This window comes from Diadema antillarum, unplaced genomic scaffold, assembly GCF_040938485.1.
Source record: "Diadema antillarum isolate AM-2024a unplaced genomic scaffold, OU_Dant_1.0 scf00000017, whole genome shotgun sequence".
Taxonomy (NCBI): Eukaryota; Metazoa; Echinodermata; class Echinoidea; order Diadematoida; family Diadematidae; genus Diadema; species Diadema antillarum.
The window spans coordinates 2,603,250-2,747,428 of record NW_027270906.1 but is presented as its reverse complement, the minus strand read 5'-3'; the positions used below and the strand labels follow the sequence as shown (position 1 = coordinate 2,747,428).

Below are 144,179 nucleotides of genomic sequence, written 5' to 3'. Positions count from 1 at the left end.
TATTTTTTATTTTTTTTCAATGATTCTACTACAATTCCTCCTCCCCCTCCCCATAAAAAAAAACAAAAACAGACATAGTGAGGTTGACAAAACACAACAATTATTTGATACTACGGAAGCATTTTCCCACATTGATTTCATGGTGAAAAAGGGAATTTAGTGAAGATTTGTGCGCAAACAAATGAGGCACATATGACATGACGGCATCATGTAAACTATTTGCTCATATGACTCCAACCACTATCACTGCTTTCGTGACACAGAAAATGTTCTAATCCCACAACTTTGTAATATTACATCTGAGTTTGACGATGTTAAAGCCATTCTATTTGATTTCATTCTATCTTTCAATTAAAGTAGCTCTGAATATGGAGTTGAGTTGAACCTCTAAGTTCATTTCAGGAGGCACTCAGGAAACATACATGTACCTGTAAAATTTCCACTGTGTTGTCATGGAAACTGTCTGGTGTCTTCTCCAAGATGGTTGGTAGGGCACTCTGGATGACAGTGCAGGGACCCAGGATTTTTGTCGACAGTCGGAAGAGACCAAGCCGAACCTACGTACCAGCATAACAACAAGCAGAAGAGTATTCAGCAATCAGACAACTTAAATGTATGGAGAGATACTGATCATAAACATTTTTTGCTACCTTCACAACATACCAGATTGATATGCCACTATAATCAGAGATAGAAAGATAGGCAAAGGGGGGCCTTGTGGCATAGTGGATAAGACTCCTAGTTTTCTTTTGCAGGACTTGAATTTGGAGATTGTTCAGTGCTTTTGTCCTTGGACAAGATGATTTTACCCATTGGTCCCTCTTGATCCAGGTGTATAAATAGGTAAGTCATTCCCTGGCAATGCTAGGGTAATGATAGTAGTAGGGCCCTCTGGTAGAACAGTGTCAACACTGAAGATGCTACCTTGGATAAAGAGGATCATCATACTATTATCATTATTATTATCATTATTATTATCATTATTATCATTATTTCATTTCATTTCATTTTATTGTTTCTGTATGGTACAATATAATCAACTATGAAATCAACTTTCAAAATATATACATTGCTATTATTATTATTATTATCATTATTATTATTATTATCAAATGATTAGTATTATAATTATTACTATTATTATAATTACCATTTTCATTATTAATGTTGTTGCTGCTGTTGTTTACATACTTTGTGAGAAAATAACATGGCAATAAATAATTTCCCAGATGCATACATTAAATACCATACAGACATTTTGTCAAGGCTTAAGAAAGGAAACCTGCCTGCTGTTAGATCCAATTAGCTTCCAAAAATAAAGAAGGAAAGAAAAAACCCATACATGACATCGAGCAAGGCACAGCTTGAAAACAGAAGAAATATTCTAAGTGAAGCACTATCAGAATGAAGTGTTGCACGTACTCACCTCCTCATCGAAAGCCCCAATGGGATCATGGATGAGTACCCAGCCTAGACGCCAGCCAGGGCACAGAAATCTAATGGAAACAAAGTAACAATGATACGTATATTAACATTAACAATAGCATAATAAAAGAATTCAAATAAAGACAAGATAAAACACTACAACACTAGGAGATAATCTGTCCTGAATGTGATAAAAAATCTACAAAATAAGACATGAATTTATGACTTTGTAGACAGTCAAAATTGATAAAGGAGAACTAACAGTCACTTGTAATAATGTGGCTAAAGCAGAACTTCCAATATTCTCACATACAACTCAGGGACATCCAAAGTGTAATATCAAAAGAGACATATTGGCATATTATATGAATTTCAATGGGCAAAAATATCGCATATTAGTATCCTCTTATCTAGACATAGAAAGATATTAGAGAGCTTTAGATTTCGCGACATGGGCGTTTGGAGGAAAAAAGAACCTGTTCTGCACATACGCAAAATCGCTTATCAAAATTCATCTTGTGTCGTTTGAGTTTTCACCGTTGGTTCTGGGCCATTTTAGCGTCTGCAGATGTTCACGACGCAGAGAGTTAGTTGATGTGATCAGATTGGGGAGTCATTTTACTTTGTACAGGCTGCGTTTTCCCATAATCTCCAGCTACTATGCAAAACAACGCAGGAAGAGAAGAGAACTGTGAACGCAATCGTCGTTTAAACGTCCACATCGCAAATCTAAAGCTCCCTACTGACATTTTCAGGACTCCTGCAGAAACCGGTAGACTTGGCAGCTATGCTATGAAGAAGGTGTAATGGATGAACGGAGGAACTCACCTCTTTGCGATACCACCACAGGTGAGGACGGGTGTCTTTGTAGCCAAGGATGCCATGGAATAGAACGTGTTCCCACTGAACACCATGTCGGCATACACCTCATCAGACACGATGGGGAGGCAATGCTTGTTGGCAACTGATAGAGGGCAGCAAACATTTAACTCCATCAAGATGATGATGGTAGTACTTTGGACTATTATGAAAGTCCAGCATTGTATGACATTTATATAATGGATTGTGCTCAATCTCAATGCATCTACATACATATGTATTCAATTATAAACCTAAATATGTACCTTACAATGTTTCCGTCTGCACATTAATCTATGAATTCAAAATTTCATCTCTGATCTATCTGCTTTTTGTCTGCCTGTATGTATATCATGCTACTCATCTAGGTACTGACCTGGTATCTATTTATCTACTTTTTTCCCCTTTACCTACCAGCTACAATGTTATCTATCTATCTATCATTTATTCATCTGTAATCTATCTACACATCCACTGCTCGACACTAACTTTTTTATCTAATGGTCCGTTTGCGGCCACTAAAATCTTTGAATTTGACATGTTGGTGGCAGGAAAAAAATATGAAGCGGCCCAAAATAAAAGCAAAGGTAACAATTCCATTTTGAATCTTAGTTGCCTGATCTGGCCACGAATAAAGATCAGTTGGGTGGAACAACACCAATTTTTACTGGGCCACCATCAACATCGAACCCTGATACATTTATCTATCTATCTGTCTATCTATCTATCTATCTATCTATATCTATCTATCTATTTATCTATCTATCTATCATCTATCACTCGATCAACCAATCTATCATCTGTCCATCAATCTATCTACCCATCTATCTGTCTATCTGTCTATCTATCTATCTATCTATCTATCTATCTATCTATCTATCTATCTATCTATCTATCTATCTACTAATACCTATCTATCCATCTGTCTACCAGCACATGTCAAAGTCAGGTGTCTATTCACAGATAATGTTTGTTTATGCATATATTTACAGAGTTAGAGCTGAACAAGCACCACCTTTCAGACAGTAGAGAACTCCATACCGTTCCCTGACATCATGTGCATAGATAAACCCATTAGGCAGACTATCACTTTACCATATTTATTAGCTGGCACAGTGCCAAATACCTTTGTAAACATTCACAGTTTACCACATGCAACTACCAAACCATCTCATCTACATTCCACAGTACTTTATGCTTCCATCAACTCTACACATATGAACCGCACATTCCTAACAGACCACCCGTTCATGTTCCATAGATGCTATACTCACTGTTGATAATGTCAAGCATGTGTTCTTTGGAGTAGACCGAGCCACAGGGGTTGGACGGGTTGTTGACCACGATGCATCTCGTTTTCTCATCAATTTGCCTCTCCAGGTTTTCCAAGTCTGCTTCCCAGGATTTTGAGGGCTGGACAAACACAAAGAATAAGATAATACAGGAGTGCCTGCATGGTTCTTACACATTTCCACATGGGAGCGTGAAGTGGGTGTATAATTTACCATTTTGAGATGAAACAAAAACCCTCCTTTATTTAGTGCTTCAAAATACACTGTAGCTCTAAAATGTGATCTAGGGATAGAAACAACTGATGCAATATATTGAACAAGTATAATTAATAAACACAAACAGTAAAAACTGACCAGAAATGAACATCATTTATTAGTGGAAAATTGAGCAAAGAAAATGGGATTCCATCGGGATTCAAACTCGAGACCTCCGAATTGCTAGATCCGGAGGTCTCAAGTTCAAATCCCGATGGAATCCCATTCTGCCTCTCTTTCTTGCGCCATGAGCATCTATTCATGATGGATACCGGCGCATTACAAGTGTTCATATTATTATTATTACCTCCACCAAGGGAGGAGGTTATGTTTTCGTTACCGTTGGTTTGTTTGTTCGTTCGTTCGTTAGTTAGTTCGTTAGTTTGTTAGTTAGTTTGTCCGTGTGCAAAATAATTCAAAAAGTAGTTAACGGATTGAGAGGAAACTTGCAGGAAAGGTTGAGAATGACACAAGTAACAAACGATTAACTTTTGGTAGTGATCCGAGAATTTTGGGGGAATTTATGAAGGATTTTTGATATTTTGGCAGGTAGGGTCAATGAACTTGGGAGTTCAGGCTGCGCATATTTGAGGTTTGCCTGCGCGCACTAAAGTGTGTGCTCTAGTTTCTGCAGGGGTAAGGCGCGCCATGCAGCTGAGGGTTTATGACGTAACAAAGGCCTCTTCATTGGGAAATCAGGCAACTTTTATGGGTAGAAATCACTGATATCTCTATAGAAGAACAAGATCAGTGGTGAAAATTATTTGCATGCTTGGCGGAGGTCTGCGCTCTCAGAGTGCTTCTCTAGTTATTATTATTATCATTATTTTCCTTGCTCAATTTTCCACTAAAAAATGATAATTAATGCACGTATGTTAAATATACAAATTGTGAACAATAGTTACAATAAAAATGTTTCCAGCCTAAACTGTCTACAGTTTATGATTTATTGACAAAAGTAGTGATATCTCCTTATATTTTAGGCTTTACTGCAAAAGCTTTTTATTGGGAGGATGCTTTATGATACAACTGACTTACACATCTGCATCAAATGTGATATCTCAAACATTTTTTACATCACTGCTTTCCACAGTAAACAGTATCTTTAAGTTGATCTGAAATGCAATTTTTAAAAAAATCTGTTATACAATTTATTATCATTATTTTATTTTTTGTGCGCACATATTGTTCATGACAATGCACTTCTGGCATGCAACATGGGTTTTCCCCTCCTGTTCTCCTGGTAAAAACATACAAGTTGGCTACTACACACAATGGCCAAGTTTCTTCAAGTGTTTCACATACTATTTCTACTACTCACCAACAAGTCATAGTGGCGATACTCAATGTCATATGAGCCTGATAGGGTGGTGTAGAGTGAAAAGCCTGGCTTGGGAACCAGTATGTTCGTACCAGCATCTGCCAGCACTCCAATGGCCAGATCCAGGGCTCCAGAGCAACCACAAGACAGAATCACATCCTACAAACAAGGGAATATAGTATGGATGTGGACAAAATTTAATCTATGTTAAAAACTTATTTGTTCACTGAATAGTCCCATGTCTGAGCATATGCAGCTGTTGGTTGTTATGTATGTCTAACAATTCTGAAGCTGTACCTTCTTCCTTTCTTTTTTTTTCTTTTTCTTTTTCCTAGCCCTTAGAGACATTTAATGTGATACGTACTTTATAAATAATTTATATTGTGCATTATTATCATTATTATGGTAAATACATGAAGACCTTGATCACAAAATGGGTTAGGTGTTATTTTCAAGCATTTCAAAGTAAGGCCATCATTAGATAAAGCCAAACAAAACCTTTCCAATGGTACCTCACTTGTAACTTAGCAAGGAATATACTTGAAGTTATGATTCTTACAATTTTCTTGGTTTTTAACAGCACGTTTAATCGCAAATATCTCAACTTGCATTAATGCAAGAATGGAGTTACGTTGTTTTACGATCAAACTCTTCACATTTTTTTTTTTACTGCACCATGCAAATGAGGAGAGGCATGAAGGTGTAGGTGACTTTGTCACAAAACTTCTAACATCCTGTCATTAACAAATTGCCACATATGAATTTCACTGCAGTTTTTCATGGAAGAAAGATTAGAAGGAAAAAGTTTAATCCACTAAACCTAAAAAAAAATAAGAAGTGTATGCACTGTTACCAGTTTGAGAGAGAAACAGAATATTCTTATTTCGGAATGTACTGTCAATTTTTAAAGCAGTGGTAAATTTAGCAATTAATAGGATTCTGAAATTTTACGACTTGAAAATCATTGTAATGTAACAAAGGGTTCCAAGGAAGATAGCATGTTATACTCTATGATACACAGCAATGAACAGTTAAATTCATGCAAGAAGACATTTGATGTATAGAAACTTATTACCATGAAAAGATTACCTACCAGCACAAAAATATCCCTAATCCCTATCGTATCACCATAGCCTTCTTGTTGAACTGAGGCACATTGCTACATCCAAAAAGGTTTGCTAACTATATGACTAGGGTAACTTTGGGCAGATTAACGACTACAAAATGCTCATGAAAAATGGCTAGGCACCTCAAATGCCTGGGCACATAAATTAATTTAAAAGCATCTCCAAGATTAACCTTGTTTCAATGATTACAGATGGTTTCCTGCACTTCAACAGCTTAATGATTAAAATAATGCTCTCCGGTGCCCCCTAAACCCCCTCATCACAGACTTGTACCAATCCATCTCCTCCCCATCTTCCCCAAATCCTCTCCGGTACGGGAAATTTGTTAGTCCCATATACTTATATTCCTATCTTTGCATATCTGAATGTTCATACGTACCTCAGAAGTGAGAGGAGCATTAGGGTGGGAGTACTTTCTGGCAACAGCTGCTCTGGCATCCACATAACCTGCAGACAGGGGAATTAAGTCATCTTTATAGTTTTCTGATACATGTGCAAAGTTGACATCGATTTACATACCATATGTAAGAAGCCTTTCTTCAACTTGATCAAGTCTTGTGATGTTAACATTTGATCTAATCTATAGGCTGATAAGTACTGTAACTACTGGTACTGTGATGTCATGTTACTTCTCAAATGTGCATCTTTCACTAGAGGTTAATCAAAGATGCTATTTGAACTTCTTATCTGGCAGCCCGAACGTAATCTTCATCTTGACGTTACGGGAGACAAAACAAATTTTCGACAGAAGTTGCTGTTCACACAGCCTAGAAATTCATGTCTCCCTCACACCCCTGAGTCACTTCCTGCAAAGATAATGAATTCCTGACACCATCCAGATGCTCTATCTGAGTCAATCCATTAAAAATAACTCACTCATCATTTTTTTTTACAGATAACTTGCAAAATATTGTCAATATGATTCATACAGCACATGCCAGTTTCCCATGCAGCCTCACAGCTGCCTGTAGCTAGCGATATTGATGACTAGGCTGTAGTATACATTGGCTTCTTTGAGCGTATGCCCTCAAGGCAAATTTACCCAAACACAAGATCTTAAGATCAATGAAAATCTAAATCTAATCTTAAGATCAATGAAAATCTAAATCTACAGAAAGTTAAAAATGATGTCTCTGACAGAGAATTATCCATGTCTTTTGTTTCTTCTACAATAAATCCACATCAATACAAACATAAAAACATTTCAGTTAGAAATTGTACAATTTTTCAGTGAAGCATTTTGAAGAAATCCATTTCTCCTGTCTTTCAACTTATGCCCTTGCTGTCATCAATGTCTTCCACATTTATGAAGACTTTGATTAACCTGAGAATTAGTGTCATAATAAACCTTTTGCTGAATGAGATAAATGTGACAGACATAATGAAGGCAGTACAATGGGCATACCACTGATACAATTTCTAAGAATTGCCAATAGAGACTTGTATTCAAATGGTACAGATATCTATCTTAAAGGAGAACTCACCTCACATACGTGTATTTGTATGGATTCAGTGAATGCACAAATATTAGTAGGACACATTAGCAAAGTTTGAGGAAAAATGGACTATCAGATCAGTTGTTATGAATTTCTAACATTTTGGTGAAATCCATGTGCCATCATCAATGGACACAAACTGTAAGTTAAAGGGATAGTACAGTTTTGGTTGAGATGAGAAATAGGCTTTCAAATTTTTGCAAGACACCAAGAAAACACTTATGATATAGCACAGAGCATACCATTTTAAGAGGAATTCAAAGTTTATTTGATGAAAATCGGGTTTGGAATAACTGAAACATCCAAAAACAAAGTAAAACAAAGCGATCATTACAAAGTGTGGGTCCCACAATTTATTAGAATCGTTCTTTTTTGGATATCTCAGCCATTTCAAAACCAATTTTTATCGAATAAACATTGAATTCCTCATAAAATTGCATGCTCTTTCATATTTCATATGAGATTTCTCATTATGTCACCTAAAAATGTTAGAAACCTGAAATTAGGTCTCAACCAGAACTGTAGATCCCTTTAACAATTTGTGTTGTCACAGTAGGGCTATAAATATCTCACTGAAGCCACACATGTACTAATGGTAGATTTCATTTCTTGATTTACCGACTGACGGACTGTAGCCATTGTTCTTTCCAGACTTCAGCGATGCGCTCACAGCGTCGACCACTACATCACTGGGCTCCAGGTTACCAAACTTTGTCGGATCGCCTGCATGGTGGGAAACACAGAGCGATCCATGAACAGCTCCGCGTACTTTCTATGTGACTGCCTTTGCTATTGAACACAGCTGTTTATTGGTCAGTGTCTATTGATGCAAATATCATTTACAGTAGCTTAAAGGTCCTGTTTACATTTAGGAACAGTGATTTTAAAAAAAAAAATGTTAAAGATATCACTTTTGATGCATATATGTGTATGTCAGTTGTATCACAAAACATCCTACCATGTAAAATTTTTGCTATAAAGCCTAAAATATTTAAGGAGATATCACTATTTTTCTCATGAAACCATAACTGTACATGGTTTAATCTGGAAACATTTCTACTATAGACATTATTAACATTTTGTGTATTTAACAATACTTAACATCGATTATACTGGTTCAAATTTTTGCATTGGTTGATTCTATCACTTATGCTAACCTATCACTACAGCACGACTGCTGGGTTTCTGTTTCATCTGCAAATGGTAAATTATGCTTTTAATGTTGCATTCAACTGCATCCCAAGTTCAGAAATTGTCTCTTTGCTACAAACGGGCAACATGAATATCAAATCATTGTGCAGCAAATCATAATCACATTTGAACTCATTCTGAAAACAACGAATGAATATCCCCTAAACAAGAAATACAAAACATTGCCTTGGACTTTATAGCAAGCTTCCTACTGCATCAGTTCCTGGTATCATGGTATGGCTCCCTTCTTGACTAATTACGTGAATTCAGGAAGGCGTGAACATCCAGAATTCATACAACTGCTGCGTAAACAAACAAAATGGGAAATGTCGTCTGACGTAACCAAACCCGGATGGAAAGTAATACTAATACCGTACATGACTATGACAAAATTCCCCTGTGTAGCCACATTCTGTCAAAACAAAACTAACAATGAAAGCCAAGGTCATGTGATGTATGAGGCAACCCATAGGCACATGTGACAACATTGTAAAAATGTTTGTTTCCACTTGTCTAAAGTGTGCAAAATTTAGCCCACTTGATACAGCTAATTAAAACCAACAGCGAAGATCCGAGCTCAAATAAGCACCTTTGCAATTTACTGCGAGAGTGGACAATTTTTGTAGGAATATCATTTTTTTTTTCTTTTTCAAATTTAAGTGAACTTTACTCTTTTCTAATTTTGCAGCTGAAACTATTTATGTATGTAATTTGACATCTCCTGGAAATATATGAAAATATATTTGCAAAAATTTCTTTACCACAAAACATGCCACATTTACAAAACTGAATCTAACTTGACAATCATTGGGTCAAGGTACCAAGAATCTGCCGTGGTTGAGCCGCGGCCGAGCCTCGCGCTGTAAACGGGGTCCTAGATGGGGTATGAAATCTTAACGTTTATTGGCATTTAAGATGTGTTTGGTACTACCTTTCTTACGATTTTAAAGATATACAAAGGCAATCTGTTCTGAAACATAATTTTCTTCTCATGCAGCATCTGAAATGCTGTAACTGTAAATGTAGATTGTAATGCCCCATGGCTTCTATGGGAGCATCACTCACCAATGGAAAGGGCAATGATATCTTTCTCGGGGTTCGGCTCCAGCTTCATTCCATCCACAATTCCTCTGATGGGGTTGATGGTTCGCAGAGATGTGTCGGAGGCGCTCACCACCCATCGCGCCTTCTTGGAGTGGCCGTTGTGCCTGCTGGACATGTTCCCTTAGACCTTCAAGACAAGATAGGAACCAGTTTATCATGCATTAGAGAATGCTGCCCCTTGTAGTCTACCTGAACTATGGTCATAGAAGCGTGACACCTTAATTACGATACTGTAGAAGTGCATATTTTTTGCAGTGTGGATATTTTCACAGATTTCATGCGAGATGAAACCAGCACAAACAAAAACATACACAAATCTTATGCGCACTGTACTGCTGTTTTATTATATTTGGTTTTGGGGGGTTTGCTAGTCCAGTACCGTGCAATGTGGTGAACTCTTTGAAGTGCTCATGTAATAGTCTGCAAAATTCCTCTTACTCAGCTGAGTGCAAAAAACCAATCGCGCAGAAATTTCTATTTTTATGGTATGTTAAATGCTGCATTGACGATCAAGTTGTTCAAAGCAATTTTACAAATTATGTCAATATCTTCACACAATTAATTTTTCATTTTCCCTAGACACCTGCTTGAGTATACTCGGGACTCGTCCTCAACAGGTTAAAATTCATGTACCACAAATATTTCTGCGTTCACAGTAACTTGTGCCTGTGTCCCACCAGATTAGTTACAATGTATGTGGGTATTTGCAGTACACTAACAACAGGTGATAAAAAAATCATGACATAATACAAATCTATACAATGCATGTTTCACTGATCATGCGAAACATTGAAAATATGCTGAATGAAAGCAACAATGACTTCAAACCAAAGAAATATAATTCTATCACACAAACCTTGTTGACAAGAGCCAAATGACAAAATTCAACAACACATACGCTCCTTTACATCACACCCAGCATCCTAACACTATACCCTCTCTCTTGACATTTCAGGGAGTGAAAGTTCTCTCTTGCAATGAAACTAAAATACTTCCGAAATATTTGCTGGGTGCCAGTATCACATAGCTATTGCCTCAGGTCTCTGTTGCAGATGCCGCAGGGCTTTGATAAAATATATGAAGACCAAAACAATTGAAAAAGATACAACCCACTAAAGAAACCAAAACAAAAAAAATATGAACAGCAAAGGCGATCCCACAGAAAATATGTAATAGACAGTTAGATGTTTTACTTTAAATCTATATCTGCATTCTCATTCGATTTGTGACTCTCAGTATCAAAACTATAACAATACATTTCTTTTATGTACATAACTTCTGATCATACATTGTAATGCCGTCATCCATGATTGCCATTTTAAGTAGCCCTACCCATATGTTACAGTTATACTCTCAAGTATACAATTAATATTTTAGAGGGGGATATAAATAAAAATTTACAAAAACTGAAAATGAAAAATGTACATTCTAAAAATCCAGCATGGCTTTGCAATGGAAATGTGCAGAGCAATTTTTTTTTTCTTGCAGACTTGCTGGGTACCCGTACTGTTTGCTATGCATGGTTTTATTAATCTGGTTCTAAGGTTACAATTTAGTAAAATAGCCAAACGGAAATAGGATCATAAACACAGCAAGAGCTTTGGGAAACAGTAGGCCTACAGTGTGACATCCTGGATGAGAATATCATGAAGCAAAATGATGTAAATTTGAATCACTCTGTTTGAAAAAGGATGAATATTTCATGGACCCATTGTAAAAGTTAAATATTCTAGTGGCTTTGGAAAACTGAAGATAGTCTTTTATTCATGAATGGTGTGTATACATACTGTACCATACAAAAAGTGAAACATGTGACGACACTTCTGAAACAAAGCGCTTAACAATTCCACGTCTCGCACAACCATACAGTACTTAGTGTACATGTAATTTGCTACTGGGCAAGCAAAAATGAGCAGCACATATGCAGTATGTACATTAATGTACATTTAACGATAATGTACATTAATTGTAGGTATTCAACCATAATATGTCATAGAAAGTGTTTGCATAAAAAATAAAGTGAGAGAAAAAGAGAAGGAGAGAGAGGGAGAGAATATACTCTACACAAGATAATCAGATGAGCCTAAACACAAACCATCAAGTGTGTGTCTGTTTTAAATAAAGAAAGAAGAAAGAAAAAAAAAATGGGGCCCTATACAGCAAATAATTTGCCCCAGACAATACTGACATAAATCAAAGATCATATTAGGTATCAAATAAGAATATTAGATATGCCATATGATGTCTCCACAAGGGAGCTCACAAAGTCTCCACGAGGGAGCTCATATTGGAAGTCTCCAGGAAGCCATCATGTGACACTCTACATTTGTGGAAATGCAAGTTGAATTGTAGGACCATAAGAGAACATCCCCCCCCCCCCCCCCCCGCATGTTGCTTTGATGCACAAAAAGGAGGGAGGAGGAATTGTGCCAAAAACTGACAGCATACAATTTTTTTTTTTATCAGATCTATCCTGAAGTCATATGTCACATTAGTAAAAAAAACAAACAAATGAACACACACACACACACACACACACACACACACACACACACACACACAATACAGAAATAATATTAACCAAGTTGATGATATTCAACACATTGCTGCAATTTCACCCTTTAACCTTTGAGGACATTTTTTTTACCAGCAACTGCTTGGTCTAGCTGTTACAGAGAGTAAAGAATGAACATACAGCCCTGCTCAAAAAACAAACATTCCTTTAATTGTTTGTAAAGTTTAGTAGCTCTTTTGAATTAATTTTTGTCTCCTCTTTTGTATCAAAGCCTCTGCTGCGAGGGACGGATAGCAAGGGCCCGAGACTAAAATACAAATGTATTATCAAGAGATGAATGCTCTATCAGAGGGTCTGGGCATGAATGAAAACAAAAGTGGAGCATCAGTCTCCATTCCAGCTAAAGGGAGCTAAGACATTACATGGAGAATTCTTTGACCTGAAGAATTATGGCGCACAGTGTAGACTATCCTGTAGATTCTGCACTAATAGACATGGTTCCAGCTCACAGCGCATCCAAACTTTACTTTGTCTTATGCCCAGTGAAACACTCGTACCATGTACACAAAATCTGACATTATTCCTATTCATATAGATCTATTAATCTTAATCAAATCTACTGTCTTTATATCTATGTTTATATCTCTCTCTGTATTCAATGTCTATAATCACAGTATGTTACTAAATACACAAATAGTCTATTCTAAAGTAGTTCAGCATTTGGAGACATAAATGTGAGCAGAGAGTTTGTTCCAGAGGCTAAGAGTCTTCATTTTCTTTTGTGGGACTAATGTTGCAAACACATGTACAAAATTCTACCTGAATGCCCATGCATCTGCCATGAATAATCCACACATACATGTAGGTATGTTGATTTACACTACAAATCACACACAACAAACATACAGCTGTACTTAAATGTAATCCTACCAGCATTTCAACTGATTGTAATAATTTTCAATAGACAGTGAAATAACACTCCTCCAGAACAAAGAATGTTGCATGAATCATTAATCAGTCAAACATCAATGCTGTGTTAACAGTACACATAGAGGTATGTTTTGAACTATGGTACATATGTAGAAATGAGGTGTTTGATCACTCCATTCTCGTCACTTTGAGAAATTTGAGATTAAATCTGCAACAAAAAAAGGAGAAAATATGGAATATATTTCATCATGACTTGTAAACAGAATATTCCCTGTTAAAATGCAACAGGGGAAGTATTAGTGGAGGAGTTTTATTTTGCTTTATCTGATGAAGGACTTACATAAAAGTGTTTGAAAATGGCATATACCAGTACCCCATTTTGTGATCAAACTATTCAAATTATGTCTTACCTTCAACAGAACAGCAAATACTTCTTGGATTGTCTACACTGGGTTACTTCGCTCTGTCTTTCTTCTGGAGTAAGGCTTGCAAACCAACGATGAAATCTTCTTAGATATGCTTGATCTGGTAAACTAAAGCACAAAACAGAACGCATGTATATTAGCAATAAAACATTTAAAAGTAAAATTACAAAAATAATGCTCAGTTCATTAGTGTAAAGGCCAATGTAACATCACCATCTTTGATGGTAACTTGCTTACAATAGATTTTGCTGTCATATATCCAGTTTCATAACTATTCAATGAATAATGAAACGACATTGCAGATGAAATGTTGAAAACTTGAGCCACAACTGGTCAATTCTCATGAGGTTACATATGTATTTACCAGTACTAATAAAGAAAATTATCACATGAAATACATAAAATGTATCAGTAGGATCACAAAATAAGAAATGTCACAGCATCTTAAACCTGTCTTTGACGCCCTTAATGTGAATAAGAAAGAGATCATTAGAGTTTAGTGCGGTAATAATATGCATTTCTACATTTTTGCTTTGTATACTCTCTGTGACATGTCATCAATTATGTTTATAAATGTTTCTAGGAAACTAGAAAAAAAGAAGAAAAACTTTATCCTTGGTTTAAATTGTTATGAAAAGAGACATTCGGTATCATATATTCCATATTAGAAATGATGAAATCTTTATCACAAAAATTTGTCCACCTCCCTGGTTTGACCATGTAATATTGTCAGGTAAATACATCAGTGCAACAATACAGAACACCCTCTAAAGGTATTGTATACTATACATGTGTAGGGCTTGTTAACCAAGGAGGTTTCTTTGTAACGCTCCTTGGTTAAAGTACTGTAGAGCCAACAGCCCCAGCTCGTTACAATCTGTAATCATGGCACTCTGGCAGTGGCAACCGCATGCTGACATGTACCCGCCTGAACCTTTGACCCAGTAGGCGATGTACATTGCTGGTACCCTTCTACATGCTTCATGCAACATAAATGCTTAGGCCATTCCAGTCCTTCTCATCAAAATCTTGACTGTAACCTGATCCAACCACAAAGCTAAAAATGTATCTTATACTCCTCACTTGTTACTTTACATTGCGCACAGTAAACATAACTTGTTGTAGGACATAATTTGCCTACCAGTACATGTGATTATTGTCACATCCTGTTTTATTTGTAACACGAGTCTTGAAGACTGAGCAGTATTATTTTGTTGTTTTTCTCACTCTCAACGTGTTGCAAATATCATGCCACATGGATAAGGAGTTACTGTCTCATTTAAGTGGCCCTTCCTGTATTATATTTGCCCAAATAAATCACCCATGGGCACATAAAAACCAACATGTGAGCTTTATGCTATATGCACAGTTCTTGAAGTTATTGATAGATATACCCATGGCAACAAGTAGACATAGCACCTACAGACAAAACTGCATTTAACAAAAAAATAAAGTTTCTCAATGTTTGGGCAAGTGCATCACTGGAACAATCCTTCGTCCATTATCTTCCTTTGCAAAATTTATATTCACTTTCAGATTTCACAATGCATTTTGTATCAACCCGTTCCATTTGAGAACCTGGTGACCTGTGTATTAAGTCTATGGTGATTTTAAAATTCAGTATGGAATGGGTTAAGTCATGAAACCTACAAAACAAGTGCATTGTGTATGACCCTGCCAATGCCATGAAATAACAAGCACTGCTATTACTTGAAAGTGCTTTCCTCATCCCATTTGAGTGAAACACGCACACTATAAAACCCAGCCAGGAATTCTTTCATTTGTTTTCACATTCTTTTTTAAAATCATTTCCCCCCCCCCCCACCCCATATTTTACCCTCCTACTTTGACTATCAAATGTTTGTGCAACTTGCAAATGTCTTTTCATCACTACTGAATTTTCCTCATCCTGATATTCTACCATTCTCTGCACAATATCCTTGAGGGTAGTAAAGGCTTCCTTTAACCTTCATCTACTGTGTATAAATCATACTTTTTGTTACAAAAAAAAATATTGTATTTCATAATTTAGTTGTGATATCCTTTCCATCTATTTGAACATCCCTCTTTTTCTCTCTGTCTCACACATACACACTCAAACACACACACACACACATACTACACGTACAAGCACACACATGCAGTGGTGGATCCAGGGGAGCGCACTGGGTGTGTGCCCACCCCCCCCCCTTTATTTTTTTGGTTTAAACAAAAGACATAAAAAGAAAAAAAAATTGTAAAGATGCCCCCTCTTTACAGAATTCCTGGATCCGCCCCTGCACATGTAAATGTAGAGGGATAGAATGAACTGCATGTGGGGACAGTGACTTTCCATGCTGACACACAGCTCTGTGCAATACTGCGTGCATGAGTAGAAGTACCACGTGATGTGACCGCCTTGCATAATGCCATCCTATTGTGCAGCATCCGCAGGGGACCACTCTCAAGACAAACGCGCTAATCATCTGCATCCAAGTGCCCTAGAAATAGACCCTGAATGGCATATTATGGAACATCAAACTTGCACCCCTGAATGGCGTCGCACCTCCAAACTATAAGTACATGTCCAACAATGCAGAGATTCCCAGGCATCTCTTACACTGGAAATTCTCCCTTCTGCACCCCTAACAAACTGGAGACTATGATCGTGTGAACATACGCATGAGATTATGTGCACACAACACGCTTAAAAGCCCAAAGTGCTAGGTCCCAAGTGGCTTGGGAATCTCAGTTATCTTTTGACATTTGATGAAATAAAGTTGGGCAGGAGAAAAGTAAATTTCAAGCAGGAGAAATTCAAACTCAAGTGGGAGTGTAAGAGATTTTGTGAAAACTGGCTTCAATGTGAGAAAGGAGTCTCTGTCAATTCAATGGATAACGTTCAGACTGTGCAATCAACAAATTTAGGCAGGGATTAGGGTAGAACATGAAAAGTCTGTGATTATGTATGGATTTATCTAGCATTTCTAGACATTAATGAGGGATAATGACAGTGAACAGCAAAAGAAAAACAAAACAAGAAGAAAAGTCCTGATAAAGTAATTTCTGGTTTCCACTAAAAGCAGCGAGTACAGCAATGATTTAAAAGCTTGTTACTGTACATTGACTTTGCATCACTTACCAGTGCTTCTGTTACAGCGGCTCCCCATCATCGGCTGAGAATTATATTTAAGTATATTTCTTATGCCACACATTGTGGAGTATAAATTCAGTTCACATAATGAAGATGTGAGTTTTAATAAAATAGCCAAAAACAAAATAGAAACACACATTGTATGATATACATGTACAAGGATGAGGAATGCAGAGCAGAAACAGAGTTCACTTCTTTCATTACAGAACAGGACAAAATGAAACATAATTTCGTAGTGCAGGATGTATGGTTGGACCTACCATTGTACATGTTAATGTACTACTAATCGACCACTTTTTGATTAAAGACCTTGTATGTTAGAAAATATCCCTCAGTTTCATCTTAATTTCATGTCACTGTGGCAGAAAGTACCGCAGATTCATATCCCGGGATCACATCTTCTATCTTCAATTCTTTCCCCTCCTGTTTCCTCAGGTTATTTACCTGTTCCTCCTCTATTTCTTTTGATTTATATCAGGGTTCGAATATTTGAGCGTACTGCACCCCATCTCATATACTTTTGACTTTATACGCAAGAAAGGCATTGCGCAAAGGCAGTTGATGAGTACTAGTAGTACAAATGTAGACTTACTATACAGTGTATTGTATAGACATGTCAGTACCCACGCACTCACAATCATAAAATCACTTTAAACTATGTGTGTATGGTACATACAACTGTATACAAGTACATTGATGTATTAAACCTGACATCACATTTCTGATTTAACTCTGAGATTTCATTACAAGAGCTTCGTTTACAAAGCATCAGTTGTCTTTAGGATGAATCTGCCACAAGAATTGTTATCTAATTCTATAGTGACTGATATTTCTATTAACTGCTGAAGTTCTTAATCATAATGATAAGGAGAACTCAACCACCTTGCAAAAAAAAAGTAAACTTATCAAATTCTGCCTTTATTATTAAATACGAGGAGGCATGCGTGTGCACATTTAGTCTTTCTAGGTGTCATAATTTTTTTCTCACCTTTATGAGCCCCCCCCCCCCCATTTCTTTTAAAATTTCTATTGCTTTCATAAAATTTAAAGAGGGGGCGTGCATCCAGTGCGCCCCTCTGGATCTGCCACTAAAAAAAAAAAGAAGATGTACTGTATATTATGTATATGTCTTTCAATGTACATTAATTTTCATTCATTCACTTACAGAGGCTCTGCATTTATGTGAGAAGCTACACGTAATACAAAGTTTACACCGCATGGCAACAGTAGTGTAGACAGAAATCAAGAAAAAGTTAGGTTTCAATGGAAGTGATACCCACTGAGAGCCCTGGGAGAACTTTTGCCAAGACTCAGTCATATTCATACAATGTATCCGTGCACTGGGGGGGCATAATCTCTCTCTTTCTTAGGCAGGTACACCCCCTTTTTTCCACTACATGGCTGGGCACTCATTCAAAAAAAAAAAAAAAATAGTTCCAAGGCTTGATAGCTAAAAAGCTCCAAGCTATTTAGAACTGAAAATAGGTGTTCTCATGAAAGATTATTACAAATAAACTACTCTGAGTTCTCATCAAATTATGATTACTTCAAAAAATTGGCATATCATCCAATCACACATACACACACCAGCATTATATTTACATATATGGACTATACTTAACCTTTTCTGTGCCACTCACAACTCAAGCACAGAAAGTGTTGATATGAAAAGTACAAACTATCAGATACATTGCACATAGAATGACACTTGTCATTCTCTCACATCCAGCATCATACCGCCATCTACAATGCAGTCTGAAGAAGCCACCGGTAGGAGGCGAAAGTACTCACTAAGGTACAATTCATTTTTGTGATATGAAAGAGGAACGTATTTCTATGAAATCACCGACAGAGCTACAAAGTGTCTACTTTCCTCATGCATTTAGGGTCCGTCTCACGATTTCACGCATGGCACCCATTCTTCTCACTCATCGGGACATATAGCTAAAAGGATTAAAGTGATAGTTGCAACTGATAAGTATATTTCCCTTTTGTCTCTCAAAATAAATAAAAAATGGTCATTTAAGTATGCACTAGATCGCTCCACTAAAAGCTAAAAATCGACAAAGCTCCCTATAACGTCCTGGCAATCATTTTTTACCTTGCCTGTTAAAATGTTCTCTGCAAATTGTTGCCCAGATGTTTTTGCCATAACTTGTCTCCTTCTATTTAAAGTTCTACCCTAGCCAGCTAGGGTATGCGTAATTACCAGACATTTATACCCCCACATTTCCCCTCAACAACCCTTCTGTTAAAACGCTGTTGCGGTATCATTTCTTTGATAGAGTGGTACACTCAACACGCTTGCACAGTAGATCTAGTCCAAACAGAATGACATACCTTGCACCAATCACATGCATGGATTGTAACCACACCTCCTATGCGCATGAACAGGTACTACTGAGGTACTGTAGGTTGTTATGGAAATCTACGGAGAGAAGGCTCAGTATCTGTTAAAATGGCAGGGCCTACCCCTTGCTCTCTCCTTCACCCGGGTTCAGTTTTCATTCATTGCTCGAGGCGAGGAATTTTGTTTTCTGGACGTTGTCCTGACATTGTTGGGGTTTAATAGATTCTATAAGTTTAAGTTATAGACTAACTTAAGGTCTGTTAAAACAGGGCTTGAGTTGAGTTAGGGACCTAGGGTAGTCTACCAGGTTACAGTATATGGCCAGTGCAGTGCTGGGCCCGTTGCATAAAGTTATTATATAACGTCTGAAGAGATCCTTGTCATTTGATTGGTTGTTTGACATTGATCATTCGGCCCATTTCCAGGGATGCCAAGTTAAAAAAATTTTTATGAGTGAGATTTTCATGACTCGGAATCTCGGCGCGCGAATGTGCGCGCGAGCGAGGGTGTGGGAGGGGTTTTCACCCCCTCCCACGGCCCGTTAGGGAGCTTTTTCAAATTTTAGCTCTTAATGGTGCGATCAGGTGCATACCTTCTGTAAGTGACTATATTTTTCACTTATTTTGAAAGACAAAAGAGAAATATATACCTTCAACTGCAACTATTACTTTAATCCTTTGAGCTATGCTCATTATCAAATTATTATAGGCCCAAGTTGCAGACTTCGCCCGATGCGTGAGAATAATGGGCGCCATGCGTGAGATCGTGAGACGGACCCTAAATGCTTTCGAGTCTCACGCAGAATGCGTGAGACTTGGTAGCTCTGCATTTCACGATGACGTCATCATCCGTGCAATTGTGACTCCATTCACCGTGCAATTTTGGAGCAATTCGATTTGCTCCATTGCACGCTTCCTGAGAGCCCGACACACTATGTGTGTAAAACGCTTGCATTCGCAGTGTATGTATGCTCCAGCGCACTAGAATAACGTAAAGCGCTCAGTGAGCACTCTCGCGATCTCAGATTCTCTCTTGTTTCTAAATTACTAAAACATCAAATGACAAGGATCTATTTTAGGTGTTATATAAAACAAATAATAAATGTTTTTCATTCTTGCAATGGACAGAATATTTCATTCGGTGAAAGATGAAGTGTTTGATCCATTCACCTTGGCTGCGCCTCGTTGAATGGATCATTTCATCTTTCACCTCTTGAAATATTCTGTCCATTGCACTCATAAACATTCATTATTTGTATACTATTGTGGTAACTTTGCCATCCAAATGGTAGCTACCATGGAATCCTCGATTTTGATTGGCTGTTGAGTATTGTTACCATGGTAGTTGGTTGGATGGCAAATTTACTACAATAATTAGTAACTTTTGTGCAACGGGGCACTGGAATGATTTGACCGAAAGATCGGTCTGTATCTGTCCGTCGGGGAATGTTCCGCGGAGACTGCGTCTGGCTTCACGGATCCCCTCCGTATACAGACCGAAGTCAATGATTGTGGCTCCTGTGTGGAGCAGTCGCGCACAGATCAAACGTTACGATAAACCAAATTTCAGACAGCTTTTTTACATTCAAACAAGTTTGACATGACATGACACATTATGCAGCAATATTTGGGATAAATTTCTCAATTGTGCAATCAAAATACTCACATAAACTCGGTTATAACGCAGACATTTTATCGATATCGCAACATCGCCGTTCGCAAGCTGTAAGTCGCCATTTTGAATCTGTAAGCCAATCACATGCGAGGTAGGTGTTTTAGTAAAACAAACACGTAGAAACTACCTCGCATGTGATTGGCTAATAGATTCATAGTGTATGTTTCTGCAGTTTGAACGTGACGACCCGACAGGCTGTGTTTTACGTTGAAAATTCTACTAAAATTTTGAATTATTCATTAATCTGGTGAGTTTAATGTATTCTTAAAGAGCTAATTTCACTATACAAGCTTAAATTTGCCGACCTAGGTCCGTGAATTAGACGCAATCGAGAAGGGTGAGGTACCTCACCCAATTTTCCATAGAGACAGTGGTTAAGAACATCCACACAGCAATGGGTACTGCAACCTTCCGTCTGTCTACTATAAAAAGAGTCCTCCGGACAGACGGATCTTTCTGTCTATGGTATGATAGGCCCTACTCGGTAGTATGGTGCTATGGTAGTTGGTACCAAGGGTAGGCCCTAAAGGCAACAGGCCTAGGGGTCAGTGCTGTGTGCTGTGTAGAGCTCAACAAAGTGTACAGACATGGACAGGGCTGTGTTTACTGTTAGTGTTAGCAGTGCATTCAGGTTTAGAATTTATGTGGTATGCAGTCTGGCTACGCTAAACATGTGATCCAACAATGAAAAGATAAGTTACGCCTACATTGCATTTACCACTCTACCATACGCATGCACTGCACAGTCGGCCACCATCAGGGCAGGCCGGGCGGCCGCAACCTACAACGGATCTTGTTGACATTTTGCAGCGCCTTTTTTACTACGCAGGACTGCATTGTCACCATGTCCGAAGCCTCGTGCGGCCGCGTTTACTATACAAAAGCCGGCCGGCGTTTAACCGATTATGAGTGCAGCAGGGCATTACCATGATTACGGACGTTTCTGAAGAAATATTTCAGTCACTAGACTGTAAACTGCACTTAGAATTCACTTACCGATAAACACTCACGCTGAAGATGGCAAGACTTTGTTTTCTCCGAGTGTTGCACTTCTGAATTCTGTAAAAATCGTACACTTTGAATTTCGTCTGTGTCTCAGCACTGCTACGGTCAGTTTGCTGCAACGTGTGCATGTACTTTGCGTGTGGGAAGAATGTACTAGCTCGTGAGTTGATTGATTGCTCGCGTATGCTGACGTAAGAGATCAGAGAGGGCTCGACTTATTGCAGACACTCCATTGGTCGAATGATGTGGGTGTGGGCAATAGTTTTGGCGGTCACATGCCTACACACATTATTTTGTCTCTCTGCCGAGGTACTACAGAGTAGTTTATTTATATTGAAAACCGGTGGTCGATGATTCAAGTAAATGTACTGTTTGAGCCAGCATTACCAATGCTGACTGTCACGTAAACGTATAGTTTTGTTTTGTCGCTACCGAAGGAATTAAAGGAATAAATGGTTATACATATCATTTACATCATGATACAGTGTATTTATAATAACCGTACTTTGTGCTTCTCATGATTCCGCCGCAATCATATTTGACACTGCATTTTTGTTTGTTTGTCTGTTTGTTTGTTTGTTTGTTTGTTTGTCTGTCTGTCTGTCTGTCTGTCTGTCTGTTTTTTATTGCAAATTTTGTAAACCAATTATGAAAGTGGAAATAAACGAAATAAAATGAAATGTAATAACCCCGGTCCGCCACTGCTCACTGAGCAGCGACTTCCCCATTTTCTCGTCATTTGCAGGGGTCTCGTTTGTTGGGTCAAATGATCAATGGCACCCCCCCCCCCCCGCGCTTCGACAGGACGAGTCTGTTGTCCCAGGAGCCCTCGGAATGTCACGGGGGGGGGGGGGGGGGGGGGTTACTCGAAAAATGGCCAAGTCACTATCACGAACCACTACATCATTGCATTTTGCCATTATACCTGCTAAATATGAACATTTCCTGTTACTCCTGAAGTGTCCTGGTATTGTTCAAATTATCAGGCTTTTATATTCAAACAATTAAAAACTGGCCATTCAAAACCTTTTTTACTGAGGTTTTGGATCATGCGTCTGGATCAGTTATTAAATAATCATGCATATTTTATCAGTGATGCAAATGAATAGTCAAGTCTTGAGTTGGCAGCTAGTATCCTGTTCTGAGATCGACTCAGTGAATAATGTGTGTGGGGGTTTTACCAGCCAAAAAATTTAGGGGGTTCCAGCCTCCCTCCCCGCCCCCACTTCCACCATCCTGAAACAGACCAGATTCTTTAAAAAGTATTTTGATTTCAGACCTGTTATAATAAGTTTATTACTCCTTAAACCATGGAGCTAAACTGAGCACTTGCGGACATAGGCCCTGATTTGAAGATGAAGAGGATCTTCGTAAATACATAGATAGAAAACGTCCATGATCGGTGGAATCTCGTGAGGGAACAAGAAAAAATCAACACAAACACATACAACCTGTAAATCATGAGCCCTACTAACATATGAAAAATCCTTCTTTCATATTATAAGCTTCGTGCTTAATTCCTAAACGCTCAGTATGGATTTCCCCTTATTCAACTCCCTTTGGCTTCCTTGCTCTAGTAATAGAATCCCCGTTAGTAGTATATACATGTACCCGTTCGCACCTCGTGGAGCAGTGGAGCTGTGGAGCGGTGGAGCTCCACAGCTAATGAATATTAATGAGCTCATGATTAGTAATGATCATGAATATGTATGAATATGTATTTATGTAAATGTACATGCATTATGTATGAGTGTGAGATATAATAGTCTGTGAATGGGTGTGGCAATAGCAATAATGAATTGTGGAGCAGTGAAGCTCTATGACCTAGCATATCATATTAGTGAGCTTAATTTATGAATATGTATGATTATGCAATTATGTTAACATTGTATAAACTATGCGTACGCGGTGGAGCTATGGAGTTGTGGAGTTGTGGAGCGGGAGTGACTCTTTGGCAACATGGCTAGTGTGGAGTGTATGTTGTGGAGTCTATGATTTTTTGCACGTATACAGTTGATGCGAATATAATTATGCAAATGCGTATAACAGTAAGGTGCGAAGAAATGAACATTATCAATAATAAATTGTGGAGCTGTGGAGCTTCAAGATGACCTAACGTATGAATATTAATGAGCTTAACAATGAATATGTATGATTATGTATTTATGTAAATACACATGAATTATGTATAAGCTGTGGAGCTATGGAGCTGTGGAGCTGTGGAGGTGTGGAGAGTGACTCTTTGCAACTGATGGTATGCCTGGTGTGGAGTGTAACTTTGTTGTGGAGTCGTATGATTTTACACGATGATATGAAAGGGTAAATTAAATCAGCATCATATGTAAAGATTAAATGTATGACACAGATACGTTTAGCTTGTGAATGGGCGTGACAGTAACGCAAGTGGGCTTAAGTACATTTCATACTACTGTGGAGCTGTGGAGACTTACCTTTTTTTTTTGCAACGGATTGTATGGCTTACAGTGTGGAGTGCATATTGTGGAGTCTAGTTTTTTTTTTTGTTTTTTTTTTTGCTATTTTTTTTGTGTGTGTTTGTTTGTTTGTTTGTTTTTTCTGGCACGATGATACGAAAGGTTGATACAAAGTAAATGCGAATGCATATACCGGTAACGTATGAAGGATTAAGCATCATCTACAGTGAATTGTGGAGTAGTGGAGCTCCAAGACGACTAATATATGAATACTGATAAGCTTTATTCATGAATATGTAAATATATAAATTATGTTTGGGCTAAGGGGCTGTGGAGCTGTGGAGCTCTGGAGCTATGGAGCTGTGAAGGGGTCTCTTTTTTTTCCAATTGATTGTATGGCTGGTGTTGAGTGTATGTTGTGGAGTCGTATGATCTTGAGCGATGATACGAAAGGTTGATATGAATATAGCTATGCAAATTCGTAGGATAAGGATAAGTCATCACCAAAAGCGAATTATGGAGCAGCGGAGCTCCAACAAGATGACCTAGCATATGAATATTAATGTATGCAAATGCGTATCAATAATGTATGATTGTAAGATTAAGCACGCTCAGGTGAGACTTGTGGAGCTGTGGAGAGCGAGCCTCTTGAAATGATTTCTATGGTTATTGCGAAGTTAGGTTGTAGAGTCGTTTGCTTGCACGATAATACATACAGAAAATTTCATATCATTACCGGTATTCGTGTAAATGTGTAAACACGACGTAGGATCATAAGTCGTGAAGCAGTGAAGTTCCAAGATGATGCAAAATGTATGAATATTCATGAGTGTTGACATCGCATGAACTTGAGGGTTTATGTGGAGTTTATGGTGTGATGGGGTTGTGCGCGTTTATATATGATGCAAGATTTTATATGAATTTGCATGACGTAATCTCATGGTGTGAATAAATGACATCAAAGGTGAGAATGGATTAGGATAGCAATATTCCTTTTTTCGTCGTTTCATCGTTTTATCGTTTCATCATTTCATCGTTTCATCTATTATTTCATCGTTTCATCATTTCATCGTTTCATCATTTCATCGTTTCATCATTTCATCATTTCATCATTTCATCATTTCATCATTTCATCATTTCATCATTTCATCATTTCATCGTTTCATCATTTCATCGTTTCATCATTTCATCGTTTCATTATTCATCATTTCATCGTGTAATCATTTTGTCATTTCATCATTTCGTTAGTTCATCACGTTCATCATTTTATCGTACTAAATTGTGAAAGAGATTTAAGTCAGTTTTCTACACAATGTTGGAAAAGCAAACATGTTGAAACACAAACTTGTATATAGTGTTTACAAGTGTGAAGTAACAGATAGTGTTTTGAACAATAATTGCGGAGTCGTATGTTTACCCGATAATACGGAAATGTGATATCATTGAAGGTATATTCATGTTTAAATGTGTATACACGATTTTCGCAAGATAACGATCGAGTACCCACTGAGCAGTGGAGTTCCATCATGGTGGATGACGCATGAAAGAGTGCTCATAGATGCGACTGTGACATGTGGGTTCTTTATCATGGTCACGACATCGTACATTGACCCAATGAGGTTTATATGCATGGTGTGATCAATAACTTATCTATTTCTTAATATAACGAATAGGGGTTCAAACAACTCGAAGTCTTTCAAATATATTCGTGAAAGAATACGCGGGAAAAAAATTACAAGAACAAAAATGAGTGATTGATGTAATCGACGTTTTGATATTTCCCATGTTCATGATACAATTTCTTTCTTTTGTTTCACTCTAATTACAAGTCGCACCTAGCTTCAATAGTTTACAAAAAAAATGTATCTTTTAATATCGTGTTATGTATAGTTGAACTTGATGAACAAAAAGATATTTCACAACAACATTTTGACATCGTAGTGTTTTCTCTCATGCATAACAAGCTGGTACTTGTATCTTGTACAATTTTCTCTCTCCCTCTCTTGTTGTCTTTCTCTCTCTCTCTCTCTCAAAAAAAAAAAATCCTCAAACCACACGGTCATTAACATGCAATCATGTTTCGAGACGTAAGCATATCAGACGTTACATTATGATATTTAAGTTGTAAAGTATCGCGACTATCATGTCGTTTATTTGTTAATTTTGTTTAAGAATGTGTTGCACAAATTTAAATTTTTTTCGGTTTCGTTAAAGTTCAGCATTTTGAATAAACAAGAACAAGAACAACAACAGAAGTCGCACACTAGTACATAGATTTAAACAAAATGGCGAAATGACAAAATGGCGAAAATGACGAAACGGCGAAACGGCGAGTTGACGAATATGAGTACAATTATTCTTGCCTTTAGAGGACCACGATTGAATTTTACTCTTATAATCGTCCATACACGCATACTCTACACAGCTACGCAAGGAGAAATAAATACACATTTAGTCTTTCGGTATCATACACACTTAAAGGCTTTAAAAAAAAAAAGTTAGTACAAACTATTTACACATTGAATAGTAGAAATGTTGAAATGAAGAATATTGATAAATAAGTAACATATTACGATGTCAATATTAATTTTGTCACAAAATACAACTTAGAGAACCGTTAATCAAGAAAATGAACATTCGCTGACCATATGGCGTATATATTCGCTATAGTGTATACAACCGTCGAAGCTATGTATACTGTAGCTAAAGAACCTCCAAGGGAAAAGAAATACGCAAAACATAGTCATGAAATGGTAACACAAAAATATTAGTCTGGTTTTGCGCAGCATTATCGACTATTAGAAGAGAGACCCTGACCATGAACCGACAAACAGATTTCACCTGTTGAGACTCGTCTGCATGAGTCATAACTCTTACGTAAGAATGACCGATTGCGGAATTCCCCAGTCTAATGACGTCATTGTTAATTTAAGTATCGCTGGCGGGTGATTAGCAATAGCTTGTGCTATGCGGGCATAATATTCTTTGACAAAGAATGTGTAGTGAATTAAGTATGTGCAGTAGACCAAAAGTCAGAAACAATCGCGTTCAACGGACTTGTTTTGTTTTGTATTGTTTTTCATCTTGTCATTTTCTAGTTTTGTTCTGTTGTTGTTGTTGTTTTCGCTGTTGAGACTGTGATTCTGCACGTAATTTAGTGCTGTGGAATAAAACGATATTTCATCACATCGAATGGAAAGCAAACGACAAAAGCGATTGATATCCTACAGAAACATCCAAAAATTTTAAGGTATACTCGTTCAAGTTTAAATATAAACTCATAACATTTGCCCACTTTCCGTCAAGGACTTTCAGTGAACACAATGTCAAATGAAGTATAATCCATTGTGTTCAATCGAAATGAGGTTTAACACAGTCTTCTTTTACAATGGAATCACCTTTTTCGTATTTTTAAAGCTAAATATACCCCCTCTGTTTCCACGTCTATATAGCATGATAGAAATTACAATGGACGTACTTACGTATTTTGAAATATCCCAATGATAATCTGTAACATTGCGTAGAAATAAAAGAACAGTAAAAGCAATTCTCATTTCAGAATTATATTCTACATAATTCAAATCAAATTGTTATACATGACCAAATGACTATACACAAAATAGGAAGTGTTCGTTAACACGATGATACGGACACGAATAGGAGTCACGAAATGGCGTAACATATACATGTATACAGATATACTAGTCTGGTTTTGCGCATCAGCATCGAGTAGATCAGAAGCGAGGCCGTGACTGTGAACCGACAAACAGATTTCACCTTTTGGGACTTGTCTCTACGAGTCATGTCTCTTGCGTAATACGAACGCACAATGGCGAAATGCCCTGGTCCAATGACGTCATTGTTAATTTAAGTGTAATTGGCGGGTGATTTAAATGAGCGCAATTGGACTTCGAGCTCAGTCAGGCGCTAATCTTTTACGGCGTACACAATAAACCACCTCTCGTCTCTCGTCTTAGCGAGACTCTCCAGACTTGATTCGTCGCACACGGGAAAATTGTTCCTCGCTTGCAATTGTCCGACTTTGTACAATGAAGGCATCTGTATCATTTTCTTTTCTCTCGTTAGACTACCGGGTGGAAAACGTATGAATGGAAAATAATTGTATGCAATGACTGATGATACTGCGTGTTTTTTTTACTCAGATATCTAAATACGTCGTGGAGATGTTGTCATCCAAGATTTTACGCTTTGGATAGAAATAAGTGAAGGCATTTCTTGTTTGCGAGTATGTAGAGACACCATTGTTCACAACACGAAATCCTAAATTGGTTCCACCGCCCGACACTCTTGAATGGAGAACCTCTAGGTAAGTGTTTTTGTTGATGTCATTTTGTCTCTTACTGACGCCTTTGCAACTGAATTTGTCTGTTGGGCCAAAACAGTAGTAAGTCTTGCTACAAAGAGCAACTATTCCGTCACCCTCCCATTCCACTTTGAACAAACCCGGAGTTCGTTTATCATACATAGCATTTTCCACACAGTCATTTCGAGGAAACCAGTTGCCTTTGTCTTCTTCGTATTGCTCTTTCATGTTCGGTTTTATCACATCCTCAAAATCTTTCGAAGAGATGGCGATATACGCAGAATCCGTATCCATTTCACACATCTGAAAATCAGAAGGATCAACATACTTCACGAGGAAATCATAATAAAACTGCAACATTCGAAGTTTTGCCATTTGGTACACGGCGTGTCCAATTTGAACCGGAAGATCCATTTTGATTTTTTGTTTGGCCATGTCCACTTCATAGCAGTCTTTTCCGATAGGATTGAGATCCCGAAACAGAGTGCTATTGACTTGTTTTTGTGCCTTATTTTCATCGCACACATTCACATTGCGATGTTTTTCCTTGTTTGTAATTGTCTTCCCGTAGGAGGAGTTTCCGATCAGCTTCATTGTATCAGCAATGATGCTCTTGCACGGATCGCTATCCCCCGCACGACGTGCGTCTGACACAGCTTCCCCAAATGTTTTAAAGCAAGCATTTGGTTTGTATTCTACAAATTGTGAGATGTTGGTAACAATGAGACCGTGTTCAAGGTACCAACGAAGAAGAGGGGTATACAACAAAATGTTCTTCCCGAACATACTTCCAATGAGGCTACGTCGAGGTGTCTGCATAATGCCATGGTTTTCTGCGTAGTTCCGCATTACATCTCCGATATCCTCCCGCGATATGTTTGTATTCTTAAAGATAGGGCACATCTCTGAGAAATAGTCTTTAAACTTGTCTGGCACGTGTATGTCGCATACAACAAACCCAAAGAGGTGTCCTTCCTGTATAGCGGAGAGAAGTTGTGCTTGTGACGCTCCATGGCGAAGCTTGGTTTGGGGAAAATGTTCTGAGAGAAACGCACTGAGAGTAGAGTCGTGCTTGCGCATATCTCGATATTCACATTCCCAAATGGAAATGTACTGATATCCCATTTGTTGAATGTATTTCTTTTTCTCCTCAGTCTTTTGACGTAATTCTTCCATAGGTTTCCCCAGTCTTTTGTTTAGTGTTTCCCCTTTGGTCAGATGACAAGAATGCCCGTGGAAATAGCACCCATTGAATTCAAAGACCTGATTAGTCTCCGCGCAGAAGCCATCTACGGGGAATTGGAGAGGGCCGATTCTTTTTTCGGAGTGATTGCCATTGTGTCGGATTTTAATGTCTCTTCTAAAACTTTCATACTGGAGCCATTCTTGCGCAATAGGATGTCTGCTCTCCGGTTTGAAATTGTTTTCCGCTCTTCGTCTCACATAGTGTCCAGTAGGCATGTCCTGCATGATTGCCCATAGATACAGAGCGTCAAAGCCAACCACTTTCTGACACGTTTTAACTCCCCGAATCTTCGTCACGTTCTTTTCATGATGGCGGTGAAAAATAATCGATGGACCCCCGACTAAATTTTCGCGAAAAGTGTAGAATAGGTCTTTATCCTTCTCTGAGAACAAACCGAAATGTGCGTCGGGACTACATTTCATCAGATATTTCATGGTAAGTCCCGGAACAGAAATCCCGTCCTTAAATAAATCAATACCTCTATGCTCGTAGAAAGCACGCATCTTTTCTACATCCTCAATGAATGGGGTTACATCGCGATTATTATACCAGACGAGGTAGTCACGGAAAGTGGACATCTGGTTGTCTTTCCACTCGCGCTGACATTGCTTGTATTGTTCAGGGGTCAATGCAGTGCGATGAAGGGTGTCATTAAATGCTTCTATGGGTGGAAGTTGTGGTTCATTCAACTTAGCGAGAGAGTCTACCCATTCGTACGGAAAATACCCCTTTGTTTCCTTGCATCCATAGGCCTTCATGAATGAAGCTAAAGAGAATCCTGGGGCAAGAAAGTTCAAAATGTCGACGAATTGTAGGTGCTGAGTTTTGATAGCCATGTGATTGTGGTTTCTCTTTACTAGGTAGTTGATAGGATCCTTTTCGAGAAGGGTTGGGTATAGAAACTCCTTGATGACATTAATGTCGTATTTACCCGAGTTAAATCCGACAACTGGCAACTCTTGTAAATAGTTTAAGAATTTTTGTCGCAGTCTCGTTAAGTATTTGGGTACAGGAGATATTTCCCCATCAGTCAAGAATCTACTTCGTATCTCCTCAGCTTTGACGTCAATCTTGTCCAGGACGTCTTGATAAAGTGGTTCCAGAAGTTGGAAAGATCGTTGGCTGACTTCTAGTAAGTACGCCACCATAGTGTCGATTAATGTCTGGGGATTTCCATCCGACACCATGCAATAAGCCTCGTTGTAACCTGGTACATTTGAGTTCACGCTAACACTCAAAGGTATGTGTCGAGATGTATATTGTAGGCTACCATCAGATTTGCATTCACTTTCATTAGATTTTTCAAGATAGCTCTCAATGTCAAATGTAGCAAAATATGGGAAAAATCTCCTACTTCCCTCTACGAAAATTCCCTCAGCCTCTAGTTCCTCCCATATTGTGGCTGAGTTGTGAAATGTTGCAAGCCCCTTAGGAAAAACGTGTTTGGTGGCTGTTGCGCTGCAGAGTTTTTCATGTCGGTGAAGTGATTTTCGAGATTTCCACAATTTGTTGCATTCTCTACATTGATAGTTACGGCAATACCTCTCGATGTCAATGATATAACTGAAGTGACTGTCGTGAAGATTAACGTACAGTGTCTCGGCAAACTTATCCAGACCTCGACGAATGAGTGTAGCAGCCACTGTCTGTTCACTGCTGAATAAATCTTTTTCAGTTTCAGTCGAACTAACAGTAGGGGTACAGACATCGTTGACTTCCTTTCCACAATCTCCACCTATTGATTCATCACCTACAGGCACTAACTGATAAACAATTATATTAATTTGAAAGAATTCTTCGACGTCACTCAGTTCGCTGAGTTTAACACCTGGGAATTTGTTTATTTCTTCATTTGGTTTGTAACTCTTTAACAATTCTTTCGTTGTTGTTTCCAGACATTTTGAACTGCAACCACGAAGAAGAGCAATACATCGAAAGAGGCACAAATTGTCGTCGTACGTTTTACCAGTCATTCGGTTCTTGACCAATGATACGATCGCTTTGTTATCTAGCACGTACAGTGGGAGCTCCATTCCCCTACCGATGGGATGATCAATGAGGGAAAATACGTAGAATGTGACGTTCGTGATATGTTGAACCACCCATTTGGAATTTGGGCGCAGGGACCTGGCATATTCAAGAACATCTTCGTGAATGAATGTGTTAATGAAACCTTCAAACGAAGCGTGATTTGTGATAACGTATGGTTCGTTGAAAATCTTTGTGTTTCTACTCGCGTAATAGTACCTACACTCTTCCGTTTCGTTGTTAAACAAAACAAATCCATACGAAGCGTTAATTTTAAAGGCAGTGGACTGTAGTTCAAACACTTTTCGAGCCTTTTCTTTCAAGATGGTGTTGTCGAGTGATTGGAGGTGAAAATTGTACCATCTATGTACTCGTCCTTGTGATTGCCTGTCCTTGATATTGTACCAGTGTTCCTTGTACATTCTGGCGACACATCCCTCCGGGTCCACGTGCGGGGGCAGCTTGATATCTGTACTGAGGTCGGACTGTTGGTCAGACTGAGGGCACCGTGCTAGAAACAAACGAACAAACAATGGTCTTAATTTGACATTCATCATTATAACATTCAAATGAAAACTACTTACAATCAATTGATAATCTAATTACAAAAAAAAATACGCATTTATTATTCAGTCATTTTATTTTATTTCATTTCCGATCGATGAAAGTATACAATATGACAATTGCATATAAACGAAATAAAGTACAACGTGACTTTTACATCTCAGAATGAGATTTAAATGCATGTCATTTGTTTACAATGAGACAATAATAATGATAATGATAATAATAATTATTTCTTATTGAGCGCTTCTACAGGAAAATAATAATGATAGAAGAAAATGATAATACTAGATGAAGAAATGCATGGACAAAAATATAACTGAATAGATCATGACAAATAAAGAGTCGGAAATGGAGGCGACTGCTAAAAAGATGTCCCCTCCAATTTAAGTTATCTATTCACTTGTTAAACAGGATGAGGGAGAGAGAGAGAGAGAGAGAGTTCTCGAGAGTGCATCATTAACGGAGATAAAGGTAATTTCATTGATAAACACTAAATCTTTACTGAAACCTTAAATATGAGATAATGAAGAATTAATTCAAGCAGAAAATTCAAATAAGAATACAGTACTTACGCTTCTTTCGCCTTGTTGACTGATTCTCTCGTGGAGACTTCCGCTTACACGTTGGTGTTAATGAAGATTGTTTCCCATGACTTTTAATGTGTTTCACAAATTTTTTGCATTCATTGTATACTCGTCCGCAAGTGTGACAGAGATAAGTTTCTTTTGGATAATGAGTTTTCTTATGATCTTCGAGATCTCTGATCGTGGTAAAATGTGCATTACATTCTGAACAAACCAATCGTTGACTTTCCTCATCCGAATGACATTTGGAAAGATGTTGTGTCTTCTCATGTCGTCTTAAACTGTCGGGTCGACCAAACGCCTTCCCACACGTATTGCAAACATACAAAACTCGCTGATCCTGATGAAATGTGCGATGATGACGGGTTAAGTTTCTCCTCACTGAAAACTCTGCATTACACGTTAGGCAAATGTATTTCCTAGCTCCGGCCGTCGTTTTATCCTCCTGTCCTTGGATATTTTGATGATGGTGCCGGGATTTCTCATGGCGCTTCAAGCTGTCGATTCGTTTGAAAGTCTGACCACACACCTTACATGCGTGTAATACTTGCTGATCCTGATGATGTATGCGATGATGACGCCTGAGATTTCTCCTAGCTGAAAACTTTGCGCTGCACAGCTCACAGGTATATTTTATCGAACTTTCCATCTTAACTCCAAAAGATAGTATACATGGGTAGGCCTAACTTGAAAGTCTGGAGAGTCTCGCTATTAAAGACGAGAGACGAGAGGTGGTTTATTGTGTACGCCGTAAAAGATTAGCGCCTGACTGAGCTCGAAGTCCAATTGCGCTCATTTAAATCACCCGCCAATTACACTTAAATTAACAATGACGTCATTGGACCAGGGCATTTCGCCATTGTGCGTTCGTATTACGCAAGAGACATGACTCGTAGAGACAAGTCCCAAAAGGTGAAATCTGTTTGTCGGTTCACAGTCACGGCCTCGCTTCTGATCTACTCGATGCTGATGCGCAAAACCAGACTAGTATATCTGTATACATGTATATGTTACGCCATTTCGTGACTCCTATTCGTGTCCGTATCATCGTGTTAACGAACACTTCCTATTTTGTGTATAGTCATTTGGTCATGTATAACAATTTGATTTGAATTATGTAGAATATAATTCTGAAATGAGAATTGCTTTTACTGTTCTTTTATTTCTACGCAATGTTACAGATTATCATTGGGATATTTCAAAATACGTAAGTACGTACATTGTAATTTCTATCATGCTATATAGACGTGGAAACAGAGGGGGTATATTTAGCCTAAAAAATACGAAAAAGGTGATTCCATTGTAAAAGAAGACTGTGTTAAACCTCATTTCGATTGAACACAATGGACTATACTTCATTTGACATTGTGTTCACTGAAAGTCCTTGACGGAAAGTGGGCAAATGTTATGAGTTTATATTTAAACTTGAACGAGTATACCTTAAAATTTTTGGATGTTTCTGTAGGATATCAATCGCTTTTGTCGTTTGCTTTCCATTCGATGTGATGAAATATCGTTTTATTCCACAGCACTAAATTACGTGCAGAATCACAGTCTCAACAGCGAAAACAACAACAACAACAGAACAAAACTAGAAAATGACAAGATGAAAAACAATACAAAACAAAACAAGTCCGTTGAACGCGATTGTTTCTGACTTTTGGTCTACTGCACATACTTAATTCACTATACATTCTTTGTCAAAGAATATTATGCCCGCATAACACAAGCTATTGCTAATCACCCGCCAGCGATACTTAAATTAACAATGACGTCATTAGACTGGGGAATTCCGCAATCGGTCATTCTTACGTAAGAGTTATGACTCATGCAGACGAGTCTCAACAGGTGAAATCTGTTTGTCGGTTCATGGTCAGGGTCTCTCTTTTAATAGTCGATAATGCTGCGCAAAACCAGACTAATATTTTTGTGTTACCATTTCATGACTATGTTTTGCGTATTTCTTTTCCCTTGGAGGTTCTTTAGCTACAGTATACATAGCTTCGACGGTTGTATATATAGCGAATATATACGCCATATGGTCAGCGAATGTTCATTATCTTGATTAACGGTTCTCTAAGTTGTATTTGTGACAAAATTAATATTGACATCGTAATATGTTACTTATTTATCAATATTCTTCATTTCAACATTTCTACTATTCAATGTGTAAATAGTTTGTACTAACTTTTTTTTTTTTTTGTTAAAAAGCCTTTAAGTGTGTATAATACCGAAAGACTAAATGTGTTTATTTTTTCTCCTTGCGTAGCTGTATACATTATGCGTGTATGGACGATTAAGAGAGTAAAATTCAATCGTGTTCCTCTAAAGGCAAGAATGTACTCATATTCGTCATTTAGCCATTTTGTTTAAATCTATGTACTAGTGTGCGACTTCTGTTGTTGTTGTTGTTGTTTATTCAACATGCTGAACTTTAACGAAACCGAAAACAAATTTAAATTTGTACAACACATTCTTAAACAAAATTAACAAATAAGTTTTACGTCTTCAATATCATTGTGTAACGTCTGATATGCTTACGTCTCGAAACATGATTGCATGTTAATGACCGTGTGGTTTGCGGATTTCTTTTTTTTTTTTTTTGAGAGAGAGAGAGAGAGAGAGAGAAAGAAAGACAACAAGAGAGGGAGAGAGAAAATTGTACAAGATACAAGTACCAGCTTGTTATGCATGAGAGAAAACACTACGATGTCAAAATGTTGTTGTGAAATATCTTTTTGTTCATCAAGTTCAACTATACATAACACGATATTAAAAGATACATTTTTTGTAAACTATTGAAGCTAGGTGCGACTTGTAATTAGAGTGAAACAAAAGAAAGAAATTGTATCATGAACATGGGAAATATCAAAACGTCGATTACATCAATCACTCATTTTTGTTCTTGTAATTTTTTTCCCGCGTATTCTTTCACGAATATATTTGAAAGACTTCGAGTTGTTTGAACCCCTATTCGTTATATTAAGAAAAAGATAAGTTATTGATCACACCATCCATATAGACCTCATTGGGTCAATGTACGATGTCGTGACCATGATAAAGAACCCACATGTCACAGTCGCATCTATGAGCACTCTTTCATGCGTCATCCACCATGATGGAACTCCACTGCTCAGTGGGTACTCGATCGTTATCTTGCGAAAATCGTGTATACACATTTAAACATGAATATACCTTCAATGATATCACATTTCCGTATTATCGGGTAAACATACGACTCCGCAATTATTGTTCAAAACACTATCTGTTACTTCACACTTGTAAACACTATATACAAGTTTGTGTTTCAACATGTTTGCTTTTCCAACATTGTTTAGAAAACTGACTTAAATCTCTTTCACAATTTAGTACGATAAAATGATGAACGTGATGAACTAACGAAATGATGAAATGACAAAATGATTACACGATGAAATGATGAATGATGAAACGATGAAATGATGAAACGATGAAATGATGAAACGATGAAATGATGAAATGATGAAATGATGAAATGATGAAATGATGAAATGATGAAATGATGAAACGATGAAACGATGAAATGATGAAACGATGAAATGATGAAACGATGAAATAATAGATGAAACGATGAAATGATGAAACGATAAAACGATGAAACGACGAAAAAAGGAATATCGCTATCCTAATCCATTCTCACCTTTGATGTCATTTATTCACACCATGAGATTACGTCATGCAAATTCATATAAAATCTTGCATCATATATAAACGCGCACAACCCCATCACACCATAAACTCCACATAAACCCTCAAGTTCATGCGATGTCAACACTCATGAATATTCATACATTTTTGCATCATCTTGGAACTTCACTGCTTCATGACTTATGATCCTACGTCGTGTTTACACATTTACACGAATACCGGTAATGATATGAAATTTTCTGTATGTATTATCGTGCAAGCATGCGACTCTACAACCTAACTTCGCAATAACCATAGAAATCATTTTAAGAGTCTCGCTCTCCACAGCTCCACAAGTCTCACCTGAGCGTGCTTAATCTTACAATCATACATTATTGATACGCATTTGCATACATTAATATTCATATGCTAGGTCATCTTGTTGGAGCTCCGCTGCTCCATAATTCGCTTTTGGTGATGACTTATCCTTATCCTACGAATTTGCATAGCTATATTCATATCAACCTTTCGTATAATCGCTCAAGATCATACGACTCCACAACATACACTCAACACCAGCCATACAATCAATTGGAAAAAAAAGAGACCCCTTCACAGCTCCATAGCTCCAGAGCTCCAGAGCTCCACAGCCCCTTAGCCCAAACATAATTTATATATTTACATATTCATGAATAAAGCTTATCAGTATTCATATATTAGTCGTCTTGGAGCTCCACTACTCCACAATTCACTGTAGATGATGCTTAATCCTTCATACGTTACCGGTATATGCATTCGCATTTACTTTGTATCAACCTTTCGTATCATCGTGCCAGAAAAACAAACAAACAAACAAACACACACAAAAAAAATAGCAAAAAAAACCCCAAAAAACAAAAAAACTAGACTCCACAATATGCACTCCACACTGTAAGCCATACAATCCGTTGCAAAAAAAAGGTAAGTCTCCACAGCTCCACAGTAGTATGAAATGTACTTAAGCCCACTTGCGTTACTGTCACGCCCATTCACAAGCTAAACGTATCTGTGTCATACATTTAATCTTTACATATGATGCTGATTTAATTTACCCTTTCATATCATCGTGTAAAATCATACGACTCCACAACAAAGTTACACTCCACACCAGGCATACCATCAGTTGCAAAGAGTCACTCTCCACACCTCCACAGCTCCACAGCTCCATAGCTCCACAGCTTATACATAATTCATGTGTATTTACATAAATACATAATCATACATATTCATTGTTAAGCTCATTAATATTCATACGTTAGGTCATCTTGAAGCTCCACAGCTCCACAATTTATTATTGATAATGTTCATTTCTTCGCACCTTACTGTTATACGCATTTGCATAATTATATTCGCATCAACTGTATACGTGCAAAAAATCATAGACTCCACAACATACACTCCACACTAGCCATGTTGCAAGAGAGTCACTCCCGCTCCACAACTCCACAACTCCATAGCTCCACCGCGTACGCATAGTTTATACAATGTTAACATAATTGCATAATCATACATATTCATAAATTAAGCTCACTAATATGATATGCTAGGTCATAGAGCTCCACTGCTCCACAATTCATTATTGCTATTGCCACACCCATTCACAGACTATTATATCTCACACTCATACATAATGCATGTACATTTACATAAATACATATTCATACATATTCATGATCATTACTATTCATGAGCTCATTAATATTCATTAGCTGTGGAGCTCCACCGCTCCACAGCTCCACTGCTCCACGAGGTGCGAACGGGTACATGTATATACTACTCCCGTTCACTCATGCACGACCTCCATCAGGGGTCCGTAGACAACAATGTCCTGTCGCGATCTCTTTCAAAATAATTTCATGGCAGAATAAAACTGGTGTGAAATCATGCGTTCTCCGCGGAGTTTTTCTCTTTTTTTTATAGAATAAGACAGAACATGCTCTGGTGATATCTATTCTTCAACTGCATTGTACCTCGGTATCACATGGTCAGAAATATGCCACGCACCATTGTTGGTTATTGAGTATATCACTAGAGGTGAAATCTCTTCATCTCCAACCTCCCTGTCTAAACAGTATAACGCCCAGTAGGTTCTATAACTGCATGGTATAGGGGAATAACACACGCATGACTCCGTATATACTTTGAGACATACAGCAATCGAAACAAAAAGTGTATCTCTTATAAACAAAATAAAATGTTGAGCATATTTTGTCCTCTTTATCATAATTGCACAAGGACGAGTGGACACTCAACGTTATAGATCTATTTGTTTATTTCAATTTTGATATCCCGTTCAGGATTAAGTGATATAACTTTGTTTTCTATATGTGTTCAGCGTATAAGATAATATATTTGCTACACACAACAACAGGGTTTTTAATATTAAAAGTTTACGACCGAAAAGAGAGGAACATATCTGAGGTGATCTGATGCCACTCGGTCCATGGTTCCTGAATAAAATTTGTTATTATTTTTTTTTTTTTGTTTAAACCAATTAGGGGCATCGAAAAAAGTTTTGATCTATGAAAGCTCTTCATGGACACGTTGATGGAAAAACGATATTAAAAAAATGTACTGAGTATACCTTCTCAATATTATCAGGGTCGGATCCAAGGAATTCCGTAAAGGGGAGGGGGAGCCTTTTTTCAAAATTAAAGGGGGCGCACGCGCCCCCTCCATTTTTTTCATTTCTTTTGTTTTAACAAAAATAAAGGAAGCGGCCGTTGCGCTCCTCATGGATCCGCCACTGATTATTAATTTGTCTGCTTTGTTATTGTTGTTGCTGTTGTTCACAATGGTAGAGAGAGGTGCGCGTCACAAGTTCGACACCCACGAATCATACAGCCCACGAGTCATACAGTCCATGAGTCATACAGCCCACGAGTTATACAGCCCACAAGTCATTCTGCCCATGACTGCGACACTAAGCAAACAAGGCCCACGAAACAGACCCGTGTTGTAATGTTGAACTCGCGGGCATGACCCTGCGCTGGTACAGTGGAAACATAATAATACAGTAGATTGTATTGGCGTCATATAGATCTCTTTAACGTCAATGCTCAACTCCCGTTATTTAGCATCAACAATTGAAATGAATTAATGTATTGTTCCCTTTGTTACCTTAAAACGCTCAAGTTCAATTCGCTTTGTACACTTCGCTTCGCCAGTGTGCACTCCGTTACATTTCACTTTGTTACACTTTGCTCCGCCAATACACTATAATACACTCACTTCGTCATTGCACTATATTATACTCTTCGCTATATCGCTATAGTGCAGTCCCTTATACTTCAAAGTACGTCACGCACTGCATCACTGCTCGCATGATATATTGGTGTTTGATTATTACTGAACCTGAGGATATTATATAGGCCTATTGGAGCAAACACAAATTCGACATTGTTAATTGCGATGGCTCAAGACTGGTCATGTGTTGATGTCACGTGTTAAGAATGTGTTTACAATCGGGAAACCCAGTCTCATGTATATAGAAAAATTATGATAATGGCAACTAATACGGACACTAATAATGATCTAACGATGATAACAATAATGATACTATTATTATAGTGTATACGCACTACCACCACAACATTACATGGAAATGTCTTATAAGTGCCTAAGTATGTTTTTACGTAATCTTCAAAGTGTTTTTTTAAACATAGTGGCGAATGCAAAATATACTATCATAAGTCGGCTCCGGGCATATTCGAAACAAGCGATAAAAATTAGTGACCATTGGATGTATATGTCTTTTGAAATGACTTTTAACTGTTTTAGGACACTAGACTGATATAGGCCCCTACCTAATTTCACTGTTCAAGCGAACGAAGAACCCTCCTTTCTCAACCCCCCCCCCCTCCCAACACACACATTAATATAGGCATACATAGAAGTAGAACAGAATAAAATGGGAGGCGTGCGGGTATACAAAAAAAAAAATGAGTGGTACCATTAATGTTTGTACCACTAACCTCATTGGTTGTAATCTTTTAGTTCAAATTCACATCGTGTTCAAGTTTGCTCTGTTAAGCAGAGTAAAATCAGGCGAACACAATGGTAGATGTTTCATCATATTACATTGGACTCACATTTCCTTTAGAAACAGTTTTGAAACAGTGACTTAATAGAAGAAACCACCTCATGCACAGTTATGTATGTCGTCACCCCATGTAAGTCTCCCATGTGCTCTGAACACATTAGATCTTTCCTATAAAAGCTCCCTTGAAACTCTTCAGGTGTCATTTCATTACATTTCAATTTAATTTATTTTCATATTTATTTTCTCAATGAAAAAATGTTAGATATGCATCGATATACTTGCCTCATTAAAGTCTTGCATCGATTTCTTTTTGGGGGGTGGGTGGGAGGAGTTGTAGTTGCTGGATTATCGACCAAAAATCTAAATATAGAAGGTTTTAATGGACAAACAAATGAGACAGTATAAAAATCAACCAAGTATGACTTCTGCCAATGCGGGTTTCTATAAAAATTTCTGATTTGGTGATTTCCCATCGAGACTGACCGTATGATGGCGCGCTTCAAAACTAGTTGGTATACCAGCGCAGGTGCGTAAAATACCCGTGGCACCCGTGGTGTTACTACTTTGTCCTTTTACAACATTGTTGTACAACATGCAGGGAAGGGAGCGAGGACCCTCAGCCATCTTTCTGGCATGCATTAACCCCCCCCCCCCCCCCCATACAATTTTAACTAATGTTTTGTTTGGCTATCAGCTGGCCTCTTAATTTTATCGATGTCTATTGGGTCCTGGGGAAGAGAGGGACCAAAATATCAATCTTGTTATTTCGTCGGCACGGGTGAAATGTTTTACCTCAACGCAGATTTTTTTTTTCAATAATAGTTGTTTGGTATTAACCTGCATGAAGATGCGGTATATCTTTTTTTATTACCAATCTATTGTATTCAATTCCGAACAAAATAATGCTTATGAATTGTTTCACATAAAAATGATGTCGAAATCAGACCGGAAGACAAAAATCGTGCGTGATAATATAGGCCATAGGCCCTATATTAGCAACAATATGATTCAAGTCTTGTTAAATTTAGAGGGAGTTGCAAGAAAGTTGCAATCAATCGCAAAATTGCAACTAATTGCACGCTCCCTTCTTGCAACGGCACTTTGCAAGTTGCAATTGATCATATTGCAATTAAAAGTTTGCAATAGCTATTTGCGATTGATTGGAACTCGACTTTCTTGCTTAGATGTGGCAAGGTTTTTAGTCTCACAATATTCGATTGAAGAACACAATGATGCTAGAGTGCAACAAATAAAACATATTAGAAACGTAATATCAGTGGCGTAAAGGAAAGCATCTATACTTACTTCACAATTACTGAATCAATATAGCCGAGTGGTTTCAGAATAACATGTAATTGAAATTATGTCGTTTGGTCTTCCTATCGTGACTTCTCATAGCACTGGTGTGCATATGCTGGCCAACGATTTTCAGAGCTACCAAGTCTCACGCATTCTGCGTGAGACTCAAGCATTTAGGGGCCGTCTCACGATCTCACGCATGGCACCCATTTTTATCACGCATCGGGCGAAGTCTGCAACTTTGGCCTATAATAATGAGCATAGCTCAAAAGATTAAAGTGAAAGTTGCAATTGAAGGTACATTTCCCTTTTGTCTTTCAAAATAAGTGAAAAAATGGTCATTTCAGTATGCACCTGTTAGCACCATTAAGAGCTAAAAATTGAAAAAGCTCCCTACCGTGGGAGGCCAAAGGGGGGAAAAACCCCTCCCACACCCTCGCTCGCTGGCACATTCGCGCGCCGAGATGCCGAGCGATGCCGAGTCATGAAAATCTCACTCATAAAGATTTTCTGAACTTGGCATCCCGGGATTTTGTTTGTTTGTTTGTTTGCTTTTATTTCTGCATTCAATCAGATGCAATTTGAATGCAAACTTCAAAAAGTACAAAGACAAAGAATAACAAGTGCAGTGAAATAAATCGATAACAGTACATAAATAGATTCACATAGGTGATTGCATTGAGCAATGTAGATACACAGAAACATAAAATAAAATATACAGTATTTTTCAGTAAACAACAGAGATAATTGAATGCAGGAGACCACCATCATAAGCGATTAAGCTTGAAATGGATGGAGGCCTCATTTTGCAAGAGTTACATTGCCACCCCTCCCACCCAACCCCAGCTAACGCCGGTTTCGCAGCCCGTGCCTATCAATAGGGTAATATCGAGCAGACATGGAGAAGTTCTCATGTGAAAGCTATTTTGTCTATATACGAGGAGACTGCAAAATACAGGATTGGCTTTTTAGCACGCCTCCTCAATTTCCTGCAACTTTAACTTCAATTATTTCATCTGCTTATGTGATGCGTATAGTATTGTTAATTTCACGTGTTTTCCCTTGTTACTACCTTATGTTGATATATTGTGTATGTAAATGTTTTGCGTTGTTGGAAATGAAATAAATGGAATGAATAAAAGTCGGACATTAAACGTGTTTATAATAGGCACTTCATGTCTAGTTATGACGCGTCATATACGGCGTGAGTTACCACGCTCCAGCGACCCATAGTATATAGGCCCAAGTCACGGTCGACCCGCCCAGCAATCACTTATCTCACGCCTCCCAGAAAAAACAACAACAAACAGATCGATATAGGCCGACTAAACATCGGAGGGGAAGCAGCCCGCTAATATACTGTAAACCGAGTGCAAGTTAACTCTCTCATTATTATTCTTGTTGTTGTTGTTGTTGTTGTTTTTGGATTGAAGATGTAGGCCTTACCTCACACGCGGCTGTGTCTTCTTACGGCTATAAATATTACGATTCTAAATAGGCCTATTATCAAATAATCCAACGACGTCTCTAAACACTGTGCCATCCAGGAACCCTGAGGAAGTCATGATCCTGTTTTGGACTCAGTCACCGTCGATCAAAATGTGGGCCAAAAAATAATTATAATGACAGTACTCTTTCAGGACTATCTTTCATATTAACGAGTTAGACATAATTATGAGAATTACTGTAAAATACACTCAAACTCGTACGCACCCAATTGCACAATCTCTAATGCCTAAATAATGGAAAAACTCTCTGCAGAAACCATGTGCCTGCCCCCCCCCCCTACCCTTCCCCATCCAGTTGCGTCGCTCATTGGCAGCTATACTCACAGCCAGTTGAAACTGTATAAATTGGCATCTCTGTTTTATATAAAACTTCGCTTGTGATTTCGGATAGTGATGCTAATTGCAACTTCATTCTTTAACACAGAGGTGATGCCATCACGTCACAAGATTTTAGGAAAAATAGCCCTGTTTTTTGTGTTAATGATTCAGAGATGCCAAGTTCCCAAAAATTATATGAGCGAGATTTTCATGACTCGGCGTCTTGGCGCATGCGCGCGCGACCGAGGGAGCGAAGTGACCCATGCACGGCAAGGAGCTTTTTCAATTTTTAGCTCTTATAATGGTGCGATCTGGTGCATTTTTTTTTTTTACTTATTTTGAAAGACAAAAGGGAAATATACCTTCAATTGCAACTATCACTTTAATCCTTCGAGCTGTGCTCTTTATTACCTGGAAAAGGCCCAAGTTGCACACTTCACCCGATGCGTGAGAAAAATGGGTGCCATGCGTGAGATCGGGAGACGTATGTCTCACGCATTCTACGTGAGTCTTGGTAGCTCTGATTTCATGATAGCCCTTCCCAAGTTTTTCAAGGTTTAGTTGTAGAAACTCAATTACTAGTCACAATGTTCGAGGCGAACGATACAGTCATGACTTGTGTACCACTAACCAGCTTTATTTCATGTTTAAAAAAGAAAATAATGAAAAATATTTGCGAGTTGGCAAATACCGGTAGACTTGTTTGAAGTTGACATCAAAATTGTGGTTCCAAACAATAGGACTAATTCATTTAAAAAAAACTCTAAAGACTATACAATTTCCGAAAATATTCATATTTAAACATCGTGGAACAAAACAAAATCAGGAACTTGCAGTTCGATCCTCAGGAAGTCGCTACGGCATCCATCCGGGTTCTATTTTATCATGACGTCATAACATGCAAGGGGTCTCTGGCTCCGCCGCCGCCAAGCTTTACGTCGGATCGCCCTCGCTAGGCCAAAGGGTCCGCTCTACCTGCTAGCTATCGCTGGGCGATATGGGATAGCATGCATACCACTAACGTTACAGAGAACTGCTTTCGCCATTTTCAACGGTTACGATTTATTTACGAAGACTATGCCCCGAAGACGATTTGTTCGACCCCGATACCGACCTATAGACCTGGGAGGTGAGTTTCATGACTTAAAAACAACAAGATGATTTTTCGATTATCTAGCAATTCGTATATTCTACACCTCCGTTGCAGGAGAGCACCCGAATTTCAGCAAAACCGCAGCGCATTTTGTTCAATGTAGATGCTACAGCCAAGTATGTAGTTCCGTGTGAATAACACGGCAGCCTTGCTACTAACTACACGGGTCACGAACGGTAAATGGCATAGGCAAGGTGCTATGGAGATTTCCTACATGTTCTTGTGACCAAAGCTGGCGGAGTGATACGAAATATATCCACTTCTTGTAAACAAATTTCCGCTCGTATTTTGAAAACAAGGAAGGCAAGAGAGAGAATGTTTACTAAGCAGTCATTTGGTATATTTTGTTGCATGTAACAACCCGGTTATGTAAGTCTTGCCAATGAATATTGCGAGGATATTCATGGCAATAGAAGCGAGAAGGGACGGGAAGCGAGAGCGCGCCATGAAAAACACAGACGGCGTTTTGACCGGTTTTTCGGTTCCCGTGCCGAGTTAGTGCTACAGCATGCATTTTACCTGCTGCAATCTACCGCTCCGGGGTCGGACGCGACATACAGGTGCAGGCCCCCGTGGCCGACCTCCCGATCCAGGGGGATGGGTTGTTCACTTGTCCTCAAACTCCACCACGTTTAATCTGACATTTAGAAATTATGATCTTAAATATTAATTGTAATGTTAATATTCATAATTGGGTGCTATCAATTCACATCCATATTTTGATGACGTTCCCATAAGCAAAGGGACCTTTTGAAATTTAGAATCAATAATAAAAGGCAAAGCAAAGCTTATTAAACATTAACAATTTTGAAGAAGAGGTTATTAGAATTATTAAATCATTTAATAATGCCACCTTGGAGTGTGTCACCTTGTGGGTATTTCACCAAGAATTTAAGTTGATTTAAAGAATTAAGATCAAGTAGATCTACTTATTAAAAATTATGATACTGGTATGTGATTGGTTTTGCTGAACATTAGATGTTTTCAGAATCCTCTTCAAATTTTTATCAAACTTAACAGAAAATGTATGTTACATATGTTATGTATTTGTCCTTTATTTGTTACATTAGGCCCAAATGGCTAACTGTACATGGAAAAAAAAAAGGGTTTCCATTGTTTGCATTTATTTCGTGTGGAAGTTGTAATATTATTTAAAACACACAAGGCATACCATCATTGTAAGTTGAAATATAAATGTTAAGATCAACATTTCATAAATTCATTGTGAAACACCCCCTTATACAATTGCAGGTCCTATTCCTTGCTGTGTGATTGCATGTATAATTAAGTGTGGGAGCTGTTCTATATATTGGGTGAGTCGTGTGCTGTTGAGCATCTTCAGATGAATATTTAGGCATTCAGAAATAATTTGGTAGCACCAACGATACTGAGTTTACACTGTTGGAATTAAGAACTCTTGAAAGTGTGTCCATCTACGTGTATGTACAATTTTTTGTAGTACTGGTACTGTATGAAATTCATTCATAGCATAAATTTAGGTGATACATTCAGTGAACATGTTAAGCATTGTCTGTTTTGTATAGTACGGGTACCAAGGTACAGTAACTATGACCCTATACTTTTGATGGCATTTATAAGAAATAGAATACCTAACTGATTATAAAAGCCAAACATGTGAGAAGTTTAAACCTAACATGCCATCAGTATTGTTCAAACTAAGAAATTTTAGAGAGAAGGAGAGAGAGAGAGAGAAAAAAAAAGGCGCAGAAGGATCTTTTATAATACAAGGGTTCACACTTTGCTTTTCTAAATTCTCCTACACGTGTACAGTGTGCATCCAGTGAATATGTAATATGTTCTGTACAGTTGAAAACACACTTAATCTTTAGATGTATTTGTGTGTATGTATGTGTGTGTGTGTGTGTGTGTGTGTGTGGTGCATGCCATCAGTATTATTCAAACTAAGAGATTTTAGAGAGAAAGAGAGAAGGAGAGAGAGAGAAAAAAAAAAGGCGCAGAAGGATCTTTTATAATACAAGGGTTCACACTTTGCTTTTTTAAATTCTCCTACAAGTACAACTACAGTGTACATCCAGTGAATATGTGATATGTTCTGTACAGTTGAAAACACATTTAATCTTTAGATGCATTTGTGTATGTGTGTGTGTGTATGGTACATCATGTGCATCAACTGCAACTCTCCTCTTTGATGGTTTCCTGACAGATGAACAGAAGATGTGATTCATTTTGTATTATGGCTTCTTTTAATCATCAACTATAAAGATCTTGGGCCCGTTGTATAAAAGTTACTATCATGATAACTTCGCCATCTAATGGTAACTTCCGTGGAATTCTTGATTTTGATTGGCTGTTGAGTATTGTTGCCATGGTAGTTACATCATTAGGATGGCAAAGTTACCATAATTGTAACTTTTATGCAACGGGCCCCTGATGTCATAACATTTTATTGCTCTGTGCCTATTTACAAACAGTTTCCTCAGGCAAGATCCTTTTTTTTTTAAAGGACAGAGCTCTTCAAACCACTTTGAACAGGAGATGATGAAAATTTGTAGTAAAGAGAATCTCAAGTGTTGCAGCATGGTGACAGTTTCATGGTAGCTGAATTCAACTTTTTTAGGGGAAAAAATAATGTGTATTTTGCAATGTACATGTAGATCTACAATGTAAGACACAAAATATTTCCAAAATGTAATTCAAATGTAACTGGGAAAATGTATTTTGTCTGGCTCTGCATTTAAATTAATAGCAGGGATTATGGAAAAGCTGACTCAAGGTCTGAACTGAGCAGCCTTTTTGATTTGTCTAATGTCAATTCACCCTAATAGTCAGAGATAGCTGTCATGATGCCCTGTTAAAGACCTTTAGAAGATGTTGCTAACAATGTCAACATCTACCAATTGAATTGAAGTACCATTGGCAGTGATGTCTAGGCGGGGGCGCACCGGGCGTGTGCCCCCTTTAATTCTTGCTTAAACAAAAGAAATTTAAAAAGAAAGAAAGTGGGGGGGGGGGGGGGGGGGGTGGGGGGAGCGCACGCGCCCCCTTTAATTTTGTAAAGGCGCCCTCTCTTTACGGAATTCCTGGATCCGCCCCTGATTGGTAGTAAATTAAACTAGAAAAGCATTCGGAGAGTGCAGACCTCTGCCAAGCTGCAGCTCATTTCCACTCATTGTAGATGCATCCTGAAAATCGCCCAACTTCCCAATGATAAAGCCTTGTGCTTCTGTTACTCATCAGTGAGTGCACGTATGCGTGCAGCTTGAACTCCCAAGTTCATTGACCCTATTTCAGGGTGCTACATAACTTGCTGCAAAACACTTCTCGAACATTGATTTTACTTGCCCAAAAAGAAAGTCTAAAATATAAGGAAATAATATAGACAATCATGTGTAACATTGATTCATACGCTTAAACACAATGGAGTAACATACTCTGTCCAATCAAGTGTTGCCGTTGCATTGCATATAGGGGCTTCTTCACATACATATTGTAAATATTGGAAAGTTGCTGAAATAAAAATATAAAGTGCGTTGCATCACTGAACAGCCATCATCTTTGGGCTTCTGTATGGTTTACTTTGTGGGTTTGTTGGGGAATAAGTGAAAAAAAGATGGCTTCAAATTTTTGCTTGCCCAATTCAGGCAAGCATTTGTTCTCATTGTTCAAAAACACTTGCCCGAATTTGATTTTCACCTGCCCCGGGCAATCAGGCAAGTGCTTATGTAGGACCCTGCCTATTTGTCAAAAGATAAAAACCCTTCAAAAATTCATTAAAATTCCTGGATCACTACCAAAATTTAATCCATGATCTGTTCCTTGTGTCATTATCAACTCTTCCTGCTGTATTAGCAGTACTAATGTACTGTAATGGTAAGTTTCATCAATTCTTGAACTTGTTGAGTTATTTTGCAAACAGACAAACCAACACTGACAGAAACACGTCTTCGCAGAGGTAATATATTACACTATCAGGGGAGGTAAAAAATGCAGAATGAGCTATTGACAATACAGAAATTATCCCATATTAGCCAAGTAAAGAAATAAACACACACACCACTTCCATGGACACATTGCTGTACATTGTACATATTTTGTACTATACAAACTTTGTACACACATATCACACATTGTATGCCGGTATGTACAAAGCATTACACATGGTCATATCACACATGTATGTATACACACTGATCTTGCACATAGGTCCTACACTTTGACTAGATGCAGCGTCTTTTTATAGTGTTCAGTGATTTTTAAGAGGGTTACATGGGAGCACTGGACAGTTTCGGTACTTGTGGTATTCTGTAATCTAACAGATTGAAATTTCTGTTACATGCATTATTGTATCAACTCTTCATTGTATTGACTTGACAATTAAGAAACCAAAGGTAGTCACAGTTTGTAACTTTTCTTCTCTCTTTCAACAATCAACTGTTCTTTGATTAGAATTGATAGATAGATGGATGATACCTCTGGCCTGACATAAAAAAAGATGATAAAACTATAGGAAGTGAGAGCAGTTCAAGAAAACATGCTTTATGGCAGTTAGTATGACATCATGTTGCAAAGAATAGATGCATGTTTGTAGAGATCCAGAGATTCAACATTATAGAGACTAGTGTCTTATGAATGGCATGATCAGTTTTGCTGTCATACTCAATAGAGATATTTGATATCATATTCAGTGGAATATGTTTGCAATTCATGCAAAATGAATAAATTGAAGTCCAGAGAGGAGATCTTGACTCTCTGTATCTGTGACTGTTTTTCTTTTTAGTTTTTGATTCACATCATAGCTACATAATCAATATCTATACAAAATATTGGGGACCATGTTAACATTTTCATGGGTTTCATGCACCTTAAAGTAGTTCTAACTGGGTAGTTTGTTTTATTTTGTTTCGTTCAGGAATTTTCACTTTGAACAGTATTTGCTTACTGACAGCTATGTCCAAAGGGAAAGTCTGCTGAATAATTAGAAAAAAAAAGAATATATTTGGTATCAAGCGAAATCGGACTCTCTTTCTAAGAATAAAATGTGTATTTAGAAAATATCAATGAAATTTAAAGGAAAATATAACTTAGATAGAATTCCACAAAAAAAAAAGAAAAAAGATTTGCACACATTCCCTCAACCTTTTACTGACATATGTTACAGGTAATGTCATTCCCCCTGCTTTCTGAAAGGGGAAAAGTCAAGTGCTTTTCACTGTGCTGAAAAATGAACATAAATATGTTGAATCATCTTTTTTCCCCCAGTATTGTTGTCCTGCAGTGACGTCACAAATTGTATAGTCTTCTCATTCAGCGATTTAGGCATCGAAACTTTAAAATTAATATCTTTTAAATAGATTATAAACGATTTTCCTCGAACATCACTGATGTGTTGTGCTATAAATATTGCTGCATTCACTCAATCCATATGTATTATGAATATATTTCCCCTTTAATACGGGCGGGTAAAATGGATATGTTACTGTACACGCCATATATTTAGTGAGTCTAAATTTTTGCGAAACGGGACTTCCCGATGATTTCGCGATTGGTTAAATCTGCGATCGTGGAGTATAGATTTTGTATTGCATGGAGAAATGTATGCGCATCACATTCATATCGGGATCAGAGTCATTATTTTCGCTTGTCTTTAATTTTGCAAATAGCACCTGACTTGCGAAATTCGCGAAAAGCAGCAACTGATGCCTCTCAGTATAATACCCTGTAATTAATGTATAATTTTCCGAAAATGCTCAGAATAAGCATTTGGTGGAACATTTCTCTGGAGCATTCCCTAGTGGCCACTAAATGATATTGCAGTCTTACGAAAGTGACAAAAAAATGATAATGATAATATTTTCTGTACCGCAAATTGCAAAAAGCCTCTATGAAGCAGTTTAGGAAGGAGATCATAAAAGAGAGATGGAGAAGAAAGAATTGCATTACAAGTACACATGAAATCAATAATCTTCCCCGAAACCCCCCCCCCCCAAAAAAAAAAACCCCAATTAAATTGATGAACAAATTAATACCAAAACACAAATTAACACCAAATGTATCATCTGTTCATTTGCACACAGGTAATGAGGATGAGGCAGGAAGCAGTGGCCTGGCCCCTCTGGGTAGCCCTGGGAAGGGGCCCTTCAAGTGCGACGTGACCCAGTGCGCCAAGGAGTACTCACGCTGGAAGGACTTCAAGCGGCACCAGCGCAGCCACGAGAACGACAAGCCGCACCGCTGCGAGCACTGCGAGCTCTCCTTCAACGTGGAGTACAACCTGACGCTGCACCGTGCCATCCACAATGTCGGGAACCTGGAGTGTCCCGAGTGCCACAAGCGGTTCTCGCGGGTGGCTAGCCTCAAATCCCACATCATGCTGCATATGAAGGAAGAGGTCCTCATCTGCCCTGAGTGTGGTGATGAGTTTGGTCTGCAGGTGAGTAACTCTCCTCCTTGAGATGAAAATGCTGGTAATCCACAAAATAACTCAAATATGTACATAAGTGTACCTAATGATTTTTATGCCCAAGGAGCCAGGTTGCTCAGATCAACAGGCCCACTTGGTCATTTTTCTGTCAGCCATTAAGATTTTCCATCCATATCCATACATTTTTCCCCTTATCAATGATATGTGAAACAGTTAGTAAACTCTGATACCTAGGATGGAAAATTCACTGAACAGAATTTGGCAGTATGTTTTTGGAAGGTCACAGGTCAAGGGTTACAGCTCAGATTGTATTATTGAAAGAAGCACTAGAATACTTACTAGGGACAATTTCGATAAAAATTGTTTTACTAGGGAGTGTAGCGAGACAGGCCATTATTTGAGCATGATTTGGTGACAGTAAAGTTTAGAGTATAAATTATACAAACAAATTCTTGAACTTTACTCTCTATAAAGATGTAACACATGAAGATGTGAATGACAGTGCTTCAAACTTGGTATGCATCTGAAACATATAATTGTACTTCAAATTTGACAGAACAAATGACAGTGCATGAGACATTTATAGTCAAAGTTGATAAAGGGCAGGTTTAAAGGTCAGGGTCAAATTTTCAATGGGCTCCTATCCATTCAACCATTAGATTTAACTATATATAGATAATATTTTATGATACTTGGACATTACAGTCTACATCATTTCAAATATATATCAACCCACTGAGGATGGGCTGCTTTTGCTACAACACACATTTCCCATAAACCTCTGCTCGAGTCTGTACTCAGGACTCATCCTCAATGGGTTCAGGTTTTTGTGAAAAATGCATTCTCCAGTTAATGGTTATTCTGTAAATATCATATTGCCGTTGCATGCTGCATACTGAGAATCAAGGGATATGTCAATATGTAGATATGATATGACTTTCCCCACTTATAAATGAGAGTGAGGTAAATAATCATGTTTAGATCAGGATGAGATTTCAGGAAACAAACAAGGAAGGAAATTAGAGATGACTTCATGGTAGTCCCAGGTATGCACCAATGCTGAGGCGCTCTTTGGATGCCATGATGCAGATTATGCGGTCAGATACAACTTTGGCACTCTCTGACTCTGTTGACATTCCCATGTGGTCTGATTCCATTTTAGTTTTTACTGGGGAAGGATGATTTTGGATTATTCCAAGTTTCCTGTGAAGTCACGTGGAGCAAAGTTTGTGTGGTGTACAATTGCTGTATTCAATGCGTGTATATCTAGTGGATGTTTTTTTTATTTTCATGAATTTTGTGAATCGACTGATATCTGCAAACTTAACAACCAATGAAACTATTTCCGTGAGGAACGCAAGTGTGTTGTACTACATGGCAATCCAAAGAAGGAAAGTTTTATCCTGTCAAAGAGAAAATACTAAAAAAAAAAATAAAAAAAAAATGTCTCATTCAGTCATTGTGGTTCTTGATTGCGAATTTAAGCACTCACAGAATTGTCTTTCAAGTTCCAATTTGCAAAACGTTAATGCTCACAAGATACATGCCATGTACAATGTATTACAGGAACGCTTAAAATCAAAGAAGCAACGACATTCTGTAGAACAACAATGCATGTTATGCAGCATCTAGTGCGCCTTAATTGTACATATGTGCAGTATGTACCAGCAGGCAACTACCACTCATGTATTAATACACCAGTACAGAGTACTTGGGACACATAATCAGGTCTTGACCAAAAAGCCTACCGGTAACTTTAGTGTCCTCCACTTGAAGCAGTCTTATACAGCACACATTGTACAGATTATAGTTTCGGATCTATATTCCTATAAATCCAGGCTGCGTAGTTTGGAATCCAGTGCTACGATGACCGCATCTAAAGTGTCAGCTCAGAATGTGATCATGAAAGGGTTTTAATTACACACATTACTGTCATCTCCTCTGACTTTGGTAAACAACTGTTGTTTCATGTTTTTGTAATTTTACGTAGGTTTAGATTAAATAAGTTTTGAATTGTTTTCATTTCTTTCTGTCAGCTGAGAGCAATCTTAGCAGTAAATTTCCAGTCAAATTCACCCATTTTTAGAAAAAGGAGGTCTAACAGTGACAAATGAAATACAGCTGTAGCTGGTCACTAGAATCTCATTGTTCATTATCATAAATTACCAACAATCACCAGTTGTGTAAAATCACATATAGTAGATATTACCTAAGGTGTATTTATAGATTAGCAACAATCAGAGATGTGTTGAATCAAGCTGATAGATTTCATGCTGTACCTTTTGCACACTGGTGTTATTTATTTAATCACTGTTTCTTTTCTTTCTTCATCTTTTTTTTTTTCATTGAAAGTACCAATCACATTCATCTGGTTGATAGCCCACATCAAGGTCAAAGCATGACTTTATAAAAATACTAGTGAGAAGGAAATTTTTGAACCTGGCTTGAAACTGATGTTTCGTTCTGGGCAGCATTGGGACCATACTGTTGGTACCTGAAATGCAACTTTATTGATTTCAAGAAGTGATACAGTGTGTAGAATATTAAGCAACTGATTAGTGAAATCTTGCTGGCAGTTGGAAGCATCAACATTGCAAAAGAAGCATGACAGCATGAATGTCAAAAAAAAAAATATATATCCTCTGTCAAAACTACTTGTAGCTGTCCAGGTCACATGACTATAGTGTCATGATGTCTCTCAGATCCCTATCCTCGTTTTAATAACTTTTAAAGAGCAGCCTTATGATTTTTCCAAGAATATCTTGGGCCAATAGGCATACATTGTAGACTGTCAGGAAAGTCTTAAAAGTCTTCTTTCAAGGGATACAGTGTATAACTGCCACAGAGAAAAAATGAAAATCTGCGGTTAAAAAACCCAAAATATCCTGGTGTAATGTGAAACAAGTCTATTACTGTACAGCTCTGGTGATTTCATCATCACACGATAGAGGATAATATGGCAGTGTATCAAATTACTCACAATGCAAATGGCCATGAAACATTTTATGAGATAATATATTTTGACTGTTTATTTAGCTCTAATTTTCATTTATCTCTTACACTTCCACCACTGCTTTCAGTCAAAATAACCTCTCTACAAGCATAATGTCCCATACTTTTTTTTTCTTTTTTTTTTGGTCCAATACGACTGACTCCAACATATCAAACTGAAGAAACATCCTGTGAAGATATTCTAGTAGTTCTGCTAAGTTTACAGTACTGCTTGTCACGGCTTTCTCTTCCCTGGAAGTGACGCCAGCTTTTCTTGTTTACACAGAAATGGGAAGCTGGAGTGTTCATTTACAAGATGTACATGTACAGCGTACTTGCACTCACAACTCTCCAAAGAGAATGTTTTCATAAGAACTTGGCACAGAAGACTCTTATGACTGAAGTGCTAATGAGCTGCAGGGGAGAGTCATCTTTGTAGGAGTCTGCGTATGTTGTGGTATTAAGGCAACATGATTTCAGGTTGAGGATTTTCTGTCGCTAGAATACTTCAGGATCTCTCAACAAGGTTTAGTTTGTATCCATCTGGACAGACTGTGTTTAGCGTGTAGATTGTGAGCATCTATAGTCATAAAAATGTTTTTTTTTTCCTTTTTATTAGCGTAAAGGATAATTTTTAACTCAAGGAGAACAAACTCTTCCGTACGCACAGTGAAGGAAAGCTTATGCTTTCACATCATGACTTTGTGTCATTAATAACTTGGTGAGTTTGTGGTCATCTGCCTAATTGTATGTGTGCCAGTGCTGTTTTCATATCAGTCCTTCCTGCATTTGTTAATGCATCATGGTGGTTTTTGAAAGCAGTTTGGTGACTGTTTATTTCAGACTTATTCTTTTTTTTTTATATTATCGTTACCGAGTTTGAGTTTGCTTTTCATTTGCACTGCTGTTATCTGAATCCATTTCATTTGTCAGGATTTCTTCCGCATACCTGTGACAGAGCTGTTGTTTGGATGACTCATGTCCGCATGTCTATCTGTCCTGAAGTGTAATGTTGTTATCCTATGGCATTAAGTTTGACTACTATATTTGGTAACACAATTCATCGTTGTGTAAAACTGGAACTACTTGGAAATGATGTTATATACTAGGGAGATGCATATAATTAATTCTCAATCCAAATTTTCAAAATTCTCAAAGGACTGTCAACCACTGCTGTGATTGACAGTAAGTTTCAATCATTATCTCACAATGATGTTGATGAAGCATTTCTGGTTTTATGTATTCATTTTGATCATTCATGTTTTATTGTTTTATTGTTTTTATTTTTTTTTTGTCTTTGTGCAGAGATTGTTAGATGATCATCTCCTGGAACATGCAGTGGAGGCGACGGAACCGAAGGAGCACCACTGTAAGGTGTGCACCCAAAAGTTCCCCATGCACTACATGCTAAAAGAGCACATGAGACAGAAGCACCGACCTAAATTCAGGTGAGAGAACGTTGATACAGTTCAGGGAATAGTTTTCCTGGTATCGCATCGCAATTTGCTATGCATTTTTACACCACTGCTACACAATGCTGCACAAACTAACTTTTGTGTAGCAGTTTTCTTACATAGAAGTGTACAGGATATCATTGAAGATATTTTTCATCAGCTGAAATTGCTAATCAAATTTGAGTTTGAAAATTATTCCCTGCAATTGCTGTCTCTTGGTCATAGATTCAAAACTGGTCTAAACCTTCAAAGTCTAAAAATATACTCTCTTTCTCTCTCTTTCTCTCTTTCCCTCTCTTCCTTTTATCTTTCCTGCTCTCTCTACTGTTGTAATTTTGTGGACTATTCTGCTGTTTGTCATATTATCATGGATAAGCCTACATCAAATCAGTACTCCAACACTGTTATGTGAGGCAATAAGAATGGAGTACAATAGCAGTAACGTATAAGCTGCTGGTTAACATGTAACATGTAGTATATTATTGATTTGAGAATTCTAGACATTCTTGACACTGAATTTTATCAATGACACCAATGATAACATAAAGCCTGTAACCAATCCCTGCAAGTGCCAATTTGGCTAGACTCCCCTGTATTGATGTCATTTGGCCCACTAGACTTTTTTTCCCATTTTACAAATGTCCTAATATACCATCATATTTATGTGTTGATTGTGGTATTGTAGAAAGTTTGTTATCTGTAACTACCAGTTCCTGTATAATACAAATGTAGGGTTTCCATGTAACACAAGTGCTGATACCACAACTGCTGTTGCTGCTACACTGTTACTTCTATTGCTGCATCCAAGCTGTGCCTTTGTACTTGCAATGTTGAATGTGTCCCATTGCTCCCTGTTCAGATCGGCATTGATGCACAGAAAATTTGTGCGTCGGAACCTAGATCGTTCACGCTTCCAACACAAGTGCCAGTTCTGCAACAAGCTCTTCTCCAAGCCCAGTCAGCTCGAGAGGCATGTTCGCATTCACACAGGTGAGGGCAGTGATTTGGCTCGGTCAGTATCGCGTCTGCCTCCAGATCCAAAGGACGTGGGTTCGATTCCCCAGTCTAACTGAGCAATGTTGTGTGTAATCATGCCATCCCTTCTAGTAAGAGGCAAAACTCTGTTCCTGGGAAAGGACATGAAATAGAGGTGTGAGCGAGTCACAACTCATGCACATAAAAATCCCGCTTTGCTCATTCAGCACGAAGAGCAAGGTGCATAACCTGTTGAAGTGGTCCCACCTCACATCCAGCTAGTGTAGTTGAATGTGAGCTATTCAGCCATCTTCCCAGTTGGAAAATGGAGGGGGTTGAATGACACTTCAAGTCCCTTGACATTTTTTGCAATAATTTTAAAATGTTTTTTTTTTTTTCTTTCTGAAATTTAATGACTTTTTGCTGTAACATCTTTCACACTTTTTCTTTGATTCTTTGTTTCCATCGAGACTCTTTTTATGAAAATCAGGGGTATGCTTGCTGAAACATATCATGACCAATGTCATAGAATATGGCAGTTTCCAATGACTTTTGTGTGTACAATGTACACGAAGTGTTGTCAGATGAATTTTTTCCTTGGTTTTTCTCAGATAACGTCACTTTATCATTTACTATTCTAGATAATAAGAAACAATGAAAACAGGAATAGAAAACAAAGAAACTGTATGTAAGAAATAAAAATGCATAAGAAATTCATTGTGATACTGCAATTTTTGTTTTCACATAAATTTATATTACACTGCACTACAAAGAATATTTTGACAAAAAATTGGCCCATTTGAAGCTTTATTTAGGGATTTTGATCTTAGAATCTGATGCACATAAAATGCATTGCATAGATTAGCATAATTCACCATGATCTTGTGATCAACGGCTGAGATCTTTGGTCCCCCAATATGTAGGGTTAAATCATGGTAAGTGCATGACATTAAAACAACAAATGTAGGGTTATGTATCCCTTTGAAACTTGTTCATTGGTCGTACAATGTAGTGGTACATAATTTTCCTTTGTGCTTAGACTTGATCGTAAACATGTAACTTCATCTTTTGCCTTGCTTTTCAACCAGCTGTAACAATTTTTTTGGCTACCATGTTATCAAGACTATGTTTTTTATTTCTTGTATTGCCTCTTGTCAGTTTCAGTATTACAAGTTGGTAAATCTTGTGTGTTATTAATTGTTAACATGTGAATTGTCTGAGTTGTTCTAAGTAGCCTGATGACTCTACCACCATTCAGTGGACAAAATTGTTGAATATTGCCCTCACATGTTAAATACATGGTTGTTTCCCTCCCAGGTGAAAAGCCATACAAATGTCCCCACTGTGACAAGGCCTTCAACCAGAATGGAGCTCTCCAAGTTCACATGACAAAGCACACGGGGACCAAACCCTATTCTTGTGAGTTCTGTGGCCAGAAGTTTGCTCAGCGAGGCAACCTGAGAGCGCACATTGTCCGTGTGCATGAGATCAATAGTGAATTGGAGCAGCGATACGAGTGTCCACAATGTCCCTGCTACTTCCGAAAGATGAGCAGTGTGAATGCACACATTAGTCGCTTCCACAACAACGACGAGGTATCAAATCCGCTGCTATCCCTCAAAGCTGCTCTCTCAGCCATCCAGGAAGGGGCTGACTGTTTGGACAGCAGTGTCGACACACCAGCCTTAGCCAGTGCCCTGGAACAATTAATCTCAATGCTTGAACAGAACGCCGGCGAAGGGGACACTCTGGAGCAGATCCAGGAACTGATGTTGGGGAATGCAATCAACACTGATATTCTTCAGCAAGCCTTGGAGAACAGTGGGGTGGCTGCCACTGCTCCAGAGGCACCCAAGGCACCTCCTACTGAGGCAGCCACCCCTGCCAACCCTCAACTCGGCCAGTTGTTCACATTTGTGTCTGAGGTTCTTCAGCGGAAGGTGGAAATTAAGAAGAATGTCCCCGCTGGTGTGCGTGTCCACACATGCAACTACTGCACGAAAACTTTCAAGAAACCCAGTGATCTGGTACGACACATTCGGATACACACAAATGAGAAACCCTACAGTTGTACACAGTGTGACAAGACATTCACTGTGAAGAGCACACTGATGAGCCACATGAAGACACATGCTGGAATCAAAGAGTACAAGTGTAATGTGTGCCACAAGATGTTTTCAACTCACGGAAGTTTGAAAATTCATCTGAGATTGCACACGGGGGCAAAACCTTTTGAATGCCAGCACTGCGAAAAGAAATTCAGAACTTCAGGGCAGCGAAAGGTTCACATGGCATCTCATTTCAAGGAGCCCATGGAGAAGAGAGCGCGGATGTCTCAGAATCGTTCCAAACAAGATTCAGACAGTGATCTTCCAGACATTCCCCTCCAAGAACCCATCCTCATCACTGACACTGGTCTCATTCAACAGCCACCAAGAAACAGCTCGATGTACAGCAACTACTTGGCAGATGGACTCCAACCAGTAGGGACATCATCAGACAGGCCGTACCGCTGTTCGTACTGTCAAAAATGCTTCAAGAAATCCAGTCACCTCAAACAGCATGTGCGATCACACACCGGTGAGAGACCGTACCAGTGCATGACTTGCATGAGGTCATTCATCTCTTCAGGGGTGCTCAAGGCACACGAGAGAACTCATATTGGTATCAAATCATACAAGTGCCTTATTTGTGACAGCATGTTCACAACCAATGGGAGCTTAAAGCGCCACATGTCCACACACACAGATGTGCGACCATTCATGTGTCCATATTGTCAGAAGACCTTCAAGACCTCGGTGAACTGCAAGAAACACATGAAGATGCACAAGCGGGAACTTGCCATGCAGGCCAAGCAACAAGAGTCTGCTGAGCAGGCCAACCACGTACAGGAAATCCAGTCCATTACAGAGCAAGCCAGCAACCTTGCAGAACAGCTTACATTGGAGCAAGCTTCTAGCTCCATTCTTGCCATGGCACAGGGCCAGCTCACTGTGACCCAGGATGCTCTTGGCGCTACAACAACTCTTACTGAGGCAAACCTGGCATCACAAGCCTTATCTCAGGGCAACCTGACACAGGGGAACCTAATAACAGATGGACTTACTTCAGATGCTCTCTCGCAGACAGGCCTGGGGCAGAATTATGCGCATCCTTTTGGGCAGCAGACCCTGGACAGCATCACCAACAGTCAGGCAGACATTCCAGCTGAGAATCAGATCAGTCTTCAGACCCAGCAAATCCAGCAGCAGCTGGAGGCCATCACTGGACAGTCGGCATCTCTCTTCTCCCAGCCAAGCCAAATCCAACCTGTGCAGGAGGACCTGAATACAATAGATGTCACCAACCGAATACAGACCAGCACAGGATCAGGATACAGTGTGACTGATGCAGAGAAGCGGACGTATCGCTGCAATTTCTGTGAAAAGACCTTCAAGAAGTCTAGCCACCTCAAGCAGCATATTAGAACCCACACCGGAGAGAAACCGTGCAAGTGCATGACATGTGGAAGGTCGTTCATTTCTGCTACTGTGCTGAAAAATCATATGAGGGTACACACAGGTGTCAAAGCCTTCAAGTGTAACTTGTGTGATACTTCCTTTACAACCAATGGATCCCTTGTTCGCCACATGAATATTCACACTGATCTGCGTCCCCATCGATGTAGTCAGTGTGGTGAGGCATTCCGCAAACCTTTAGACCTGAAGCGCCACATGAAAGAGCATGCCTGTGAGAGTGATGATGCAGACCAGCAGTTGGAGGAGGGAAAGCGCCCACGGAACGTCATCAGGTTTAATGAAGAGGAGGCACAGCAGATAGCAAAGAAACCTTTAGCGCGGAATGCATCCATTTCAGAGCGAATACTTGTGCAGATGGTGAATGATAAGAATAGGGTGAGTGAAGTTCTGTCCAAGGAAGATGAACTGCAAAGACGACCACAGTTTGCCAATAAATGTGAGCATTGCTCAAAGAGCTTCAAGAAACCTTGTGATCTTGTGCGACACATCAGAACTCATACAGGGGAAAAGCCATTCAAATGCAGTGAATGTGGCAGAACGTTTGCTGTGAAGTCCACTCTTGTTTGCCATCTCAGAACACACAAAGGAGGGAAACCAGAAACTTGTCACATATGTAAAACTACTTTTGCCACTGTAGGAAGCTTAAAAGTGCATATGCGATTGCACACAGGTGCCAAGCCATTCAAGTGCTCATACTGTGATGAGCGATTCCGAACATCTGGCTCCAGAAAGCAACACATGGAGAACCACTTCAAGCCTGCGAGTACAAGGAAGAGAAAGGTCAACGACAAGGTGGCCAGTGACAAGGAGAATGCCAACTCTGAACAAGTTGTCATTGAAACCTCACATTCTGAGGCAGTGCCACAAGTCCTCCAAGTTTCACAAGTGCCCGTTGCTGCTGAACAGCCCGTCATGCAAGCAATAACCAACCAGCAACAAGCTTTGCCCATTACCATTGGCAACCCAGATGCCACTGGGAACGATGTCAACTCATCAGCAGTCTTAACTGGTCTAGAACTCCAGTTGACTGGATCCAACATTGGACAGAATGTACAGATTCAAGGACTGGATGCCAATAACATCACCGTCCAGATAGATCCAAGCCTTCTTCAGCAGTTGCAGCAGCTGCAACAACCGAATGCCATCACACTCCAGACAGGAGACCTCAGTTTGGGTCAAGCCAGTCTACAACTTTCCCAGTCTGATTTGGCTGCAGTTGTCAATGGTCAGGAAATAACCATGCCTCAGGGAATACAAGGGATCGACCCACAGACTGGACTCTTGGTGCAGATGGATCCGTCGACTCTCCAACAAGTCCCACAGATGATCAGGATTGATACAGGTCCTGGCAACCAACAGCAGACTATTCAGGTGCAAACTACCTCTGCTGGGAATCCCAGCCAAAACCAGCCACAGATCCTAATGCAAAATTCGGGACTTCAGGGTATCATTCCAGCCGTTCAGAATCAAGGTAGTCTATTGACTGGTAGTGTTGGGTTAGCTCCTCAACAGACCGGTGCACCCCCAAACCGAGTTGTCCCATACCTTCAAACATCAGACATCCAAATAGCAATTCAAGACTCACTTAATCAGAATGTGTCAACGGGTGACCCTATGATGCGCAACCAGATGTACACAATCCAAACGAGTGACCGTGGTACACACTTTGTTGAAGCTGAGGCAACCACCTCAACCACAGATACTTCCAATCTAGGGGCAGCCTTCCAGCTGTCCTTGTCTGGGGATCAACTTCGTCTGGATCAGCCTGGCATCATCCTTCAGCAGCCAAACATCCAAGGTGGTGTGGAAGTAGGGCCAGTGGCAAGCCAGACCCAGGAGCAAGTAACTATCGCTGCAGGCAATTTTGTGAGTGGTGGAGATGCCCAGGAAACTGTCACAGTGAATGTGGTTGATCTTGCTCATCTGGCTTCCAGTGAACACATGCAGACATCTGTACCCACAGCAACAGACCCTGTTCCTATGGAAGTCCTGCAGAAGGAATCAGTGCCCATACAGATTGTCTCAAAGGACTCAGGACAGAACCAAATTGAACAGGAGAGCGAGGATGAAGAGGAAGATGACGAGGACGAGGAAGATGATGAAGATGAGGATGATGATAGTGAAGAGGATGATGATGACGATGAGGAAGATGCAACAGGAGCAGCGGGAAGGGAGATGGTCTCAAGGGATAAGCCCACCATGTCAGCGGCAGCAGCTGCAGCAGCAATCGGTTCCCTGTATCCATGCACTGTTGAAGGCTGCAATGAGGTAATGACCGTATCTTTTTATCAATAACTTGAATTAGCGCTGGCAACTAAACAACTTATTTCCCATATTTCAAGCAGCAACATTTTTAAGACATTTGCAAAGAATAGCTATGATTAGCACTTTGACAGTTTAAAGTGAAAAATGTTGAAAACTTGAGGTTGTTAGAGTACACCTGAAGAGTTTGCTTTTCTAATTGGCATTTAGTGGTTCAAGATGACTTTAAAAAGTGCAGTTACCCCCTCTGTTTATCACAACACACACACACACAGTGTACACAACACTCATAAAGTACTGTCAACTGATGTTATTAAATGGAGGTAGCAAAGTACACTTGGTGAAAAAAAGAAATGTTGCATTGTTGTTGTGTTTTTTTTAAAGAAATACAAGAGAAAATGTTGGCCACAAATGCACAAATAAGATAACTATTCCTCATCAAACCTCAATTGAAAATAAGGTTTCCCTCGTACAATAAAATATAAATCAGAAGTAGGAAACATTCCTGTTAATTGATGCAAACTGTAGTGACTCTTACGTAATGTAAGCACTGGAAGCTACCAAGAAGACAGCATTGATGAATCGTGTCTTTCGTTGTGTTCAATAATGACAATGATATTAGGAAGCTTTAGATTTTAGACGTGCGGACGTTCAAAGGAAAAAAAAATGTTCTGAGAATGCGCAGTAGCGCGCGTAAAGTCAATCTATTTTTAGCTTGCGTCGCCTGAGTTTTTCACTACGCATACTGGGCTATTTTCACGTCTGCACAGTTTGCGACGTAGAGAGCTTCTTCATGCACTGATCATATGGGGGCGCGATTTTATTTTTTATACGTTGCGTCCCAGCATAATCTAAAGCTACTTTTCCACACGACGCGGGGAGAGGAGAACGTCCAGCGCAAGCGTCGGCTCAAACGTCCGCGCGTCAAAATCTAAAGCTCCCTATTATGTAATGTTTTTACCTTGGTGCCCTCAGGTGTTCACAAAGATGCAGCAACTAAGCCAGCACCAGCAGGAGAGGCACAAGTCTCTGCGACCACACACCTGTGAGATCTGCGGCAAGTCCTTCAAGCGACCCGGACACCTCAAGGACCACATGACCACCCATGACAGTAGCCTCCGCTCCAAGGCAGACAAGAAGGCCAATCCTGGCCATGTCTGTCCCACTTGCAACAAGGCCTTCGCCAAGCCCAGTCAGCTCAGCAGACACATGCGGACACACACTGGTGAGTGACCAATGGTCATCCAAATCCAACCACTTCCACTTTGGCTGTGAGTTTAGAGGTACTGTTTACCATTGGGAGCAGTGATTTTACAAATGTTCGAGTAATCACATTTGATGCATATGTGTACATCAGTTATAATATCACAAAACATCCTACCATATAAAGATTTTGTAATAAAGCCTAGAATATAAGGAGATATCACTATTTTTCTCAATAAACCATTACTGTTGATGCGGTTTATTCTAGAAACAATTTTATTATAACTGTTGTTAACACTTTGTAGCAATACTTGACGTTGATTATACTGATTAACCTTTTGACATTGGTTGTTTCTATCTCTTACTCACATTTAAGAACTACAGGGGTATTTTGAAGCATGAAAGTTAAGTTTCTGTTTCATCTGCAAATGGCAAATAATGCCTTTGAGTTTCTGTCATCCTTGATAGGCCCTTTTTCTAATAATTTCTCTCCATGTTCCTGCAGTTTGTTTTCCTTTGCATGAATAAACTGCATTTTCCTGTCTCTTTGACTCATTTCCCAGGTGAGAAGCCATTTTGCTGCCCAGAATGCAACAGGGGCTTCAGCCAGAAGAACTCTCTGCAGATCCACATGAACGTCCACACCAAAGAGCGCCCCCACAGATGTCAGTACTGCGAACTGTCCTTCTCACAGAAAGGTGAGTATTGTAATTGATTGCTTCGTATCTCCTACGTACAGCATCACTTTCCCATTCATCAGTCCTGTCCCATTACAGTGCACTCCCGTTATAACTGACGTATTCTCATAAACGACGTAGACTCACAGATAACTAAGATTCATTGATCTCTGTTCTACAGCCATTTATTTATCCGTCTCTGTATACGCAGGGTTCCCCATGAACGGTGTGGTACTTATACAATGTTGTTATACAAGTGGTAGCAAGCTGCACAGTGCAGCCAGAATAACATGCATAGCAATCAGCAGTACAGGTCTGTTATTTCCTGCCAGTAGATGGCGCTATACAACAATTACACATTCATGAGTGAGTATGAATAAACTCCAGGATACTACAATAACGAACATGGTTATAACGAAATTCGGGTTACAACAAAGTAAAAATTCAGGCCGTAACATTATCCACTCTATGTGTTTGTATTGCTTATCTGTTTGGTTTTAACAAAATTTTGATTTACCGGTAATGAAAGAAAACTGCCGGTCCCGAGGACTTTGTTATAAACAGTAGTCCACTGTATCCACCTCCCACACATTGCCCCCCTGTCTACTCGGCTCTTATTCTAATATCTTTCTCATCACTACCTGGGCCCCATTTCATTAAAAAAGTTTATATGATAGCAACTCCTTCTGGAATGGCAATTGCCATGGTAACGACAAAAATCTAGCTTCCCGATGGGCTGTTGCTTTGGGAAGTTGCCATTCCAGCAAGAGTTGCTATCCTATCATCTTTTATGAAATGGGGTCCTGGACTTCTCATATATCTGCCCAAGATCCTTTGATTCGTTGATCATGTAATGTTTGCACCAGAAAGCTCTGACTTATATCTAAAGAAGATCATGTGAGTGAAAGAAATTTGCTCACAATATCCTCGTCGAACTCGCATCTTTTTCACTTCTACCAGTCTTTGATACAAGATAGGTAAAGAGGAGAAGATTCCCCATTTCTGTCATTACACAAATATAGACTGTTGCTATATTTTAGGAGGAGATTGTACTGTAAAACCAGAAACATTCATGGCATGAAACTTTTGTGAATTGAGTGGACAGCCTTTTTCGTAGCATGAAATTCACGAATGGCCACTGACCTTCACTGCATTGTGTGGACGAATACTTTCACAGACATTTTACTTTCATGAATCTTAGCTCCTTGTGAAATTCCCAAATGTTTCATGCACACAAAAAAATTGTGGTTTTACTGCAGTTTTTGTATAAATTGTGATAATTTTTTAGAGTGATGACTGATGATATCATATTTCTTCGGTAGGAAACCTCAAGACCCACCTGCAGCGAGCCCACAAGCTGCCTCCAGACACAGCATCCCACGCTGCATCCCAGGTCGCACCTCAGGCTATGCCCCGGTCTGTCCCTCAGACTGTCCCCCAGGCTGTGTCCCAGGCCGCCACTACGACAGCCACCAGCCAAGAGGACATCGACATCGAGAGGCTTTTCTCTTAATCCATGGACCACTGCTGCTGCATTTCAGCTGTTACGCTGGATGGCCACCAGAGGCCTCTGACGTCACCCCTAGGGCCCTACAGCTACTTCCTCTCCACCACTATGCGGGAGAGCCTGGACTTAGAGAAATTTTGTTCATAACTCCAAGGCCCCCAGTGCTGTGTCTTGCCCAGCTCTGGTTTAGGAAGCATTTGCATGGAAAAGCTAGTCTTGATGTAATCCATAGAGCCTCACTGGTGTGTGACATTCACTGTTGGCGAGGAACACACATTAGGACTTTTTAGAACTTCTGGTTCAGGCCCAGGAGGGACATTTAGCTTTGTCATAACCACCTATATTTGCAAGAAAGGTATTGATATTGGGAACCATGTTTGGTTGTACCCCAGTAGAACCCCATTGTTTTGTCTTGCCCATCAGTAGCTGGCAAGGATTTGATGTCAAAAGACTCCTCTTACTAATGTCCACAGAGATCTGCTGCTAGTTTGTCCTCCACAAGTCTAGTGGGCCGTTCTTCCCACAACCCAAAGAGTGCCACAGGCACTTACTGTATGCTGAATATTTCACAAGGTTTTTATTTTCATGAATACATGTATTGCGAGTCAGGTGCTATCCGCAAATGTAAAATTTTGATTCTGATCCCCTACATGAATGTGATGTGATGTGAACACATATATTTCTTCGTTCAGTCCTGTACTCCACAATCGCAAATTTAACTAATCATAAAATTTTCATGAAGTCCCAATGTACGAAAAATTAGTCTCGCTAACTATATGGCCTATACAATGTGTGATTTGGCAGACACTACCGATGTCATTTTGTCTGCAGTGGACTGTTGGATATCTACAGTGTAGATTGAAGTAATGCCTTTTCCAAATTCTGCCCAGTATTCCCCTGATGGGTTCCTAGACATTGAAGACTGATAACCAATCTTGTCTTCTCCAAGTTTCCTCTGTGTGATAAGTTACCTAATACCAGTCTGTACACATTTCCATGATGAAAAAACAACAAAAAACCTACTGCTCATGTTTCCATGACGATGTCAGGGGATGTGATATCATATTTATGTAGTTGTTTATCTATACTCTGCAAATTTCACATTACTACGCTGGCAGCAAGAGTTGTGCTGTTAATTTCTTAAACCACTTATAAATCTGTCAGAGTGCATTTGCTTTAAGGGTACCCAAACCCAAAGAGAAATGTGGATCGAGTGAAAGCAGCAACATTAGTAAAACACATCAGTGAAAGTTTGAGGAAAATCGGACAATCGATGCAAAAGTTATGAATTTCTAAAGTTTTGGTGTTGGAACCGCTGGATGAGGAGACTACTAGAAGTTATGGCGTCATGTGTGGACAACAATGTAAAGAAAATATAAAGGGAATTCCACAAAAATTAATTTTTCATGAAAATTACACATTCCATCAACTTGATACTGACATATGTTTAGGGTAGCACTTACTCCCCTGCTTTCTGAAAGTGGTTAATCAGGTGCTCTTTCATTATGCTAGAAAAGTGAATTTTTGTGGAATTTGAGTGTCTGAATGAGTTCACTTATGTGCAAGCTGTTTTCTTGACAGTTATCACTTATTAGACTCGGTCTGCCCAATTGAAAAAGCAGTATAGCTGCGTCATATTGAACTCTACTGTATGTCCAACAGCTATTATTAGCCAAACAGTTTGTAGTCTCAAAGATTTCAAGCAGTATCACACATAAAATGGAACTGCTTTTCAACAATATGTATGGTTCTCCATTGAACATTTTTGGAAGATAAATACAATGTATGTTTGGTTGTGTAGGTGCCTCTGAAATGTGTGAAGTTGTGCTTTCCCTGAGAAGTTCAGTGCTTTACAAAACAAAGCAAACCATCATAAACTAAAAATGACAGTTAAGAAATTGGGATATCTGATGCAGAGACTCCAAACCCACGCACCTTCTGATCTGGAGATTCTCCCACCTGAAACCCCTAGCGAATGGGAGACCCCAACTTGATGTGCGCGAAGTTCCTTGCAGCCGGGGTCCAGGGCCTGCTTAAGGACTCTGGTAGCTCTAGGGTTCTAGATGCTCTCTCATGCTATCTTAACACTTATTTTTCAACATACGATGACACGTAGTAAGAAATCATTTCAAGCTGGAGACACAGAGCCAGGTTGGGAGAAATTAAACCTCAAGCGGGAGAAAAGGAGATTTTGCAAAAATGGGCTTTCGGCGGGAGAGTTGGAGTCTCTGCTGATGTGCGAATAGTTGTGTAATACCACACATTGAATATCTATGTGTTTATTTTGGTTTGCAAGATTTAAACGTTTGGCTCCTCTGCCATGTGATCTTACTGAAACAATGGAATAGAAACAAACAACATATTGCTGCATTTCTTCTCTCTAGGACTTACCTCTTTCTAACCTACTGAGATTGTCTGTACAGGAGCAAGGTTGAACTTGCAATATCCAATGAATATTTCTGGCAAGCAGTACTTCCAAAAGCCAGGAACATTATTGATTCTTACAGGTTATCAGCATTGACAAGAATTTCATAGGAGCTCTTGAAAATGTGGCAGCAGTGTCATCTCTTGTATGATCATACAGGTATTATCGCAAAATTTCCAAAGCAAGCTGCATGCCTTCAAATAAGGGTTGTCTTCCAGTAATAAGAAAGCATGATAGGGGAAAGATATAGAAATGCTTTGTAGCCCACTATTTCGCATGCAGTGAAAGCTGTGAAGTATATGTTGTAGATTTAGATAGTAAATGAACTTCATGTGTTACTAACATGCAAGTCTTGCTGATTATCAATTTAGCGTTGTCTCTCTGTAGAAGACAATGTTCTGCTTATTAACTACTGTACTAAGGTACTTTTGAGCAATTAGCATGGAAGGACCAGTGACATTGAAGAATGCTCCTCTATGTTATTGCACTATGATAAACCCTTACAAAGGATTTAATTCACATTCAGTTTTGATGTAATTCTCATATTGTAGGGATACTATGCATATGACTTGCTGTTGAGAATTTTATAAGTTTTACTTTTCAGTGGGAGTGGAGCAGTATGGACTGTATTCCACTTATACACACAGAAAATTTGCCTTTCTACATCTGTAGGCAAAATGCTGTATATGAGAGAAGTTTTGTTTTTGAATAGTTGAATTACTACAGACTTTGTTTCTTCAACTAACCAGACTTCATACACCTGTACACCTCTTATAGGGTAAAACTGACAAAGGTGTGCTATTAAGCAGAATATTTAACACTTTCTGTACACAACCTAGTATTAGATTTTGAAGCGAGTCAATTTGCACTTATTTCAACTGATTTTACCTTTGAAATACACAAAATAGTGTTCCGTCCTATGTTTCAATGTTGAAAGTACTTTGTTATTATCTTGCCAGAATGATTCTTTAGGCTCCACAGCAAGAAAATCAAGGATTGAAATTAAGCATCATAATAAACATAAGTTTGTTTCGCTTGCTTCTGATTGGGTAAAGGCAGGTCACGTTTATTTTTAATTTTATTTTAAAAGTGACCTGATTTATTATTCAATGAGATCTTACTTATCCAGGAGTTCTGAAGTGAAAACTGGCTTCCACTATGTATATTCATTATTGGATCACTGAATTTGTTTAAAAGACTGCAAGAACATCTGAGACTAGTCTATGAGGATACTGTAAAACGAGGAATTTTCGCGTGCATTTTAATTTCGCGAATTTCGCGAGTGCCAAAATTCGCGAAATTAAAATGCACGCGAAAGCTTTTGTCTACACTACATGCATTGAATGCCAGTACCAATTCGCGAAAATTTCGTGCCACGAAAAAGGCTGTCGGCTCCAATTCGCGAAAATTTCATGCCGCGAATATATCATGTTTTACAGTATACTCAGTATCAAACAAAAGCTTTAGGGATAGTGGAATTAGTGTAGCTCACATGTATGTATTGGAGGAATCAATACGAGGTGGATTGCAGTTGTCTCATACTTTAATTCCTGAATGCTTCCTGGAAATCTTATTAGCCACTTAATTCTGAGTGAATTCATGCTCATTGTTTGGCAATTTTCAGCTTCAAGTGATTTTCATTCTGCTCCTGCTCATGAGGTGCTACAGGAAGAATGAATAACGATGCGTTTGTTCCTTGTTCTTTTTTAGTCATGATTGAAGGTGTCATCATGGCTTTTAGCCCATTGCTGTGGTATCAATTAGTGACGATTGCCAGGTTGTAGATTCACTTTTTCATCAGCCTGTCTGTGACCGTCACATTCACGCTAGAACTCTTGCCTAGAATTGGTGTGATCATTCCATAGACCGCCGTCACTTTGAGAGACATCTTGTGCAGTAATAGTATATTAAAGGAGACTTCCGGATGATTTTCAGATTTTTACATTTGAACAACTAAAAATTAGTGATACTGAGGACAGAGTTTCAGAATTTGTGATAATTGGGATTAAGAATAAGAATATTTTCAAAATTTAGAACAAATTGCAGTGAACAAGGATGATGACATGGCAGAGTCACCATAAGAATGCATGAGTTGGGGCTCAAGGTAGCAGAACAAAAGAAGAAGGCATGCATAGATTATAAAAAGGTGAACTCGCAAGCAAGCGGTATTGTAATGGAATTACACTGCTACATTTCTTAAATATGTGAACCTCCTACGTCATCATCCTTGTTCTGTGTAATTTATTTGAGAGATTTCAAAGTATTGTTTCTCCGCTGAAGAACCACAATAAATTCCTCAAATCTATACATGGAGTTGTTGATTTATGTACTACATGATGTGAAATTATGAAAAATCGCCTGGAATGTCCCTTTAAGTAAAAGAATTGTTTAATAGTGAAGAGAAAGTGTGACCCAAAACTTAGCCAGTTCTGTGACAAAGTCTTGGAGCCGACTGGTGGCAACTTTGGAGAAACTACAGAGCAACTGGCAGCAACTTGGTGACATCGAATTGAAACAAACTGACCACGTTCTTCCATTATCCCTGCACAAATGTACATGTATCTGTAATTTGTGAAAATTGATATAAATGTTATAGCTTTCATTTTTCATGTTATATTGAAATTTACTTCACTTTATAACACAACCTGTCCTCAGATAAATAGTTGTACATAACATGATTAAAATTTATACACATAAACACTTAAGCAGACATTGTCAGTTCATAGGTAACATTTTTTGCTTTCTTTCATTTAGTTGTTGGCAATCCAATTGTGAATAGTTGTTCCACTGTAGAGCACATCTTTGTTAACCCATCAGATTGTATATGAAGCTGAAAGAAAGTCCCACGTTTTACATTTTCTGGATTGTATATATCTGCGAAGAAGTAATCAACCAATCGTATGTTCTTCTTTTTTGTCCAGATTAAGTGTATTATTTATTAATAGTAGTCTGAAATCATTGCTGCCTTTCTTCTCAGGCAGATTAATTGTTATTTCTTTGTCATTCGCAGCTGAAAGAATTTGAATTAAGAAAGTACCACCAGTATTCGCAATGTTTTTGGTGTTTTCTTCTGATTTTCATTTATGGATTAAAAAAAGTCAATCGGTCTGAAATAGTTTACTGTTTGTATAGCTTTGCTAACAGATTTAAGGAGATTTGCAATGGCCTCTTGTGTACAGGTACATAATTAATTTGTTTTTCGTATATGGACAAAATTGACCCAATGTAAAATATTTTGACCTCGCAAAGCTAAAGTGATTATTGTTGGAAGGATGTTTATTATGGAAATAATGATATGACAAAGTTAATACATAGTAATTGCTCTGGTTCAAAGCAACAATTTAAGGACAGGAGAATCTGGAATGTTTTCACCTTTCACATGTATTTGTCACCGCGTAAGTCAACCAGATGTAAGTATAACTTCTGCCGAGGGTTGATATCAAACAATGTCTAAATAAATGGTTTTGTTACTACAACTCACCATTCCATGGCGGTGTGAATATAATATTTATCAACAATGCTATGCATGGGATGTTATGATTATATTACATGTCAAAGAGGATGAACAATTCTATGATATGCTGCTTGAATTTAATTGAAGCAAAGGAAGGAAATGAGTGAATTGTACATGTATGTATACTTTGATATTTCAAGAACTTGTGTGTAAAATGATGATTGTATTATGTATTAAAAATCTCTCACAAAGAGTCAATATTATCACTTTGCTGTTGTGTGGGTCTTTTGATGTCACATTCCTTGATCGAATGATATTTTTGTAGGTGAAAACTGAATACCAAATGCAACTTCGCATACATTACAAGATATTATCTCGTATGTGCAGAGTGGGTTTAAGGTCGGTTCTTGGGTTTGTTTGTTTGGTTTTTTTCTTTGTTCAAGGCAAGTAACTTTATTAAAATTGTATATGAAGGGTCATGTACATTGATTGATAGAAGATAGTGATGGTGTTAGAAAGTGCAGGAGGTACCCAGTTACATGCGCGCTTCGTTGCGAGCGAATTGCGGAGTTCTGTACCAGTGTACTCTGTATCAATTTCGTTACTAGACTGCGATTTAAAGTGTTAACGCTCAGAGTATATGTTCAAATTGAGTGTAAATCTCCCCCGTATTTAAAGAATGTTAAAGGTTGATATTCTTCTATTTTTTTTTCCTGCATTTTCGTAAAATGCAGGAGTCTTCCCCATCAGGGTCTGAACGAACAATCAACCAACAAATCAAGTAGGGCCTACATGGAATTCAAGAAAGGTACCACAATTAACCACAGGGTGTTCATACTTCATTAAAAATTGAGCTGCTATCATCGTGACGTAGAACATGGTATACTTCCGATCGCGTACGTATGTCCTCTGTAATGAAATGCGGCCTGTCATCACCGAATCCTTCAACAGCTAATGGACTGACTGCTGATCGTTGCGTTCAAATTGATGAAGAAGTGGAATAAAAATACAGCAACCACACACACACACAACACACACACACACACACACACACACACGAACAAAAAGATATGATGCGCATAGTCGTTTCGCGCATTTGAAATTGTTGCTTGTTCATCGTACTGAGTTACCACCAAAGATATCCTTCCTAGACTACGATATATGTATTATGTTCAAATTGAATTGAAATCTCCCGTAAGATGATAGAACGCCGCTCTATCACCTTTGCTACCACCATATTTCTAGTAACCTGATCATTATGATATGTTTGTGCTCAACTATATAGCAAGATCGAGAACAACCAGTGCCTTTGTGGAGAGGTGTAACTGTAACACGGTACGAGCTCTATTCGAGTCAAATAAGTACACTCGACAGTAGTATTGATTGTGGGCACTTCACTTACCGCGTTTGCGGAGTCGAGTTCGTTATGTAGGCGCTATCAGTCACGTTGATAATTTGTGTTGATGTAGGCCTATGTTTGATTTGATTCATTTTCCTCGTTTCTATAAAGAAGGAATCCGTCAAAATACCCCGAATGTTTGACTCTCCATGATAGCCAACTTCTTGTTTTTGTTTTGTTTTGTTTTTGTTTTAAATGACTTCACTTTTTATGACATTTTCCAAATACATGTAGTAGGGACCTACACTATTTTTTGATATGATGTCACAAAGCACTTATTGTGACATCATCACGCGCTGCTCCGTACGGTCTCTGTCGGCTAGCCGGCTCTCTCTAGCTCCGCAACATCGCATTTACCGCACATCTCGGCTCGTAATATGCGATTAAGATAGAATGACAAATTGCCGACATATTTCTTACCAACTACGACAACAACGACGACAACGACGTCAACAGCAACAACAACAAAATCTACTGAAGAGAAAAAGGAAAAGTATCTGTTGCAGAGAAGAAAAAGGAGGAATGCACGTCCGGTACTTATCCACTTGGAAGAACTCCGCAGTATTTTCCTCGTATACACATGAATTTATTCATATCATTATACAAATTAATCTTACTTTGGAAAAGGTTGAAAGGCGGCGACCTAACCACACGCACACGCAATTCCCTCCCCCCTTTTTTTCGCCTTCTCAATCATAGGACGGCGACCGCCCCATCGCCCCTCCCTTGCTATACCGATGCCTGGAACTAAAAGGCTTAATCACCGACCCTTTCCCTGCCACGAAATCAACAGATTAAAACAAAATGTACTAGCTGTGATAATTCTTCTAAAGGATTGCGAACTCAGAGACATTTTAGTTTTGAATTCAATTTTTCTCTCTTTAATGATTTCATTGTCAAGTTAAAACGTCTGAAAGTTACATGATTTATCTTGTACTGATAATTATACATGAGGAGATTCCAGTGGCGTATCTAGGGAAAACGGCGCCCGTGGCAAGCGCGAAAAGTGCGCCCCTAATTTCTGAAAAAGTGTTCAACCCCAACCCCATCCCGGTAGGGACTAAAAAAAGGTCCACATGATATGCTTTTTCAAGCACCTAAGAGGGGTCTTTTGAGGGTGATTTAAATGAAATAAATTTTGATGAATTTTGGCGAGTGAGCGCTGCGAGCGAGCCGAAATTTTTGTATTTCAGCTTACAAAACATGGAATTCATGTCATTTTTTCTTATCAAATCTTACAATTCTAATCTAGATATAGTGACGGCCTTATAGATAACGATTTATACCAACAAACTAAGGACTTGATAAAATACTCTAATTTCGTGGTTCCTGTATACATCATGCACACACGAATCAAAAGTTTAAAGTCATCATTTGGTATAGTGGGTGATGCAATTCTTTTGTGTAAAATAACAATGAAAGAAAATCTGAAGCAATACATGAAACACATGGGAGGACTCTAGGCAGAACTTAAAGTGCTCGCTGCCCTTGTGTCGCAGAAGAATGTTTGATACAGTGCACTCCAATTATAACAAACAGTTATAACGATATTCCAGTTACAATGAAATAAAAATTAAGGCCGCAATATTATTGGCTCTATGTATTTTTATTATTTATTCGATTATAACGAAATTTCGATATAATGAAAGACAACTGCCGGCCCGAGAACTTTGTAATAACGGGAGTCCACTGTATTGATATCAAACAGAAGGGACGCAACCTTTGCGCCAAATAACATACTGTGCCAGCGAATCCCCGAACATTGTAAAGTACAATTGCATCACCAGACTATTGAACGTGATAGCATGCTGAGGAAAATAACATTATAACATCCAGGTTCGTGTTATACCAATATTGTGCAACAAGCAAAGAAAAACAGAAAGGGGCAGAATAACTTTTCTATATCAGGGATTCGTTATATCCGGGAATTTCTCGGTAGCTGACGTAATGCCGTTGACATTGGACAAGATTGGGGCAAGTTTGCCGCGATTATGATCAAAAAATGTACACTGTAATTGCAAGTTCAGTCACGTCAGACAGGTTTTGAAGCACATCTAGAAGACAATCTGTTAAAGCTTTCTTGGATTCACATTTGCTCGTTATTTTCTAGTTATTCCCCATTCGGAAACTCCAAATTGGAGAGTGCTAGTCAGAGTTTATAATCCTACATGTCTGCAATACCCATGTCAAACAATGTCCTCAAGGGTTTGACATTATCTTTCTTTTTTTAATTGATTTGTGGCGAACAAGCGCAGCGAGCGCGCCGAAAATTTTTTGTATTTCAGCTTACAAAACATGGAATTCGGAATTCTTGTGTAGACACAATAAACATTGTTATTTGTTCGCGTCATCATCATGTTTTGTTTTTATCTTCTTTGATTTGGTTTTCTGCCCCCTTCTCCCTCCCCCCCCCCCCCCCCCCTCCGGGCGAGTTTTTTTTTTCTTCTTCTTCTTCTTCTTCTTCTTTTTTCTTTTTTTTTTTCTTCTTCTTCTTCCCCCCCCCCCGTTTTTTGCGCCCCCAAGGAGTGGCGCCCATGGCACGTGCCCCCCTTGTCCCCCCCCCCCCCCCCGATACGCCACCAGGAGATTCTAAAAGGTCAAAGAACTATATTGTGTCAAATTGCCTATCTGCAGGCTAAGTTCTCAAAGAGGACATTAATCCGAAAACAATACAACTGTGACGGCTGTTACCTTTACAATACACGGATATCGAAATTTCGAAACACGATACATATTCTTGCTTGTTCACACAATAGCTGATTTGAAATTGAAAGAGCAAATCAAAGTGATGCCTTCTCAAGTTCCTCTTGAATCATTTGCTCCTGTTAAACCCACAAAACTGTTAGGAAAGATGATACCCTGTACATATATCAACACATTGCAAATCTTAGAATATACTTTTAATCACATTGTATAATGAGTTTGATAGTATAAAGTTAAAGTGGAAACATCTCTTTTGTCTACATGCAGTAAGATTGAAATCTGCTTCAGCAAAATGTCTAATACTGGCATAGAATGAATGGCGAATCTGTTTATCGAGGAGATAATACTGACATAATTCTACCAAATCAATCCCTAGAATTTATATCAACAAGCAATGCGGCTGCTGAACTTAACGCGATATTCCAGTGCTTTGAATATATGATTATGTACAGTTTCACTGACGTCGTTGTTCAGATCGTTTAGATGAAAAGGGCTGCAGTGATCACAGCCAGAAGCAGCATCGTCACGACCAGGAGTCCGATGTCGACAAACAGACAAGTGCGACGCCGTCTGTCGTCGCTTGCAGGTGTCTCGTCCTGTGAGAGACAGACAGACAGACGGACAGACAGACAGAGAAAACAACAACATTAAAATGCTTCTTATTTCAGTACCAATGATGGGCATCTCGAACGAAGTCTCACAGCTATAATCATATTCAAATACCTCATCATAAACATTTTGTTGCAGAACTTCCTCAGATGTACTATAAACTAAAACATAATATTGCTATAGGACATACATTTCGCTACTGCTGCCGACTGAGTTACCGAACAAAGTAAGCAGTTACTTTTCCTCGGCACCCTATAGACACTGCTATTATGTGCATGAGTAACAAATCGCGATTTTGTAGCAGCAGTATTGAGCGCATGCGAATGTTGCAGTTTGTGATTCTACTTTGTCAGAGTAGATAGGAGATTTGGACTTGGATTTGGACACTTACAGAGCAGAACTTGATGACACGAAGAGACAGAGAAATTCTGAAATATGTCATGTTCTACATCAGAAGAATGGTTACTTTTGTGTTCAATTAAATTAATTATACGTTGCATGCAGTCATTATTACTTTTCGTGTTGTAATTTTCTTCATGAATTGGATATTTCGATTCTTCTTGAGTAAAGTCGACCAACTTCTACGTGGTATGTATGCCCCTAGATTCAAACGGTGATTATCATGCTACATCTGCAGATATCTTCATACCAGCACACATCAATTTCCTATTCTGCTTGTGGAAATACATTGTATTACCCTTGTTGAAGATCTGATTCAGATAAGATTCATTAATGCTTTCAGCCATCTATAGAAGAAATGACTCCTGGGCACCGTTTCACGAAAGTTGTCAGCGCTGACAAGTTGTCAGTCACTGACAATTACCGTAGTATAACAGTCAGTGACAAGAGCGTCTCAACCAATCAAAACCAAGGATTTTACTGAAATAGTCAGGACTGACAAGTTGTCAGCGCTGACTATATTGAAACACCCTTCCCCCCCCCCCCCAGTATGCAGATGTACGCTGTTATTTGGTGGTTTAATAGAAGAGTGACACTTTTTTGTTGACGGATCAAATGGTCACGAGTTTAGAATACGACGAAGTTCAAAATTATAAGGTGAAACGAACCTTCTCCTGTAGAACTAGATGTTCACGGACATGGCTCCGAGATGCGGGACTACTAGTACTGGCATTGCAGGCGAACAGGAGGGCGTTGATGACGATGATGATGGCAGAGAGCACCATACCAGCCAGCAGATACCGTCCGAGTCTCGTGGTCATGTAAGCCGGCACTTCTCCGCTGAGAGCCATTGCCTGCACGACCAGGGCGACGAACACAAGCCCGGCGAAGACGATTCGCTTTCCGTAAGCCGCCGGTGTCATGAGGAAGACGGCAACGATGAGCCAGACGTTGATGACGGCTGGTCCAACGAGGGCGCTGGCATTTCTGCGTCTGATGACGATCGTGCAGTCGAGCATTTCGTACTCTTCCGGGCAGCACTCGTACAGTTGCTGACGTACCGTGACGGGAGCGCGGACGAGTTCCCAAGTAGGGTTCGGAAGGTAGCTTGCGACGTCTACATGGTCAAAGAGAGGAGACAGACGGATGGTGTATGTACTCTGCGTCCAGGATAGCCATATCAAGGTGCATTTCTGGACATTGAAGTGACGAAAGAAAAAAAAATCTGTGTTTATGATTCAGAAACATAATGCAGATAATGATTATGTGGCCAGTCTTTCAATTTAAGCATTACTACTTGCTACATCAGGGACACTGCATGGGAATGTAACATTTCTGATAACTATCTCTAGATTGATTAGATTATTGTGATTTGATTTTTGGAATATCGATCATGCTTGGCACCAACGCTATGATGCTTTAATTACCCATGTACGTCTTATATAAAAATGGCGTGTCACGAATCGGTAAACTTCTGTTATGAATGGGCAAACTTCAGTCATTAATATTCCTCAGACGAAAATAATGAAACACACATTATATACAGACAGGCACATATTTTCTGTTGTAAATTGAGTTTAGGGGAATGAAACCAAAATATACATTTGGATTGAGTGAATGCAGCAATGTAATTAGTAGAACACATCAGTGACAGTTTGAAGAAAACTGGACAGGCCATTGAAAAGTTACGAATTTTAAAGTTAAGGTGCCACCATCACCGAATGAGAAGACTACAGTATTTCGTAACGTCACTTCTGAAAAAACGGTTTTAAGAAAACAAAGACAATTTGACATATTCTATTCCTTTCTAGCATTCTGAAAGAGCCCTTTATTAGTGTACCTCTTTTAGCTGTTTAGAGAGCAGAGGGAATATCATTACCCTTAGCATTTTTATGTCAGGAACAAGTCAAGGGAATGCTTACCTTTTAACAAATATGAAATTAAGTTATATTCTTTTTACACTTTGTGTTGTTTCCATGCATGACGTTAGAAAATGATGTCTGAATAGTCTTCTCATCCAGCGATGATGGATCCAAAACTTTAAGAGTTCGTAACCTTTCAATGAATTTGTTGTCCGATTTTCCTCAAACTTTCATTGATGTGTGCTAACATAAATTCTAGTATTGCTGCATCCATCAATCCACGTGTCTATTTACGTTTCGTTCCTCTTAATATGTGCATCATATAAATCAGTTTAAAACCAGAATTTGACTAACCTGAATACATTTCGCAATGAAAACTATCTAAAGTGTCGGTTATTCAAAGAACGAGATGATTCCGCCATACCTGCATGTCGTAAGGGTACATGGAGACATCAAACACACAGGTAGTCTTGAGGATAGAGGCAGGGAAGATGGTCACATGTCCAGTGTAATAGACTCGTGCGTTCAGGTCAGGTATTAAGTCTTTAGAACCCAAGCTGTAGAAAATAGTTGAAAAATAATCGAACAACTAGCTCCTATAAACTTTCACGCTGATTTCACGAAACAGTGATATATTACAACCACAATGCATACCGAGGTTACACTTCGTTATTCTGGAGGTTCGCTTATCCAAAAACGAAAAAGGTTTGTTGTTCCGAATGTTCGTTATTCCGAAAACGAAATGAGGTTCGTAATTCCGGAGGCTCGTTAGCACGCACCTTCTTTTCATTTTCGAATTAACGAGCCTTATCCCTGCTTATTTTCGAACAAACGAAACTTATTTCATTTTCGGATGACCTAACCTTCGGAATAGCGAACATCACCCGAATTCACTGGAGTGATGTCAGGACGTCTCTATTCTACCAAAATAAATGACCAAAACACAAATTTTCGCTAGATTTCTTGACAGAATGAAATCAAAAGTATAAGCCTGCATCCCCTATCGAAGTTTGTTAAATTGCAATAATCTATTCTGATTTAATCTGATTTTGAGCAAGAATGGTTTCTAGAAAGTGAATTCTCGACCAAACACATATTTTTATAGTTCCGTTCGAAGCATTTCGCATTTACTTCCATCTCCAGTTCTTTCATATAGCTTCATTTTATATGCACTGTATTAGGGAATCTTGTTACATATATAGGACCATGCAGCTCAAACTTGTCAAACTGGAGACATTGTTACATAGTTGAGATAATGATAAACATGACTTTTCACGAAAACTATACATTAATTTCATTAATATGTAACATATACAGTCATGACAGCGCACCCCGTTATAACGAAGTCCCCGGGAACGACGGTTTACTTTCGTTATATCGGCATTTCGTTATAGCTAACAATTTTAGTTCATACAGACTATGATTATAATTTTATTTAGGACCAGGATTTTTGCTTTGTTGTAACGATAATTTCGTTACAAATGTGTTCTTTATAATGGGAGTGCACTGTACATAGGACAGTCGACATAGTTGAGGGGGCAACAAGGATGCCGTTGTAGTAGGGTTCCCCCCCCCCCCCCCCCGGCACGGAATCTGAAAAACTAGTTCAATTAGTCTTGCTATGGAAATAAGAAAGGATGTTTTCTAAGTCTTACAGATTGATAACATTATTCCTCTTTCAATGTCAATGAAAATGACAGCAAGAGGTGTCAAAAAGTTTTCATGTTCTTTAAGGTGTTCGCTTTCACGAACCTGTTTGGCACCACGATGTCGGGAATCCATAGTTTCTTGACGGGAATATCCACCTCGGAGACGTTGAAATCCTCAGGATTCCAAGCCAGACGTGAATCATCCCACGACTTGAAGACATGGCCACGAAAAATGGGGAGAAAGATGAGACCTTACTGATGGATCTGAATGAGGGGGGGGGGTCATAAAGCTGTTCTGAAAGTTACGAACGACTTAAGAATGACTGGTGATCAGTTCTTGCGCTGAATTATTGAAATTCTGATAGGTGTGGCTCATCAGAACGTAATCCAGTCTTTCTTAAGTCGTCCTTGATTTTAAGAACAGCTTTATGATCCCCCCCCCCCCCGTGGATTTCACAAGAAGTATTGTGATTGTTCTAAAATAAGTCTCTAGGTGAACAAATTATATATCTCCAGAAATGTGTTCTTGCTTGCTTAGAAATGCTCAATATCGTATAAGTCACTATTTTGATGGATCTTCGACATACGAGACCGCGGGTTGAATGTTGGCATCGAGTGAGTTGCTACTGACATTGAATTCTAGAGGATATAAAAAAATCAATCAATCAAACAAACAAACAAAGAAAAAGGACTTTGTTTTACTGTTTACTTACCATTTGCTGATAAGCGGACACTTCCATTGAATTCCCGAACAAATCCTGCAAATGTTGGTGGCAAAAGGAATCATCTATACTGTTTAGAACATAAAGGCAACATATACTGTTAGTATAAAAAGTAATCATCTTTGTTTATGATATGAAAGAGGTTCGTGTGACACGGTGTGTGAGGTGAATCTCTTTCATATTCACAGTTTTACATAGACCCCCCCCCCCCCTAGCTGTAAAGCGATCTAAGATATCATATGCTTGTTCAATTACTTGCTAACGAATATAGTGTTGTTTTGCTTGTCAGCCCTATGTTTATGTATATACACTCACTTAATATGCAAATGTGATGGAATATGAATGTGGAACCTGAATTGGAGATTGATATGTACCATCATAGTAAAACAAGTCTTCGATAGTGATAATAAAAATGCGCCAGAATTCATTCGGTACAGAAAATGATAAAGAAACAGAAGTTTCTATCGTTTTCTGTGACGATGGAGAGACTATTGCCATCTACATGCATCCACTTTACCTGGCAAACATTTCCACAGCATTTAGGTTTAAAGGGGATGGCTAGTAACTGATCAGTGGGAATCAGGGGGAATGCTGGGGGATGATTGTTCCAATCCTTGTGGGATTCAGTTAAGAGTGCGTTATAATATATCTATCGTTGTGTGAAAATTAACGGGCCGTTAACGATCGGCCCGTCACTGTACAGGCATACTAACCTGGAAACATTAGATTGCACATTACTTGAATACGAGACCAATCTGAAGCAAATAATTTTCACACAACAATATTATAGCGTACTCTTAAATGAATCCCACAAGGATTGGAACAATCATCCCCTAGCATTCCCACTGATTCCCACTGATCAGTTACTCTCTAAAAAATCGAGTGAAAATATTCACTCTTTAAGGAGTGAATGAATACAAAAAAAAAGGAGTGAATTAAGAGCAATATTGTAGTGAATTTTGAGTGAAAATGTTCATTTTCACTCGTTCTAGAGTGACCTCAGGGATCACTCCAAAATCTTCGAGTGATCCCTGAGGTCACTCCAAAATGAGTGAAAATGACCATTTTCATTCAAAATTCACTCCAATTTCACTCTTAATTCACTCTTTTTTGTATTCACTCTTTTTTGCATTCACTCCTTAAAGAGTGAATATTTTCACTCGACTTTTTTAGAGAGTACTAGCCATCCCCTTAAACGCCAAATCAGCTGTCTGGACTCATAGTAATGGTTTGCTTTTAAAGCTTTGATTTTAAAAGTTGCGATCATAGGATAACACCAAAAGCATCTTTTTTCACTCTTCCAGAATATACTTCTTTTCGTTTTACGAATCTCCGCCATACGTCTTTATCTTCTTCCTCTTCTTTCTTTTTTTCATGTTCTGCCTGTTTTACGTGTACCTCTTTCAATGCAGAAATCATTATTGCTTTATTGAGTTTTAGTTTCTTGTTGTGGTCTTTTGTCAAGACTATTAGGCCTATAGTAATACGGGAATCGTACCAACAATTTGCCACACCCTGTTACACAGGCAAGCGCAAAGTCAGTGAAAACTTCAGCATATTATAATATGCATGTATGATGTAGATTTTATATAGCTTATGATATTACATAAAAACTTAATAGTAAATAACTTTACGTATTGTTTCAACTCGAAGGCACAAACGCACACACACACACACACACACACTCTCTCTCTCTCTCTCTCTCTCTCAATCTATCTATTCATCCATGTATACTATCCATTAATCTATCTGTATATATCTATCTATCTATATCTATCTACCTATCTGTCTATCTATCTATATCTCTATCTATCTGTCTATATGATTAATACATATATATATATGTATATATCACAGATATATAACATATATATATATACATATAAATATATATACATATATGTATATACGTATGTATCACATATAATAACATAATGTAGTCTATTATATCTGTCTATCGATCAATCTATCAGGATACGCCTATAATATCTTCTTGTTAGCAAAACTCACCACATTTGTGATAAACTGGAGGGTCAAAGCAAAAGAGACGTTGTTCACCGAGTCGTATGAAGGTAGGTTCTCCTTGTCATACTGACCCAGGAGGAGGTCTTTTAATTGAGTCTGTGGGCCTGTGTGACAGAAAAAATGATGACATGGTTTATGATTACAGAACATCAGATTAATCGAGATAGAGATAGACAACACGCGGAACAGAGTAAAAGAATACATAGACAGACATACAGACAGACACACACTCATATTATATAATATACTTGTATAAAGTGTGTGTGAGCGTGTGTGTGTATGTATATACATATATATAATATAAATGTATATATATATACATATATATATATATATATATATATATATTTGTATTATATACATGAGTTGAGGAGAGGGAGGGTGAGTGTTGTTACAGCGGCATAGGAGTATTATGGATATACAATATATATTTAAAGAAAGATAGGGAAGGAGTGTTTTACACTTCCAAATAATAATGCAGGAGGGAAAAAACGATATTGTAGGAACAAAAAGGAATTGGTTACGAGATGTCTATGACACTGTAGTGAAAAAAAAAAGAAGAAAAGAGAAACAAGAAGAAGAAGAAGAAAAATGATTCGAAAAGCAACCAAAGTTTTGGAGGATAGAAGTTAATTTAACAGTACGATTGTCTTTGCGTTAGATATTCAAAGTTGTTCTTTGTCGTTGTTGCTTTGGAGAATTGAATGAACTTAAACATCTAGTTTTCACATTTCACAACAAAATACAATACACATCAATACTGGACAAAAGAGTATCAACATTATAAATGTTCAATCGAAAGCTTAGAAAAATACAAAAAGTAGGTGCAATGATGCATAGTAGATAAATAACACAAGGCTTGTAAATGAATAACAGAACAAAATACTTTAGTTCATACGGACAGGAACTGTGAAATATGATGAAATCAAAAAATGATTGGCGTTTGAAGTTTATGCTTTTTCATATCAAAATACAGATTTACATACTTTTACATAATTTCTTTTTAATTCAGTAATTCAATTGTTCAATATTGAATATTGAACATATTCAATTCAATGTTGTTCTGCACATTTTTAGCACTCTGTTTCATTTCCACATTGTGTTCATTTCATTTAGAAATACTGTACATTTTCCTCCGTACAAAATAAGAAAAATAAACAGACATAACAAAAGCATCATTCGACGGGCATGTAATCTCGTTTCATGCTGAAGGCACTCACGTGATGCACATTTACAATATTGGCTAAATGGATTCAAATCATTCGTTTAGTAGAAAGGTTTGTTGAAGTTGAACTTACCTCCAAACGACCCTCCAATCATGATGGCCAGTGCCACGGCCACAAAGTACACACGAATGGGCATTCTGTAAAGCGAGCCCTGTGCAAGTGTTGAATCTGAACAAAAAGACCTACAGGTAAACAACACCATCAGATCATCTCCTCCATTACTAATTTATTTCTAAACTGGCGAATAGACCTTGTAGGTCTCACATCGACAACTTCGATAGACTTCCTTGCATCTCTTTAAAGTATGAAAATCACACAACATTCATAAGACTGATGTATACATATACGGCCATATCTTTTCCAGAAAACTTGATTTTTTTTTTTCTTCAACCAAAACGAAAGCAAAACATTATTCTGTTAGGTACTCACACATTGGAAAGTTATAAGAATGTGACAGTTTAAAATAAAATAGTGCTATGGGAGCACTTTTGTAAGGTACTGGGACAAAACTTTGCTAAGTTCTGCTGAATTTCCGCCCTTTGTGTTCACCATTTCAAGTATCGGATATGCTTACAACTGCAAAATAATATGTTTTCTACTTCAGGGTAAATTGCGAGTAAATTCCATCAGAAGCACAAAAAGTGTCAACATCTATGAGAAAAAAAAAAAATCTTCCTACCTTTCTTGGACGAGAAAACTATCACCTCCGCTTGTACTTAATTCAGTGAGTGACGTCGAAATAAAGTGGCAGCTTTAATCATCCGAAGCTTTTCACGTGATGTGCCAGAAACAAAACCTCTGATTGTGATTGGCTGGCTGAATTTTGGAATTGCGCCCACAGACTGTCACCTTGAAAAGTGTAGACAGCGGTATACGGGTGCGTTCAATCTGGGCGGCAGTTAATTCTTAAAAAGTTGATTTGATAGTCACTCTTGCTGGAATGGCAACTTCCCATAGCGACGGCCAATCAGGAAGCTGGATTTTTGTTGTTACCATGACAATTGCCATTCCAGCAAGAGTTGCTATCATATCAACTTTTTTTTCTTTAAAAAAAAAATGAAATGGGACCCTGATGTGCGCAGGGAAATTCATTTGCCCAAAAGAGATTGCATGATAGTTCTCATATACAATTTTTTTGATGGGACAACACTGCCTACGACCACAAACTGTTCATTGTTAATTGGTGTTTTGTTAGAAAAGCAGGTACTATTATCGTGTTCGAAGTTCCGGTAAGGAGGTAATATGATTATTTGGCAACTGTCAAGATGTGTTTTAAACACTGCTTGCCGAACTAGGAGCGTATCACATATCGCCTTTCAAGTGGCAGGTCAAGTTGTTTGTCTACGTATCGCTCCATTAATAGTCTCTGGACACGGTAAACACTCTCGATCCATACAATTGCTAGCTTGGCTGTTTCCGCGCGATAGAAAGGTGTATTACAATTAACTAGAAATGTCGCGGCGGCGACTGGTATGCCTCCGCCATAATGCATAATTCTCCTAATAGGTCTATAGTACATGTGGACAAAGTGTGTTTGACAGTTTCACATAATTGGCAAAATATCAAAATGACATGTTTGTCACAAATGTGTTCAATATTTACCTTCCTTGACCTAGTTTTAATTGGATGAATGGGAGAGTAGGCCTATGTATGGGGGATTTGGGGATTTGAGGACTTTTTACTTAACTTTGACCCTTTTAAGAGTTTATGCATTAAGTAATTTTCAAGGTATGGAGAAAAAGTGCAATTTCTATATTGAATAGTAAATTGTTACCATTTTACCTGGCCTTTGACCCTATGACCCTAAAATTCATAGGAGAATCACTGTCAGGCAGAACACATGTAAATATGTATCAAGTTTCAAGACAACTTGAGCCACTTCTGAGATATGGAGGAGGAAGTAAAGTTCAGCACTTTCACTTGATCTCTGACCTTTTGACCTGTGACCTGTTTGGCAAAAAAAAAGAGAAATTCCCAGAGAATATCTATCGGGTAATACATGTATACATCAAGTTAAAAAAAAAATCCTGCAGGCACTGCATAAATATGAGGGAAATAGTCAAATTTTGAAGAGTTGACCTTGACCTTTGACCAATGACCCCCAAATTCCTTAGATAATCACTGCCAGTCAGTACATGCATACATACTATGTGCCATGAAGATACCTTGAACCATTTCCAAGATGTGGAGAAAAAAGTGAAATTGTAACATTTTCACTTGACCTTTGACCTCAAGACCCGAAACGTTCACTAGAGAATTTCAATTAGGGAGTACATGTGTATACATATACTAAGTTTCAAGAAAACATCTTCAGGCATTGCATAGATATGGGGGAAATAGAGAAATTTTGAGCATTTGACCTTGAACTTTTGACTTTTGACCTTAAGCATGTACACCCAAAAGTTGTTAGGCACAACTTCATCCCCTCATACACATACATGCCAAGTTTCATTGGGATACCTCAAAAGGTTTTTTAGTTACGCTACGCTGTCCACAAAATTGATTACGGACGGACGGACGGAAGGACAGACAACCCGAAAAGATAATGCCTCCGACACCACTTCGTGGCGGAGGCATAAAAGTGATAGGATTCGATTTGAGATAATTTCTTGGTTCCTGTATCATCATGCACACACGAATCAAAAGTTTAAAATCATCATTTGGTAGAGGGTGATGCAATTATTTTGTGTAAAATAACAATGAAAAAAAAATCTGAAGCAATACATGAAACACATGGGAGGACTCTAGGCAGAGCTTAAAGTACTCGCTGTCCTTTTGTCGCAGAAGGATGTTTGATACAATGCACTGTAGTTATAACACGGTTATAACGAAATTCCGGTTACAAGGAAATAAAAATTCAGGCCGCAACATTATCGGCTCGATGTATTTTCATTATTTGTTCGTTTATACCAAAATTTCGATATAATGAAAGAAAACTGCCAGTCCCGAGGACTTTGTTATAACGGGAGTCCACTGTATAGATATCAAACAGAAGGGACGCAACCTTTGCGCCAAATATGCTGTGCCAGCGAATCCCCGGACATTGTTAAGTACAATTGCATCACCAGACTGTTGAACATGATAACATGCAGAGCATGGAACTAACTTCAGGCCTTGGGTACCATGAAAATAACATTATAACATCCAAGTTCATGTCATATTGTGCTACAAACAAACAAGCAAACAAAACTGAAGGGGCAGAATAACTTTGCTATATCAGGGATTTGTTATATCCGGGAATTTCTCGGTAGCTGATGTGATGCAGTCGACTTTGGACAAGAACGGGGCAAGTTTGCCATGATTATGTCAAAGAATGTACACTGTTAGACAAAGTGATCATAAAGCACATCTAGAGGAGAATTTGTAAAAGCCTTCTTGGATTCACATTTACTCGTTATTTCCTAGTTATTCCCCATTCGGAAACTCCAAATTGAAAAGCGCTAGTCACGGTTTACAATCCTACATTTCTGCAATACCCATGTCAAACATGATCTCTAGGGATTAATTAGACAACTGTTGTTGTTGATTTTCTCAGCTTGTCCAACTGAAAAACAGGGTTTTGATATTACTATATTAACATTTTGTAGTCAACGAGCAGCAACTCCTCATGTAATGCGTAATTCACTAAGACAGTGTACAGCATGTACAGACCATCAAAAATATATTATGTAACTTTTTGGCACTCACACTTCCCTTCATTCACACACACACACGCACACACACATACACACACTTGCACTAACACACAACAAGGATACAAACGATTTGAGCAAATTTGAGCAAGTTTAATTGCATGATTGCATGTTATTTTCTTGAATAACATCAAAACACTGCAAGGATGTTTATATATGAACACAGTGTTCTCTGGACACAGCAGACGGTCCCAAATTTTTCATTATCATCCTGAAGAAAGAAAAAAACCAAACAAACAATGAACACAAAGACCAAGTATAGTTTTAGTATTGGGAAAAGAATGAATGAAAGTCATAATTTTATGAAACCTCTTTTCAAAACAAATAAACAAACAAAAATAAACATATGCACTTTTCGGTACACTTTGCAAATTGATTACAGAGGGATTTATTTCTTGTAAATTTTGTGTTGTCAGTTGAAAACAAAAATGGATTATTGTGGGGTTCCCTTAATACCTTTGTAAATAAACTGCATGTTATCTCTTCTTCTTGTTCTGGAAACCAGGGGAAAAAAAGTATGGTGAAAATGTTTCCTTCGGGGTCATGTCAATTACAAACACACATAAAGTTTTAAAATCAGTAATGAAGGCAACGTTTTGAACATGAGCAAAATTGAAGGATGAAACTCTTATGGCTCTCTCTAAGCTTGTGTGTGGAGTGGAAAGAAATGACATTACGCCGTCATCATCCAAATAATGTTCACAGATATGACTTCACTCCACCGTGCTTACATGAATGATGAGAAAAATTAACACACATTGACCCATCCTGCAGGCCAGTAATGCATGAAGAATGACAGTATTACAGTGCCTTCTTCCACCACACAAAATCTTAGTAATACTTAGTAATAATACAGTAATACAGCATCCCTCAGTTGCTTGCAAGAGCTACACATACTGTTACACCGAGCTTTGCATCATAGTATTGATTGGTACTTGTACATAGTATCAAATTCCCCCAAAAGGTGATCATTATTCAGACTTTTTTGTACATTTGTACAACTTTTAAGAAGAGATTTATGTAAATTTTCACACAATCTACCTCACCGAGTTGGAGTGCACAAGATTAAAAGCTTGTACAAGACCATCAACACCCATCCCAGCAGGAATTCTGAATGGAATTTAACTACAAGCCAACAAAGACTGTCATAAAATATCCTAAACTGAACATGAACGAATGAATCTGTGCTGATCAAGACTAATAGCTTCTGAAACCAACAGCAGAAAAAAAAAACCAAACTACCATTTATACCAAACCTTTGGGTTGATGAGCACAGCCCCATGAAAACATGTGATCTCTGTTGGTGTTTCAACGATGAACCATTTTTTTATTCATCATCTTTTCTAACATGCAGGATGTGACTGTCACAAATATTCATCCTTATGAACAAATACTTTCCATCAATCTCAACTATCCCAAAACTGGACAATGAGAAGTTAGAGTATAGAAACAGATGGCAGACCACCACTTTGTCATACATGTGTAAGTCAGCACATTTACAAGATTTCCACCCTGTTCAACTAAATGAAATGAGGACACGAAAGAGAAATACCTTTATCAAGAACCAATGACAATGAACGGATGGTTAGAAAGTCACGACTGTTGAATATATCCACATAAGAAGTACAGATGCATTAGGTACATTGAAATAACTATTCTGGATCACATGACTTGGGTACATTCTCGGTCACATGACTTGGCCATAACCTACATTAAACTCCTTGGTTGCTTTATGCAGAGCAAAACTAAACCACACATTAGTAAAAAGAAACCAGCCGCTGTCTTGGTACACATTGAAGTTGAAACGAGTCTTTAATACATAAATCTTGTCGATTCTCATGTTGTTTGTTAATTCTTATTGTTTTTGTTTTACACTTAGTAAATAATGAGCAACGTCGGGAGCATAATAAATGCACTTTTTTAGACTATGTGAGTGCTGACAGAGCCATGTGACCAATATGTGGACTCTCTGAAAGTGTAATTTTACACTCACGTTCAAGTTGGCAAAATCACATAAAACAGAACGGTAATGACAAATCCGGCATTGGGCAAAATGTTGCTTAATTTCACAAGTCTTCCCAATACATTAATATGAGGAGCATTCACAAAGCAAAACCAGAGAAAGAATTGATGGCAAGCACTGATGTCACTACATAACTCCATCTGGTTTGTACACCTAAATAATGTAAAAAATATCATGGTTTTGGTTGATGACAAATAGCAACTGAACAAGTATGTACAATTTTTTCCAAGACATACAGTCATAACTGGGATAAAACAAGAATACTGGGATATAACAAGAATGACATTATTCCTTTAGTCTATCACTGGTTTCTTGTAAAAAAACAGGTAAAGGGGGAAATTCAGTTCTGATTTGTGTAGAAATCATTGGATGACATCATCACCCCGTCTAGTGCTTGTACGAGGTTGCTGCTAGTATCAGTTTTGTGATAGACGGGAAAATTGAAAATGCAATAAATTCCTTATTTTATGTCCAACTTTTTTTTAAATGAAACTTCTGTCATTGTCACAGGGGTTCTCTCTTTTGTGTTACTTTCTGCGAAAAAAAAAAAATTGTATGCTTACTCTGTGTCACTATGTACGCAGTAGGTGATGTGGGTTTCAAATCCCAGGTTAGTTTTTTCTTTATCACATGGCGTTCATAATAATACAGATCGAGCGTACGATCTTGTTCACGGAGAGTAACAGCAAACGAGAAAACTTACTGTAACTACATTCTCTCAAAACATGTACCCCTTTATTCTTTCATTCTGTTCATCTGATTTCTAGTTAAGACAACTTGGTGAGAAATTGCAGTGACAGTGTATGGGATGGTTTACCAGCACTTTAATGGTCAAAATCTTCCTAATTCTTGTTTTCTACATCATGTTCAGCATTTTCATTGCAACGACTTCCACCAAAATAGGTAATAACAGCAAAGACCAAAAATATTACTTTAGATTATCAAGTCCTCATGGCATTTAGTAAGGTAGAGTCCATGCAAGTATAATGAATCTTACACAGTACAAGTTATCAAGCACTTAATTCAACAGAAGTAAGTTTAATTTGTAGAATTACTTCACATTATGAACATACCAGTGTTCATGTAGGCAGCGTGTGGGATTTATTAAAGATACTTACAGCCCAAGCTGCATTTATAAAGTCAGTAAGTCACAAAAGTCAAATTCTGCCTGAATTGACCCGTAATCTTAGACAAAATGGTGGCTTGCATCAATTGCATTGTGAAAATTTAAATAACTTTATCTGTAACTTAGTCTGTAATCTCAACCGACAGGATTTACAAGTATGCAGAATTGCCAGATAAACACACAAAAAATAAACGAAACACAATAAACCATTTATGAATTCCATTGTGAAACATTGTCCAATGAAACATATCATAGTTAACCTCTAATCTATCCTGTCCCAAAACTTATGAATTGTGACACATTTTAACCCGTTGAGGACGGGCTAATTTTGCTACAACACGCATTTCCCATAGACCCCTGCCCGAGTATATTCGGGACTCGTCCTCAATAGCAAAGTTACCATAACAACTTTGCCTTCTAGACAATCAACAACAATAAGAACAAAATCAGTGCATTACCACTTTTCTTGCATTGAAGGCTTTTTGGGGGTAAAAATAATTATTATCTCCTTTCATGCTGATTTATAACATTTAGCTCAGCACTGAAAGCATGTCCATGACTGGATATATCACGTTTCTCTGACATAGAAATTTTTACAAATCATGATAGATAAATGAAAATATATAAATTCCATCTCGAATTCAAAATGTTATTCAGCTTTGTTTTACATGGTAATATACATCAAATATACATTCAGTGTGTCTCTGTCACACACTATGAAAATAAACGAGAAAGAAATTCATTCTTTTTAAAACTTCCTTCAAATTTTCCCACAGGAAGAAAGTCATTCATAGGCCAATATGGCTGCAACTAAATGTCACACAATCTGCCTCCAAGTTCATCATATCTTAACGAGAAACAAAGGAAATTTTAAGGAAATATGCATGAAAAACAATGAACGGCAACAAGGATGAATGATTCGTGCCAGAGAAAAATGATTCTTAACAAAGATAGTGATCTACGCGACCCTCACAGCTTGAAATAGTAGGAGACGTCACTTTTACAATTTTTGATTTCAAATCATACCATCTTTTTCACACCAAAGCTGGTATACTCAGAGCACAGTGGATGATACTGTGCTGTGACTGCCCACAAACTGCACTCCAGTGCTTGGGCTGTTGTGAAGGACATCCTACGCAGGCTTTTCTGATTACAATTCTTCCTTTCTCACTAGCAGTCTCATTCAGTCAAGTTTCGACTTTTCCGTTCTGCTTTTGAGCAATTCCCTTGAAATCCTTGTCTCTCTTTCCAGTGATCTCAATCGGTTTATCGACCAATCAAACAAAAATCTGTGGAAGAATTCACATCTTCATTGATGGCACTTCGATGCTTTCCGAGGTGCGGAAATTCATCAAGGTTCAATTTTTCCTCCATCGTAGCGGGCATGTCTCTAAACATAGAGCTCATTATGGGAGCTCCCAGAATGCCGAGCTCACGATAGTTCCCACAATGCCACACGCTCAGAGTGGAGCTTGCTGCTGCTGCAGCCTGCGGAGGGCAGCCTCCAACGTGGCGGCCCTCAGACGCTGCCTCTGCTCCTCCGTCTGACCCGCCGCTGCTCCGTAGGCCAGCGGGGCGTGGGAGGAGATGGTAGGCTCTACCTCGGAAGGGGTGGGGTCTTGAGCAGGCAGCGAGGTTAACAGGTGACTGGCTGCTGGCATCGATGTTGACGCTGATGCTGACGATGATGATGATGATGTTGATGCTGATGGAGGTAACAGCTGTTGTTGGCTCTCTGCCATTTCTCGCTGCTCTCTCTCTTGAAATTTTCTGTAAGAAAAGGTTAACCATACAGTGTGGTGTAAAGAGTAGTTCTCTCCTGCATTTATCCTCTACTTTCATCATCTTGTGCCACACATCAAGGCTACTAATCTCTGCAGACCAAACAATATACTGATGCACAGCAAGTAATTCAGGAAATGGCATGTACTGTAAAACATGATATATTCGCGGCATGAAATTTTCGCGAATTGGAACTGACAGCCTTTTTAGTGGCATGAAATTTTCGTGAAGTGCTACTGGTGTTCAATGCATATAGTGCAAACAAGAACTTTTGCGTGCATTTGAATTTCGTGAATCTTGGCACTCGTGAAATTCACGAAATTAAAGTGCACGCGAAAATTCCTCGTTTTACAGTATTATGCCTAAACTTACAAATAAAACAATGACATATCTTTCAATTTTGAACCATATTTTCTTGATATTTCTCTAAGCCAAGACCCTGCCTGAGAGAATCATTTACAGCAACATCACCATACAACAATCTTCTTTCTGCCTAGGAGAGTTTGTACACGGGGGTTACAAAAACACATACACATACACCTATTCATATTTCCTTCCATCTATCTATCTATCTATCTCTCTATCTATCTATCTATCTAACTCTTTATCTATCTATCTATCTTTCTATCTAATCTATTCTATCTATCCATCGATGTATCTAATCTCTCTATACAATCTATCTTTCTATCCATTAATATTTCTATCTCTATCCATCCATCTATCTTATCTTTTTATCTATCTATCTATCTATCTATCTTTCTATCTATCTTATCCATTCTATCTCTCCATCGATGTATTTAATCTATCTATACCATCTATCTTTCTATCCATTTATCTTTCTATCAATCTCTATCCATCCATCTTCTCATCTTTTTATCTATATTCTATTGATCTATCTATACATTTATCTAATCCATCTATTCATCTAATCCATCTATCTATCTATCTATCCAGCTATCTATCTATCTATCTATCTATCTATCTATCTATCTATCTATCTATCAAATCCATCCATCCATCCCTCCACCCATCTCTCTCTCTCTATCTTTCTATTTATTTATATCCAAATCACTCATCCTACCTTCTGGCTAACTGCAGCATCTTCTCCTTCCTCTGCTTCAGCATGCTTTCTCTCTCTGACGAAGATTTTGAAAACCTGCTGGAGTAGCTTGGGAATCCTGAACTGGTTCCTGCCCCGTCAGGTCTGGGCTGGTCACTGGCTTGCTCTGTCCCTGTCTCACCATCACTGCTGGACAACCTGGGCAGTTCAGGGAGGGAATCACATGGACAAAGAGGTGGACCTTAATATAATATGGCCTGGCCTTGAGGGGGAAACGACATTTATTGCCTGAACTAGAATTGCTCTACATCACACCGCGCGCTGCATCCCTATACACAGCTCAGGTATGTGGCGCACGTATAACAGCTAACTCACATAGGTGCAGGAATCGTTTCCTATTTTTACGTGTTAACCTATGGGAATTTGCCCTCTGTCGCGAAACTCAGGTATGCTTCGCACATAGAAACAGCAAGGCTCACACAGTAACAGCAATCTTCTTTAAGTTTTACATGTTCACCTATGGGAATTTGCCCTTCGTCGTGAAACTACTCTGCAAGAAACTGTCATCAACAGTAAATTTTCCTCACTGGGAGCTTAAGTGCCCGGATGCTATATTCCCCTCGTTTTTAACACGCAAATCCCATAGGCGTTTGTCAAAGCGGGGAATATGGAAAATTTGTTCCTCTTCTCCCTCTGGCGCGTAACCCCGCGCGTAAGACGAGGGGAATACAATTTTGAAGAACCACAACTCAGATGCCTGATACAGGTAATAACTAGAAAAGCACTCTGAGAGCGCAGACCTCCGCCAAGCATGCAGCCCATTTCCACCCGCACTGATCTTGTTTGAGATCAGTGATTTCCACCCAAGTACAGAAAGCCGCCTGATTTCCCAATATAGAAGCCTTTGTTATGTCATAAACCCTCAGCTGCACAGCGCGCCTCGCCCTAGAAGAAACTAGAGCACGCGCTTTTGTGCGCACATGCAAACCTCAAATACGCGCAGCCTGAACTCCCTAGTTCATTGACCCTACCTGCCAAAATATCAAAAATCCTTCATAAATTCCCCAAAAATTCTTCATAAATTCCCCCAAAATTCTCGGATCACTACCAAAAGTTAATCGTTTGGTACTTGTGTCATTCTCAACCTTTCCTGCAAGTTTCATTACAATCCGTTTGCTACTTTTTGAGTTATTTTGCACACGGACATACGAACCAACTAACAAACAAACCAATGGTAACGAAAACATAACCTCCCCCCTTGGCGGAGGTAATAACCTATAGTACCCTCAATTCACTGACCAACACAACCTCCTTGACAGATAGTGTCAAAATATAGGTATGACATAGATTTCCAAACTCATTGTTGTACCCACATGATCTATTTGTTGTTAGTATGATTGACTGATTTATTAGTTGAATGGAGTTGCTCATGGGCATATTGCACAGTCCCAGACATGATGTGTGTTGCTCAAGCAGGTGATTCACTGGATTGGACAGACCATGATTTGGCTGTACTGGTGTATAGACTACACTTTAAATCTACTGCTTTATTTCGGTAAAAATTAGTGCAGCCTTATCGCTGGTGGATATGGTACTCCAAATGGCTATATAAGACATCACTATTCATCTGTCGTCAGAATATATTGTCACTTATATTTAAAGTTCTGTTTTATCTTATTTCTGTCTAATAAGATCCCAATATCTTGTGAAAGACTGCTACGGCTATGTCATTTCATTTCATTAATTCATTTCAGGGTAATTTTCAACAAAAATATAAATGTACAGAACATATCATGCCTCCATCCCCCCCCCCCAAAAAAAAAAAAAAAAAATGAAAAAATTGGAAAAAAATACACATAATTTTGCACATATCAAAATGTAGTACATTCCCACAATATCATATGTTGTGAAGCCAAGCTGCATGCTATTTACTAAATAATGTTGAAAATGAAGGGGAAGCTTAACAGCACGGCTTGTAATAGGCATTCCCCTCACAGCAATTATCAATAAGGTACAGAAAATTGCTATACAATTGAGTGGTTAAAGGCATTATTACCACATGCAGACAAAACAAAACCCAGCTTCAGTGATTCAAAATAGTTCTAAAATGTGAGTTAGGGATAGAAACAACCAATGTTAAAATTTTCTTCTTCATAATATTAAGTGTTCTTAAATATACAAAATGTGAACAATAGTTATAAATAAAATTGTGTCTATAGACTCAACCATCTACAGTTATGGTTTAGAAAAAAAAAATAGTGATATCTCCTTATATTCCAGGCTTTCTTGCAAAATTGTTATACGGTTGGATGTTGTGTGATAGATCTGACATACACATATGTATCAAATGTGATAACACGAACTTTTTTAAATCACTGCTCCCAATGGTAAACAATACCTTTAAGATCAAGGAACTAAGGACTCACCCAATATTTGGCCTACTCCAGTTGGCTGCGTTGTCCTCCGATCCATCCATACCATCGGTCATTGCCACTCCGGACCCCTCCCCTACCTCTCTCTCCCCTGGCTGCCTGGTCTGTCGGTATAGCATCCCACCCTCGTCATCCTGGGTGGGGTTCTGGGTGGGCTGGAAGGGAGGAAAGGTATCTCCCTGTGTGCCTCCAGGATTAGCCGCACCCCCAGCATCATTTCCCAGTCCAATCGTCGCCTGTTGGTCATGAAACAATGAGGAGAATTTGAAAGCACTGAAACATCAGCATCATATTCTTGCATCACTGTGAAATTCACTTTTAATGAAATGCTATCACATGGTTTGATCTTTGAAATGAGTCAATGACAGAACTCTTAGTCATAAAAGGATGACTTTGTGTTTGAAGATCTAAATATTCTTGCACTGCTGATGATGTGAAGGCTTGAACGTAGACTGCAAGAAACAATAAAATGGTGACACTGGATATCGCAGGACATTGTGATAGGAATATTCTGGTCTTTAGTGTTTGCTTACACTTATACTAATACTTGGGAACAGTGTGAAACTGCTCTAGAAACTTACCAAAAAATAATTCAAGAGGTCTATGAAATCATACTAGCTATTTACCCTTTTGCTGTTTGTTTTCCTGGTATATTACATTGATAGCATTGCATCATTCCTTTAATTGTATATCATACTCAGTTTATCAGACTAGTCGGTGTCACAAGCAAACAAACTCAATCCAACCAAAACCCTTTTGCCTAGAGCTACTTTGCAAGGTCATGGAGATTACACTCTTAATTAAAGGGACATTCCAGACGATTTTCAAAATTTCACATCATGTATTACATAAATTGACAACTCCATGTATAGATTTGTGGAATTTATAGTGGTTTTTGAGCAGGGAAACAATGCTTTGAAATCTCTTAAACAAATTACACTGAACAAGGATGATGATATAGAAGGTTCACATATTTCAGAAATGTAGCAGTGTAATTCCATGACAATACCGCTTGTTTGCGAGTTCACCTGTGTATAATCTATGCATGCCTTCCTCTTTTGTTCTGCTTCCTTGAGTCCCAACTCATGCATTTTTATGGTGACCCTGTCATGTCATCATCCTTGTTCATTGCAATTTGTTATAAATTTTGAAAATGCTCTTATTCTTCATCCCAATCATCATAAATTCTGAAACTCTGTCCTCAGTATAACTAATTTACAGTTGTTCAAATATAAAAATCTGAAAATCATCCGGAGGTCTCCTTTAAAGGGAAGGTAAACCCCAAGAGCAATGTGGATTGAGTGACAGCAGCAACATTAGTAGAACACATCAGTGAAAGTTTGAGGAAAATCGGACAATCGATGCAAAAGTTATGAATTTTTAAAGTTTTGGTGTTGGAACTGCTGGATGAGGAGACTACTAGAGGATATGACGTATGAGTGGACAACAATACAAGGAAAATATAAAGGAATTTCAACAAAAATTCACTTTTCTAGAATTATGAAAGAGCAATGGACCAACCGCTTTCAGAAAGCAGGGGGAATAATTACTACCCTTAACATATGTCAATATCAAGTTGATGGAATTTGTAATTTTCATGGAAAATGGATTTTTGTAGAATTTTCTTTATATTTTCTTGGTATTGTTGTCCACTCATACGTCATAACCTCTAGTAGTCTCCTCATCCAGCGGTTCAAACACCAAAACTTTAAAAATTCATAACTTTTGCATCGATTGTCCGATTTTCTTCAAACTTTCACTGATGTGTTCTACTAATGTTGCTGCTTTCACTCAATCCACATTGCTCTTGGGGTTTATCTTCCCTTTAAGAGTACATGACTTGTGACATGCAATGAACTGGCGGGGCAAGAAGCAGCAAGTTAGGCATTTATGAACTCAGCATGGATTTACAGCCACTGAAGTGGATACCACAATCATAGATTTAAGGACACTTCAAAAAAAATCAGGATGCTGCTAAAATGGATAGTTGTTTGACAAAGACACATGGTCATCACTAGTATTTTCAAGGGCAGAAGGGGGAAGTCATATTGTAGGTATTTGAGGGGCAGTGTTAAATGTCATCTATATGCCATTTGGTAGTTTCACTCTGCGCATGAGCAGAAAAAGGTAATTTGCTGTAACAGGCATAATGGTTTTTAAGTTCAATGAGATAAGCAACTGTAATGTCATGATTATTCATAATAATATTAGCCCTTGTATGTAAAAAGTGACAGTAACAAAGTGTTTATTAAAACCTAGTATTTGGCAAAAATGACAGAGAAAGTTGTTAATGCATTTAATACAGAACAATAAAATGGATGCTTCACTAAGTGTCAATTGACAAGCCTTTCTGGTTACCTGGTCTACACATGTTCATTCTTTGAACATGAATTCCACGAATTGTCATGTTGGGAAAACTTATGCATTATGTCCCTTTGAAAACTAAGTTTGCTAAGTGCCTAACCAAATGAGAGAAAAGGAAGGTCATTGTCTAAAATGTGCACATGAGCTAATAATGCAATGGCTTCTTCAAGCACTCACCACTCTCCCATCCAAGATGTTGTCAACGGTCAACTCAATGGAGCGAGTGATGCGTAGGTCAGCCAGGATGGAGTTGTAGGGTACGTTGGGAAACATCTGGGCCACTTGTCTCGCCTTGAATTTTTTTTTCCACAAAACAAAGAAACAATCAGACACTTCTGAGTCACAAAAATCTATATCAGCTTCACTTGTCAGATTGCAAAGTGGTAAAGTGATTGAGTGTGACAAAAAAAAAATGAATTCATCTGCCCTGTACTTCTTTTTTATCTGTCTGTCATGCTTAATGGCACAGGATGAATATTGTTAAGTTATACATAATACAAAAATGTATGCCAAAAACTACATACAAACACACATGCAAATGCAGACTAAATAAATTTCTGGACAAGTGTACAAAGTTACTTATAAATCTCAACTAAATTTCTCACTAGCACCAGATTATAACATCGATTCAAAACAAGACTCTCACTAATTCAAATTGAGCAGCATGTTAAACAAAATGATAACACAGTTGGGATAAATAAAACTACATATCATCGGCTGAGAATGAGAAGGGCGTTAAGTGGCCTCGAACACTATGGCTTTAGTGGCAATATAAAGCTTTTATCATTCTCAGCCGACAATATTTGAAAAAAATAGCACACACAACAGGAGCTGAATCCTCATTTTAAAACATCAAATGATTGGAGTGTATCAGACAAAAACATTCGAATTTTAGATGGAGACAAAAGGAACTGGGTGACTACCAGAGGATGACAAATGGGTGTCAACAAAGTAATCTACACCTCACTAAGAAGAAAATAAGTGCTGAAGGCAAGGTGTCTTACCATGTTGTCCAGCTGTGAAGTGTGAGCGGTCTGGTTGCCCATCATGTGGGCGTGGGTCACTTCCACCGAGAAGCTGGGAAGCCAACTGAAGATGCGGGATCCTGGAGACGAGAAAAGATTTGAAATCAAATCAGGACACTATGTCATCCACTAGATGAGAGCTCACAGGAAATAGGGACAGAAAATGCATACATCTTCAACAGAGTTTTGTTTTGACTTTTCCATTTTTGCTTATCCTACACTGCCAGAGGTATTTCAAAAACATGTGGGGAGTCAACATGCATTACATAACATCATCACTTTGGTAGATATGTTTTGTACATACATATGAAATCATTTCTCTTAGTAATGGGCATGAAATATAATCCTATGGCAAGAATTATTTGTGGCAAATTCAGTGGAATTAAAACACCTTTACTTGTCATACATTAAGTATCGGATCTCTTATACACTAAAATTGAAACTTTTCGAGCAGTCATTTCATCATAACAATTTACAGTTTTAGAATCAATTAGAATCAATGTCATAGAGTGCACAAGAAGTGTAATCAGCACTGCGTTATCCTTTCACAGGCCATCATCATTGATATCCCTTGATATCCAGTTTTTATTCTGAGCAAAAGTCTGAATTTACCTCCGCAATATATCAGCTTATGCAAGGGATCTTAAGGATTGCACAAGGGACACACAGACTCTAACACACATGCACACAATACGAGATGTATTAAAGAAGATTAAGGAATGCTCACCATCGAAATGGAAGAAGTGATTCCGGAGGTTGACGGGTGGGTTTGGGCGTGCCTCTGCCCCACCCATCATGGCGGGGTTGGCACCGGGGCCAAGCGGTCTGTTGGGCATCCTCTGGGGGGAGGGGCGTGAGGGCGTGGTCTGGATGTTGAGGGACTGGCGGCAGGTTGGGCAGGAGGTCTCGTGTTCCAGCCAGGATCGAAGACAAGAACTGCAGTGGTTGGGAGTAATTTAAACAGTAGGCATAGGAGAAATTGTGGAAGTAATACCATCAGATTATAGGACATTGAACATATATATTCTTCATGCAAATATGGTATTCAAATACTCTCACTCTGCCTGACACAACTCACTTACATGTGCTGGTTTAAAGTCTTTAAAATATATCCTTAATAAATCAGGAATTATGCTATTTCAACATAATATCAATGTCATTGGAATTCTGTTTACAACTCATACACATATCATGATATGAGTTTATTCATAAACTTACAACAACACACATACAGAATAAAACTTCCTTGATATTAGCGCAAGGCACTCACACTACAACAAAGCTATAAAAAATCATGTTACAACAAAGTAAGAATTCAGGTCCCATATGATCATTAAATTCTATGGTGCAAAACTGGCTTACAACAAACACGGCTTTTAGGGGCACTGTGGTTTTTTTTTTACTCACTCATGGAAGAAATGGTTACAGGGAAGCTTTCGGGCCCCTCGCATCTCCTCCCAGCAGATGGCACAATCGTCGTTATTGGCAACCAACTCTTCCTCTGTCGCTCGGGGAAACCTGCAAACACATAAAAGTTGAAAGCTTGACAGGAATGTGACCAATAGTGTATCAACCACCAAGAATCAAGTTCAGAGCTACCTCGCTTTCTTTCATAGATGTGTGATAGGCAGCAGGGGTCTCATGTCTTCCTTCCTCAAGTTATTTGTAAGCAAGTACAACCCATTTTACATTTCTAGCCATAACTATCAAAACTCCTTTTTCCTTTCTTAACACTGATTCAAAACACGAATCTCACCATTTTGACGAGTACTGTAAATCAGTTTCCAAGAGTGATTCCCAAACTTTTGTATCACTTGATTGAGACAGGTGAAAAATTATTCGTATTTCTGAAGAATCTGTGAATAAAAACCTTCAAGCAATTTCCATCAAAGTGAACATCCCCAAAAGATGTATGTTTTGCATATGCCTACATCTTGCCAGCATAATGTTCCATTAAAGGGAAGCAGTCCTGAGATTTTCACTGTACTGATAATTAAGAAGAGTAAAAAATATAACCTTTCACCAATTTATACGCGTGGACATCAAAAATTGTCTCCGTAGGCGATTTTTAAAAAATAATTCCTGCAAGCGATCGTGTAAGAGCCTGCCAAAAGGTGCAACGTCATTGATGCCCTACTCTCAAGTTGACAGCCGTGCCTCAGAAAACCAATTTAAGTGTGCAAAATGATCATATCTGATTTTTTCATAAAATGTGACAATATGTGGTTTTATTATTTCAAACAAAATATTTCAAGCTTATTTATATATACAATTGATATAAAAATAAATAGTAAACATGTATTTATAAATAACTAGGGAGCGTACGCATGACGAGCAGAACACCGCTGGAAAGAGTTGTGCATCGATGACGTATGACTCTCCGCCAAGACTTGCTCATTTGCAGAGTCACACTTTTTTAACCGAAATGTATGAGCTTATTTGGTGATTTGAAAGTTTGCTTTTGATGAAAGTAGTTCATTTGAGGTACCAACAACAACATATTTTTTTTTATTTCGTGAGGACTGCGTCCCTTTAATTGGGACTGGTAAGACAATTTTGCCAATGATTTCATAAATGATTGAATTTGCGATCAGTTGTACAGTCCTGGAATGAGAAACAAGTGTATCCCTTTACAGGGAAAAATCAAGTGATTTCTCTCCACACAGATGATAATCAGGACATTTGTTTTTTGGGTAGCAAAATTTTCACGAGCTGTCAATTTTGAACATAATAATTGCAAAAATAAGAACACTGCAAAGTATTCCTGTACACAGTAAGTTACATCTTGGGTAGGTGTTTTGTCTGTAATTTGTAAATTTATTCAGGACAGTGTTTCTCTGTTGTATTTCTCGAGGGGGGCATGCCACATACCTGGCTTCCATGTTGACCAAGACACGGCGGTAGTTGCGATGTCTCTGAACCCTGCGCTGGATCTCATAGTAGAGGTGTCTCAGCTGCATGCAGATGAGCAGGCTGGCCATACTCAGGAACACGTTCACCCACAGCTGGGGGGAGGGAAAGAGGAAGGGATTGATGAGAAAATACTGTACAACCAGATGAAACTTTTGCAAATCGGAGCCAACAACCATTTTCTCGGCATTAACCTTTCGTGAATCGCCACTGGTATTAAATGAACTGTGTAGGTAAACAGTTTAGACTGTCACAAATCTTGTCTTCTTGCAAACTTTGCCAAAGTTACACACTTGCAAAAATTTCTGGATACGAAGAATGATTGTACTTAGCAGCACCGTATTGTACAAGCCCATCAGAGTTAAAGGTCCTGTTTACCTTTGGGAGGCGTGATTTAAAAAATGTTCAAGATATCACATTTGATGCATATGTGTAGGTCAGTTGTATCACAAAACATCCTACCATGTAATTTTTTTGTGATAAAGCCTAAAATATAAGGAGATATCACTATTCTTCTCATTAAACCATAACTGTAGACAGTTTAATCTGAAAAACATTTTTATCATAACTGCATTTTGTATATCTAACAATGCTTAACATCGATTATACTGGTTCAAATTTTTACACTGGTTATTTCTATCCCTTACTCACATTTTAGAACTATTTTGAAGTACTAATGCTGGGATTTTGTTTCATCTGCAAATGGTAAATTATGCCTTTAAGCATGAGGTATTGCAAGCTTATCAGCAATTTTAAAAGTATTAATGTTGAGTATTTTGTCAATTTCTAATTGCAGGGTATTCGTATGTGGGTTTAACCCTGAATGTTAACACAATTCCACTGAAAAAAATCTTGAGTTACTTACCAACATGTGAAGATGGTGCACAAAGTCAAGGGAGAGTGTGATGAGTTCAAGGACCAGCTCAGTGTGGTAGATAAGGGTACCCCTGTTCTCCCATACACCCTCATGGTGAAGGTCATACAGGTGGATCGCATACCTAACAAGAGTGGTTTAAAAAAAACACAAAAACAAGGCAAATCAATCCCAACGCTCAACATGATGGTGATGATGATGGTGATGATAATGATAGTGATGATGGTGATGATGGTGATGATGATGATGATGATGATGATGATGATGATGATGATGATGATGATGATAATGAACAGCATTTATAAAGCACCAATTATCCATTAAGAACATTCATAGGCACCCGGCTCCCACAATATGTCACATATCATTCACAAGTTGCTTCACAAGATAGGTCTTCAGTCTAGATTTGATGGTATCAAGGTTGCTACAACTCTGAAGATGGAAATCTATTCTAATCCTAATCCTCGTTCTAACCAGAGCAGTTAAGAACAAACAAACAAACAGAACAACTAAATTTCAGGGATCGACATATGGAAATCTATTCCCTATACGTAACTCTAATCTCTATACGTAGCATTTTCTCCGATGATCGACTCAATACTATGTTCATTGACCATAAGTAACATGCAACATATTGCTGGACGTAAAAAGTCAATTCATGATGTTCAAGTTGATCTACAAATATTAACGAAACAGAGGTTTTTTTAACCTCATATTCTTATGCCATATTACACATTTTTGTCACATGATGTTTTTGCTTTCTCATGAGCCTCCCTTTGTATCATCATTCAGTGATTTTGAAATGCTTTGACACGGCAAAATTTACAATTTTCCTGCATAACACAACAAAGGTTGACCTATCAATACTCACCTCGCCAGTACATAGATGGCTCTGACAGCAACCAAGAAGCACTGAAAGAAGAAAAAAAAGATATGAATAGAGATGAGTTGGCCAAGACCTTGTATTGCAATTATTCTTAGAGTAGCATGATAGATGAACCGAACATTCTAGGAGTAGCCTGATAGACAAACCAAATACCAGAATGACAATCTGGTAATTTAACTTCACCAAAATACCTGTTCACTTTATGCATTTGACATGAACATTATATGCATTTGTTGGATCTCCCTTGTGACCAAAAATTTGCTTTAAAAAAAAGAAAGGAAAAAAAAGTGATGCTGTTTTTAAAGGCCTTGTTACCTGCACATAGAGCCTGCACTTTTACAAGTTTGATGTATTATTGTTAATTTAAAAAAAAAAGGGCTCCTATTGCAACTATAATTTATTAGAAAAACATAACAAAAATCAAACTTTATCATAAATCAGGGCTGCACAGTGAATTTTGATACTTGCTGTCAATTTCTCTTTGTCAAGAAGTATGTTTTACATCATACAAGTACATCTGAATGCAAATAGCTAATGCATAACATTTACACTGATACACACTGTGATCAATATAATTATGTTTTTCAATATCATGTTTGTCGAAATCAAAATTGCCACACTGTGGTTAAGTGAACAGTGGACAAATATCATCTATATCGAAAGTTTGTATAATCCATCACCAGCGCATCTTTAAAGGGTGTGTACAGTTCTGGTGGAGGTGAGGATTTAGCTTTTAACGTTTTGTGAGATATTCAGAAACCACTCTACAAGATGTCACAGGGTGTGTAATTCTAAGGGGTATCAAAAGTCTATTTGATGAAACTCGGTTTTGAAATGGCTGAGATATCCAAAAACAAGGTGAAACAAAGAGATCCTAATAAAAGGCGTGGCCTGTTACCTTTTATTATCATCACTTTTTTGGATATCTCGGCTATTTGAAAACCAATTTTCATCAAATAAACATTGAATCTTTCTTAAATTCACATGCTCTTTCATATTTCATAAGAGGTTTCTCATTATCTCACTTAGGAATGTTCAAAACATGAATCTCCACCTCAACCAGTACTGTACAGTCCCTTTAAGTTCTGTTTGATTATGTTTTCTTTGTATGAATGTTGCCACTCATCTAAGTATATTCATTTCAATATTTATTTTTTGTTCTTTGGATAAAAATGGCTCCACTGAAATGAGATTAGCTCTACTTACATTTCAGCACTGTACTAACACAAATTACACAGGACAGGACTGGACTTTGCCTCATAATGTCAGTGAGAGGTGAACTAGCCATTTGCTCTCCTGGGAAAGACCTCGATCAAATTGACTTGGCCTTTTAGTATCAGTTAGAGATAACATAAGACGTATGGTAAATCTCTTTAATTGCAACAGACCTTGAAACCTTATATACCTTTGGAAAGAACAATTTCTGTGAGGAAAGGAAGTGGTCACATGTCATTGCTGATTTCTACAATGTACATAAATTCCAAAAATTGTGAATCTCCACAACTGGTGCTGAACTACAGAAAAACTTGCTGAAGATGAGTTCGTAGAAATTAGAAAATATTGATATGTTTTCCTTAGAGACTCGTATCTTGGTTATGAAGTAACAAGTCACAAACTCAATTGTGAAAGCGTTGACTTATTGAACACACATACTACATGTCTATTATTATAACATCATGCAACTAAGGTATTCTTTGGGTTTCTAAAACTATGGTCTGGCATCTCATGTGCTACATAAAAGTGCAAATCTCTGCATTTTCAATCTGCCAGGTAATTGCATAATTCTGGTCTGCTTTACACAAAGATTTCTGAACACTTGGACTTATAGATACCAAGCACAGAAAAGATGGAGATTACTGTTTATTATAAGCTAAAATCTTGGGCTTTCATGCAGATATTTTAAATCAATTATGTAAGTACTTTACAAAAGTACTTTTTTTTTCTTTCTTTTTTTACACAGACTCACACAAAAATTCAAGCCCTCAAGACATGTATTACAAAAAAAAAAAAATGTGCACAAGAAAGCTATTGCAGATACATCAATCAGAGACAGGGATTTAAAGTTCCATGTTTACAATACATCTTTATACTATACAAATTTTGAGATCTTTACGTTGGCCTGCATGTAGATAAGGCTCATCTGAATTAAGTAACTCTAAAACACAACTTCATCCTAAACACATCTTCTTGGGAGGGGGACCTAATGGGGTGCTAGTAATTGGAATTGGCCACAAATGACTGAAATAAAGATTCTCAGGGTTAATGTTTTACCTCTGCAAGCATGAAGAAGAGGAAGTTCCAGTCAAACTGGTAGCACAGATAAAAGCTGCATGCCATGAGCAACCCAGTCACACCCAGGATAAGGAGCAGCAATCCAATCACCAGGCCGTGAGTCTTGTTTGGCGTGGTAGGTGAGAAGGATAACTGGATGGAGAGAGAAAGACTTTGTTTTCAAACTGTCATAAAGTGCCAACAAATTATTTTCTTTCACTATCTCTCTCTCCTGAACTTCATGTTCAGGCCTGATATGTAAAATAAAATCACATTTGCAGTAAAAGACAAGTATATTCATTGATACGTTTCACACTGCCGTGCAAATTATTATTATTATTATTTTTTTTTTTTTAGATTATGTTAAATTAAAATCTTATTTGCAGTAAAAGACAATGTTACTGCAGATTTAACAGGAATAGCGCCACCTTGTGGTCGGATCTTAGAAACGCATATAGCAATAGGCAGTACGTAGAAACAGAAGAGAGGACTCGGCTAACAGAATACGGGAGGGGATGCTGTGATTGTGACCCGGGGGAGGCACACAATCTTTCAACCTACTTCTTCTGCTTTTCCACTTCACCACTTTGCACCGCTTTTCCACTTTTGCACCTTTTTCTGCTCGATAACAAGTAAGGACGTAAAACATCAGGTTGATGCAGGCAGCTCAGTGGAGAATTTTATCGTGTTAACATCATTGATGCTGGTGTCTCAACTCAAGTGTCCAAGTCAAGTGTAGCATCGTTAGAGAGACAGAGGTAAACGATGCTTTAATAAAGAACACAGTCACAGTGGACCACACAGTACACGTACTAGTAATTGATTGTGATTCGTCGCAAGTTTGTGTGCGTGAGTACCGTACCAGCTATAGAGCAGAGTGTGGGTACAGAGCATCAGTATGTGATGATCAAGGTTATGATGACTGATGTGGGACGAGTGAATGGAAGTGGAAAGCGGAAGAGTGGCGTGCCAGAAAGAGCCAACCCAAGCAGCCCGGGTATCATACATTGCAGCATAAATAGACAGTAGCAAATTAACCAGCAGCTACAGACAAGAATTTGTAAGTTTCACACTGCTTTGCAAATTAATTTTCTTGCCTTTTAGTAAAAAAAAGAAGTGTACCATCAAAAACCATCTAGCTGACCACTGCTGACCCTAAGACATAAAAGCTGGACACTAAGATTCATGCATCTTATGGCAAAGCTGGTAAATCTGAAGGGTTTTCAATATGCTAGCATTTACAGTTTTGAAAAGTGCAGTCGTAGTTTCCAACCCAAACATCTCTCAAACTGCAGATTCTCCAGCCTGGGTCCCTTAGCATATTGGAGGCTCTAATCGTCTGAACACACGCACAACACAAGCATAAAGGATGACGATGCTCCTTTGTAGCCACGGTCCAGATCTACCATTACAGATGGGCATTGGTGCTGTCTTAGCCTGATTTTCTAACACATATAACAACATTAAATGAAGTATAATCCAATGATAAAGATCATGAATACTTTAATTGTGTTTCAATTCAGTTTATTGTTTAGAGATGTAGTTTGGCTGGAGAAAGCTAAATATTGATTGGGAGAAAGTACATCTTAAGTTGGAGAAAGTCAAACTTGAGAGTTGAATATTTTGCAAAAATGGCCTCAAAGTGGAAGAGAGCTGGACTGCCAGTCAAAGTGAATTCCCTCACTGGATATGATCACATGGGAGAAAACCAAAGAGCTTTTCCCCAGTAACTGCTAGAGTGCGGAGTATGCATACGCCCTGTACTATTGCTTTGTGAGCACTTTGGAGCACTTGGAAGACGACAAGGTGGTAGGCTCACCCCTCATGCTAACATGCTAGCAAACGAGCAACTGAGGAGCAGCCAAATCTAGAAGTGCCTACTTGCGTAAAAGTTCAAAAGTTCGTGTAATACGCGCCGTAAAAATGTTACTTCAGTACGCAAAGTCTGCCATTACTAAGTAGGTAATGGCAGCCCCCATGAAATCACTGACTCCACTGTATAGTTTGTCCTCTAGTGGTGGAGAGGAGAAATATCTCTGTGGAGAAAACTGGACTCACATATTCAAATCTCTCCTTGGACAGCTGGGCAAACCCATGAAGGAAGGCCAGGACGGCAAACCAGCTGACCCATAGGATGAGGTCCTCCAGGGTCTGCACATTGAGAACTCCAAACACCACAATCAGCTTGTAGAACGAGAAGTTCCACAGCTTGTCACGTAGGTGCTGTATGTGAGATGAACAAAACAAAACAAAAAAATCATTACCAGTACTATCATAGGGGATATTCACACACAATCCCATGCAGACTTACGTGATGCACTATTTCATAAGCATAACCATGAGGTACTTTTTGCAGGAGAGACTCCTTCAAAAAAAAAGAAGAACAAAAAAAAGAAGGAGTTGCGACCATGATGCAACTCCCATGATGTTATGTCGAATTACAAGTTAGTTGTATACAATGCAGATCAACAATTGTCAGAAATATTTCATGAACTTCATACTCTTATTCTGTATACTTTAGAAATGTTGAGAAGGGAACATGACATTGTTTTGAATTTTTTTCTATTCTCTACAGTCACTGCCACTGCACTCAATTGTATTACTGTTTTGCAATAGTAGTGATACCACTGTAATGCACAATTTTGTCCACACACAAAATGTCTTGTTTAGCAAGAAAAGTACAAAAAGATTCTATGACATCACTATGGAAAAATTTGGGCCACATGCCTAAATACACGTATATCACATTACAATGCCAAACCATTATAATCTTTTTATATAAAATGCAACAAGGCTGCAAATACCCTGATTTACAAGCAGCATTTAATATAAACATATGCCACCTGTCTAAACATCAGATGAGACGAAAAATATTTGAGACTGCAATTTTGAAGTACTTAATTCTCATATGTAGAAGATCAAATTTCTGACATTATAAAACTGCATGTGCATGATTTCTATCTATATGCTAGTTTGAGGGCAGGATGTGATAAACATGCTTCTGGTAGGACAATACAGTAAAATGAATTGTTTGATTCTCAAATGATCAAAGTTCAGCTGAAGATCCTTGATTCTGTAAACACTGACTGCTTTTCTTTGAGACACATACATGGCTTCTATTTGTGAAGGACACAGAGCAAGTGGTGCATGAAATGTACAGCTGGCATAATATTACATCATTTTTAGAGAGCACAATACTGTATACATAGAAGCAAAGGGAATTAAATGAGACAATAGTGAATAGTATTTCAAGTGCCAATCATTCATGAAGGGGAGTTCCACTGGCAAGTTGTTTACAGTTCCTGGAGCAATTGATTTCAAGTTAGTAGGTGCCACATTATGATTACTGTACAAGAATTAGATCAAATCGCCTGCTTGCTTCATGAAATACATTTTAAGGGATGGTATAGTTTTGGTTGAGACCTAGTTTCAGATTTCTAATTTTTTTGGTGAGATAATGAGAAACCTCTTATGAAATCAGAAAGAGCATGTAATTCAAAGAGGAATTCAATGTTGATTTGATGATAATTAGTTCTGAAATGGTTGAGATATTCCCCCCCCAAAAAAAAAAAAAAAAAAAAAAAATTAATAAAAGATGGGACCTATCTTTTATTAGGATCGCTTTGTTTTACTCTGTTTTTGGATATCTCAGCCATTTCAAAACCCATTTTCATCAAATAGACTTTTAATTCCTATTAGAATTGTATGCTCTGTAACATTTCACATGTGGTTTCTTAGTATCTCGCAAAGAGTTAAAATCTCAACCTCCAACTCCACCAATGCTATACCATCCCTTTTAAACTGGGGCTTGTTCTCTTTCACTGTATTAACATATCCCCTCAATATCTGTCTACAATGTGTATGCACATTATTAGAGAGCTCCCAACTGTCTTTTGAGAGCAGGGGCTCCTATTAGTCTTTCACGGGTAGTGAAGGGAGGGGTAGGTAGGTAGGTACGGGGACTAGCAGACATGCAGAAGGTAACCCAAAGGTCACTATCTTACCTGACGTTCTATGACCCTGAGTTCTCCAAACACAATGTGCTGGATAGCCTTCCCAAGCAGGATTAGACAACACAATGACATGTTGATCACAACCTGCGTGAAGAACAAACATAATTGGGATTCAGTCAATGAAGTTCTAACTTCTTTCTCCCATTACATGCCTCACTTTCAGAATGACAGTCTCAGACTGGTTGGTTGGTGATGCAGAAAAAGCTCTAGCTGCTTGAATAAAAATTCTATGACCACAAAGAGAGGTCATAACAACATTTGGTTTAAGAGATCTTTGCTTTGTGTTAGAGCTATTGCTTTAATGCAGAGGCAGCTACAAATTGTAGCTCCACACACACATATGATCACTTTGTGTGGGCACCTATGTACACAGCCTGTAGGAGATCTGAAACCATGTGGTTATTTACTGGAAATTGTGTACTGATGCCCTCTTTTTTCCAGCTTGGAAATAATTTGATTTTTAAAAAAATTGTAAGACCTGTCTATAGCGGCCACCCAAGAGAGATGAATAAATAGCCATTGTAGAAAGGTGGCCGCTATACACAGGTTCTTATAACATGTCTTTTCTCTCGGAAGGAATTGTTTTTAGTATGGAAGTGTGTAATCTACTACATAACTATGCAGACCTTCATAAGTCTCATAACCAACATACGCCCACAAATGATATCGACAAATCTCTTTCATTTTAAGGTTTACCAATACATCCAGCCCATTATTTCACTGACTCCTGGTTCCTGACATATGGCATTGTCACATACTGTACATTCAATATCATGTTCTGAGATATCACTGTTGACATTTAGTCTGACACCCGCAGACAAAACAACTGCACACAGCTGTTCAAGATATACCAGACAAAATGTACACTACCTTTGCTAACTACCAGTATGCACATGTATGAGTAGAAAGTAGTCTGGGTAAAAATGGTCTGCTTCTCTACCAAGTGCATGTCAGGTACTGATGAACAATATCTCTATATATGACATACATGTAGCAGGGAATAATAACTTTTTAAGTAGCATTGCAGTACTGTAAAAGTGGAAATTTTCGCAGTGTTGAAATTTTCGCGCATTTCGCGCAAACCTGAAGCCATATGTTCCAGCAGACGATGTCTTGATTACGTGGAATTAAAAACATGCGAAACTCTTCTTACCCCGCCGAGCACGAAAAATTAGTTGCCCAAAAATATCCACTTTTACAGTATTCTAAAGGTTGAAAAGCACATTTTTTGAGTGGAAAACAGTATTTCTACCTTTCCTACAAAAGACATGTGTTGCAATACAGTATTTTCAATGAAACCTACATAGTCTGAGAGCTGGCTGCTGGTCAATTTACCCCATCAAGCCCATAAGGTTTGACCCCTCAGAATTGCTGGGGCCACCCTCCTCATTAAAAAAATGCCCGTCAGCCTGGTCCCTGAGGGCGGGTTCGGCCCCCAGGGACCCCCCGAAAAGGCCCTCCGGCGGGTGTAATTTACCCCATGGAGCCCATGGACCAAACTTGGCCTATATGAATGTCCTGTGGGTGTACATAATCAAAATATAAAAACTGACAAAATATCTGGTCGGGAAAGGGGTTGCCAGACCGCTTGTTTGCAGGCATAAAACCTTGTTTTTGGTCAAGGAGTCTGCGCCAAGACTACACTGTCCCATAGGCCCTGTACTGTAGCGTCTCCCAACAGGCTGACGGACAGTGCCAGTTAGTGCATGTAGTAGTCTTGGCGCAGACTCCTTTACGCCCAACAAGGGTTTGTGCCTGCAAACTACCCGTTATACCCTGGGACCCAGGGTAGTTTGCATGCACAAATTGACCACACACACACACCCACACCCACACACACACCCACACACACACACACACACACACACACACACACACACACACACACACACATTCACACATGACTCTATGTATACTAAGAATACCATAAGGCGTAACACAAAACATGACCAGTGGTTTCTCCATACAGCCATGATACCTTGCACATACCTATAATTATTATGTTCATAACTTTTGAATGTTTTACATCGATACTATCAGTGAACCTTCAAGCAGGAACACTGAAGAGATTTTGAAATTTGTGTGAAATTGTATTCTGTTTTACTGGCCACACAACCTGCTTACCCTTTATTATGTATCCACCATATAAGACAAATATATATATATATATGTATATATGGAAAATGCTGAAATAAACCCTTTGTTGTGAGTAGACTTCAATTTCTCAAATCAAGCATTATACTGTATGATAGACTAAAATGTGAAATTATGTTTTATATTATATGAAATAAATTCATGCCAAATACTGGTCAGTTCAGGAATCATAAGACTGCAACTGAAACATGTGCAATGCTTATTATAGGCCTACATTATACGTAATTTATGTAAGCTTTAGTCTTCCATAGAGTGTGATGCATGGTTTGATGTGTAATTGCCATGGTTTTGAATGGCAACTAAATCATAAATATGAACTAGGACCTACATTGTAACTGTATATGGTATGTGACACCCTGGAAGTATTATCTTTTTTTGGGGGGGGGGGAGGGGGGTAGACAAAGTATCTCAATGAGGAGTTGACAAAAATTCTAATATAAAAGAGAACACAACATGTAAATGCTCTCAACGTGCATGCTATTGTTAAAGAAAAGAAATTAAGCTAACATTTCAATTAGCTGGTAATTTTATGTTTCACGTTGTGTGTATATGTCCCGGGTTAACGGCAATCATATACTATGATGCGCTCTTTGCAGTGTGTGACACCGTAGGTTGAGTTTTGTTTGTGTGGGGCTGGGGAACTGAAGATGAAGTACAGTGTATCTCCAGAAATAAGGAGTTGACAAAACTGCTGATATAAAGAGACCACAAGACCAAGTTAATACTTTCAGCCTATATGCTATATAAAAAGAGGGCTATTATGTTTCAACTTGGTGTGTACTGGTCACGGTCATTGGCAGTGTTTGCAGTATGTGACACCATTTGTGTGGGGCTGGGAACTATTATAAATAAAATATATCTCCAGAAATAAGAAGATGACCACAAAAAAAAAAAAAAAAAGCGCTGAAGAGATGAAGAGAACACAAGATCAAAGTAAATGCTCTTGGCCTGTTTATTTCCATTACAGAAAGTTAGCATTCTATTGTGAAGCTTCTTATTTGAGGTTCCAAGGAAGAAATACATGTATATAGAACACCGTAATTACATGTTCATTAGTATTATAGATATGCAGATATTTGTCCAAAACTATGAGGTGACATGCACTACTGAGTAAGAAAATTGATCAATATCATTTCCAAAACCATTAAGCTCCTTCCTTATGTTATGCAGTTTATTCTGATTTGGAATTTATTAGAGTCAAATAAAGGAAATGTTGGCATGGATGCTGTAATCCTTGCCTATTTTATACATCAAAGGGTGGTTTTTATCAGCCAAAAACACAAAAAGTTATTAGTTTGAGGTTTTCAAAGGAATCTTATATTAGGATTGAGACTTGTTATTTGTATCTAAAAGAGGATATCAAGCAGGAGAAAAAGAAGTAATCCAAGCTACATCCCACTTGTTGACATAAACTTTATTAGAGTTATGTTTAATGCACGGTTGATGAAAATGTTTACTTAAATGTGTTATACAACTGGCCTTTAGCACTGTTGTGGTTGGTCTTAAACTGAAGTTTACTCACAACAAAGGTTTTTCAGCATTTTCTGAAAAGCTCTATTTGAGTCTCATAAGGTGAATACATCATACAGAAAGAGTAGGCTGTGTGGCCAATAAAACATAATACAACTTCACACAAATTTCAAATTTCTTCAGTGTTCCTTAAAGGTGTATTGATAGTATCCATGTAAAACATTCAAAAGGTATGAACATCTTATAGGTTTGACATTTAGGTATTATGGCTGCATTAATGAGAAACCTATTAAAGGACAAGTTCACCTTCATAAACATAAGGATTGAGAGAATGCGACAATATTAGCAGAACACATCAGTGAAAGTTTGAGGAAAATTGGACAATCGATGCAAAAGTTATGAATTTTTAAAATTTTTGTGTTGGAACCGCTGGATGAGGAGACTACTACAGCTTGTGAGTCATATGCGTACAACAGTATAAAGAAAATGTAAAGAAAATTCAACATATTTTCACTTTTTTCGCATAATAAAAGAGCACTTGACTTGCCTCTTTCTAAAGGCAGGGGGAATGATATTACCCATAACATTTGTCGATAACGAGTCGGGGGAATGTGTACTTTTTTCAAAAGATGAAATTTTGTGAAATTCTCTTTATATTTTCCTTATATTGTTGTACGCATGTGACATCTAAGTTATTCACACATTGCAGTAGTCTTCTCATCCAGCGGTTACTGCACAAAAACTTCAAAAATGCATAACTTTTGAACGGATTGTCCGATTTTCCTCAAACTTTCAATGATGTGTTCTGCTAATATTGCTACATTCTCTCAATCCTTATGTTTATGAAGGTGAACTTGTCCTTTAATTGTAACATGTTTAGTGTTATGGTATATACAGTTGTACATAGAGTCATGTGTAAACATAGTTGTGTGTGTATGTGTGTGTGTGCGTGTGTGTGTGTGTGTGTGTGTGTGTGTATGTGTGTATGTGTGGGGGGGGGGGTGGGTGTGTGTGTGGTCAATTTATGCATGCAAACTACCCTGGGTCCCAGGGTATAACGGGTAGTTTGCAGGCAATAACCCTTGTTGGGCGTAAAGGAGTCTGCGCCAAGACTACTACATACACTAACTGGCACTGTCTGTCAGCCTGTTGGGAGACGCTACAGTACAGGGCCTATGGGACAGTGTAGTCTTGGCGCAGACTCCTTGACCAAAAACAAGGTTTTATGCCTGCAAACAAGCGGTCTGGCAACCCCTTTCCCGACCAGATATTTTGTCAGTTTTTATATTTTGATTATGTACACCCATAGGACATTCATATAGGCCAAGTTTGGTCCATGGGCTCCATGGGGTAAATTACACCCGCCGGAGGGCCTTTTCGGGGGGTCCCTGGGGGCTGAACCCGCCCTCAGGGACCAGGCTGACGGGCATTTTTTTAATGAGGAGGGTGGCCCCAGCAACTCTGAGGGGTCAAACCTTTTGGGCTTGATGGGGTAAATTGACCAGCAGCCAGCTCTCAGACTAACAGTATTCTTCACAAAAAAAGAAAGTACAAAATATTACCCCCCCAAAAAGTAATAATTAGCATCTTTGAAACAGACAAAGCATGTGACTTACAACCACAGAGAGAGAATCCTGCAGCATCAATTTCATGATCTTGACCGTGTCGCTGTCGTCGGGATCAATGCCGAAGTCGAGTGACAGGTTCTGCAAGATGGCCGCCTCGTGGTCCGGCGGCGGAGGAGGGGCTCCTGCCTCCCCGGCTTCCTGGGCCTCTGCGATCTCCTGGATGACGTCCCGTCCCGGGTCTGGGACCTCATTTCTCTCCCCTTCCACAGAGTCACCATCTAGTCTAGACATAGGCTGCTCTTGTTCTCCCCCAGAGGAATCTAGGCATGTGTTTGGATCCAACACAGATCATTGAGACAACTCCTGTGAAAACATGCATGTATACATACTACACATCATAGCCTTTTGACCTTGACCTTATGACCTCTGACTCTCTGCTGTCAAATCACATCAGCTCTTCTCTGTCAGGTACTATTCATATCGATGCAAACTCAGCATGGTAATTCAAGGTAAACACACAACATGCATACTGGAAATAAATTATCAATTTATGTAAAGTTTTCTGCAAAATTGTGTTGTGGAGGCATTATAAAAATAGACCCTCCATTAACACACAACTGTGCACACTGTAACAGCTGTTATTTTTGCGAGAGTTTAATTTTCACAAATTTTGCAAGTCACTGTTGGGCTGCGAATTTAACATCACACAAAAATATTGCCACACACTTGGGTACAATTTACGTACTGGCATCGAATAGAGAAAACAGCATCTTGCGAAAATGTCTGTGACTTCCTCATTTGCGAAAATAACAGCTTTTACAGTACAGTGCACTCCCGTTATAACGAAATGCTCGGGACCGGCAGTTTTCTTTCGTTATAACGAAATTTTGTTATAACCGAACAAATACAATATATAACGAAAACAAGGAACCACGTATATATATCATATTATGTTTGCTGAATACTCATCATACACTGGAAAGCTATGTGAAATGTGATGGGATAACTGCATTACAATTTAATAAACGCAAGTTCCCCTCAGAAACTGTGCGTGACACGAGGAGCGAACACACAGTGGTGTGAAGCGTTCACCCATGCAGAGACGCTATAAATGCTCTTTCCGCTACGTATTTTCGAAAGCAATTTGCATTTCGTTATAACGGAGCACATTTCTTTTGTTTTTCTTTGTCTGTGGCGCTCGAAAAAGACTTCGTTATAACGGAAATTTTGCTATAACCGTGTTCGTTATAAGCGAACTTTGTACCATAGACTTTAATGGTGATAATTTTGGGACCAAAAGATTTCCTTCGTTATAACGAAATTTCGTTATAACCGTGTTCGTTGTAACGGGAGTGCACTGTATACTTTTCTATAACTTGCCTATCCATACAAGAATATACACTGGAAACTACAGACTGGCATTATGCATCTACAACCTGTATGCAGGGATCATCATCTTTGGTCACAATATGTAGCTGTGATTTACTACACAAAGCTATTCTAAGTGTTTGCATTTAATGAATGAAATCCCAGTGCTCATCAATACTTAGTTTTGCCATTGCACTACAGTCAACCTTGCTTAAGTCAATCTCACGTAAGTCGAATAATCACCAAAGATGAAGGTACTTTTCAAGTCCTCTTCTCTTATTCTCTATTGATTTTAATCCCTCTTAATTGAGTCGAAATTTCTCTAAGTCGAAGTTATTTCTTCAGTGCAAATAGATTTGACTTTTATAGGCAAGGTTGACTGTACTTTGTCAGCTGGCCTCCACACTAGGGTGCTTTCTTTGCTGATTAGCGTCAATGAAGAGTTTATCTACCCCCCCCCCCCCCATTCCACTGAGTCACCATTGCCTTCTTGTTGGACTGAGGGACATTGCTACACCTGAGTGAACTTGCTTATATTCCACACAGCTGGTCAAGGTCGGATAGATAACTGAACGCTGATAAAGCAGCTTGAACAAGCCGTTTGCCTCAGCGCCTGAGCACACCACATGCACGCGTAAGGTTAAATGTCAAACCTGACAGATCAGAGTCGCTAACCTGTTGAGTCCCGAGTATACTCGAGCAGGGGTCTATGGGAAGTGCGTGTTGTAGCAAAATCAGCCCGTCCTCAACGGGTTAAACTTACAATACTGAACATTACACATACATGTACCTCTAAAAATTCTGAATCATTCACAATCAATTTATTCTCCAGCATCAAAACTGTTACCAGTCAACCATCAAACAGATATTACTATACATGTATGCATTATCATCAGTTAGCAGTCCCCTACCATGCATGTTTTTAGCACAGAACATAATACAGGTTTGGTGCTATGTTAAATGCATGGTACAAATTACCACCCTCGTGCAATATCACTCTTGAATTCATAATGATAACATTGTTTGCATCAAATATTTGGGGCCCCAGTACAGATCTCGGAAGTGAATTCCACTTGTCACAAGCCGGCTAGTAAATTCCAGCTGATCATCTTGTTTCGAATGTGCCTCCGGGGGCCCGTTTCATAAAACTTGTCATCAGTGACAAGTTGTCATAGATGTGACAAGCTACCGAAATCCTTGCATCTGATTGGCTGAGAGCAAATTTGTCATAGAAATGTGGCAGTTGTCACTGATAACAAGTTTTATGAAATGGGCCCCAGGTCAATATTGGACACAGCACCAGCCTTTGCCAATGACCAAACAAAAGTATCCACAAAGGATATCCTATGTACAAATGTATACACAAAATTCTACCCATTTTCTCTTCTATCTCATGTCCATGTTGATAAATGTTTACCACAGGCATGCACTGTTCCTGCTGGTAATTGAACCTCTTTTCCTGCTTCAGTTTTATCTCAATCAAATAAATCACCAATTTCACTTCTCTAGTTAGAAAGCTGACATCATTACGCAATCACATCAACAGGCCAAATATTTCTCTACTGGGTAGCTAATGCTACGTTTACACTATGTTCCCGGCAGCCATGGCAGCCCCATTTGCCTGTTGCCTGAAATGTAGTGCACTGTGGGTAGATGGGATAAAGTCTCCTCATTTTCTCTTCTGTATTCTCATCTTGTTTTTTGCAGTCCTCGCTCCAGTGCACATGTAGCTATCAGATGTCGTTCTCACATCTGTTCAGGCCAGACTACACTTATTTCCAGTCACGTCCCACTCAGGACCGCCTCCAAGTTTTGTTAGAGTCTATTACAAGCTGTCATGTTTTGTTACATTTTATCAGCACCGTGACTGTCGTGGCAAATCTTAAAAGTTTAAAAATCTGACATGGCATCCACGGCAATCACTACCTATTTGGTTTGCCCATCCCATCCCCTGTGTTGTCTCAAGTCCATCCCATTTGTCCACAGATGGTGGCCTGAATTAGTGAAATGTGATTGCCATGGCCGTGGAAAACATGGAGTAAACATAGCATAACACTAGCCGAACCCCTGCTATCTCATACCATGTCACCAGTCGAAACAAATACATACCCTTGAGAATTCCACCATGAAGTAGGATTTCTTCATAGCTCGCATCCCTGTTCAAAGCTTCACTCTCCATTTTCTCTGATCCACTGACGCCATCTGGAAGTGGGGTGGGGCTTGGGTGATTTTGACCTGCCTCATGCTGAATGGTCTCCAGTAGGACCAGGCCCTCCCTGGCCTGCAGGACTGACCAGGCCAGGAACAAGAAACTGAGGGCTATGTAGGTCTGTAGCGGTGGGAGGGGAAGCTGACCTGCTGCAGCCGCTGGCATTCTGTTGACTGAAAGTTCACCGTCACTGGGTCCAAATGCTTGGTTGCTGCAACATACGAATCCCGTCAATTGTAGAAGTTAAGCTTGGAAATAATGACTAGACCTATGTTTCGCTTCAATAACCTGTTGTACAAATTTAAAAGTAGAGGAAAACAGAGATATGGTTAGGTCTATATCGTGTTTGCCGTACCCATTGGTCACTGATGTCGTAAGTGAATTTGACCTTTAACTTCCAAGCACAAATCAATACTGTATGTACACCCATGATTTTCTATCATGGCTACTACTAAAATACTGATCAATTCAGTGCTTATTTACGTCGACGTAGAGCAATTGTCATTCAGTTGCAATGAAAACATCTCAACAAAAGAATTTCATGAATTTGAATAATAAAGCAGTACCCGCTGCATGCTAACACTAGACATCTATGTTAGAAAGGATTAGAACCAACACTTGCTGTAACATGTGTTAGGGCAAAAGCTCGGTGGTCTAGTGGAGATGACGCCTGTCCAGTACAGACAACAGGACTGTATTGATTGTTTTGCAACTGTAAAATTTTACTGTAAATTTACATACATCAGTGTAAATTATAATAACAACAGAAAATTTATTTTTAGGCCTACGTTGTACATTTCAATGGTAGAACTACCTACAATATCCTGTCATTCCAATCCAGCAGGTGTTAACATGCATAGTTGCCAACCAAGTGTGGATATTCTACCATATGCAACGTCAGAGTCAAACAAAAATAAATTGGAAGCGGCACAGCATGCACAGTGCAAGAGCAGTGCAGTGTCAAGGCAAGAGGAAAGAAGAATCTTATGTCGAAATGACTAACCAGTTGTTCCTGGTGCATGGATTGTTGAGTGTTGTGTCGTGTCTTCTTCAGTCAGGTTCAGCTCACTTGGTTTGGAAGTGTTAGCAGTCAGCCTATTAAATACAGAACGAACATCTCACTAATAAAGGGAAAAACAGAGAACACGGACAGCTAGCTCGCCGTGGCGTAGATATCACGAAGGATACAACAGTAACTTATTGTGACGCGTCTTTTCTCCAGCGAATATTCTCGCTACTTGATTGCTCCGTACATTACGACAGTGACGGATATGTACGTACGCAATCGACAAGCTCATGCACTGCATTCTACATGCTGTGTGTATTGAATGCAAAAGTGTGCTAGACCCATGGCTAGACCACAGAACTCGAGTTCTGTGTGCTAGACAGAAGGTTCGTCCGCGCGTTGCGCGAGCGCAGGTTATTGCTAGTTTCGTTTGCAGGCACACACGCACAGACTCTTGTTAGTCGTAAAGGAGTCTGCACCAAGACTATACTTCATGCACCACTGGCACTCCACAGGCCCTAGCCTCTCCCTTGTAAACAATGAAATACATCGAAGAATTCAAATGACTTTTGGAAGTTTTTATGATGTACAGGTATTGTTGGATATGTTGAAACAGATACATAAAAGAGTCGTAGACTCTCAAAGCTTTTAATTAGGTTAAAATGAGATGGTGGGCTTGAATTGCATGATTGATTAATCAAAATGATATATTTCAAAAATGTTACGATGTGGGCGTCACACGCATGACAAATTTCGTCGCAATCGCACTACTGATGGTCGAAATGGGGGGGGGGGGACTCTGCCCCCACGGGTGTTAGCATGATTATATATGGCAAAAAACAAAAACAAAACAAAACAAAACAAAACAAAACCCGGGCCCTATCTTATAAAGCTTTTGATAGAAATCAATCAATCACAAATCTCTTGAAAGCTGCAATCAATCGCAACCTGTGTGATTGATTGATTGCAGTTCTCCATCTTAATTTCAACCATAACTTTTTTTATTAGATGGATTTGCATTCAATCGTAAAGTTGTGATTGATTTGAATCAATCACAAGTCTTTATAAGACGGGGCCAACGGCGACGTATAGCCAGGATTTGATCTTGGGGGACGGTGGGAGCGGGTGTCCCCCCCCCCCCACCTCCCAAGGTGAGAACTTTTTGCATTTTGATGTTGTAAATGGTGCAATTTGATGCATGTTTTTGCGTGTTCTATCGACTTGTAATGCATGATGTAGATTATTTTTTAATAATTTGCCTGTAAAATGGTATCATTCAAATAAACTTCTTGTAGTAATTCCTACAATTCTTACAATCAAACAGAAAAAGCATGCACACGAGGGTGTAGATAAGGAACATCCTCCCACACGAAGGTGATTTTGCATTTTCAGACCTGAAATTCAGCGATCTGGTGCAAACTTTTGGTGCAATGTTTAGAATTTTTCCAATACCAAATAATTTCTGTAAACGTTTTGGTGCACACATTTTGTGGAATATATTATGGAAAACTGTTTATGTTTAAATTATAGCCACAGTCTACTTGTATGCGTGGGGGGGGGGGGGGGCGAGCAGGGAGAAGGCATGGGCGAGTGTTATCAACACCCTTCCCGTACGATGGAGCTTTTGCCTTTTTTAAGTTGAAATTGAGATATCTCGTATACCCATATTTGATGGAATATTTGGGAAATTATTTTTAAAAAAACTGATCTGGGGGACTGAGGGAGAAAAGGTTGAGAAAAAGGTTCGGGATATTCCCCTTGCACATGAGGGAACTTTGAGTTTTCGGAATATGATGAGTGATAAGTCTTGTGCACACAGAATTATTCAGAATTTTTTGTAAATCTAAAAAGTGTATTTGACTAAGGCTATAGGGAAAGGGACACAGAGGGGAGGGTTTGGGAGGGGGATACCCCTGCCAAACACCAGAGATTTGCATTTTTTTTTAATTGAAATTCAACGATCTGGTGCACACTTTGAGTGAAATATTTAAAAAAAAAGATCCTACTTGATGAACGGTTGAAAGTTAGACCCGCTTCATGCATGTACATGCATACAGTATATACACGCAATTTTTTTATTTTCCGCCTCCCAAATCCCCGTTCCAAATCTTGACGGGGGGAGCCCCCCCCCCCTTCGCTACGCCAGTGGACGCCAGTTTCCCCTTGTGTTTTCAGACACGTACACCCCCTCAAAAGAAAAAAAAAACACAGAATGTGTCGGGGGATGGGGAGGGAGGGCCTGCGGCCCCAACTCGATCCTTACCCCCCGTCCCCATTATTCTGTTGCCTATATTTGGGAAGTCTTTAAAAGACTCATTTGACAGCACTTTCCCATTGGTTTCTTCTTATCAGAGGAATACAAAACGACAACAGCAAGAATTTTGGGAAATTATTTGACAATCGAAACCAATTATACCCTTCACGGTGACACAACATTTTATGGGGATACTTTTAGGGTAAGGGTTGTGATAGGGTGGTAGTATGCTGTGAGGATCTTAGTATTAGGGTTTATAGGGTTTGGAATGTTTGAGGGTGGAATTTATGTTTGGCTTCGCGTGCAGATATGAGCAATTGTCACAGGAGCAAATGTCACGGAACCACTCTTCACACACACGAGAATCAATTCATTATATAGGCCTATAGGCCCCATATAGGTGCTTCATCATCTATATATTCCGATCTTCAGTGATCTTGAATTTAAATTTCGTCTTTGTTTGTTTGTTTTGTTTGTTTGTGTTTGTTTGTTGGTTTACATCTACGAGAGGCGGATCCAGGAACTCAGTAAAGGGGAGGGCCTTTTCAAAATTAAAAGGGGCCGCACTCCCCCCTCTCTTTTCTTTTTATTTCTTTTGTTTTAACCAAAAAAATACATAAAAATAAAGAGGGGCGTGCGCCCGGTGCGCCCCCATCTGGATCCGCCATTATTTACAGATTGTGCTTTGAAATCTTCATGTTTTGATGTAACGCCCGGTCTGCTATCTGGAAGAGGAACTATAATACTAGTACCAAGTCATCCATCCGCTCTATCAGAGCATTTTTTTTTTTAATTTGTTGGTACATGTATTACTGTATTTTGTCGTAAATAATTCATGTGCGTGTTTGGGAGGGGTGGTGAAGTTGTCACACTTGGGTAACACTCTTGCCCCTCCCCCTCCTAGGTTCGTTTTTTCGCTTTTCCAGAAATTTGTGCGTGTTGGGGGGGGGGGGGGTGGAGGATGATCTACAGCTCCAGATCCAAGCCTCCCCCTTGGTGTTAGTAATGGTTTTAATAATCCATAGTGTATTATGGATAACTCGATGGTTATATCAATTAGTGAATCAACAGACATACCTTTGCATTTTAAAAGAGTTGACCTTCATTTCCTATAATATGAATCTCCTGCACAGTGTTCATTTTTCAGTTACTTTGAGGATTTTCGTCATTTCTCAGAATCAAGATCAGCCTCTTCCCTGAATTGGCTCATGTCGTCACGCTCTTGCTTCCATCTCATGGATAGCGCCATCACTCGTCTTCTTGTAGGGAAGGTTGATCAACATCACTTCTCCATTCTCGCATTACAGGCTGAATCAGCTGATCCGCTTCCAAAAATAGCAACTGATGTCGTAAATTGTTGGTCCCTGCGATGCCCATGTAAGGTGTGAGAAATGGGTCAAGGTACAGATGTCGTCACTGAATGCTGAAAAGGTGCGTTGTGTGCTGGTAACTAAGACTCTTAAGAGTGAATGAATTTGCCTTGCATTCTAATGTAGCTGTAGGAAATATATCATGGGTCATATTTTATTCACTTCCGGATTTGCTATGCATGTTATGTACACTACGAGTTTACGCTACGATCTTCCATGATCATCATGGAGCTGTAAAAAAGTTGCCGTGCATGCAGAATTAACCGGGCAGTATACCGGGCCGGGTGCACGGTGAACGTGAGTTGTGTATTGTAGAGCCATGCCTATGTCAATGAGTTGTACTATCTTCTAGTAGAACTGATTACTGGAGTATATGTTAACTGTTATACGAGGAGTAAAGTAAATTCTAAATCAGGCTAGCTGGCACTCTAAACCCAACAGGTCACGGCTGATAATCCATCTGCAAGGACAAGGTGAATGCTGTGGTGTGTGGTGGTATAAATTAGGAAATAGTGTAATCAATCGTGACAAGGTCTGATCATGATGCCGATGGGAATAGGAATAGATCTAACAGTAACAGACTAACACTAACAACTAGTACTACAACTAACCGTTATTATAGATAAAATTCAAAGATACATCGATCTCCGTGACCATTATTCAGAGCTAGAAATACTAGGTCTAGAATGTTAATTTGAATGAATGGTAGTAAATTTATGCTGTGTTGTGTTTTTGTTTGTTACTGGAAAAAAAAAAGAATGATATTGAGAGTCTACTTTATATGAGAAGTGCAACAGGGCCAGGGGAGGAAGGGACCACTTGCTCCAGAAAATAACATTAATATGTTTTCTATTTGCAATTCTGCCAAATTTTGAAGCCATGACAAATTTCCTAGTAATTGGTAATATGCCAATAGCAAACACAAAGTACAACCAGTATCAAAAGCTCTTGACAGAATTTCCATGAATGTATATGTGTCATGTGTTCAAAGGCTGGCTGTCTACGTGTGTAAAATGCCAAAGAATTATGTCTGCCCACATAGTTTGGTTACAAAGTTTGCATGGTCCGTTCATGGCAGTGTTGAAAACAAAGTTTGTGTGTTAAAAGTGATCCAGGTGCTCCACTGCACACCATGCCACACGACTAGCACGGAATTGTAGCAGAGAGCTTGAGAGAGGGCCTTACATACAGATAACTTGGCCCATTTGTGTACGTGCATCAATAAGACCAATCATGAGTCAGAAATGTTGTTTAGACAAAGAAAAGAAGACTTCTTGTTATCCAAATCAACTCATTGCTTATTTAGTAAATTCTTGTGTGTTTTCAAACATTTCACACATTTACAATTATATGAAGGCCCATATAATACCTAATGTTTGAACTTTGATTTTATTCAGGGTGAGTACCGGTAGTGTAGATGGTAGTACTGTTCAAAGTGGCGTGTGTGTCGACTTGTCACAAATCATTTTGAGTGATTGTAATTCAGCCAGTTGAAAATTATAATCTTTTATTTTATGGATAATGGAATTTGAATGCAGTCTGACACCATGTAGCTTTACTGCTTTTCATGTAAAGTGCAAGTGTACAACACTGTACAATTAAAAAAAAAAAAAACAACAAAAAAAAAAACAGGCTGAAAAAATGAATTGCACCTCAAGAACCAGAGTCGATCATTTATTTACAATTCAGCATTTACATTTACCAGTGAAGATGTTGTAATTATCATAACATATGATGCAAAGTTACCAGGTATATGATATTGAGGATGTTAACTCCAGGAATCTTAGCAATGTCCTTTTGTGATTGTGAAGAATGATGAAGACAATTCACAGTTGCCATTCTTGTGGCTTTGCCTGCAGCAAATACTGCCACTGAAAACAATAATTTGTAATGCAAATGTGTTTCAATAATTGATGCATTGATTTACTCTTGGTATGCAGGAAAGACAAACATGGCTGATCCACTAGCGGTGGAAGATCTATGGCAGTCCTTACCAGACCATATTGTGGTAAAAATATTTGCCTGTTTGGATTTAAAGGATCGCTATCAAGCAGGACTCGCATGCAAGTCCTGGTACGAGAATTTCCACACACCAATCTTGTGGAGGACATTTGCCTTCAGGTTTTTTGCCGAGGAGGACTCTTCTCAGCTGAAATGCATTGAGCTGTATGGGCAGCAGCTGAGAAACGTTTCAGTCATTCTCAAACAGACGGAGGAAGTCAATCGGAGGAACGCATGTGAAGTCATCGATCAACTTGCGGAATGCACGGAGAGGAGACTGGAAGAGATATCCATCCAATTTATCACCGACAATCCCCTCTTCTTCAAGGGAGGCGATTTTCTCAACAGTCTGGCCTTGCTCTTTGGGCCCCCTGCTCCCAACATCAAGGTGCACAGTCACCTACGGAAGGTAGACCTCAGCAGAATGGCCGTCTCTATCACTGACATCCTCCTGTCATTACTCGCAAACAACCAGCCCACGCTGGAACACCTCAACATACAGAATGTCTCCCTCACATGCCACATATCCGACGCTAAACTTCTCGAACTCGTCCAGAAATGCAAGAAGCTGCGTGAACTCAGCACCTTCTACAAATCCGTATCCGACGACGTCTTCAAGGCATTTGCGGACGAGGGCCACGCACCCCTGGAGTATCTCTCTCTGGCCTGTCGTCGCGAGGAAAAGTACCACAAACCTCTGTCTGCGGATGCATGGGACATTCTTACTGCTTCGTCGCCAAAACTTCGCGTGAGTTTGAAATTTGACCACACCATAGAGCGACATCAGATCAGTCACATCTTGCAACCACAGATCCCCGTCACTGAGCTGAGCATGCGCACCATGTCTGAACTCCACCACGAAGTTGGCATCGTGGCTGCATTCTACTGCCGCACGCTGGAAAACTTTGTGATTGTGACCAAAGGTTCGGACCTGCTCAAGCGGCAACTCATCAACCTTGTGTCCCAAGCACCCCGTCTGAAGGTCCTCCACTGCTACTGTGGGCTGGACGAGGACACCATTGCACAGGTCAAGGCCTTGTGTCCCTCGCTGGTGGACTACACACTGAAAACGGCAGATGACTTCCATGAGATGCAGAGGGTGTTTATCGGCAGGGCTGCAAGAAACACAGTCATGTCGGGTCGATAACTTGCTTTGCATGTTGCAAAATTTAAAAAAAAAGACCCACCCATACTGGTATTGTCTTATGTAGGCAACATTTTTGGATATGGTGTGTGAGTTACAAGGTATCTGAATTGCATGCTTCCTCAACCATAGATATACAGTATGTCCCAAACAAAATTACAATTGGATTTTTGCATTGATAACTGCCAATATGATGTAACTGTCTAAATGCTATTTCAGGGTCTTGAAATATAATATCTTAGCTTTATTTTGCAGAAAACCCCATTCAATTTGGTTAAGGGGTCACAGAGAAATGTTGATCGCTGTAAAGCATGAGTCTGATTCTTCCAAGTTTAGCACTTGGACACTCTTGGAACTGCACATTAATGTGTGAACACAATGGGCAGAACTTTCAAGGGAAGGGATTCCTGACATGCTCTACAAAAATTCTCATTTCTCTTTGACCACTGAACCAAATCGGATGGGGTTTTCAGTAAGATGTGGGTAATAAGTTGTAGTTTCATACCCTGAAATTGTATTTGGATTGATTCTCTATATTTTTAAAGTTCTCATTGCGGAGGTTCCCATTGTAGTTTTGTCTTTTTTTGGACATACAGTATAGTGTCTTTTATTGCATCTTTGCAAGTTCAGAGTGTATTGTGTTTACTTATGCATGTGGCTTTTTCAATACTAGTTTGTAGTTGAATTTTGCTGAGCAGCCCTTGCAATCTTCATTGACCCTTCACTTTATAAAGAGGAGAATTTGATCTTATTCTAAATTCTATCCTCTATATGCCTTGGATTATCAGACTTTGGCATTCTTGTGTGGTTACATGTCAGTAGACAATCACTTGAATTTAGTTGAAGAATTAGTAAGAAAGAGATTATTTTCACGCACCTTATTTGTGCAATAACCATATGGTCCATTCTTTTAAAAAAGTGGGCTGTAATATCTGATTAATTTGTATTTGTCCCAATTATCAAGGCATTACTATGAGTTAATGTAATATCAAAGTTTGGACATACAAATGTAGTTTCTATCATTACTACATCAACTATTGAAGAAGAGATTCCAGGCATCATCCCAAAAGGGTTCAATGGTGCCCATTCACCCATGCAACGAAAGGCAATATTTGGATTGTGATTCAAACAGTCTAATATGTTTAAACGTACACAAACATACCCCCAAATTTCACTGAAAGTGGAGTGTGAACTCATGGTTAAACGTGGATGTTTTGCGTGTTCGTGTTTGTCCCCCATGCTTTCATACGAGTTCAAACGTACCTCAAATCTTGGATTAAGCTCGATTGTTGTCACGGGAGTGGTTGTTCACTGACTTTGAGCTTGACTCCCTGCTTGTGATACATCACACTGCACAAGCTCAATTTACCAAGAAAGTGTGCATGTTTGCAACTGATTGACAAATTGCCCTACATCGACGTAAATAAGCACTGATCACCGGGCAGGCGTCAGAAGGTCGTAGATTCGAACCCTGTTCGAGTATGTACGCCCATGATTTTTTATCATGATTAGTACTACTAAAACACTGATCAATTCAGTGCTTATTTGCGTTGATGTAGGGCAATTTGTCAATCAGTTGCAATGAAAACATCTCGACGGAAGAATTTCATGAATTTGAGGTGTGCATGCTGTTGTGATATATTATCATGGAAATATTGGTGTTAAGATCCACTTTGTTTTCACACACACACTCAAAATTTATGCATTTTAAATAATAAGATTGAACCCTGGTGCACATCCAATCAATGATTGCTATTCAGTTTCTTACGTCAATTGAATTTCATGTTTATATTACAATGTGATGTTTGAATCGTAATCTGAAATTCACATTTTGTTGTAGTCATGAATGGATGTGCGTATGTTTTTCTCTTTCTCCAAGTGTGTTTATTTCTCTTGCATGGCATAGTGAATGAAAAGGCATGTGTATTCATTACACCATTTTCTCTGAGTTAGGTATCTTTGTGTGATAAGTGCAAGCTATTTAATTTGTATTATGAGGTCAACAGCATCCCTCCTCTTCCTTCCTCCCCTCCTCCCCCCCCCCCCCCCCCCCCCGAACATCTGGTGAAACACACCATAGGTTCCTTCCCAAATTATTGTAGACAACTTTTGCCAACTATGCAGTTTAGTTGCAGTAATCTTTCAATCTGAGTGCCTTATAATTAATATATTTCACTCCCTTGTTTAATTTGTGACAGCTTGAGTTCTTTTCAGTATTTAATGATCATCATTTCCAAGTCAAACTAATTTTTAATCACTCATCATTTTTACTCGCCATACAACAAACTTGCAAAAGTATCAAAAACTCGCAAAAGTATCAAAAACTCTTAATGGTAATTCACAACTTCTTCATTAGTGCTGCACTTTTTTCTTCTGGATCCTTTGACTAGTACTGGTGAGATGTACAATTTGTACAATGGAATTGAATGGTGTACACGTCATGTTACTTGACGTTAAATTCGTTTGTGCCAACAGACACAGGAAATTTCTTTGTTGATATATAATGCAGGATGGTTGATTTAAGCCTCAGCTCCTTCAATCCCCCAATGGGATGCATATATATGATGTTCAAGTGTAATGATTGTGCAGTTATCTGGAACAAAAACAGGAGGATCCTCGTGAAGGTTTGGAGAGGGTCTGTTACACACACACACACACACTCAAAATCTATACTGCCGGTGTTGTGATGTGTGCAAAAACGTATCAACACAATTCAAGGTCCCTTGAACAGTCCCTATAGATACATAGTGCGCTTGTATTACAAAGTGTCAAAATGTCAGAAATCAATTGCCATCTTATGTTACGGTATGAAGTATAACCAGTGAGAAACGCTTGTGATATTTGTGGATTGACTTGCTTGATTGAAAGGAACTGTATTAAAATGTTTCTAGTGTAGTGTACCTGGTATATTGTCTTTCAAAAATTTGGTATACAGCATCGTAATGCAATGCCAAATAAAATGATACATGATCACTGTCAATTTGGGTCAAACTATTTGAATTTATGTGTTTTGATTGTCTTTGCACAGTTTTATTTATGTGGATTGTAGAAATCAAAAGATCATTGTGCACTGTAATGTAAGAGTGCAATCAGACAGGAAGCCAAGATGTCAAATGTGTGACATATTGGCTACACGTGCAATGATGAATACCTTTGTGCACCTCCACTTCTTCTAAAATACATTTTCTCCATAGGGCTCTCCGTATCTTGAAATTTTAAGATTGGCATTCTGCATTTATAGAAAAAGGTTATTGTAACATATGTGCCCAAAGCCTGCATTTCAGGAGAAGCAATTGCCAAGCCTCTTTCAGCGGGAGCTGGATCTTGTTAAGAGCCATGGTAGCTTTAAAGTTCTAAAAGGTCTTTAATGCAATCTTAACCATAGTGAAGTAGTGGTAATACAAAAAATGAGCAATTTTGGCTATGTTGATTTGTTTGTTTGTTTGTTTGTTTTTATTTGTGGACATATTTTGGCTCACTTGCAAATTTCTTCTTTTAGCGTTTTGTCACTTTTTAACTTGGCACTTTGAATCCTTGGCTCCTTTGTAGATGCTGTTGAATTGTTGTAGATGCATGCAATTTACTTCAAAGTTTCTTTTAGGGCATGTTTTTGGCATGGCACTTAAAATCTGTGCTTTTCAGGATACTGTGCAAGCACTTCTAGCACATTGCTCTGACATTACTCTGATGCTTTACCTTGCTTCGTACACAGTGAACATTTACCGATTACAGGACATCATTTATCTCATTTTTTTTTTCTTGAAGGCAACACTTGTTTAACCTTGATCGTACATAATGCGATGCTGGTAGAAGAGTGTATTATGTAAAACATTTTATACAGCGAAGGATTTGAATGTACTGTATCTAGGACAAATATTCTCCCTCAGATATGCTGCAGCTAATAGTATTATGATTGCTTATGGTTGATGCACAGTATCATTGTTACATCACTCTGTGCTTAACTGTTCTTCCAGGGTAAAGTAGAATAGCAATGCATAAGTTTGTCAAGCTCAGAATCTAAGAAGGCTGCGCCTTTTAAATCTGCGGCTGCATTGCTCACTTCAGCACTTGATAGTCTTACCATGTATCTGATTGGTGCTTGATTGATTACACCAGTCAAGAATTGATTGTGAACAAAATAATCAACTAAACTGCTCTTTCATGACTGGATGGTATGAAAGTTGCTCGTGAGCCTTGCCAGTATTTAAAGCTCCATGAAATTCATCAAAGAGCTCAGTACTATCAAAGATAGTCTATAATCTACTCATGAAGCTTTGCGCCAGCGAATCTGTGATGCTGTAAAAATCAGAGTTAGTTTTATTTTAGTACCATTGTTCAAGTATTTATGCCTTTGTGTCATTGCGGTATGGTATTTCTTGAAAGACACAGCAATAATTAGTGAAAATTATGCCATAATTTCATATTGAGGCTCTGCATTAAGCAGTATGTTTTCAGCTTCTTACCTTTCTTATCATGTCTATTAAGGCAGCTCATATAGTAGTGACTATTTTTTTTTTCTAACATTTGATCTAAACTTCCAGTGATAGTGCAAATGTATTTTGTATGCTCTAATTAGTAGTGCAATGTAAGTAATCGTTATGAGAATAATGAGATACATGTATACCGGTATGAAGGATCTGTGAAGGAATACATTTCAGTCTATGCAAGAAAAAAAAAAGAATATTGCCAGATATTTGGCAGTATCAGACAAGATAGATCATCTTGTCGATTGTGATTTTTTTTTTTCGTTAGTACACTACACAAGTTATGCACAAGAACTTCATATGATACATGTGCATCACCAACTAACGTCATTATTTCCTCAAGTTTCAGCAAATATGATGTAATTTGTGGATAGCCATTTACAAATGTACATCCTTTTATATTTTATGGTATGAACACAGTTCACAAATTGATGATATGTTCTTTTATGATTTCTCTCTTTCACTTTTCTTTTGTTGACCAGTCTTGTTACCCATAAGCACAGATGTAGCCTATAACAAAAAGGCATGTTATTTGTCCTGAATATCATTATTTATATCATTAAAAGGCCGTGCATGTTTAAAGAGAAAATAACTATATGAAACAGCTATTGGTCATGGTTAGAGTGAAATGTTTCAAAAGACAAGCTTTTGTCAATCAGTATGTTTATTATTGAAACAATAATGGTAAACAAAGTCTTGCAATGATAAATTTTTTTTTTGTCAGAATAAGTACCTTTATCTAGAAACCTTCAGAGTTTACTGGCATTTTAGTAGTCTTGTGTGAAATATTTTGTGACATTTTTATGAGCATTTTATATGGATTGTTTTTAAAAGTAGATTTATATCAATATATAGAGAGCTCTACTTTTGTGTATTGATAGGATAGTTTATGGTTAATAAAGCTTAATATATCTTCTATGTTTGTTCAGTGCATTATACACCCAAAATTTCCCTTAGCAATGCCATTTCTGTTATTTACCTGTTTCCTGCCATAAAGTTGCTATGGCCATCTTTAATCAGGGCAACAGTGACCTTCTGGCATGGAGCTGATTAGTACCTGGGTGCAGTTTGCTTCCAAAGCCCAGTGTAATGAAAGACCCATAATTTGAAAGAAGTGCAAAATGCAATGAAATTACCATGACATCAACGTATTTTAGCTCATTGGATAGATTGCAGACCATTTGCAGTCATTCTTAGTAAAGATCATAACAATAAAAAAAAAGAGAGAAAGATTCATAACCCAAGGTAGTATTACGATTGCTTTTTCCACAAAAGAATTGTGTTGTTTTGATCACGACTGATAAGAATGTGTAATTCGGGTTGGTATGACAGCAGACATTCAACTCTGCCTTTTCATCGCAGTTGAAAATTGGTTGAATTGGGCATTTCCCCATTATATGATACGGAGTCATGTTAATTGCAGAGCCTCAAGAGATGCAGCAAAATCATGAACTGAAATATGTTACATTATTTGATGCAAGCACAGAGCAGAAAAAAAAAAAGGAAAACTAGGTTCATACCAATGTAGGTATGAAATGCAGAAAGTGTCAAAAACCTCAAGTTTAAGTATTGTTTCCATTGTGCAAGTGATATTGAAGTGGTGTATCTTGCCACTATCATACGATGTACCATTGTGGCATCCCATACTTACACAAAATTGAGTTGAAGGGATCACATCCTTTTGGAGGAATGCAGGCCAAACTGGAATATGCTGAACAATGAACTGCTCTGTTTCTAACCAAATGTCTATATGGTAACACTTTGATAAACACAGTTATTCCGAAGGTTTGTAAATCCACAAGTGAAATACAGAGCTGCCAAGTCTCCCTGATTCTGCAGGAGTTTCCCTGAAAATGTCAAAATCTGTTCATGTCTGAATAAGAGAATATTAAAATCTCCCTGATTTGGGAATTATTTTCACCCATTAAAATGCATGTAACACCCAGATATCTCCCTGATTGCTGTGTGGAATCTCCCTGATTTGGATGTGGGAATGTTGGCAGATCGGGAAATACACTTTGTTATTCGTAAGGTTTATTTTGATTCAAAAACAAATTGAAGTTCGTAACTCCAAAGGTTCCTTAGTTTTGAATTAATTTTTGGCATCATGAATCTTCAGAATAATGCCACAGCTGTTTATATCAACAAACCCTATTTCATAATCGGATTAACGAACGTTTGGAATGACAAATATCACTCACACATGATTTTATCTATATTTTTTCTCTTGTTTTCTTCTTTTTGTAAGATCTTACTCATTCTTACAAATGGACAAACCAGTGGACAAATCAACCAAGATGAAGGCTGCAAAATATGAAAGAAATAAAAATGTTGCATTTTCTTTATGCATGTGCTCAATTACCAGTGTGTCAGAATTGTAAACTGTGTTTTTCAGATGCTGTCAAATGATAAGCAATAATCACAAACAGAAAGATCTAGATCTACTGCCTTATAGAATGTTATTTATTAGACAATCAAATAAAATTCAACTATATGTTGTGATTTAATCTATGACAATTTGAACGTCCTATGTTGATTGTCATTGTTTTCTTTGGAGATACTTGAGGTTGTATGTGTATGTATTGTGTTTGTATACTGGAATATTATGTGGATGAAAGATAATGGAGGAGGGAACTTGTGTAATGTTATCATTTGATAATCATAATACCTGACATGACATTGTAAAAAAAAAAAAAAAAAAAAAATCTCAGTTAAACTGACTTCTGGAAAATCGAAATTTCAAGTTCTTAAAGGAAAATTCTTGACCAGAAATAACTTGCTTAAAAAAAAAACAATTTACAAGCACAGCAATGAAAATTTTGTCTACATCTGATTGAACATAAAGATGATATGAAATGGTAAAAAATTGGCTAATTTTTGCAAAAACATTTGATATAAATATGCAAATGATTGAACTGATGATGCTATCACCTCACAATTATCCACTGATATTGTTTAAAAAAAAAAAAAAAAATCTTTTTTTTTTTTTTTTTCAGTATAAAGGTGGAAAGCATGTTATTCCTGTCTGAATAACTTCACAGTAATGACCAGTAAGATATATTACGATTTGAGAGTGGGGCATGATTGTGTTATGATCAATACCACCAAAAAATGGGTAATGTCAAGATTTTGGATTCAAACTATGTGGCAAGTTGTGAGATGACATCATCTCACTCATTTGCATATTTCATGTCACAAGCTGTTTTGTGAAAATTAGTGAAACTTCACACAATTTCATAACTTCTATATTGTTTATCTGACTTTGGTCAAATTTACACTTCTTTTCAGACTAACTTTTACAGATTGCTTGTCAGCAATTATCCTTGAAGTCCTCAGATGAAGACAAAGGACTGAACTCCTCACTACATTCTGTACTGTAAAAGCTCTTATCTTCATGAGGGTTTAGTTATCATGAAGTTCGCAAACCACTATTAGGCCATGAATTTCACAACACATGAAAATACAGCAACCTAATCTTGATAACATAAAGTGGTGGAGTGAATGGATAGGCATTCGCGCATTTACAAGAGCCTTGGTGTCAAATCGCGAAAAAAACTAAACCAATGTATGTGACCTCATTTGCAAAAATATTTGTACATGAAAATAAAAGCTTTTACAGCGTATCATTTCAGTTAGAAACAAATGTCATCTGTTGTATCATACAAGTCAGTAAAAATATTCTCAAAGACATAATCTTTCAACTTACAAAAAACTAGTTTGTCTTAATACAATCTGACGAGTTTATCTTCAAGCTTTTTTTTGAACACATTTCCATATACAGTGCACTCCCGTTGTAACGAACATGATTATAATAAAATTCTGGTTACAATGAAGTAAAAATTCAGGTCGCAAGATTATCCATTCTATGTATTTTTATTGTTTATTTGTTCAATCATAGCTAAATTTTGATATAACGAAAGAAAACTGCTGGTCCCGAGGACTTCGTTTTAAAGGGAGTCAACTGTACTGTATGTCACAAACACATTTGTAAATTTAACATGTACAAATGTACATGCATGCATACAGAAAAAGATTGATAAATATGTCAAGTATTTACCTAACTCATAATAATAATAAAAGGACATTTATATTGCGCAGCTACTATAATGATATACTCTACTGCGCATTACAAAATGACATGCATACAAGAAATTCAAACAGAAAATACACTACTTCAAGAGATGACTTTTTAACCTGGTCTTAAACTCATTAATTGTAACTGCTTGTCTTACAAACAAAGGGAGATTATTCCATAATTTTGGTGCAGCGTACAAAAATGCCCTGTCACCAAGAGTAACTTTTGATTTCCCCGATGGATATTTCAATAATGTTTGATCCCGTGAACTTCGAAGATGATAAAATGTTTGAAATGATGTTTTTAACTCTACAAGTTCCTGTATGTACACTGGTGCTGTACCATGAATAGCTCTATATACAATTAGCAGAGTTTTAAATATGATACCTAACTCATGACCATAAGATTTTGCCTGAACAAGCCCATGTGGCTCTTTCACACAATGGGGAAAGCACCTACACATGCAGGCACGTACACACTCAAACACACACACACACGCACGTCACATACTTGTACCTGGAACACTCATTACACATAGGAATAACATGTACTGATTGGTGAAAATGTACATGGAGTCAAAATATTTAATGCAATTAGGAAAGATCTCTTCACAGCAAGTATTTTTAAATGATGCCAATTCATGGTTGCAAAGTTGCAAAATACAATCATCTCTGTACTCACACAACTAAAATACTGTTAGAAATCATGCTGTACGTTCCGACATAGGTATATAATAGGCGGCTATGCAAATTCGTGAGATTTTTGAAGGGAAATATACAAGCTTGTCTTTGGGTGATAACCCAGTGAAGAGGAATGGACTGGAAAGTACAAATTACACCTGGAATTAGCTACCAATTGAAACTGTTTATTCAAAAATATACACAACTTTCCTTATTTTACAAATGTATATCATCACATACTGCTGCATATGGCCTTGGCTCTACAGAAATACATTTTGTATACTGTACTATGTATGAGGAACAGAGTGTGAGCTAAAACATAGTGACTTATGCTAACACGCTTCAGGAAAATTCCAACTTACTATTAATGTACGTGATGAGATGAAATACCAGAATATTGCAATTAAATGAATTCAGTGCAACTGGATACTGAAGTGTATGAACCATAGTTATACAGGATCGGCTTTGAGCGGAACAACTTAACATGTGCCTAAACAAATATGTTCCCTCTGTGCCTGTAAACACGACATAATATTAGACTAGGAATTTGACAGCTTCACGGAAATGGAGACACTACAAAACAAGCAAACATTGAGAAATGGCCAGTATGATAATAAAGATGAAATATAAGAAAATATCTACTCATGGATATATTTCCCTTCTTCTTCTACTTCTTCTTCTTCTTCACATACGTCCTTGAGATAATACTAAAATTGCTTTCCCGTTGGAACAACAAAGAGGGTCTTACTGATTTTATCTTGAGCTGGCATGAATATGTTACTGCAAGATCTTTTTTTTTTCTTTTTTTTAATGGTTTCTGAAACATCTGATTTTTTTTTAAACATGTTGCTTCCTGAAATATTCTCAACATGTAATATTTTCTTTCCCTTGTCCTTATGCTAATTTGTGAAGAAAGGAGGAAAAAAATACGGATGTAGGCAATAGTTTATAAATGTGTACTCCCTTCACACTGACACAAAGCCATCAATACCATAAAGTCTGCATAATAGCAACTTTGAACAAGTGTACTAAGTGTCATGATGTTTATTATGTACTTCCATGTAAGAGTACAGTCATATCAGATACATGTATATCAAGCCAATGTGTAACTGCCCATTCTTACAAAATATAATATGGCATGAATATGAATAAAATTCAGCTTATAGCATGCATCATCTAATCGACTCACAAGTACAAAGATGCACACACTGGAAAAGCCAGAGTTTGACACCAGTATCCGCGGACAGCATAGCCCAGTGTCCTCATCGAGACCACGAGCGAGTCACTTAATTAACAATATCCAAGATGGCAGACTTTAAACTTGCTTTTTGAAGGCAACGCTGGGTTTAGAGTTTACAACTTTACTTACATTGATCAGCTGTGTCATGAACTTTACTGCAATAATATACAAGTATTTCTGATCAAAACAAGGAAATATATACACCAAGGACCAAATTTGAACTGTACAGAGAGGAGAGACATACTGAGTTATTTCACATCCGAAATGTGGTACATCTGTGCTTGTGGTATCAATTGAATACCAACACAAAGCGTTACAATACAAAACAATCATGGGAAAGGTAGTGTGTGAATAAGACGATATATACAAGAGTGAAAAAGACAGATGGCTACAAAACCAACCAAACACCATACTGACTCATGTTGGGACATGAACTAATACATACCAAAACAACTACAGAAAAGTACATTAACTTATTTCACTGCCATGGAAGCCAAACGAATAGAGAATTTTTCGACATCGTATCACAGGCAAGTAAACTCAGACTTTAAAAATTAGACAATTTGTTACCAATGTGAAGATAGCTGAACATCACATGTATGTTTGCATACCTGCATCTACTCAGGTCATAAATTGACCATTGCTTGCTGATCATAAGTTCTGTAAACATGCATTCAGAACAATTAAAAGTCATACACAAACAATAATCATAATCACTTTAAACAGAACCAAAGAAATCACTTTCTCTAGATTGCTCAAGTTCCTTGTATACATGCATCTTGGTATAACACAATGTGGTTGTAACTGATTGATTTCATGAACTTTTATCTTAATTCTATCAAATTTCTAACTAGCCTAATATGCTTCTCATCCCTCTCATTTCCAAACTGATCTTGCTCAAAAAGTGATGTGACGTATAATCCTGTAAAAACGTTAAAAAAGAAATATGAAAAGAAGAGGAAAGGACATATACACAGGAAGAAATGTACCTACAGATCACACAGCCAGAAAAGTAATTTGCAGGAATATTGGCACATTCATCCAGGGACTAAAATAGGTTGCAGGACTACAAGGCTTGGTGTGGTAAATTTGGGATTGAAGCTTGAGTAAGCAAAGCATGGATCACAAACTTATGGTTATGTCTTACAATTGGCAGCAAAGTAAAAGAAAGCAGTGAAGGAGATGTTAGGTTGTTTTGTTTTATTTTAACGAGGGAGGCAGTAAAAAATGCACAACTGTTGTCCTAAATGCTCTCCTCTCCAACAATAACTGATTACTGCCAGCAGAATGTCAGCAAGCGAAATATAATCTTTGACTCTGAAAAAGACATATCACTGAGGGTAGCATCATCAAAAACAGGAGCCTAGATTAGACCATCATACGGGTCCGAATTTCACCATGATGCAGGGCCATATAGAAGCTTCATACAGTCTTAAAAGCAATAAATCAAAGTTGCTCAAATGTGTTTACACATCATTACCTCCTGGCACTTGCATCGTCTACTTCAAATGGCTGTCTCACATCCCCATCAAATGTTAGAATAATTCAACGGTGAAAAAAATACAGTGGAAACTCGATATAACGAGATGGTCGGGACCGAATCATTTTCCTCGTTATAGCCGATATCTCGTTATATCAGTAGGCATAAAAGAAAGCATAACATATAGACATTAATTTGCACATGGGGGACTACCCATCATCTTTTAATTAATACTGATAACTTGGTAATGTGTGTGAGGGAATTACTCACCTTTATTGGTAAGAAAATGTTTTTAGCCGATGAAATCCAATATCAAGAATGTGTTTCTTATTAATTGCAGATGTTTGAATTTGTAAATTTATATAGCTTATTGCAATTGTGTCACGATCGTCTGTGGATTGGTATGTGGTTATGGCAAGCGTGTGTTGTGTGTGGAAAGCTTGAACTGCACAATGCATGCTGTGTGTGTATGCGACACATTCTGTATTTATGTACATTATGACTGCGTGTGTGAAGATGGGGAATTCCCTACGTAGAAAGCCAATCACAGCATCAGATTGTCTTTACACCTACTAAACGTCATGATGATGTCATGTATGCATTCGGCCGTCCCACCACATTTTCTGCATGTATCAGTGCGCACACACATACACATTCAAGTTCAACATGCGGTGGTAGCTGGAGTGCACTGAAGAAAATATGTGTGGACAAGACACAGTTTTTGGCGCATCGAGCTTTACAATCTCTGAACATGATAGCACAGGCGAAGTAAAGCTTTACCCGAAGACATTTTGCTTTACCTCACTATAACAGGTTTGACTGGCTATGTTTTTCTTTGTTTGGAAATCACAAAATTTATCTCGTTATAGCAGTTATTTCGTTATAGCCGATCTCGCTATAAGAGTAGCATTTTACATAGACTTGTGTGGAAGGAAAGTTGGGACCGGGAAACTTTCCTCGTAATAACCGATGTCTCGTTATAGCAGTGTTCGTTATACCAAGTTTCCCCTGATATATAAACACATGGCTTAAAGGAATGGTATAGTTCTGGTTGAGATGGGGATTCAGATCTTTACATCTTGCAAGATAATGAGAAACCACTTACGAAATATAAAAGAGTGTACAATTCTAGGAGGAATTCAAAGTTTATTTGATGAAAACTGGTTTTGAAATGGCTGAGATATCAAAAAACAAAGAGGTCCTAATAAAAGGTGGCAACCAACTTTCATTAGGACCACTTTAATGTACTTTTTTTTTTCTTTATCTAAGCCATTTCAAAACAGATTTTCATCAAATAAACTCTGAATTCCTCTTAAAATTGTATGCTCCTTAATATTTCATAAGTGGCTTGTCATTACCTCATAAAAAATTGAAATGTGAATCGCCATCTCAACCAAAAACAGTTCCATCCCTTTAACTAGGTACCTCTCATTCAACTGACTCCTAAAATTCTTCTAACCCCTTAAGTTGCTCTAACCCCTATTGAAAATTAATTGGTGAATTCAACCCATTTCAATTCCAAAACATTCTACTGATATGACCAGCATACAGTAATGAAATAATACACAGAATTACAAATTTTGGATGAAGATGGCTGAAATGAGGAAATTTTGCTCTTGGATTCAGTGCAATTGTTGGAATCTTCTGCTTGTTTGCTTAAAAAAAAAAAATATTATTCAAAATTGCTTGGAAATTCTGAAGAACAAAAATAGCAAAAACAATCAAAGATATCATAATCATCTTATTTCATTAAAGAGTTGGAGACAGGAACCAGAACCCAGCAAGTCGAAATCAACACATCTATATCACTGATAGGAATAAAGTTAATGTTGAGAAAGTATGACACAGATGAAGTACGTATAACATTTAAAACCCATCTGAAGTTAAAAACTGACCGTCTAGTTGTACATCTCCAAAAGTCTCTTGAAACCCAAACTACTGTTAATGTGTGAAGGAACAAGTGGTAAAGGCGGTGGCTATTGCTCCTCCACAAAGAGATAGATGGTGCCGTCTCCCGTGCCATCATCATCTTCCTCCATGGCTGCAATGACGGATCCCTCCGAGATGATGCCCTGGCTCACCATCTGCTGCTGGAGGGTGGCAGCCTGCTGCTCAGTCAGGGCCTGGCCCTCTGCTTGCGCAGGAGCTTCCTGCTGCTCACCAGCCTGCTCAGCTAGCAGCTCCGGAGGTTGAGCGGCGTCACCCGATGCCTCGGAAACCTGCAGCTGGTTGGTGGCCGCTTGGCCCTCTATGTGCATGTTGTCCCCTTCTCCTTGCTCCACCGGCATGATCAACTGACCTGGCTCCTGGTTTCCCTGAACGGCTGCGATGCTGCCATTCATCATCTGTAAGGCCTCGTCCACATTCTGGCCATTCCCGCCGACGGTGAGAATGACGGGTACCGTACCGTCTGTGGTCTGCACCAGCTGAACGGTGCCTTCTGCACCCTGCTGCATGGCCACCTGGATGGTGCTGCCGTCAGCTGTCGTTAGGGTTTGCGTTTCCGCCACCTCTTCTGCAGCAGCCTGCTCTTGCATCTGCATGCGCTGGCGTCTCGTGATTCGTTTGCTGGGGCTGGCGATCTCATCCGGTGCCTTTCGCTTCTTGGAGCCGTCCGCTTCCTGAACTATGTTGTGTTTGCTGCGTTGGTGGTTGATCAGGGTCTGCTTGTGCTTGAAGGTCTCGTGACATTCTTCACATTGGTACGGCCTCTCCCCAGTATGAACCCTCATGTGAATGACAAGGTGACGCTTCTGCGGAGCTGAGTACCCGCACTCTCCACATTTGTAGATCTTCTCTCCTCTGTGGCTACGAACATGCTGCATGTAGGTGTACCTGTCTGAGAATGCATTCTCACATATCTTACAGATCATCGGCTCGCCAGCTGTGTGCATTTTGCGTATGTGGGTCTTCATGTCAGCAAAGCGTCCAAATGTGGTGTCACAGTGCTCACACTTGTGGCTGGGACGGTTACCGACGTGTTTCCACTCGTGTTCCTTGAGGCTGCTCTTCTGAGAGAAGGCCTGGTCACACTGGCTACATTGGAAGGGCCTCTCCCCAGTGTGGACACGCATGTGGCGCTTCAGCTTGTAGTTGTCAGTACTGGCATACTCGCACAGTGTGCACTTATAGGGCTTTTCTCCTGTGTGTGAGCGCATGTGGCGCTTGATCTTGGATGCCTCCACACTGAGATAGTCGCAAAGGGGACATTTGTGGGGCTTCTCGTGGGTGTGCATGTATTTCATGTGGCGACCAAGCTCCCCTGATGTTCCAAAGGCCTTCGGGCATATCTCACACTTGTAAGGCTTTGTGCCTGTGTGCGTGTTGTGGTGATTCCGCAGCAAGGTTGAGGTACGGAATATTCTCCCGCAGAGATTACACTCGTGCACCTTTGGTCTCCTCCCTGTGCCGCCCTTCTTGGCTCTGTTGAGGACCTGATCCAGCAGCCTTCCATCATCAAACTTGGGCACCACATATCTCGTCTTCTTCTTAGCCCCTACCACTTCCAGAGTTTTCCCATCATTTCCGACTGCCACTGGAGCCGTGTCGTCCTCTCCGGCATAAAAATCGTAGACGGATGGATCTTGCCCGTCCTCTCCATCCACTACTTCCCTGACGATGACAATCTGCGTCTGCGAGTTGGCCTTGTGTTCCTGGTTCTTGCGTGGACGGCCCCTTCTCCTCTTGACCGGCTTTTCCACGATGATGGTCACCTCTTCGTTGTCCACGGACGCCACCTGCAGCTCCCCGTCACCTTGTGGGGTCTCCTGCTGCTCTGTATGCTCTACAGGATTCAGCTCTGTGAAGGATGGCTGGTCACTGGCTGAAGTCACAATTACAGGCTGTTCATCCCCACCCCCATCTGATGCTGTCACAGTTGGAGTTCCATCTGTCCCTTCCACTGTCTGCAAGATTGTGTACACCTCTGTCCCGGGTTCAGAGCCAGGCTGTAATGCAAGCAACGTCAAATTAAAATAATTATTATGGAGAAAACTCAATATCAGCACTCTATTGCAAGTTTGATATCTGCATATTGTAGCTCTACAGATTTGCACTGCTAAGACAAGAAATATATGTGAAATCTTTGAAGGCTGCCATGTTGCTAGAACGTTGGGGTGGCAGAAGGCTAAACAGTGCATGACATATTCTTTCTCAGGTATGAATGTGGCCCTGAAAAGGGCCTATAGTATCTACTTCTGCCGAATTATGTGCAAGGTATCTTGGGAGTCTCCTAGATTTTATCAGCATCAAAGTTATTGTCTCTGCTTTGACATGTATTGTTAACAGGCAGTTTTGACATATCCCTAAATCAGTTTAAATAGTTTTGTAGTAGTATTCTTAACAGACTACCATACTCTACGGGGGGGGGTTGTGGATCTGAATCGTGACTATTGTGTGTATGTGTGTGTATTTGATTGACGTTAAACCTAGATACCCAAAGGAGGAGC

At 38.6% G+C, this 144,179-nt stretch overlaps 7 protein-coding genes across 7 annotated transcripts in view; 2 read left to right on the top strand and 5 right to left on the bottom strand.

Moving 5' to 3' along the window:
- Positions 1-10,190, bottom strand: part of LOC139726493 (tyrosine aminotransferase-like) — a 15,981-nt gene extending 5,791 nt beyond the window's left edge. The window contains exons 1-8 of the mRNA XM_071637450.1: positions 10,031-10,190; positions 8,393-8,497; positions 6,658-6,725; positions 5,152-5,310; positions 3,558-3,696; positions 2,254-2,389; positions 1,427-1,496; positions 429-557 (exon numbers count right to left, since the gene is read on the bottom strand). Of these exons, the coding sequence (XP_071493551.1) occupies positions 429-557; positions 1,427-1,496; positions 2,254-2,389; positions 3,558-3,696; positions 5,152-5,310; positions 6,658-6,725; positions 8,393-8,497; positions 10,031-10,184 (960 nt within the window). The 5' untranslated portion in view covers positions 10,185-10,190. The remainder of the gene's footprint in view (positions 1-428; positions 558-1,426; positions 1,497-2,253; positions 2,390-3,557; positions 3,697-5,151; positions 5,311-6,657; positions 6,726-8,392; positions 8,498-10,030) is intronic.
- An 18,270-nt stretch (positions 10,191-28,460) lies between these two features.
- On the bottom strand, positions 28,461-33,931 carry LOC139725647 (uncharacterized). Its single transcript, XM_071636742.1, has 3 exons — positions 33,271-33,931; positions 31,646-32,642; positions 28,461-28,620 (listed from the first exon to the last, which is right to left on the bottom strand). Exons 1-3 carry the CDS (start codon positions 33,929-33,931, stop codon positions 28,461-28,463), a joined length of 1,818 nt encoding a protein of 605 aa, XP_071492843.1.
- Positions 33,932-45,191: 11,260 nt separating this feature from the next.
- Positions 45,192-66,303, top strand: LOC139727221 (zinc finger protein 236-like). The gene is made up of 10 exons (XM_071638182.1): positions 45,192-45,283; positions 51,364-51,719; positions 56,007-56,149; positions 57,015-57,145; positions 58,448-62,634; positions 62,713-62,916; positions 63,886-64,135; positions 64,677-64,811; positions 66,113-66,183; positions 66,244-66,303. Exons 1-10 carry the CDS (start codon positions 45,232-45,234, stop codon positions 66,301-66,303), a joined length of 5,589 nt encoding a protein of 1,862 aa, XP_071494283.1. The 5' UTR covers positions 45,192-45,231.
- A 9,891-nt stretch (positions 66,304-76,194) lies between these two features.
- Positions 76,195-85,478, bottom strand: LOC139727254 (neuronal acetylcholine receptor subunit alpha-2-like). The gene is made up of 8 exons (XM_071638213.1): positions 85,450-85,478; positions 84,843-84,938; positions 83,530-83,648; positions 81,511-81,555; positions 80,901-81,007; positions 79,573-79,705; positions 77,955-78,479; positions 76,195-76,874 (listed from the first exon to the last, which is right to left on the bottom strand). Exons 2-8 carry the CDS (start codon positions 84,904-84,906, stop codon positions 76,758-76,760), a joined length of 1,110 nt encoding a protein of 369 aa, XP_071494314.1. The 5' UTR covers positions 84,907-84,938; positions 85,450-85,478; the 3' UTR covers positions 76,195-76,757.
- A 7,593-nt stretch (positions 85,479-93,071) lies between these two features.
- On the bottom strand, positions 93,072-120,256 carry LOC139725637 (E3 ubiquitin-protein ligase AMFR-like). Its single transcript, XM_071636731.1, has 15 exons — positions 119,898-120,256; positions 116,469-116,740; positions 111,220-111,312; positions 109,274-109,438; positions 107,216-107,368; positions 104,930-104,970; positions 104,050-104,182; positions 103,146-103,279; positions 101,682-101,792; positions 101,002-101,210; positions 100,254-100,354; positions 99,427-99,540; positions 96,880-97,121; positions 94,475-94,651; positions 93,072-93,381 (listed from the first exon to the last, which is right to left on the bottom strand). Exons 1-15 carry the CDS (start codon positions 120,160-120,162, stop codon positions 93,072-93,074), a joined length of 2,520 nt encoding a protein of 839 aa, XP_071492832.1. The 5' UTR covers positions 120,163-120,256.
- Positions 120,257-124,572: 4,316 nt separating this feature from the next.
- LOC139727243 (F-box/LRR-repeat protein 8-like) lies at positions 124,573-127,775 on the top strand. The gene is made up of 2 exons (XM_071638203.1): positions 124,573-124,688; positions 126,568-127,775. The coding sequence occupies exon 2, from the start codon at positions 126,579-126,581 to the stop codon at positions 127,773-127,775; it is 1,197 nt and encodes a 398-aa protein (XP_071494304.1). The 5' UTR covers positions 124,573-124,688; positions 126,568-126,578.
- A 13,275-nt stretch (positions 127,776-141,050) lies between these two features.
- Positions 141,051-144,179, bottom strand: part of LOC139725627 (uncharacterized) — an 8,854-nt gene continuing 5,725 nt past the window's right edge. The window contains exon 7 of the mRNA XM_071636720.1: positions 141,051-143,678. Within this exon, the coding sequence (XP_071492821.1) occupies positions 141,708-143,678 (1,971 nt within the window). The 3' untranslated portion in view covers positions 141,051-141,707. The remainder of the gene's footprint in view (positions 143,679-144,179) is intronic.

Excerpts from the sequence above, each read along its gene's own strand:
- LOC139725647 (XM_071636742.1), bottom strand. The coding sequence starts at position 33,931 with ATGGAAAGTTCGATAAAATATACCTGTGAGCTGTGCAGCGCAAAGTTT. Across the intron at positions 32,643-33,270 it reads GTCAACAAGGCGAAAGAAGC|CACGGTGCCCTCAGTCTGAC; the intron begins GTAAGTACTGTA and ends GTTTGTTTCTAG. Across the intron at positions 28,621-31,645 it reads TATATCATTGACATCGAGAG|TCTAACGAGAGAAAAGAAAA; the intron begins GTATTGCCGTAA and ends TCCACCCGGTAG.
- LOC139727221 (XM_071638182.1), top strand. The coding sequence starts at position 45,232 with ATGCCCCGAAGACGATTTGTTCGACCCCGATACCGACCTATAGACCTG. Across the intron at positions 45,284-51,363 it reads CCGACCTATAGACCTGGGAG|GTAATGAGGATGAGGCAGGA; the intron begins GTGAGTTTCATG and ends ATTTGCACACAG. Across the intron at positions 62,635-62,712 it reads CAGACCCTGTTCCTATGGAA|GATGAAGAGGAAGATGACGA; the intron begins GTCCTGCAGAAG and ends CAGGAGAGCGAG.
- LOC139727254 (XM_071638213.1), bottom strand. The coding sequence starts at position 84,906 with ATGCCCATTCGTGTGTACTTTGTGGCCGTGGCACTGGCCATCATGATT. Across the intron at positions 79,706-80,900 it reads GACATCGTGGTGCCAAACAG|CTTGGGTTCTAAAGACTTAA; the intron begins GTTCGTGAAAGC and ends TATTTTCTACAG. Across the intron at positions 78,480-79,572 it reads TGTACCCTTACGACATGCAG|AAATGCACCTTGATATGGCT; the intron begins GTATGGCGGAAT and ends TTCAATGTCCAG.
- LOC139725637 (XM_071636731.1), bottom strand. The coding sequence starts at position 120,162 with ATGCCAGCGGCTGCAGCAGGTCAGCTTCCCCTCCCACCGCTACAGACC. Across the intron at positions 104,183-104,929 it reads GCCATCTATGTACTGGCGAG|GTATGCGATCCACCTGTATG; the intron begins GTGAGTATTGAT and ends CACTCTTGTTAG. Across the intron at positions 100,355-101,001 it reads TCACTTCTTCCATTTCGATG|GATCCCGCATCTTCAGTTGG; the intron begins GTGAGCATTCCT and ends TCTCGTCTCCAG.
- LOC139727243 (XM_071638203.1), top strand. The coding sequence starts at position 126,579 with ATGGCTGATCCACTAGCGGTGGAAGATCTATGGCAGTCCTTACCAGAC.